General features: G+C 42.9%; 1 long non-coding RNA gene across 1 annotated transcript; it reads left to right on the top strand.

Moving 5' to 3' along the window:
• The first annotated feature begins 51,643 nt into the window (after positions 1-51,643).
• On the top strand, positions 51,644-114,117 carry LOC148431343 (uncharacterized). Its single transcript, XR_015877192.1, has 3 exons — positions 51,644-51,766; positions 105,947-106,075; positions 114,029-114,117. It is a non-coding gene; the product is annotated as an uncharacterized LOC148431343 (long non-coding RNA).
• The last annotated feature ends 30,062 nt before the right edge of the window (positions 114,118-144,179 follow it).

The following is a 144,179-nucleotide window of genomic DNA, read 5'->3' as shown; positions in this document are numbered from 1 at the left end:
TATTTCATAGCTCCGCATAACACCAGAATATTACAGCCATATATAATTCACATATCACACTATTACTGATGGTCACTATTTCATAGCTCCGCATAACACCAGTATATTACAGCCATATATAATTCACATATCACACTATTACTGATGGTCACTATTTCATAGCTCCGCATAACACCAGTATATTACAGCCATATATAATTCACATATCACACTATTACTGATGGTCACTATTTCATAGCTCCGCATAACACCAGTATATTACAGCCATATATAATTCACATATCACACTATTACTGATGGTCACTATTTCATAGCTCCGCATAACACCAGAATATTACAGCCATATATAATTCACATATCACACTATTACTGATGGTCACTATTTCATAGCTCCGCTAAACACCAGAATATTACAGCCATATATAATTCACATATCACACTATTACTGATGGTCACTATTTCATAGCTCCGCATAACACCAGAATATTACAGCCATATATAATTCACATATCACACTATTACTGATGGTCACTATTTCATAGCTCCGCATAACACCAGTATATTACAGCCATATATAGTTCACATATCACACTATTACTGATGGTCACTGTTTCATAGCTCCGCATAACACCAGTATATTACAGCCATATATAATTCACATATCACACTATTACTGATGGTCACTATTTCATAGCTCCGCATTACACCAGTATATTACAGCCATATATAATTCACATATCACACTATTACTGATCGTCACTATTTCATAGCTCCGCATAACACCAGTATATTACAGCCATATATAATTCACATATCACACTATTCCTGATGGTCACTATTTCATAGCTCCGCATTACACCAGTATACTACAGCCATATATAATTCACATATCACACTATTACTGATGGTCACTATTTCATAGCTCCGCATTACACCAGTATATTACAGCCATATATAATTCACATATCACACTATTACTGATGGTCACTATTTCATAGCTCCGCATAACACCAGTATATTACAGCCATATATAATTCACATATCACACTATTACTGATAGTCACTATTTCATAGCTCGCTAAACACCAGTATATTACAGCCATATACAATTCACATATCACACTATTACTGATGGTCACTATTTCATAGCTCCGCATTACACCAGTATATTACAGCCATATATAATTCACATATCACACTATTACTGATGGTCGCTATTTCATAGCTCCGCATTACACCAGTATATTACAGCCATATATAATTCACATATCACACTATTACTGATAGTCACTATTTCATAGCTCCGCATAACACCAGTATATTACAGCCATATATAATTCACATATCACACTATTACTGATAGTCACTATTTCATAGCTCCGCTAAACACCAGTATATTACAGCCATATACAATTCACATATCACACTATTACTGATGGTCACTATTTCATAGCTCCGCATAACACCAGTATATTACAGCCATATACAATTCACATATCACACTATTACTGATAGTCACTATTTCATAGCTCCGCTAACACCAGTATATTACAGCCATATATAATTCACATATCACACTATTACTGATGGTCACTATTTCATAGCTCCGCATAACACCAGTATATTACAGCCATATATAATTCACATATCACACTATTACTGATGGTCACTATTTCATAGCTCCGCATAACACCAGTATATTACAGCCATATATAATTCACATATCACACTATTACTGATGGTCACTATTCATAGCTCCGCATAACACCAGTATATTACAGCCATATATAATTCACATATCACACTATTACTGATGGTCACTATTTCATAGCTCCGCATAACACCAGAATATTACAGCCATATATAATTCACATATCACACTATTACTGATGGTCACTATTTCATAGCTCCGCATAACACCAGTATATTACAGCCATATATAATTCACATATCACACTATTACTGATGGTCACTATTTCATAGCTCCGCATAACACCAGTATATTACAGCCATATATAATTCACATATCACACTATTACTGATGGTCACTATTTCATAGCTCCGCATAACACCAGAATATTACAGCCATATATAATTCACATATCACACTATTACTGATGGTCACTATTTCATAGCTCCGCATAACACCAGAATATTACAGCCATATATAATTCACATATCACACTATTACTGATGGTCACTATTTCATAGCTCCGCATAACACCAGTATATTACAGCCATATATAATTCACATATCACACTATTACTGATGGTCACTATTTCATAGCTCCGCATAACACCAGTATATTACAGCCATATATAATTCACATATCACACTATTACTGATGGTCACTATTCATAGCTCCGCTAAACACCAGAATATTACAGCCATATATAATTCACATATCACACTATTACTGATGGTCACTATTTCATAGCTCCGCTAAACACCAGTATATTACAGCCATATATAATTCACATATCACACTATTACTGATGGTCACTATTTCATAGCTCCGCATAACACCAGTATATTACAGCCATATATAATTCACATATCACACTATTACTGATGGTCACTATTTCATAGCTCCGCATTACACCAGTATATTACAGCCATATATAATTCACATATCACACTATTACTGATGGTCACTACTTCATAGCTCCGCATAACACCAGTATATTACAGCCATATATAATTCACATATCACACTATTACTGATGGTCACTATTTCATAGCTCCGCATAACACCAGTATATTACAGCCATATATAATTCACATATCACACTATTACTGATAGTCACTATTTCCTAGCTCCGCATTACACCAGTATATTACAGCCATATATAATTCACATATCACACTATTACTGATGGTCACTATTTCATAGCTCCGCATAACACCAGTATATTACAGCCATATATAATTCACATATCACACTATTACTGATGGTCACTATTTCATAGCTCCGCATTACACCAGTATATTACAGCCATATATAATTCACATATCACACTATTACTGATAGTCACTATTTCTTAGCTCCGCATTACACCAGTATATTACAGCCATATATAATTCACATATCACACTATTACTGATGGTCACTATTTCATAGCTCCGCATAACACCAGTATATTACAGCCATATATAATTCACATATCACACTATTACTGATGGTCACTATTTCATAGCTCCGCATAACACCAGTATATTACAGCCATATATAATTCACATATCACACTATTACTGATGGTCACTATTTCATAGCTCCGCTAAACACCAGAATATTACAGCCATATATAATTCACATATCACACTATTACTGATGGTCACTATTTCATAGCTCCGCATAACACCAGTATATTACAGCCATATATAATTCACATATCACACTATTACTGATAGTCACTATTTCATAGCTCCGCATTACACCAGTATATTACAGCCATATATAATTCACATATCACACTATTACTGATGGTCACTATTTCATAGCTCCGCATAACACCAGTATATTACAGCCATATATAATTCACATATCACACTATTACTGATGGTCACTATTTCATAGCTCCGCATAACACCAGTATATTACAGCCATATATAATTCACATATCACACTATTACTGATAGTCACTATTTCATAGCTCCGCTAAACACCAGTATATTACAGCCATATATAATTCACATATCACACTATTACTGATGGTCACTATTTCATAGCTCCGCATAACACCAGTATATTACAGCCATATATAATTCACATATCACACTATTACTGATGGTCACTATTTCATAGCTCCGCATTACACCAGTATATTACAGCCATATATAATTCACATATCACACTATTACTGATGGTCACTATTTCATAGCTCCGCATAACACCAGTATATTACAGCCATATATAATTCACATATCACACTATTACTGATAGTCACTATTTCATAGCTCCGCATTACACCAGAATATTACAGCCATATATAATTCACATATCACACTATTACTGATGGTCACTATTTCATAGCTCCGCATAACACCAGTATATTACAGCCATATATAATTCACATATCACACTATTACTGATGGTCACTATTTCATAGCTCCGCATAACACCAGTATATTACAGCCATATATAATTCACATATCACACTATTACTGATAGTCACTATTTCATAGCTCCGCATTACACCAGTATATTACAGCCATACATAATTCACATATCACACTATTACTGATGGTCACTATTTCATAGCTCCGCATTACACCAGTATATTACAGCCATATATAATTCACATATCACACTATTACTGATGGTCGCTATTCATAGCTCCGCATTACACCAGTATATTACAGCCATATATAATTCACATATCACACTATTACTGATAGTCACTATTTCATAGCTCCGCATAACACCAGTATATTACAGCCATATACAATTCACATATCACACTATTACTGATGGTCACTATTTCATAGCTCCGCATAACACCAGTATATTACAGCCATATACAATTCACATATCACACTATTACTGATGGTCACTATTTCATAGCTCCGCATAACACCAGTATATTACAGCCATATACAATTCACATATCACACTATTACTGATGGTCACTATTCATAGCTCCGCATAACACCAGTATATTACAGCCATATACAATTCACATATCACACTATTACTGATTGTCACTATTTCATAGCTCCGCTAAACACCAGTATATTACAGCCATATATAATTCACATATCACACTATTACTGATGGTCACTATTTCATAGCTCCGCATAACACCAGTATATTACAGCCATATATAATTCACATATCACACTATTACTGATGGTCACTATTTCATAGCTCCGCATAACACCAGAATATTACAGCCATATATAATTCACATATCACACTATTACTGATGGTCACTATTTCATAGCTCCGCATAACACCAGAATATTACAGCCATATATAATTCACATATCACACTATTACTGATGTTCACTATTTCATAGCTCCGCATTACACCAGTTTATTACAGCCATATATAATTCACATATCACACTATTACTGATGGTCACTATTTCATAGCTCCGCATTACACCAGTTTATTACAGCCATATATAATTCACATATCACACTATTACTGATGGTCACTATTTCATAGCTCCACATAACACCAGTATATTACAGCCATATATAATTCACATATCACACTATTACTGATGGTCACTATTTCATAGCTCCGCATAACACCAGTATATTACAGCCATATATAATTCACATATCACACTATTACTGATAGTCACTATTTCATAGCTCCGCATTACACCAGTATATTACAGCCATATATAATTCACATATCACACTATTACTGATGGTCACTATTTCATAGCTCCGCATAACACCAGTATATTACAGCCATATATAATTCACATATCACACTATTACTGATGGTCACTATTTCATAGCTCCGCATAACACCAGTATATTACAGCCATATATAATTCACATATCACACTATTACTGATGGTCACTATTTCATAGCTCCGCATTACACCAGTATATTACAGCCATACATAATTCACATATCACACTATTACTGATGGTCACTATTTCATAGCTCCGCATTACACCAGTATATTACAGCCATATATAATTCACATATCACACTATTACTGATGGTCGCTATTTCATAGCTCCGCATTACACCAGTATATTACAGCCATATATAATTCACATATCACACTATTACTGATAGGTCACTATTTCATAGCTCCGCATAACACCAGTATATTACAGCCATATATAATTCACATATCACACTATTACTGATAGTCACTATTTCATAGCTCCGCTAAACACCAGTATATTACAGCCATATACAATTCACATATCACACTATTACTGATGGTCACTATTTCATAGCTCCGCATAACACCAGTATATTACAGCCATATACAATTCACATATCACACTATTACTGATGGTCACTATTTCATAGCTCCGCTAAACACCAGTATATTACAGCCATATATAATTCACATATCACACTATTACTGATGGTCACTATTTCATAGCTCCGCATAACACCAGTATATTACAGCCATATATAATTCACATATCACACTATTACTGATGGTCACTATTTCATAGCTCCGCATAACACCAGTATATTACAGCCATATATAATTCACATATCACACTATTACTGATGGTCACTATTTCATAGCTCCGCATAACACCAGTATATTACAGCCATATATAATTCACATATCACACTATTACTGATGGTCACTATTTCATAGCTCCGCATAACACCAGTATATTACAGCCATATATAATTCACATATCACACTATTACTGATGGTCACTATTTCATAGCTCCGCATAACACCAGAATATTACAGCCATATATAATTCACATATCACACTATTACTGATGGTCACTATTTCATAGCTCCGCATAACACCAGTATATTACAGCCATATATAATTCACATATCACACTATTACTGATGGTCACTATTTCATAGCTCGCATAACACCAGTATATTACAGCCATATATAATTCACATATCACACTATTACTGATGGTCACTATTTCATAGCTCCGCATAACACCAGAATATTACAGCCATATATAATTCACATATCACACTATTACTGATGGTCACTATTTCATAGCTCCGCATAACACCAGAATATTACAGCCATATATAATTCACATATCACACTATTACTGATGGTCACTATTTCATAGCTCCGCATAACACCAGTATATTACAGCCATATATAATTCACATATCACACTATTACTGATGGTCACTATTTCATAGCTCCGCATAACACCAGTATATTACAGCCATATATAATTCACATATCACACTATTACTGATGGTCACTATATCATAGCTCCGCATAACACCAGTATATTACAGCCATATATAATTCACATATCACACTATTACTGATGGTCACTATTTCATAGCTCCGCATAACACCAGTATATTACAGCCATATATAATTCACATATCACACTATTACTGATGGTCACTATTTCATAGCTCCGCTAAACACCAGAATATTACAGCCATATATAATTCACATATCACACTATTACTGATGGTCACTATTTCATAGCTCCGCATAACACCAGAATATTACAGCCATATATAATTCACATATCACACTATTACTGATGGTCACTATTTCATAGCTCCGCATAACACCAGTATATTACAGCCATATATAGTTCACATATCACACTATTACTGATGGTCACTGTTTCATAGCTCCGCATAACACCAGTATATTACAGCCATATATAATTCACATATCACACTATTACTGATGGTCACTATTTCATAGCTCCGCATTACACCAGTATATTACAGCCATATATAATTCACATATCACACTATTACTGATCGTCACTATTTCATAGCTCCGCATAACACCAGTATATTACAGCCATATATAATTCACATATCACACTATTCCTGATGGTCACTATTTCATAGCTCCGCATTACACCAGTATACTACAGCCATATATAATTCACATATCACACTATTACTGATGGTCACTATTTCATAGCTCCGCATTACACCAGTATATTACAGCCATATATAATTCACATATCACACTATTACTGATGGTCACTATTTCATAGCTCCGCATAACACCAGTATATTACAGCCATATATAATTCACATATCACACTATTACTGATAGTCACTATTTCATAGCTCCGCTAAACACCAGTATATTACAGCCATATACAATTCACATATCACACTATTACTGATGGTCACTATTTCATAGCTCCGCATTACACCAGTATATTACAGCCATATATAATTCACATATCACACTATTACTGATGGTCGCTATTTCATAGCTCCGCATTACACCAGTATATTACAGCCATATATAATTCACATATCACACTATTACTGATAGTCACTATTTCATAGCTCCGCATAACACCAGTATATTACAGCCATATATAATTCACATATCACACTATTACTGATAGTCACTATTTCATAGCTCCGCTAAACACCAGTATATTACAGCCATATACAATTCACATATCACACTATTACTGATGGTCACTATTTCATAGCTCCGCATAACACCAGTATATTACAGCCATATACAATTCACATATCACACTATTACTGATAGTCACTATTTCATAGCTCCGCTAAACACCAGTATATTACAGCCATATATAATTCACATATCACACTATTACTGATGGTCACTATTTCATAGCTCCGCATAACACCAGTATATTACAGCCATATATAATTCACATATCACACTATTACTGATGGTCACTATTTCATAGCTCCGCATAACACCAGTATATTACAGCCATATATAATTCACATATCACACTATTACTGATGGTCACTATTTCATAGCTCCGCATAACACCAGTATATTACAGCCATATATAATTCACATATCACACTATTACTGATGGTCACTATTTCATAGCTCCGCATAACACCAGAATATTACAGCCATATATAATTCACATATCACACTATTACTGATGGTCACTATTTCATAGCTCCGCATAACACCAGTATATTACAGCCATATATAATTCACATATCACACTATTACTGATGGTCACTATTTCATAGCTCCGCATAACACCAGTATATTACAGCCATATATAATTCACATATCACACTATTACTGATGGTCACTATTTCATAGCTCCGCATAACACCAGAATATTACAGCCATATATAATTCACATATCACACTATTACTGATGGTCACTATTTCATAGCTCCGCATAACACCAGAATATTACAGCCATATATAATTCACATATCACACTATTACTGATGGTCACTATTTCATAGCTCCGCATAACACCAGTATATTACAGCCATATATAATTCACATATCACACTATTACTGATGGTCACTATTTCATAGCTCCGCATAACACCAGTATATTACAGCCATATATAATTCACATATCACACTATTACTGATGGTCACTATTTCATAGCTCCGCTAAACACCAGAATATTACAGCCATATATAATTCACATATCACACTATTACTGATGGTCACTATTTCATAGCTCCGCTAAACACCAGTATATTACAGCCATATATAATTCACATATCACACTATTACTGATGGTCACTATTTCATAGCTCCGCATAACACCAGTATATTACAGCCATATATAATTCACATATCACACTATTACTGATGGTCACTATTTCATAGCTCCGCATTACACCAGTATATTACAGCCATATATAATTCACATATCACACTATTACTGATGGTCACTACTTCATAGCTCCGCATAACACCAGTATATTACAGCCATATATAATTCACATATCACACTATTACTGATGGTCACTATTTCATAGCTCCGCATAACACCAGTATATTACAGCCATATATAATTCACATATCACACTATTACTGATAGTCACTATTTCCTAGCTCCGCATTACACCAGTATATTACAGCCATATATAATTCACATATCACACTATTACTGATGGTCACTATTTCATAGCTCCGCATAACACCAGTATATTACAGCCATATATAATTCACATATCACACTATTACTGATGGTCACTATTTCATAGCTCCGCATTACACCAGTATATTACAGCCATATATAATTCACATATCACACTATTACTGATAGTCACTATTTCTTAGCTCCGCATTACACCAGTATATTACAGCCATATATAATTCACATATCACACTATTACTGATGGTCACTATTTCATAGCTCCGCATAACACCAGTATATTACAGCCATATATAATTCACATATCACACTATTACTGATGGTCACTATTTCATAGCTCCGCATAACACCAGTATATTACAGCCATATATAATTCACATATCACACTATTACTGATGGTCACTATTTCATAGCTCCGCTAAACACCAGAATATTACAGCCATATATAATTCACATATCACACTATTACTGATGGTCACTATTTCATAGCTCCGCATAACACCAGTATATTACAGCCATATATAATTCACATATCACACTATTACTGATAGTCACTATTTCATAGCTCCGCATTACACCAGTATATTACAGCCATATATAATTCACATATCACACTATTACTGATGGTCACTATTTCATAGCTCCGCATAACACCAGTATATTACAGCCATATATAATTCACATATCACACTATTACTGATGGTCACTATTTCATAGCTCCGCATTACACCAGTATATTACAGCCATATATAATTCACATATCACACTATTACTGATGGTCACTATTTCATAGCTCCGCATAACACCAGTATATTACAGCCATATATAATTCACATATCACACTATTACTGATAGGTCACTATTTCATAGCTCCGCATTACACCAGAATATTACAGCCATATATAATTCACATATCACACTATTACTGATGGTCACTATTTCATAGCTCCGCATAACACCAGTATATTACAGCCATATATAATTCACATATCACACTATTACTGATGGTCACTATTTCATAGCTCCGCATAACACCAGTATATTACAGCCATATATAATTCACATATCACACTATTACTGATGGTCACTATTTCATAGCTCCGCATTACACCAGTATATTACAGCCATACATAATTCACATATCACACTATTACTGATGGTCACTATTTCATAGCTCCGCATTACACCAGTATATTACAGCCATATATAATTCACATATCACACTATTACTGATGGTCGCTATTTCATAGCTCCGCATTACACCAGTATATTACAGCCATATATAATTCACATATCACACTATTACTGATAGTCACTATTTCATAGCTCCGCATAACACCAGTATATTACAGCCATATATAATTCACATATCACACTATTACTGATAGTCACTATTTCATAGCTCCGCTAAACACCAGTATATTACAGCCATATACAATTCACATATCACACTATTACTGATGGTCACTATTTCATAGCTCCGCATAACACCAGTATATTACAGCCATATACAATTCACATATCACACTATTACTGATGGTCACTATTTCATAGCTCCGCATAACACCAGTATATTACAGCCATATACAATTCACATATCACACTATTACTGATTGTCACTATTTCATAGCTCCGCTAACACCAGTATATTACAGCCATATATAATTCACATATCACACTATTACTGATGGTCACTATTTCATAGCTCCGCATAACACCAGTATATTACAGCCATATATAATTCACATATCACACTATTACTGATGGTCACTATTTCATAGCTCCGCATAACACCAAGAATATTACAGCCATATATAATTCACATATCACACTATTACTGATGTTCACTATTTCATAGCTCCGCATTACACCAGTTTATTACAGCCATATATAATTCACATATCACACTATTACTGATGGTCACTATTTCATAGCTCCGCATTACACCAGTTTATTACAGCCATATATAATTCACATATCACACTATTACTGATGGTCACTATTTCATAGCTCCGCATAACACCAGTATATTACAGCCATATATAATTCACATATCACACTATTACTGATGGTCACTATTTCATAGCTCCGCATAACACCAGTATATTACAGCCATATATAATTCACATATCACACTATTACTGATAGTCACTATTTCATAGCTCCGCATTACACCAGTATATTACAGCCATATATAATTCACATATCACACTATTACTGATGGTCACTATTTCATAGCTCCGCATAACACCAGTATATTACAGCCATATATAATTCACATATCACACTATTACTGATGGTCACTATTTCATAGCTCCGCATAACACCAGTATATTACAGCCATATATAATTCACATATCACACTATTACTGATGGTCACTATTTCATAGCTCCGCATTACACCAGTATATTACAGCCATACATAATTCACATATCACACTATTACTGATGGTCACTATTTCATAGCTCCGCATTACACCAGTATATTACAGCCATATATAATTCACATATCACACTATTACTGATGGTCACTATTTCATAGCTCCGCTAAACACCAGTATATTACAGCCATATATAATTCACATATCACACTATTACTGATGGTCACTATTTCACAGCTCCGCATAACACCAGTATATTACAGCCATATATAATTCACATATCACACTATTACTGATGGTCACTATTTCATAGCTCCGCATAACACCAGTATATTACAGCCATATATAATTCACATATCACACTATTACTGATGGTCACTATTTCATAGCTCCGCATAACACCAGTATATTACAGCCATATATAATTCACATATCACACTATTACTGATGGTCACTATTTCATAGCTCCGCATAACACCAGTATATTACAGCCATATATAATTCACATATCACACTATTACTGATGGTCACTATTTCATAGCTCCGCATAACACCAGAATATTACAGCCATATATAATTCACATATCACACTATTACTGATGGTCACTATTTCATAGCTCCGCATAACACCAGTATATTACAGCCATATATAATTCACATATCACACTATTACTGATGGTCACTATTTCATAGCTCCGCATAACACCAGTATATTACAGCCATATATAATTCACATATCACACTATTACTGATGGTCACTATTTCATAGCTCCGCATAACACCAGAATATTACAGCCATATATAATTCACATATCACACTATTACTGATGGTCACTATTTCATAGCTCCGCATAACACCAGAATATTACAGCCATATATAATTCACATATCACACTATTACTGATGGTCACTATTTCATAGCTCCGCATAACACCAGTATATTACAGCCATATATAATTCACATATCACACTATTACTGATGGTCACTATTTCATAGCTCCGCATAACACCAGTATATTACAGCCATATATAATTCACATATCACACTATTACTGATGGTCACTATTTCATAGCTCCGCATAACACCAGTATATTACAGCCATATATAATTCACATATCACACTATTACTGATGGTCACTATTTCATAGCTCCGCATAACACCAGAATATTACAGCCATATATAATTCACATATCACACTATTACTGATGGTCACTATTTCATAGCTCCGCTAAACACCAGAATATTACAGCCATATATAATTCACATATCACACTATTACTGATGGTCACTATTTCATAGCTCCGCATAACACCAGAATATTACAGCCATATATAATTCACATATCACACTATTACTGATGGTCACTATTTCATAGCTCCGCATAACACCAGTATATTACAGCCATATATAATTCACATATCACACTATTACTGATGGTCACTATTTCATAGCTCCGCATAACACCAGTATATTACAGCCATATATAGTTCACATATCACACTATTACTGATGGTCACTATTTCATAGCTCCGCATAACACCAGTATATTACAGCCATATATAATTCACATATCACACTATTACTGATGGTCACTATTTCATAGCTCCGCATTACACCAGTATATTACAGCCATATATAATTCACATATCACACTATTACTGATGGTCACTATTTCATAGCTCCGCATAACACCAGTATATTACAGCCATATATAATTCACATATCACACTATTACTGATGGTCACTATTTCATAGCTCCGCATTACACCAGTATACTACAGCCATATATAATTCACATATCACACTATTACTGATGGTCACTATTTCATAGCTCCGCATTACACCAGTATATTACAGCCATATATAATTCACATATCACACTATTACTGATGGTCACTATTTCATAGCTCCGCATAACACCAGTATATTACAGCCATATATAATTCACATATCACACTATTACTGATAGTCACTATTTCATAGCTCCGCTAAACACCAGTATATTACAGCCATATACAATTCACATATCACACTATTACTGATGGTCACTATTTCATAGCTCCGCATTACACCAGTATATTACAGCCATATATAATTCACATATCACACTATTACTGATGGTCGCTATTTCATAGCTCCGCATTACACCAGTATATTACAGCCATATATAATTCACATATCACACTATTACTGATAGTCACTATTTCATAGCTCCGCATAACACCAGTATATTACAGCCATATATAATTCACATATCACACTATTACTGATAGTCACTATTTCATAGCTCCGCTAAACACCAGTATATTACAGCCATATACAATTCACATATCACACTATTACTGATGGTCACTATTTCATAGCTCCGCATAACACCAGTATATTACAGCCATATACAATTCACATATCACACTATTACTGATAGTCACTATTTCATAGCTCCGCTAAACACCAGTATATTACAGCCATATATAATTCACATATCACACTATTACTGATGGTCACTATTTCATAGCTCCGCATAACACCAGTATATTACAGCCATATATAATTCACATATCACACTATTACTGATGGTCACTATTTCATAGCTCCGCATAACACCAGTATATTACAGCCATATATAATTCACATATCACACTATTACTGATGGTCACTATTTCATAGCTCCGCATAACACCAGTATATTACAGCCATATATAATTCACATATCACACTATTACTGATGGTCACTATTTCATAGCTCCGCATAACACCAGAATATTACAGCCATATATAATTCACATATCACACTATTACTGATGGTCATTATTTCATAGCTCCGCATAACACCAGTATATTACAGCCATATATAATTCACATATCACACTATTACTGATGGTCACTATTTCATAGCTCCGCATAACACCAGTATATTACAGCCATATATAATTCACATATCACACTATTACTGATGGTCACTATTTCATAGCTCCGCATAACACCAGAATATTACAGCCATATATAATTCACATATCACACTATTACTGATGGTCACTATTTCATAGCTCCGCATAACACCAGAATATTACAGCCATATATAATTCACATATCACACTATTACTGATGGTCACTATTTCATAGCTCCGCATAACACCAGTATATTACAGCCATATATAATTCACATATCACACTATTACTGATGGTCACTATTTCATAGCTCCGCATAACACCAGTATATTACAGCCATATATAATTCACATATCACACTATTACTGATGGTCACTATTTCATAGCTCCGCTAAACACCAGAATATTACAGCCATATATAATTCACATATCACACTATTACTGATGGTCACTATTTCATAGCTCCGCATAACACCAGTATATTACAGCCATATATAATTCACATATCACACTATTACTGATGGTCACTATTTCATAGCTCCGCATAACACCAGTATATTACAGCCATATATAATTCACATATCACACTATTACTGATGGTCACTATTTCATAGCTCCGCATTACACCAGTATATTACAGCCATATATAATTCACATATCACACTATTACTGATGGTCACTATTTCATAGCTCCGCATAACACCAGTATATTACAGCCATATATAATTCACATATCACACTATTACTGATGGTCACTATTTCATAGCTCCGCATTACACCAGTATACTACAGCCATATATAATTCACATATCACACTATTACTGATGGTCACTATTTCATAGCTCCGCATTACACCAGTATATTACAGCCATATATAATTCACATATCACACTATTACTGATGGTCACTATTTCATAGCTCCGCATAACACCAGTATATTACAGCCATATATAATTCACATATCACACTATTACTGATAGTCACTATTTCATAGCTCCGCATTACACCAGTATATTACAGCCATATATAATTCACATATCACACTATTACTGATAGTCACTATTTCATAGCTCCGCTAAACACCAGTATATTACAGCCATATACAATTCACATATCACACTATTACTGATGGTCACTATTTCATAGCTCCGCATTACACCAGTATATTACAGCCATATATAATTCACATATCACACTATTACTGATGGTCGCTATTTCATAGCTCCGCATTACACCAGTATATTACAGCCATATATAATTCACATATCACACTATTACTGATAGTCACTATTTCATAGCTCCGCATAACACCAGTATATTACAGCCATATATAATTCACATATCACACTATTACTGATAGTCACTATTTCATAGCTCCGCTAAACACCAGTATATTACAGCCATATACAATTCACATATCACACTATTACTGATGGTCACTATTTCATAGCTCCGCATAACACCAGTATATTACAGCCATATACAATTCACATATCACACTATTACTGATGGTCACTATTTCATAGCTCCGCATAACACCAGTATATTACAGCCATATATAATTCACATATCACACTATTACTGATGGTCACTATTTCATAGCTCCGCATAACACCAGAATATTACAGCCATATATAATTCACATATCACACTATTACTGATGGTCACTATTTCATAGCTCCGCTAAACACCAGAATATTACAGCCATATATAATTCACATATCACACTATTACTGATGGTCACTATTTCATAGCTCCGCATAACACCAGTATATTACAGCCATATATAATTCACATATCACACTATTACTGATGGTCACTATTTCATAGCTCCGCATAACACCAGTATATTACAGCCATATATAATTCACATATCACACTATTACTGATGGTCACTATTTCATAGCTCCGCATAACACCAGAATATTACAGCCATATATAATTCACATATCACACTATTAGTGATGGTCACTATTTCATAGCTCCGCATAACACCAGTATATTACAGCCATATATAATTCACATATCACACTATTACTGATGGTCACTATTTCATAGCTCCGCATAACACCAGTTTATTACAGCCATATATAATTCACATATCACACTATTACTGATGGTCACTATTTCATAGCTCCGCATAACACCAGAATATTACAGCCATATATAATTCACATATCACACTATTACTGATGGTCACTATTTCATAGCTCCGCATAACACCAGAATATTACAGCCATATATAATTCACATATCACACTATTACTGATGGTCACTATTTCATAGCTCCGCATAACACCAGTATATTACAGCCATATATATTTCACATATCACACTATTACTGATGGTCACTATTTCATAGCTCCGCATAACACCAGAATATTACAGCCATATATAATTCACATATCACACTATTACTGATGGTCACTATTTCATAGCTCCGCATAACACCAGTATATTACAGCCATATATAATTCACATATCACACTATTACTGATGGTCACTATTTCATAGCTCCGCATAACACCAGTATATTACAGCCATATATAATTCACATATCACACTATTACTGATGGTCACTATTTCATAGCTCCGCATAACACCAGAATATTACAGCCATATATAATTCACATATCACACTATTACTGATGGTCACTATTTCATAGCTCCGCATAACACCAGTATATTACAGCCATATATAATTCACATATCACACTATTACTGATGGTCACTATTTCATAGCTCCGCATAACACCAGTATATTACAGCCATATATAATTCACATATCACACTATTACTGATGGTCACTATTTCATAGCTCCGCATAACACCAGTATATTACAGCCATATATAATTCACATATCACACTATTACTGATGGTCACTATTTCATAGCTCCGCATAACACCAGAATATTACAGCCATATATAATTCACATATCACACTATTACTGATGGTCACTATTTCATAGCTCCGCATAACACCAGTATATTACAGCCATATATAATTCACATATCACACTATTACTGATGGTCACTATTTCATAGCTCCGCATAACACCAGTATATTACAGCCATATATAATTCACATATCACACTATTACTGATGGTCACTATTTCATAGCTCCGCATAACACCAGTATATTACAGCCATATATAATTCACATATCACACTATTACTGATGGTCACTATTTCATAGCTCCGCATAACACCAGTATATTACAGCCATATATAATTCACATATCACACTATTACTGATGGTCACTATTTCATAGCTCCGCATAACACCAGTATATTACAGCCATATATAATTCACATATCACACTATTACTGATGGTCACTATTTCATAGCTCCGCATAACACCAGTATATTACAGCCATATATAATTCACATATCACACTATTACTGATGGTCACTATTTCATAGCTCCGCATAACACCAGTATATTACAGCCATATATAATTCACATATCACACTATTACTGATGGTCACTATTTCATAGCTCCGCATTACACCAGTATATTACAGCCATATATAATTCACATATCACACTATTACTGATGGTCACTATTTCATAGCTCCGCATAACACCAGTATATTACAGCCATATATAATTCACATATCACACTATTACTGATGGTCACTATTTCATAGCTCCGCATAACACCAGTATATTACAGCCATATATAATTCACATATCACACTATTACTGATGGTCACTATTTCATAGCTCCGCATAACACCAGTATATTACAGCCATATATAATTCACATATCACACTATTACTGATGGTCACTATTTCATAGCTCCGCATAACACCAGTATATTACAGCCATATATAATTCACATATCACACTATTACTGATGGTCACTATTTCATAGCTCCGCATAACACCAGTATATTACAGCCATATATAATTCACATATCACACTATTACTGATGGTCACTATTTCATAGCTCCGCATAACACCAGTATATTACAGCCATATATAATTCACATATCACACTATTACTGATGGTCACTATTTCATAGCTCCGCATAACACCAGTATATTACAGCCATATATAATTCACATATCACACTATTACTGATGGTCACTATTTCATAGCTCCGCATAACACCAGTATATTACAGCCATATATAATTCACATATCACACTATTACTGATGGTCACTATTTCATAGCTCCGCATAACACCAGTATATTACAGCCATATATAATTCACATATCACACTATTACTGATGGTCACTATTTCATAGCTCCGCATAACACCAGAATATTACAGCCATATATAATTCACATATCACACTATTACTGATGGTCACTATTTCATAGCTCCGCATAACACCAGTATATTACAGCCATATATAATTCACATATCACACTATTACTGATGGTCACTATTTCATAGCTCCGCATAACACCAGTATATTACAGCCATATATAATTCACATATCACACTATTACTGATAGTCACTATTTCATAGCTCCGCATTACACCAGTATATTACAGCCATATATAATTCACATATCACACTATTACTGATGGTCACTATTTCATAGCTCCGCATAACACCAGTATATTACAGCCATATATAATTCACATATCACACTATTACTGATGGTCACTATTTCATAGCTCCGCATAACACCAGTATATTACAGCCATATATAATTCACATATCACACTATTACTGATGGTCACTATTTCATAGCTCCGCGTAACACCAGTATATTACAGCCATATATAATTCACATATCACACTATTACTAATAGTCACTATTTCATAGCTCCGCATAACACCAGTATATTACAGCCATATATAATTCACATATCACACTATTACTGATGGTCACTATTTCATAGCTCCGCATAACACCAGTATATTACAGCCATATATAATTCACATATCACACTATTACTGATAGTCACTATTTCATAGCTCCGCATAACACCAGTATATTACAGCCATATATAATTCACATATCACACTATTACTGATGGTCACTATTTCATAGCTCCGCATAACACCAGTATATTACAGCCATATATAATTCACATATCACACTATTACTGATGGTCACTATTTCATAGCTCCGCATAACACCAGTATATTACAGCCATATATAATTCACATATCACACTATTACTGATGGTCACTATTTCATAGCTCCGCATAACACCAGTATATTACAGCCATATATAATTCACATATCACACTATTTCTGATGGTCACTGTTTCATAGCTCCGCATAACACCAGTATATTACAGCCATATATAATTCACATATCACACTATTACTGATGGTCACTATTTCATAGCTCCGCATAACACCAGTATATTACAGCCATATATAATTCACATATCACACTATTACTGATAGTCACTATTTCATAGCTCCGCATAACACCTGTATATTACAGCCATATATAATTCACATATCACACTATTACTGATGGTCACTATTTCATAGCTCCGCATAACACCAGAATATTACAGCCATATATAATTCACATATCACACTATTACTGATGGTCACTATTTCATAGCTCCGCATAACACCAGTATATTACAGCCATATATAATTCACATATCACACTATTACTGATGGTCACTATTTCATAGCTCCGCATAACACCAGTATATTACAGCCATATATAATTCACATATCACACTATTACTGATGGTCACTATTATAATAATAATGATCATTTTAGTAATATACTGTAATATACTGTAGTGTACTGTAATATACTGTAATATACTGTAGTGTACTGTAATATACTGTAATATACTGTAGTATACTGTAATATACTGTAATGTACTGTAATACACTGTAATATACTGTAGTGTACTGTAATATACTGTAATATACTGTAGTATACTGTAATATACTGTAATATACTGTAGTATACTGTAATATACTGTAATGTACTGTAATACACTGTAATATACTGTAGTGTACTGTAATACACTGTAATGTACTGTAATACACTGTAATATACTGTAATATACTGTAGTATACTGTAATATACTGTAGTGTACTGTAATATACTGTAATATACTGTAGTATACTGTAATATACTGTAGAATACTGTAATATACTGTAATATACTGTAGTATACTGTAATATACTGTAATGTACTGTAATACACTGTAATATACTGTAGTGTACTGTAATACACTGTCATACACTGTAATGTACTGTAATACACTGTAATATACTGTAATACACTGTAATACACTGTAATGTACTGTAATACACTGTAATACACTGTACTATACTGTAATACACTGTAATACACTGTAATGTACTGTAATATACTGTAATACACTGTAATACACTGTAATATACTGTAATACACTGTAATACACTGTAATGTACTGTAATATACTGTAATACACTGTAATATACTGTAATATACTGTAGTACACTGTAATATATTGTAATACACTGTAATATACTGTAATATACTGTAATATACTGTAGTGTACTGTAATACACTGTAATATACTGTAATATACTGTAGTACACTGTAATATATTGTAATACACTGTAATATACTGTAATACACTGTAATATACTGTAGTGTACTCTAATACACTGTAATACACTGTAATATACTGTAATACACTGTAATATACTGTAGTGTACTCTAATACACTGTAATACACTGTAATGTACTTTAATACACTGTAATATACTGTAGTACTCTGTAATATACTGTAATACACTGTAATATACTGTAGTGTACTCTAATACACTGTAATACACTGTAACATACTATACTGTAGTACACTGTCTGTAATATATTGTAATACACTGTAATATACTGTAATACACTGTAATATACTGTAGTGTACTCTAATACACTGTAATACACTGTAATATACTGTAATACACTGTAATATACTGTAGTGTACTCTAATACACTGTAATACACTGTATTATACTGTAATACACTGTAATATACTATAGTGTACTCTAATACACTGTAATACACTGTAATGTACTGTAATACACTGTAATATAATACTGTAGTATACTGTAATATACTGTAATACACTGTAATATACTGTAGTGCTTTTCTCCAGAAGGACTCAAACTGCTTTACAGAAATCATGAACATAATACAGGGGTTTAGATTTGCAAGAAATACAGAATCCAATGAATGGGATACAGTGACATTACCGACGGCCGGCATCGCAACAGTGGAAACCCGACCCGGGACTAAAGATAGGCGTCAAAATCCTGATGCCTATCTTTAGCCCCACAACGAAATCCCGACAGCCGGCATCCCGAAGTAAGCGGGGAATGGTAGCGTTAGCCGCGGGGGGCAGGGGGGGGGGGGGTAGGGTTAGGTTTAGCCACCCCTGGGGGGATTTAGGGTTAGGTACCCCCCCCGGGAGTGTTAGTGTTATGCTATGGGGAGGGGGGGTTGCGGTTAGGCACCCCCGGTAGTGTTAGGTTTAGGGTGCGTGGAGGGAGGGGTTAAGTTTAGGCTCCCCAAGGGGGTCTTGGGATTAGGCACCACCCTGGAGTTTTAGGGTTGGGCACCACTAAGGGAGGGTTAAGGGGGGACAGGGCAGGGTTACCCTACTTAACACCTAGTGTTAGGACCTTGAACTTTCGGGCTTCCAGCATCGGTATGAGAACCGATTCCCCATGAACGAAGGGTTCAGGCAAGGCAGCCATCTCTGCACAATACACAGGTTATGCTGGGTGGAATAGGCAATGTCTGAAAGAGATGTCACACAACGGCAGGGCTGCCAACTTTCCTGCTGCCCCTACTGAGAGGGGGAGGCCAGACCGGCATCGCAGGTGGGCGTGGCCAGCGTTGAGGGGTGGAGCAGTTGGCGTGGTCACATGATCGCATCATTTTGCCTGCTTTTCCAGGGGGGGATGGGATCAGCACTTGATTTTTGGGAGGCTCCCAGCCGAATCGGGAGGGTAGGCAAGTATGTATAATGGGGGAGATACAGAATACTAAAGCAAGTACCAGATCCTTATAAAATAGTCAGAACCCTGTATTGTTCTTCTACCCCAGGGCTGCAACTAAGTGGGAGATAGGGGGGAAAGTGCCCTGGGTGCCGGACTTGAGAGGGGGTGCCGAGGAGGAGACGGGGGGCCTGGGTAGCTGCAGTTGTTGATTTGGAGCTGCCCACAGCAGCCCTTTGAGCGTGACACAGCGCTGCAGCATTCTAAGGTGACACCGGTCGTGAACCAATAGGAGCTCACGGACCGGCAGCCAATCAGCAGCAGCTGTCGGTCCGTGAGCTCTGATTGACTGGCAACCGACACCACATTAGAATGACTGCAGCGCTGTGCCACTCTCTCAAGGGCTGTGGATGGCAAATCAACACCTGCTGATGCAGGCATGGTAAGAGGCATATGGAGGGGGAGAGGAGAAAGGGGAGAGGCTGCTGGAGGGGGAAGAGTATAATGTGTAAGGGGCATTACTGTGTGGCATACTGTAATATGTAAGGGGTATTACTGTGGCATAATGTGTAAGGTGCATTACTGTGTGGCATACTGTAATGTGTAAGGGGTATTACTGTGGCATAATGTGTAATGGGCATTACTGTGTGGCATACTGTAATATGTAAGGGGTATTACTGTGGCATAATGTGTAAGGGGCATTACTGTGTGGCATACTGTAATATGTAAGTGGTATTACTGTGGCATAATGTATAAGGGGCATTACTGTGTGGCATACTGTAATGTGTAAGGGGTATTACTGTGTGGCATACTATAATATGTAAGGGGTGTTACTGTGGCATAATGTGTAAGGGGCATTACTGTATGGCACAATGTTTTGTAAGGTGCATTACCTAGTGTGGCATAATGTGTAAGAGGGACATTAATGTGTCACGGAACCACACACCCTTTTTGGGAGCGCCCTCTTTGTTTTTGTTTTTTTGCGGGGGGGAATTACTGTCTTGCCCAGGGTGACAAAAATCCTAGTTTCGGCCAGGCCCTGCCTGCCCATGAGAGTACCAGGCAAGGCAGCCATATCTGCGCACTACATAGGTTACACTGGGGCACATTTATCACAAACTGCATATTTATGTGGATGTGATAAACATTTTTTGCGTAAATTTGCGATGTAAAATTTATATTTCACGCAAAGTTACTATTCAGCTCTGGTGAAGAGTTGGAAGCAGTGTAATAGCGTAAAGCCTCTCCAGCCACGTACAAATCGCAGAGGATCACTGCTGCACGCCCAGGAAATGGTCCCGACACACCTGCGTTTTTCCAGCCACCCTGCGTTACCTCCCCCAAATGCTGACTCCCTGTCACTCACTTTGCAAATAAATCTCATCTGCGACCGCCATCGCTAACCAATCGCTGAGTGTGCATAGCGCGGCTTTGGCGCAGTAGCAAAATATTGCTCCACTGTGTCCAACATCGACACTGTGTGCATCTCTGAACCAGGAGCATATATGGGAAAATGGAAGGTACATGACACGCACCAGTAGGGATAGTTCCATGTGTTGCTCATCCTGCCCATGAAAGTACCAGGTGAGGCAGCCGTCGGGGGGCACTACATAGATTACAGTTGGCAGGATGAGCAATTAGTAGAAGTGTAACATGCAGGGAGGGAATAATAATAGATCTCAACACAGGGATAGGACCATGAGGAGGTGGAATTTCTCTGTTTCTGAGGCGGACGCCAGATGTACGCAGATGGTGCGATTGTTTGCCATAGCGCCTGTTTGTAAGCCATGCTGCGCAGAGCAGTCACTGTTTTGCAATTCAGCACAGTGCATCTAATCGCAAAGTGAGTGACAGACAAGTAGTCAGCACTTGGAGGAAGTAACGGGGGGGTGGTTAGGCAAACGCAGGCATTTCTGACCATTTAAACGCCTTCTGCATATCAGGAGAGCTGCAGTGTTTGCGGCTGGTCAGACATACCTTATACGCTGCGCGACTGCACCGATGTTTACGCCGTTATACGCTGTTGGACAGATATGAGAAGGGAGCAGCGGGCGGCACTATGCTGGGATGTGCTACAAAACGCATTAGTATATTTTAGCAACTGCGATCCGTGAAAGCAGTTGCAGCTGCATCAGCGTAGGGAAGCACAGATGGTGTGCTGTGTGGAGTTTGTATATTCTCCCTGGGTTTCCTCCGGGTGCTCCGGTTTCCTTCCACACTCCAACAATATACTGGTAGATTAATTGGCACCTAACACAAATTATGCCTAGTGTGTATGTGTGTGAGCGTGTGGTAGGGAATATAGGACCTGATTCAGCTAGGAAAGTTTATGCAGACAGTCGATTGTTGCGTACTGTGCATCTGCGCGAATGCCTCACTGTGATCGGGACTGCACTGAGTACATAGACCTATCGCAGAGTGAATGACAGGAAGTGACCGTTTGGGGGTGGTGATGAGGGGTGGTCGTGGAAACGCAGGCGTGCCAGTGTGTTTGAACACCGTTACAGGGGAATCGGTATGAAATACCGCCGGCCACATGGCCGGCGGATCGATTCCCGGCAGCGCCTGGCCGACAGATGCAGAGTTCCCGGCAGCGGAAGCCCGACAGCGCTGGAAATCCCGATCGTCCTAAGGTAAATATCTACTAACCTAATCTAACCCCCTAACCCTAACCCTCCTTAGGGGTGCCTAATCCTAACCTCCCCCCCCAAGTGTCTAACCCTAACCCCCCCTCTAAGTGATAAACCCTAACCCCCAAGCGGGCCGATGTTGAGGCCCTGCACACAAGCAGCGGCCGCACTGCGCGTGTGCAAGCCCCGGAGCGAGAGAGAAATTCTCTCGCTTCGGGGCTCACTACAAAAGGGGTGGATGTCGATGGTGATCAACAGCCCACACCGTTTTGTAGGCGGGGTGGTTTGCCAAATGGAGGCGTTCCCAAAGGATGGCCCCACTGACATCATTCGTAATGTCAGTGGTGAGCTTCCTGCTCTATTAGAGCCAAAAGCTCACTGGGGCTTGTGGCAGATGAGACCCTACCACAAGGGTCTCGTCGCAAGCCCCGATGGTCGCGATGGTCTTAACCTTCATGACCATCAACATGGCCGCTCGCTAAAGCTGTGGGTGGACACCCACAGCTTAGCGAGCGGCCAGGAGGCCAGCTCATTATATAGAGAAGCGTCCACCCTCATTCAGATTGAGCGCTTGCATTTTGCGAGCGGCTCTCAATGAGGTCCTTTCTGTTTAACACTGCAAAATCACAGTCATGTACAAGCATCATTACCCCACATGCTAGAAAAGCTTTACTATGATGGAAATAAACTTCCTATAATTATACAAACATTTTTAAAAAGTGCGAAAATCATCCACATACTTTGCCTAACCTGCCTCACATCATTTTACCATCCAAAAACCTGTCCCACATCATTTATATCTCACACATACCTGTCCTCCATCATTTATACCTCCACATACCTGTCCCACATCATTTACACCTCCCCATCTGTCCCCCATCATTTACACCTCCACATACCTGTCCCCCATCAGTTACACTTCCACATACCTGTCCCCCATCATTTACTCCTCCACATACCTGTCCCCCATCATTTACACCTCCACATACCTGTCCCCCATCATTTACACCTCCACATACCTGTCCCCCATCATTTACACATCTACATACCTACCCTACATCATTTACACCTCCACATACCTCTCCTACATCATTTACACCTCCACATACCTGTCCCCAATAATTTACACCTCCACACACCTGTCCCACATTATTTACACCTCCACATACCTGTCCCACATCATTTATACCTCCATGCACCTGTACCCACATCATTAACACCTCCACATACCTATCCTACATCATTTACACCTCCACATACCTATCCTACATCATTTACACCTCCACATACCTGTCCCCCATCATTTACACTTCCACATACCTGTCCCCCATCACTTACTCCTCCACATACCTGTCCCCCATCATTTACACCTCCACATACCTGTCCCCCATCATTTACACCTCCACATACCTGTCCCCCATCATTTACACTTCCACATACCTGTCCCCCATCATTTACTCCTCCACATACCTGTCCCCTATCATTTACACCTCCACATACCTATCCCCCATCATTTACTCCTCCACATACCTGTCCCCCATCATTTACTCCTCCACATACCTGTCCCCCATCATTTACTCCTCCACATACCTGTCCCCCATCATTTACACCTCCACATACCTGTCCCCCATCATTTACACTTCCACATACCTGTCCCCCATCATTTACTCCTCCACATACCTGTCCTCCATCATTTACACCTCCACATACCTGTCCCACATCATTTACACTTCCCCATACCTGTCCCACATCATTTACACCTCCACATACCTGTCCCACATCATTTACACTTTCACATACCTGTCCCCCATCACTTACTCCTCCACATACCTGTCCCCCATCATTTACACCTCCACATACCTGTCCCCCATCATTTACACCTCCACATACCTGTCCCCCATCATTTACACTTCCACATACCTGTCCCCCATCATTTACTCCTCCACATACCTGTCCCCTATCATTTACACCTCCACATACCTATCCCCCATCATTTACACTTCCACATACCTGTCCCCCATCATTTACTCCTCCACATACCTGTCCTCCATCATTTACACCTCCACATACCTGTCCCACATCATTTACACTTCCCCATACCTGTCCCACATCATTTACACCTCCACATACCTGTCCCACATCATTTACACTTTCACATACCTGTCCCACATCATTTACACCTCCACATACATGTCCCCCATCATTTACACCTCCACATACCTGACCCCATTGTTTACACCTCCACATACCAGTACCACATCATGTACACCTCACACATACCTGTCCCCCATCATTTACACGTCCATATACCTGTCCTACATCAATTACACCTCACACATTCCTGTACCTGATCATTTATACCTCCACACACCTATGCTGCATTATTTACACCTCACACATACCTGTCCCACATCATTTAAACCTCCCCATACCTGTTCCACATCACTTACACCTCACACATACCTGTCCCTGATCATTTATACCTCCACATACCTGTCCCGCATCATTTACACTTTCACATACCTGTCCCACATCATTTACACCTCCACATACATGTCCCCCATCATTTACACCTCCACATACCTGACCCCATTGTTTACACCTCCACATACCAGTACCACATCATGTACACCTCACACATACCTGTCCCCCATCATTTACACGTCCATATACCTGTCCTACATCAATTACACCTCCACGTACCTCTCCCGCATCATTTACCTCACACATACCTGTCCTACATAAATTACACTTCCACATACCTCTCCCACATCATTTACACCTCTACATACCTGTCCCCCATCACTTACACCTCCACATACCTGTCCTACATTATTTACACCTCCATGTACCTGTCCCCCATCATTTACACCTCCATATATCTGTCCTTCATCAATTACACCTCACACAAACCTGTCCCACATCATTTACACCTCCACGTACCTGTCCCCCATCATTTACACCTCAAACATACCTTTCCCCCATCATTTACACCTCCACGTACCTGTCCCCCATCATTTACACCTCAAACATACCTGTCCCACATCATTTACACCTCCATGTACCTGTCTCCCATCATTTACACCTCCATATATCTGTCCTTCATCAATTACACCTCACACATACCTGTCCCACATCATATACACCTCCATGTACCTGTCCTACATCATTTACACCTCACACAAACCTGTCCCACATCATTTACACCTCCACGTACCTGTCCCCCATCATTTACACCTCAAACATACCTTTCCCCCATCATTTACACCTCCACGTACCTGTCCCCCATAATTTACACCTCAAACATACCTGTCCCACATCATTTACACCTCCATGTACCTGTCTCCCATCATTTACACCTCCATATATATGTCCTTCATCAATTACACCTCACACATACCTGTCCCACATCATTTACACCTCCACATACCTGTCCTACATCATTTACACCTCCACATACCTGTCCCACATCATTTACACCTCCACATACCTGTCCCCCAACATTTACACCTTCACATACCTGTCCCACATCATTTACACCTCCACATACCTTTCCCACATCATTTACACCTCCACACAACTGCCATACATCATTTACACCTCTACATACCTGTCCCCACATCATTTACATCTCCTCATACCTGTCCCCCATCATTTACACCTCTACATACCTGTCCCCCATCATTTACACCTCCACATACCTGTCCCCCATCATTTACACCTCTACATACCTGTACACATAATTTACACCTTCCCATACCTGTCCCACATCATTTACACCTCCACATACCTGTCCCCCCATCATTTACACCTCTACATACCTGTCCCACATCATTTACACCTCCACATACCTTTCCCATATCATTTACACCTCCACATACCTGCCCCCCATCATTTACACCTCCATATACCTGTCCCCCATCATTTACACCTCCACATACCTGTCCCACATCATTTACACCTCCATATACCTGTCCCACATAATTTACACCTTCACATACCTTCCCTTATCATTTAACATATTATTGAGCTTTTTAGAGCAACTAACCTGGAAACTGACATGTCTGTATTTCCCCCCAAAATAATATTATTCAAACTAGGGGTGTGCACCGGCCACTTATAATGTTTTGTGTTTTGGTTTTGGATCTGGATCTTTCTTCGTGCTTTGGATCTGGATTGGTTTTGCCAAAACCACCCTTCCGTGTTTTGAGTTCTGGGTTTTGTGTTTTGGATCTGTATTTTTTTTTTTTTTTTTTTTAAAAGCATAAAAACAGCTAAAATTACAGAATTGTGCGTTTTTTCTGCTCCTATGCTATTATTAACCTCAATAACATTAATTTCCATTCATTTCCAGTCTATTTTGAACACTGAACACCTCACAATATTGTTTTTAGTCCAAAAGGTTACACCAAGGTAGCTGGATGACTATGCTAAGCGACACGAGTGGGTGACACAAACACGTGGCCCATCTAGGAGTGACACTGCAGTGGCAGACAGGATGGCAGTTTGAAAAACTAGGTCCCAAACAGTACATAATGCAAAGAAAAAAAAGAGGTGCAAGATGGAATTGTCCTTGGGCCCTCCCACCCACCCTTATGTTGTATAAACGGGACATGCACACTTTAACAAACCAATCATTTCAGCGCCAGGGTCTGCCACACGACTGTGGCTGAAATGATTGGTTCGTTTGGGCCCCCACAAAACCAGCTGGCAATTAATCTGTCCCGGCACAAACTGGCTCTACGTAGGCAGGATGTCGCCCTCATCCTCCTCACCCACCGATTCCTCACCCTCTTCAGTGTTGTGTACATCCGCATCCTCACAGAGTATTAATTCGTCCCAGCTGGAATCCACCACCACAGGTCCCTCTGTAAGTTCTGGAGGCTGGTCTCCCTGGAAGAGTTGAGCATTCATTTTTATGAACATCATCTTCTCCACATTTTGTGGAAGCAACCTCCTATGCCTTTTGCTGACAAGGTTCCCGGCTGCACTAAACACTCTTTCGGAGTACACACTGGAGGGGGGGCAACTCAGGTAAAATAGAGCCAGTTTGTACAGGGGCCTCCAAATTGCCTCTTTTTCCTGCCAGTACAGGTACCCACTGTCTGACATGCCTACTTGGATGCTGTCACAGATGTAATCCTCCACCATTCTGTCAGTGGTGACAGTATCATATGCAGTGACAGTAGACATGTCAGAAATTGTTGACAGGTCCTTCAGTCCGGACCAGATGTCCAAACTTGGTCCTGCCTGCCCTGCATCACTGCCAGCGGATACCTAAGTTGTTTCCTGGCAGCCCCAGTTGCGGAAGAAAATGAAGAAGGAGCTGTTGACGTGTCACGTTACGCTTCAGCTGACAGTGTTTTCACCAGCAGGTCTTTGCATCTCTGCAGGCTTGTGTCGGCTGGAAAGAGAGACACCACATAGGCTTTAAACCTAGAATCGAGCACGGTGGCCAAAATGTAGTGGTCTGATTTCAACAGATTGACCACCCTGGAATCCTGGCAAAGCGAATGAAGGGCTTCATCCACAAGTCCCACATGCCGAGCGGAATCGCTCCATCTTAGCTCCTCCTTCACTTTCTCCAGCTGCTTCTGCAAAAGCCTGATGAGGGGAATGACCTGACTCAAGCTGGCAGTGTCTGAACTGACTTCACGTGTGGCAAGTTCGAAGGGCTGGAGAACCTTGCACAACAAGGAAATCATTCTCCACTGCGCTTGAGTCAGGTGCATACCCCCTCCTTTACCTATGTCATAGGTGGATGTATAGGCTTCAATGGCCTTTTGCTGCTCCTCCATCCTCTGAAGCATATAGAGGTTTGAGTTCCACCGCGTCACAACCTATTGCTTCAGGTGATGGCGGGGCAGGTTCAAGAGTGTTTGCTGGCGCTCCAGTCTTCGGCACGCAGTCGCTGAATGGCGAAAGTGGCCAGAAATTTTTTGGGCCACTCAAAGGGTCTCCTGCATGCCCCTGTCATTTTTCAGAAAATTCTGCACCACCAAATTTATTGTGTGAACAAAACATGGGACGTGCTGGAATTTGCTCAGATGTAATGCCCGCACAATATTGGTGGCATTGTCAGATATCACAAATCCCCAGGAGAGTCTAAGTGGGGTAAGCCACTGGGCGATGATTTCCCTCAGTTTCTCTAAGAGGTTGTCGGCGGTGTGCCTCTTACTGAAACCGGTGATACACAACGTAGCCTGCCTTGGAACGAGCTGGCGTTTCTGAGATGCTGCTACTGGTGACGCTGCTGTTGTTGCTGCATCACGTGATACATCTACCCAGTGGGCTGTCACAGTCATATAGTCCTTAGTCTGCCCTGTTCCACTTGTACACATGTCGTGGTTAAGTGGACATTGGGTACAACTGCATTTTTTAGGACACTGAGGAAACTTTTTCTGACGTTTCTGTACAGTCTCGGTATCGCCTGCCTAATGAAGTGGAATCTAGATGGGATTTGGAACGGGGACACACTACCTCCATCAATTGTCTAAATCCCACTGCACTAATGGCGGATACCGGACGCATGTCTAACACCAACATAGCTGTCAAGGCCTCAGTTATACGCTTTGTTCAGGATGACTGCTGTCGTACTTCATCCTCCTCGCTAAGGACTGTTGGAGGGTCAATTGTTTAGTAAAAGTAGTGGTGTTCCTACTTCCTCTCTGGGATGGTGAACAACTCCCAGCAGCAGCAGCAGCAGGAGGCGTAGCAATGCAGGATCCTCCAGAGGAATCCCGGATAGGAGAGTCAGTCATGCCAGTGACATGGCCTGCAGGACTACTTCCAATCCTGACTAAGGAGGAAATTGACGAGGAGGGAGTTGACGGTGTGGTTTGCAGGTGCTTGGATACAACAGGACAAAGGGATTTAGGTGTCACTGGACTGCTTACGGTCTTAGCCAAAGTTTCTGAACTTGACAGTAACTATTTATGAACGCGCTGCAGGTGCCGTATAATGGAGGATGTTCCTAGGTGGTTAACGTCCCTACCCCTACTTATTTCACCTTTACATATGGTACATATGGCAAGACAGTTGTTGTCCGGATTTGGATAGAAATATTGCCAGACCAAAGAGGTGGAATGTTTGGTCTTCTGCCCAGGCATGACCGTGATGGGCTTTTTCATCCCACGGACAACAACTGTCTCCCCCGGAGCCTGATTTAAACAAACCACATCACCATCAGAATCCTCCTCGCCAACTTCCTTCTCAGCGCCAGCTACACCAGTATCCTCATCCTGTTGTACTTCAACAGTGACATCTTCAATTTGCATATCAGCAAGTGGACTGTGGGTGCTCCTTCCAGCACTTGCAGGGGGCGTGCAAATGGTGGAAAGAGCCACCTCTTCCCGTCCAGTGCTGGGAAGGTCAGGCATCGCAACCGCCACCACACTTGGACTCTCCTTGGGGATTTGTGATATCTTCTTAGAACGCACAGTTCTTCACAGTGCTTTTGCCAGCTTAACTCATTTGATTTTTTTAGTGGGAGGAGGGCTTCCATCGTCATATGAAGCTGAACCACTAGTCATGAACATAGGGGAAGACCTTAGCCGTTCCTTGCCACTCCATGTCGTAAATGGCATATTGGCAAGTTTACGTTTCTCGTCAGATGATTTAAATGTTTTTTTTGAAGGTCATTTTCCTGAACTTTGGGCCTGATTCAGAGCCGGTCGCTATTTGCGCTCGCTCGTCCTGAAAATAGGGGTGGCTATTCAAATGAACCGTTCGCTGTTTGCGGTCTGTTCACGCCTCTAGGTCTGAATGAGCAAACAAAACTTGCGGTCGTTTTTTGGGAAACTACGCCCCCTGGCCGCTCACATCCTACGTCATGTCCGCTATTTATTAGATTAATCGAGTACATCGAACAGGGTATGAGCTGCTCGCTATTCTTGTGGTTGGTTTTTGCTACCACAATTTTGCGAGCAGTTCTGGCTTAAAAAAAACCCAGTGACGTGGTCAATGACGCTACTGTTTTAATTATGCACACCCATAAAACGCCCGTTTTGACCTTTAAGCATGCCTGCGATCGGATCTCCACTCCCCGTTTTCAAGCACCTTCCCCTGTTACCACCCACATACGCCTCATCCTGTCACTCAAATTATCAGGCATTCGCTATTTTGCGAGCACAAGAATTTCGGCCGCACTGACTGGTTTGCGCATGCGTATAACAATCCGTACGCATGCGCAGTTGGGCAAACATCGCTCGGAGCGAACGAGCTGCCGCTTACGAGTGGCTCTGAATCAGGCCCTTTGTCATTTGGGATTGTATGTGCCCTCTACTATGACATTGGGCATCGGCCTTGGCAGATGACGTTGATGGCATGTTAACGTCTATGTCATGACTAGTGGCAGCAGCTTCAGCACTAGGAGGAAGTGGTTCTTGATCTGTCCCTATTTTATTTTTATTGGACAAAGTTTGGTCCTCCATTTATGTTATATAGATATATACGTTCGGCTAAGGCGCACACAAACACAGAAAATAAGTTTTTTTTATTTTTTTGGGAGCACACTTCGGGGGTTACACCACCCTTTAACAGATTTATGACACAGGTGCACGCTTGGCGCTACACCGCACACAATTCACAACACAGAAAAGAATATTTTTTTATTTTTGTTAGAGTGCACTTTGGGGGTTACACCACCCTTTAAGAGATGAACCAGCCGGCCCTTTACTTATGGGACATGGGCTCGCTTGGTGCTGCTCCTTTGTTGATGCACGTGCAGCTATTGCACATACATTTCGCACACAAACAGAAAAAAAAGAATTGTTTATTTTTGTGGAGCGCACTTTGGGGGTTATAACACCCTTTAACTTTCAAGCCAGACGGCTATTGATTTATGACACAGGCACACACTTGGCACTACTTTGTTGATGCACATGCGGCTACAGCGCACATAATTCACAAACACAGAAAAAAAAAATATATATATATTTTTTGGAGTGCACCTTGGGGGTTACAGCACCCTTTAACGGATAAGCCAGCCGGCCCTTTATTTAGGACACAGGCGCATTCTTGGCGTTACTTTGTTGATGCATTTTTTTTTTTATTTTTGGAGCGGCCTCCTGGCCGCTAGCATAGCTGTGGGTGACTGCCCACAGCTATAGCGAGCGGCCATGATGATGGACGCGATGGTCAAGACCATTGTGACCATCGGGCTTGCGACAAGACCCTTGTGCTAGGGTCTCGTTCATTGCAAGCCCCAGAGAGCTTTCGGGCTCTAGCAGAGCCGGAAGCTCTCCACTGACATCACTCATGATGTCAGTGGGGCCGCCCCCAAACGGCAAGCATTCCCTCAGGAACACCTCCGTTTGGACAGCCACCCCCCCCGGCCCGCCCCACCAAAGAGGGCGAGCTGTCACTCAACATCTCAACATCTACAGCTCACCCCCTTTGGTGCGAGACCCGGAGCGACGGATTGCCCATCGCTAGCCGGGTATCGCGCATGCGCATGACTGAGCCGGCTCCGTCATGCACATCCGCTGTAGGCCACCATCGACCCGGTTGCGAGCGCTAAGCGCTTGCGACCAGGTCTGAATCAGGCCCACAATTCACAAACACAGAAAAAAATACATTTATATTCTTTTTGGAGTGCACTTTGGGGGTTACAGCACCCTTTAAAAGACAAGCCAGCCGGTCCTTGATTTATGACACAGGCGCACGCTTGGCGCTACTTTGTTGTTGCACGCGCACTACTGCGCACACAATTCACAAACACAGAAGTGCATTTTGGGGGAGCACCCCTGATGGACAGATCACCCCCTGGACAACACTACAGCACTCCTTTAGGACTACAGCCTTTATGGGACACTGCACAACACAGCCCAGCCAGCCCCTATGACAGCAGCACAACACAGCCCACCCTCCCTTTTCACTGACCACAGCCGGTGTTAAAAATGGCACCGACGCGGGGACCTTTTAAAGTATCCAAAACCCGCGAGACCCGGACTGCAGGATGATGACGTTTTTCCTCGATTTCAGTTCCGAGTCAGGCGGGAAAACCCGAGCCGGACTCGGTTCCCGACTCGGATCGGGGGGGGTTTGGATTTCAGAAATCCGAACCCGCTCATCCCTAATTCAAACCCATCCAAGTGCATGGTTATCCATTAGGAGGGGTGTACCTGTACCAGAGGCTCTGCACTGCATCCTGAAATTTTTACCTTAAAATAAATTCTATCCCTACCTCTTCTCCTGCTGAGGGGGCTGAGCACAAAAAGACGCGAATTTCGCAGAAGCCAACTCGCACCTTATTGAATTGACCCCTAAGACAGAATAACTTTGCTTATACATAAAATATCTCAGAGCTTTGGAACAAATGTTGCAGATACAATAAAGATTACAAGTAAATAAAATATAACTTGAAACAAAGTTTCTCAACAATTTAGTCATAGCAACCTTTATATAGAGTCTGCGGAGGGGAAGCGTTGTATAACCAGTTACTACAAGACTGGCTCCTTCTGTGTGCTGGCACAATAATAATGAATAGAACATCGTTTGGCCGTTTTGAACCTTTATTTTTTTTTTTCCTTGTAGATTATTTTATGGCTTTGGAAATGTCACTGAAAGGACGCTGTCATTAAACTCGCTGTGGATTTATTTTACGATTTATTATACAACTTTAACACTAACGACACTTTCTATGGAACTTTCATGCTTGCGGAAGGGATGGTAATCGGCCTCTCCGTGTTTGAGTTTCCGGGGAAAGAATAGGTCATAAGACTGACTGCACACACACAATAGGAGGCTGCCCAGTGCACACACACAATAGGAGGCTGCCCAGTGCACACACACAATAGGAGGCTGCCCAGTGCACACACACAATAGGAGGCTGCCCAGTGCACACACACAATAGGAGGCTGCCCAGTGCACACACACAATAGGAGGCTGCCCAGTGTATACAGACACTAAGAGGTGGTACAGGGTGTATAGAGAATAGAGGTGCTTGTTGTCTAAGCTATTACATGCATTAAGATCTTATCCACGATTCTGTGTAACAAGAGGTTCCCAAGCAGACAGACAGACAGACAGACAGACATATGTACAGCCAGGAAATCTCAGATTTATGGGGCTGGCTTATGTTAGGGCTTAGGTTAATGTTATTAGTACTCCCAGCAAACAATAGATGCCAATAACAGATTAAAAATAATGTCTTTTTTAAGTTTCTTTTTTTTTTTTTTTAAATAAATTGAATCTATTCATTTCACTTTTTTTCCATGTTAGTGGAACTGAAAGCCCAAATCCGGGGCAAGTCAGCACATGAATGCACAAGAAGATACCGGTCCTCCAGGCAGAGGTACATTTACTCTCCACCCAGCCCCCCCGAAGATATTTTCCTATTAAATGGCGACTGTAGAAGATTCAACATTTCAAGTAAAGCGCCTGTTCTCCCTGCTTTCATTGTCAGTGATTCCTTGTTGTGTGAGATCTGGTATAGGTAATGACAACAAGCATAGAGTTTATATACTTCATTTATAAGCTCTGACACCGCAGTTATAGAAAGTATTCACTAACTTTAGCATTTTTCACATTTTATATTCTTACATCAGGGAATCACACTAGTTCTGCAATTCAGTGATCCACCCAGAATATACATAGGGGGCAATTTCAATTTGATAAGAGGAACCTTTCGCCCTCGTGAAAGTGATGCACCATTTCTCGACCAATATATTCCCCAATTCAATAGTAGTGCCAGATTGCCAGACCACGCAGAAGAATTGCCAGCTTGCCAGACCACGTAGAATTGCCAGTTTGCCAGACCACACAGGAGAAGTGCCAGCTTGCCAGACCACACAGGAGAAGTGCCAGCTTGCCAGACCATGATGGAGAAGTGCCAGCTTGCCAGACCATGCAGGAGAAGTGCCAGCTTGCCAGACCACACAGGAGAAGTACCAGCTTGCCAGACCAGGAATGAGAACACCAGCTTGCCAGACCATGATGGAGAGGTGCCAGCTTGTCAGACCACACAGGAGAAGTGCCAGCTTGCCAGACCACGCAGGAGAAGTTTCAGCTTGCCAGACCACACAGAAGTGCCAGCTTGCCAGACCACACAGGAGAAGTGCCAGCTTGCCAGACCAGGAATGAGAATGCCAGCTTGCCAGACCATGCAGGAAAAGTGCCAGTTTGCCAGACCATGATGGAAAAGTGCCAGCTTGCCAGACCACGCAGGAGAAGTGCCAGCTTGCCAGACCACGCAGGAGAAGTGCCAGCTTGCCAGACCACGCAGGAAAAGTGCCAGCTTGCCAGACCAGGCAGGAACACAAGAAGAATTACAGATGCACAACTCCAACATTACTAATTACATATAATATAATACATTTTGCAATAAATAATTAAAGGTTTTTACATAATCATGGCCATGGTTATGGGTCTACCCACCGCGCCCAGGTAACCTCTGAGGGTAGGTCCCTAACATACTGGGGTTGAAATCCAGAGCACAGGACACCCCAAAGCAAGCCCAAATGAGCCACCCCAGGGCATCACTCTAATGAGGAAAGGTGAAGTGTAAACACCTGTATTCTTCTTTTGTGTTTGCAACATCAGTCTCCACAGGTAGCACCTCCCATTATATATATATATATATATATAAAAACAATCCTCCGGCACTCCTCCACGCTGTGTCTCTGGACACGTAGTCCGTCCTTGCTCCGGTGCCCTCCTTAGGAGGACAGCACCCCCAACGCACAATGCACCAAAAACATAGGCGCCACTCGGAGACTGGAATAACATGCAACACCCTCGACAGGTGTTACATGTTATTCCAGTCTCTGAGTGCCGCCTATGTTTTTGGTGGCAGTCTAGGGCCCCTTTTCTACAGACCAGGCAGGAGAGGTGCCAGCTTGCCAGACCATGCAGGAAAAACACCGGATTGCCAGACCATGAAGCGCCATGATTTGGGGGATTGTAGGACCTGTGCATCATTTACAGGTGAAAAGGTCTCACTTATAATAATTCTCCCAGCTGGGAAACAACTCTGAATAACTATAACATAAACCAATAAACCTTTTCCCTCATTCAGTAGCTGTAAGTAAGTATATGCGGCCGCTAGCAGGCAAATGATTGTTAGAGGACAATATTTCCATATTACTTGTCATAAATTCCCAACTCCCTGAGCAGTGGTAAATGTAGGGATAGTATAGCTCAGGTGACATTCATAAGTATCATGTGCACACAGATACCGTATTATTAACCTGGGTGGTTAATGTTCCAGCCAAGCGTCTAGGTCAATCATGTGACCGCTACGGCCAGCTACCAGTGTTACTACCCACGTGGGCATAGAGGGGGAATATAAACCTGTGGCGAGCAAAGCGAGCCTCCCTGCCCAAAGCATGGCGAGGGGACACTTTTGGTCCCCCGTTTTGAACCTCTCTCCTCCCTCTTTTGTTGCCGGTCACATGGTTGCGATCAGTTCCTGAAAAGCACCTCGTTCTAGACCTAACCACGGGGGCGGGCATGGTTGTTGTGCGGACGGCAATCCACGTGCCTGCAAAAAAAGGGGTGTGGCCTCTTGGGACATGGGGCGTGACTTTGTGGGTAGAGGCGTGGCTTCGTGGCCCGAACCCCCATTTCAGTCACTCCAAGGGGTCCAGGAGATGCGGGCTGCCCCCGTGGACATGTCTGTTTCAAAGTGCCGGCTTCCTCACTGTGCAGCATCCGGCTCCTGTCACTGAGGAGTCAGCACCTTGGTGCCACCCCTCGGCAGATGACACCTGGGTGCGGCCTGCACCCCCCCCGCACCCACCTTGTGACGCCACTGGGGGGAGGTAAAACTGAATTGTTGCCATATATCACCCAGAGTTTTGCAAAATGTCAGTCTTGTTCTTGGCCCTGACCTCCTTCATGTGCCAAAGTCAGACTCTTATGCCCATCTCTGTACATACACAGCCGGCAATAAATGCGCAAGGAGGAGCAACCTGGCAGTAGCTTGGGGGTCTATGTACTAAGCCTTGGTGAGAGATAAAGTACCAACCAATCATGTTGGCACCTGATTTACCAGTTGTAGGTGACACAAACGGAATTGGTATGTTATACCGCCGGACGTCAGCCCGGCGGATGAAATACAGACGCCGGAAGGCCGGCATATGGAGATCCCGACAGGGTAAGTATAAAGGCTATCCCTAACCCGCTCCCCCCCAACCCTCCCTTATTGGTGCCTAACCCTAACCTCCCCCCTAGTGCCTAAACCTAACCTCCCCCCTAGTGCCTAAACCTAACCTCCCCTCCTCACACCCTAACCCTCCTGGAGGGGGTGCCTAACCCTAACCGCTCCCCAGGGGTACCTGACCCTAACCCCTCCCTCCCCTAGCCTAACCCTCTGGGGGGGGCTAGGCAAGTCCCCCCAGGAGACCCTAAACCTAACCCTCCCACCCCACGGCTATCCACTCCTCACGCCCGGCTTACCTACAATGAGTATGCCGGGCGTCAGGATTTAGACGCCTATCATTAGTCCCATGCCGGGATTTCACTGTCGGGGAACCGGCGGTCGGCATTTCAACCATCGGCTTCCTGACTACATACCGACACAAACATATGCAACTTAGCGTCACCCCCGGGTGTGCCTGAGGTGCCCTCGGCACTATTGTCGCACTGTCCTCAAACCCTTGGAAATCACGGCGCGGAAACCACGGCTGAGTCTTTAAATGCAGTCGCTTGGATTTGCTAAGCCGCAGGTGGTCATCTCAATACATATCCTGGCGACTGCCACATTTGCATATTCTCGCACAGCAGCTGCGTACACAAACCCGGCAGGGTGGCGCCGTTAGCCCACATCTCTGAGTCAGCTCTGCAGAAGATGATGCATCTAGTGCCATCATTGAGGCTGTCCCTTCTTTATTTCAGCAGAGTATTTCAGGTCTCCAACACTGCACTCTCATTCCCCACTGTGATGTCCTAGGTTTGATTCCAACCAAGGCCCTATGTGTGTGGAGTTTGCATGTTCTCTCATGTTTGTGTGGGCTTCCTCTGGGTGCTCCGGTTTCCTCCCACAATCCAAACACTTACTGGTAGGTTTATTGGATTCTGATGAAAAATGAATCTTAGTGTGTATGTATGTGCCCATGGGGTAGGAAATATAGAGTGTAAGCTCCACAGGGGCAGGGAGTGATGTGACCCCTAGTGTGTATGTGTGTGACCATGTGATGGGGAATATAGAGTGTAAGCACTGGGGCAGGGAGTGATGTGACCCCTAGTGTGTATGTGTGTGACCATGTGATGGGGATTATAGAGTGTAAGCACTGGGGCAGGGAGTGATGTGACCCCTACTGTGTGTGTGTGTGACCATGTGATGGGGAATATAGAGTGTAAGCACTGGGGCAGGGAGTGATGTGACCCCTAAAGTGTATGTGTGTGACCATGTGATGGGGAATATAGAGTGTAAGCACTGGGGCAGGGAGTGATGTGATCCTTAGTGTGTATGTGTGTGACCATGTGATGGGGAATATAGTGTAAGCACTGGGGCAGGGAGTGATGTGACCCCTAGTGTGTATGTGTGTGACCATGTGATGGGGAATATAGAGTGTAAGCACTGGGGCAGGGAGTGATGTGACCCCTAGTGTGTATGTGTGTGACCATGTGATGGGGAATATAGAGTGTAAGCACTGGGGCAGGGAGTGATGTGACCCCTAGTGTGTATGTGTGTGACCATGTGATGGGGAATATAGAGTGTAAAGCACTGGGGCAGGGAGTGATGTGACCCCTAGTGTGTATGTGTGTGACCATGTGATGGGGAATATAGAGTGTAAGCACTGGGGCAGGGAGTGATGTGACCTCTAGTGTGTATGTGTGTGACCATGTGATGGGGAATATAGAGTGTAAGCACTGGGGCAGGGAGCGATGTGACCCCTAGTGTGTATGTGTGTGACCATGTGATGGGGAATATAGAGTGTAAGCACTGGGGCAGGGAGCGATGTGACCCCTAGTGTGTATGTGTGTGACCATGTGATGGGGAATATAGAGTGTAAGCACTGAGGCAGGGAGCGATGTGACCCCTAGTGTGTATGTGTGTGACCATGTGATGGGGAATATAGAGTATAAGCACTGGGGCAGGGAGTGATGTGACCCCTAGTGTGTATGTGTGTGACCATGTGATGGGGAATATAGAGTGTAAGCACTGGGGCAGGGAGTGATGTGACCCCTAGTGTGTGTGTGTGACCATGTGATGGGGAATATAGAGTGTAAGCTCTGGGGCAGGGAGTGATGTGATCCCTAGTGTGTATGTGTGTGACCATGTGATGGGGAATATACAGTGTAAGCACTGGGGCAGGGAGTGATGTGATCCCTAGTGTGTATGTGTGTGACCATGTGATGGGGAATATAGAGTGTAAGCTGCACTGGGACAGGGAGTGATGTGACCCCTAGTGTGTATGTGTGTGACCATGTGATGGGGAATATAGAGTGTAAGCACTGGGGCAGGGAGTGATGTGACCCCTAGTGTGTATGTGTGTGACCATGTGATGGGGAATATAGAGTTTAAGCACTGGGGCAGGGAGTGATGTGACCCCTAGTGTGTATGTGTGTGACCATGTGATGGGGAATATAGAGTGTAAGCACTGGGGCAGGGAGTGATGTGACCCCTAGTGTGTATGTGTGTGACCATGTGATGGGGAATATAGAGTGTAAGCACTGGGGCAGGGAGTGATGTGACCCCTAGTGTGTATGTGTGTGACCATGTGATGGGGAATATAGAGTGTAAGCACTGGGGCAGGGAGTGATGTGATCCCTAGTGTGTATGTGTGTGACCATGTGATGGGGAATATAGAGTGTAAGCACTGGGGCAGGGAGTGATGTGACCCCTAGTGTGTATGTGTGTGACCATGTGATGGGGAATATAGAGTGTAAGCACTGGGGCAGGGAGTGATGTGACCCCTAGTGTGTATGTGTGTGACCATGTGATGGGGAATATAGAGTGTAAGCACTGGGGCAGGGAGTGATGTGACCCCTAGTGTGTATGTGTGTGACCATGTGATGGGGAATATAGAGTGTAAGCACTGGGGCAGGGAGTGATGTGACCCCTAGTGTGTATGTGTGTGACCATGTGATGGGGAATATAGAGTGTAAGCACTGGGGCAGGGAGTGATGTGACCCCTAGTGTGTATGTGTGTGACCATGTGATGGGGAATATAGAGTGTAAGCACTGGGGCAGGGAGTGATGTGATCCCTAGTGTGTATGTGTGTGACCATGTGATGGGGAATATAGAGTGTAAGCACTGGGGCAGGGAGTGATGTGACCCCTAGTGTGTATGTGTGTGACCATGTGATGGGGAATATAGAGTGTAAAGCACTGGGGCAGGGAGTGATGTGACCCCTAGTGTGTATGTGTGTGACCATGTGATGGGGAATATAGAGTGTAAGCACTGGGGCAGGGAGTGATGTGACCCCTAATGTGTATGTGTGTGACCATGTGATGGGGAATATAGAATATAAGCACTGGGGCAGGGAGTGATGTGACCCCTAGTGTGTATGTGTGTGTGACCATGTGATGGGGAATATAGAGTGTAAGCAGCACTGGGGCAGGGAGTGAGGTGACCCCTAGTGTGTATGTGTGTGACCATGTGATGGGGAATATAGAGTGTAAAGCACTGGGGCAGGGAGTGATGTGACCCCTAGTGTGTATGTGTGTGACCATGTGATGGGGAATATAGAGTGTAAGCAGCACTGGGGCAGGGAGTGATGTGACCCCTAGTGTGTATGTGTGTGACCATGTGATGGGGAATATAGAGTGTAAAGCACTGGGGCAGGGAGTGATGTGACCCCTAGTGTGTATGTGTGTGACCATGTGATGGGGAATATAGAGTGTAAGCACTGGGGCAGGGAGTGATGTGACCCCTAGTGTGTATGTGTGTGACCATGTGATGAGGAATATAGAGTGTAAGCACTGGGGCAGGGAGTGATGTGACCCCTAGTGTGTATGTGTGTGACCACGTGATAGGGAATATAGAGTGTAAGCACTGGGGCAGGGAGTGATGTGACCCCTAGTGTGTATGTGTGTGACCATGTGATGGGGAATATAGAGTGTAAGCACTGGGGCAGGGACTGATGTGACCCCTAGTGTATATGTGTGTGACCATGTGATGGGGAATATAGAGTGTAAGCACTGGGGCAGGGACTGATGTGACCCCTAGTGTGTATGTGTGTGACCATGTGATGGGGAATATAGAGTGTAAGCTCCACTGGGGCAGGGAGTGATGTGACTGAAATACTCTCTGTAAAGCTCAGCGGAATATGTATGCGCTTTATAAGTAACTGGTAATAAATAAAGAAATAAATTATTGCACAGTGATACCTGGGAAATAATCCTATAATGTGATATTTCTTTCATACAAAGGGGCCTATTTATATATATTTATTAAGTATATCTAAGAGGGGCGTGGTCTCATTATCTAAACCCTTCTGCCAAAGGCGTAAGTCGTTGTAGCCTGGAGGCTACAGATCGCAATACTTACAACCTGCCCTTTGGCTAGAAGTATAGACATTATGGAATTGCACATAACCATGCATCGTCCGTACGTGGCCACACCAATCTTTGATACATGCACATGGCAAATTCACACAAGATACAGTAGTCTCTGCAAATAGACGCACAATTCTGCCTCAGCCCCTCTGTTTCTGCCTCAGCCCCTCTGTTTCTGGCTCAGCCCCTTCCTCCCTGGGCTTTATGTGCTCAGAGTTAGGCATATTTATCACAATCTGCATGGCAGGTGCACATAGGCTGTGATAAATTCGCCCATATATGAATACATCACAAGGATGTATCAAAAATCACAGGGACAGAACTTGCGATAAAACTCTGGCCCTGATTCAGAGCCGGACGCTCTGACAGAGCGCTCGCGCTGAATCAGGGCCGTCCCTCTGAAATTAAGAGCGGCCTCCTGGCCGCTCGCATAGCTGTGGGTAACCACCCACAGCTATAGCGAGCGGCCAGGAAGACGGTAGCGATGGTCAAGACCATCACAACCATCGGGCTTGCGCCGAGACCCTTGCGGTAGGGTCTCATGGCCGCAAACCCTGGAGTGCTTTTGGCTCTATCAGAGCCAAAAGCACTCCCACTGATATCACTAGTGATGTCAGTGGGGCCGGCCCCAGACGGTAGGCGTTCCCATGGGAGCGCCTCCATCTGGGCAGCCACGCCCCCGGCACGCCCACCAAAGGGGGCGTGCTGTCACTCACCATCGACAGCACGCCCCCTTTGGTGCGAGCCGTCGTTATTCGGGTCTCGCGCATGCGCACGACGGAGCCGCCTCCGTCGTGCGCATGCACACTCGGGCAACATCGACCCGCCTGCGAGCGCTCGTGAGCGGGTCTGAATTAGACCCTCTGTCCCTGCGAATCCACTTCTCCGCCCCCAGCTTACACTTACCAGCCTGGTGATCGGGGCTCCGGTCAGCTGGTGATTGGGGCTCCGGTCAGCTGGTATCCTCTCTGGGCTCCTACACTGTGACCTCGGTCAGCTGCTTTATGCAGCAGCTGAGCAGAGTCACAGTGCAGGAGCCGGGAGACCAGCTGACTGGAGCCCCAGAGGACCCACCGGAGCACCGATCACCGGTCCCTGGAATCAGGTAAGTGTTTGGGGATTTTTTAACTATTTTTGTTTTTTTTAAGCGATCAGCTTGCGGCCTATTTAGACCACACAGCTGATCACATGAGCCGGCTCTGCGCTGCCTGTCAGAGCAGAGCAGGAGCTGGGGAACTGGGGGGAAGCCGAAATGACGCCGTCTGAAAGTGGCGTTGTCATCACAGGGTTTCACACAAAATATTTTTAGTATATTTCAGGCAGATCACATTTCCCATTATAAGTACAGATGCGCCCACGTTCATTGTGGCTGATCGCGGCACAAACGTGCCCACAAATCACGCTATGGTGCGTCCCCGATCACGGGAGTGCATGGGCGTCTCCGATCGCGGGAGTCCATCTCGCGCCACGCATAGCGCGATTCGCTGCATTATGGACAGCAATGTAGCCGGGCAGATCTGTATGGGAAATGCCATCTGCTTACTAAAAACTGCCCTTTAATAAATGTATGTGATACTAAAATAATGTGAAAATGGTATAAAAACACCAGTTTGGTAGAAATAATGTTAATAAATATGCTCTATAGAGGCAATGATCGCAAATCTGTCACATGATAGGATTCACCATAAATATCACCGCAAATTTCAAATTGATTCCATCATATTGTCCCCGGCTGCCTGCTCCGCCGGTATTACACCATTATCCATATCCAGCTGCTCGGTCCCTGCTCTCTGACAGACGCAGGCTTCCCTTTCCGATGCGCACCACTCAGAATTGCGCGACACTCCCATGATACTCCCACAAGTCATAGCGGCTCTGTGCGATCGCATTGTCAGCGCCCAGTTCACGCCCCAACATACCCCATATCACACAAAGACAAAGCCGGCAATGTCCCGTCCAATCCAATTCAGAATAGGACGGACGTACACAAAAAGGCATAAATACATAGTTGCCTACCCTCCCGATTCCTGCGGGAGACTCCCGGTTCCCTGTAGGGTCTCCCGCTGCCCCGGAACATTTAAAAAATCCCCCGGATTAACAGACCAATGAGAGCAAGGCAGCTTCCAGCCTATTACAAGGCTGCATTCATTACTCCTCTGTCCTCTTAGCACGTCTTCCAGCAGCAGCAGCAGCGTTGCACAATGACCCGCCCCCTGGGTGCTGCTGCTGCATCCCGTGTGAGCGCTGCTCGTGCAGTCAGCGGCTCTGCCCACCAGCACACTGCCAGTGCCCACCTCCAGCGCACTGCCAGTGCCCACCTCCAGCGCACTGCCAGTGCCCACCTCCAGCGTACTGCCTTTTCATGGCTTTTAGTACCTGGAAAAGACTAAGCTCTGCAGCATTCCTAGAGGAGAGGTGAGTGACTTCCTACTGGTGCACATCATGCAGTTATGGGCTGGTGATCAGTTACACGGTATAGAGCAGCAGGGTCTCACCCTTGTCATCTTAAAGTAGCAGAGGTCCTGAACAATCTCTCAGGTTTGCTCATATGGTGCCCTGCTTGCTCAATGAAACTCCCCTATAGAGCCATATTCAATTAGAGCAGATCCGCGTTACTTTTTCACCTCCCAGACTTTTCGCCTACATCGCGTCTTTTGTAGGCTGAAAAGTATCACGGCTGTGTGCGATAAACACCGTATTCAGTATGGAAGTAGGTGAAAACTGGACCTGACGAAACATGAACAAGCAGAAAGTCCTGTCAGATTTGGGGAAATCAGCCAAAAAATGTTCTGACATGGGGGATCCCTATGGTACCCCCCAAATGATGCTCTGACATGGGGGATCACTATGGTACCCCCCGATTTGGCTGGCTGAAGGTATTTGGTGCTTGTAAACGGGCTCAATAGCTGCTAAATAGCGTTTTTGTATAAGTGGTGCAGAATAGTATTCAGGAGGTTTTTTGCAGATAATAACTTATCCCAGCAAATTTGGGGTACTTGAAAATGGGGGTCAGCATATTTTAAAGTTGCTAAAGTCAAGTTGAAAAAATCATGTAAAATCCACCTTCCGCAAGCCCCTGCAATCCAAAAAACACCTGGGACATACTTGGGGACCCCCACCCCAGAGTCAAGTTCGCTAGTTTTTAACTTTGACTCCCAACAATTTTCTTTTTGCCCCCAAATTCAAAATGATTTTTTTGGGGTGTTCTTAAATGGGTTTTTTTTTTTAATTTTGACACGGTTTACCTTTGGGGGGCTGTCTGAAGGCTGCACGGGGGTTCCCGCAACGTTGCGCCCTAAAACCCCAATTCTGCACTTTTTTCCACCTGCTATTCATAGGTGAAACTTTTCGCCTAGTACATTGCATTGACTTCCCGCTTAGTGGAAAGTTTTTCAAATTGAATACAGGGTAAAAGCAAAACAGGTGAAAATGACATCACGGCGAAAAGTTTTCGCCAAAAACACGCAAAAACGGCTTTTTGCTTCAAATTGAATATGGCCTATAGTCTGCTACATATCAGGTGGGGATGCCCAGTACACTAATGCTTGTACCCGCTGTGGGAGGCTGATGCACAGTACACTAATGCTTGTACCCGCTGTGGGAGGCTGATGCACAGTACACTAATGCTTGTACCCGCTGTGGGAGGCTGATGCACAGTACACGAATGCTTGTACCCGCTGTGTGAAGGCTGATGCACAGTACACTAATGCTTGTACCCGCTGTGGGAGGCTGATGCACAGTACACTAATGCTTGTACCCGCTGTGGGAGGCTGATGCACAGTACACTAATGCTTGTACCCGCTGTGGGAGGCTGATGCACAGTACACGAATGCTTGTACCCGCTGTGTGAAGGCTGATGCACAGTACACTAATGCTTGTACCCGCTGTGGGAGGCTGATGCACAGTACACTAATGCTTGTACCCGCTGTGGGAGGCTGATGCACAGTACACTAATGCTTGTACCCGCTGTGGGAGGCTGATGCACAGTACACTAATGCTTGTACCCGCTGTGGGAGGCTGATGCACAGTACACTAATGCTTGTACCCGCTGTGGGAGGCTGATGCACAGTACACGAATGCTTGTACCCGCTGTGTGAAGGCTGATGCACAGTACACTAATGCTTGTACCCGCTGTGGGAGGCTGATGCACAGTACACTAATGCTTGTACCCGCTGTGGGAGGCTGATGCACAGTACACTAATGCTTGTACCCGCTGTGGGAGGCTGATGCACAGTACACGAATGCTTGTACCCGCTGTGTGAAGGCTGATGCACAGTACACTAATGCTTGTACCCGCTGTGGGAGGCTGATGCACAGTACACTAATGCTTGTACCCGCTGTGGGAGGCTGATGCACAGTACACTAATGCTTGTACCCGCTGTGGGAGGCTGATGCACAGTACACTAATGCTTGTACCCGCTGTGGGAGGCTGATGCACAGTACACTAATGCTTGTACCCGCTGTGGGAGGCTGATGCACAGTACACTAATGCTTGTACCCGCTGTGGGAGGCTGATGCCCAGTACACTAATGCTTGTACCCGCTGTGGGAGGCTGATGCACAGTACACTAATGCTTGTACCCGCTGTGGGAGGCTGATGCACAGTACACGAATGCTTGTACCCGCTGTGGGAAGGCTGATGCACAGTACACTAATGCTTGTACCCGCTGTGGGAGGCTGATGCACAGTACACTAATGCTTGTACCCGCTGTGGGAGGCTGATGCACAGTACACTAATGCTTGTACCCGCTGTGGGAGGCTGATGCACAGTACACTAATGCTTGTACCCGCTGTGGGAGGCTGATGCACAGTACACTAATGCTTGTACCCGCTGTGGGAGGCTGATGCACAGTACACTAATGCTTGTACCCGCTGTGGGAGGCTGATGCACAGTACACTAATGCTTGTACCCGCTGTGGGAGGCTGATGCCCAGTACACTAATGCTTGTACCCGCTGTGGGAGGCTGATGCACAGTACACTAATGCTTGTACCCGCTGTGGGAGGCTGATGCACAGTACACTAATGCTTGTACCCGCTGTGGGAGGCTGATGCACAGTACACTAATGCTTGTACCCACTGTGGGAGGCTGATGCCCAGTACACTAATGCTTGTACCCGCTGTGGGAGGCTGATGCACAGTACACTAATGCTTGTACCCGCTGTGGGAGGCTGATGCACAGTACACTAATGCTTGTACCCGCTGTGGGAGGCTGATGCACAGTACACTAATGCTTGTACCCGCTGTGGGAAGGCTGATGCACAGTACACTAATGCTTGTACCCGCTGTGGGAGGCTGATGCACAGTACACTAATTCTTGTACCCGCTGTGGGAAGGCTGATGCACAGTACACTAATGCTTGTACCCGCTGTGGGAGGCTGATGCACAGTACACTAATGCTTGTACCCGCTGTGGGAGGCTGATGCACAGTACACTAATGCTTGTACCCGCTGTGGGAGGCTGATGCACAGTACACTAATGCTTGTACCCGCTGTGGGAGGCTGATGCCCAGTACACTAATGCTTGTACCCGCTGTGGGAGGCTGATGCACAGTACACTAATGCTTGTACCCGCTGTGGGAGGCTGATGCACAGTACACTAATGCTTGTACCCGCTGTGGGAGGCTGATGCACAGTACACTAATGCTTGTACCCGCTGTGGGAAGGCTGATGCACAGTACACTAATGCTTGTACCCGCTGTGGGAGGCTGATGCACAGTACACTAATGCTTGTACCCGCTGTGGGAGGCTGATGCCCAGTACACTAATGCTTGTACCCGCTGTGGGAGGCTGATGCACAGTACACTAATGCTTGTACCCGCTGTGGGAGGCTGATGCAGAGTACACTAATGCTTGTACCCGCTGTGGGAAGGCTGATGCACAGTACACTAATGCTTGTACCCGCTGTGGGAGGCTGATGCACAGTACACTAATGCTTGTACCCGCTGTGGGAAGGCTGATGCACAGTACACTAATGCTTGTACCCGCTGTGGGAGGCTGATGCACAGCATACTGTCAGGTCTATGACAGTCTGTTTTTTATGAAATGCCGGCTGTTCTCGGAACATACTGTGTACATGGCTTGTGACATGATTTATTGGTGTCATATAAAGCATGCTGTAAAATCTATTTAAATCAGGTTTCCTGATGTTTCTCCTAAGTTTGCTATAATATGGTTGATTTCAAATTCTTTTATAGCTTATTAGCATATATGGTATGTTCCCACCTATACTTAAGTTTTTTCTGTTTAATACTTTTGTACACACCAGTGATGGAGGGGTGTGTGTGTGTGTGTGTGTGTGTGTGTGTGTGTGTGTGTGTGTGTGTGTGTGTGTGTGTGTGTGTGTGTGTGTGTGTGTGTGTGTGTGTGTGTGTGTGTGTGTGTGTCTATGTGTGTGTGTGTGTGTGTGTGTGTGTGTACGTACGAGAGAGAGGACCTCATTCAGAGTCGGTCGTTGAGGGCCGCACGGTCGTTCTGGAAAAGGGGCCGGATATGCAAATGATGCACTCGCATGTTGCGTCCCTAAGGTCGGATCGTTAGCTGGCCGACCAAGGGGAGGAAGCGGTCGGATCACAAAAAAACACCATCTCGTACGCATTACACGTCATCTCCGGCCATATAAGGATTAATTGCGACCATCGGGAACCATCGGAACTGGTCGTAGAGCTTAAGGTTGACCATACCCTCTCTTAAGCTCTACGATCATGTCAGTGTAAAAACCTCCCATGTCACATGTGCCATGACACTACTTTGTAAATGCACTCCCGCATAATTAGGCACGCCTGCGTTCGGATCTCCACTGCCCCGTTTTCAAGCACCTTCCCCTGTTACCACCCACATACGCCTCAATCTGTCACTCAAACTACCGACCTGGCTGTGTTCAAGGAGAGAGAAGTTTCTGATCGTAGCGGCTAGTTTGCGCACGCTCATTACGAACTTTACACTTGCGCAGTTTAGCGAACATCGGTGGCGTACCATGCGGCCGCAACGACCGACTCTGAATGAGGCCCAGAGTGTGTGTGTATATGTATATGTATGTACGAGTATATGTACGTGTGTGTATGTGTAATATGCTTAAAAAAACCTGAATGGCTATAGATACGTTCATTGGGGAAGCTAGACACGCCCTTTGGGCGGACCATGGCACACCCCTCGTGCGACGAATACTACTACTGACTATCATCTCCCTGAAATTAATTTTCAAAAGTAGGCAAGTATGCACATAAATACACATCTGCGCATGTGCTGTATACAGAAATGTGCCATTCGCGTTCCGTGAACAGAGATTAGTGCGACTCAGAATCAGGTACAACAAATATTACGCAGGTTTGGTGGCTCTCGGGGGCCTGTGCCTGAAGCTGTCACACAGGGTTTATATTGGCTTTTACTCACTGTCACAGAGAGCCAATGGCTGGTGAATGCAAACACCTACACCGCAGGGTACAGCTATACACTGATTACCAGCTGACTATCGCATATGATTTATGTGCCTGTTATACAGATATATCGACAACTCTTCAGCTACCTCAGGATTTCCTCATTTCCAGATATAAAGCCCTTATCTCCAGGACCCCCCCCCCCCATGCTCGTGTACACAACAAATCACTAAACAATCCCTGTTGTGTTTTCACACAGACACTATTGCAGAGCTGGTCTGTGCTCGGCCAGGTGTGGCTCTTATCTGGATACCGGTATATAAGGATGAGCTGCCAGAGGCAGACACAGTCACTATGTCTCAGGTGAAGCAGCAGAATGGGCTGGAGGACAAACCAGAGATCCTGGAGTTACCAGAGACCAAGGGGAAGAGGGGGGAGAGTAAGGCGGAGAGCGAGATGACGGAAAGCGAGGCTTATTCCTATATCCCTAAGGAGAAGGAGAACCGGAGTGCACTGGTCCAACTGGGAACCAGGATCCTCACCTGCATGAAACGTAGGTGCCTAGCTTTCATTCATTATACTAACAGCACGCGGCTATCCCTCGTTACACCATCCGCACGCGGCTATCCCTCATTACACCATACACACACGGCTACCCCTCGATACACCATCCGCATGCGGCTACCCCTCGTTACACCGTCCGCACGCGGCTATCCCTCATTACACCGTCCGCTCGCGGCTATCCCTCATTACACCGTCCGCTCGCGGCTACCCCTCATTACACCCAGTAGTAGTGTCCCCGGGTAAATGCCCACAGTAGTAGTGCACGCAATAGTAATGCCCCCAGTAGTAGTGCCCCCAGAAATAGTGCTCCCAGAAGTTATGCCCCAAATATGAAGTCGCTTACACACATATAAAAAAAAAAAGCACTTACCTTATGCCCCGCTCCCGGGTCTGCATCCATCCGACTGGCTGCTCCTCAGAACTACGGGAGATAGGTCATGACGTCTCTCCCATAGTGCACTGCGGGGAGGGAGCCGGGCGTCTGCTTGTAACAAAATCTCAGTGGGCATCTGGAAAAAGGATCCTCCCTGTGGCACCGGACTAAGGTGGGTTGGAGGAAGCGGAACTGGTTCCGGCTCCAAATAGAAGTGATGGAAAGCAGATCCGCTCCGTTCCGGCCCACTGTAACCCGATCATACAGTGGTTTGATCATTATCATCAGTGTTTACTAATAGGCCCTGATTCATTGTTGTACGATATTTTGATGTTCATACATATGAGTTTTTATCAGCTTGACTGCGCATACATTCCAGCCACACTGCGAATTGCGATTACGGTTGCAGTGAGGATTTAATCATCAGCGTATATTCAGTATAATTATACAGAGTAGTGTGATCATTATAAGCGTATACTCAGTATTATTTATTATACAGAGCAGTGTGACGATTATCAGTGTATAATCAGTATTATTATACAGTGCAGTGTGACCATTATCAGTGTATACTCAGTATTATTATACAGAGCGGTGTGACCATTATCAGTGTATACTCAGAATTATTATACAGAGTGGTGTGACCATTATCAGTATATAGTCAGTATTATTATACAGAGCGGTGTGACCATTATCAGCGTATACTCAGTATTATTATACAGAGCAGTGTGACCATTATCAGTGTACACTCAGTATTATACAGAGCGGTGTGATCATTATCAGTGTATAGTTACTCAGTATTATTATACAGAGCAGTGTGACCATTATCAGTGTATACTCAGTATTATTATACAGAGCGGTGTGACCATTATCAGTGTATACTCAGTATTATTATACAGAGCGGTGTGACCATTATCAGTGTATACTCAGTATTATTATACAGAGCGGTGTGACCATTATCAGTGTATACTCAGTATTATTATACAGAGCGGTGTGACCATTATCAGTGTATACTCAGTATTATTATAGAGAGCGGTGTGACCATTATCAGCGTATACTCAGTATTATTATACAGAGCGGTGTGACCATTATCAGTGTATATTCAGTATTATTATACAGAGCAGTGTGATCATTATCAGTGTATACTCAGTATTATTATACAGAGCGGTGTGACCATTATCAGTGTATACTCAGTATTATTATACAGAGCGGTGTGACCATTATCAGTGTATACTCAGTATTATTATACAGAGCGGTGTGACCATTATCAGTGTATACTCAGTATTATTATAGAGAGCGGTGTGACCATTATCAGTGTATACTCAGTATTATTATACAGAGCGGTGTGACCATTATCAGTGTATACTCAGTATTATTATACAGAGTGGTGTGACCATTATCAGTGTACACTCAGTATTATACAGAGCAGTGTGACCATTATCAGTGTATAGTCAGTATTAGTATACAGAGCGGTGTCACCATTATCAGTGTATACTCAGTATTATTATACAGAGCGGTGTGACCATTATCAGTGTATACTCAGTATTATTATACAGAGCGGTGTGACCATTATCAGTGTATAGTCAGTATTATTATACAGAGCGGTGTGATCATTATCAGTGTATACTCAGTATTATTATACAGAGCAGTGTGATCATTATCAGTGTATACTCAGTATTATTATACAGAGCAGTGTGACCATTATCAGTGTATTCTCAGTATTATTATACAGAGCGGTGTGATCATTATCAGTGTATACTCAGTATTATTATACAGAGCAGTGTGATCATTATCAGTGTATACTCAGTATTATTATACAGAGCGGTGTGATCATTATCAGCGTATACTCAGTATTATTATACAGAGCGGTGTGACCATTATCAGTGTATACTCAGTATTATTATACAGAGCAGTGTGACCATTATCAGTATATACTCAGTATTATTATACAGAGCAGTGTGACCATTATCAGTGTATACTCAGTGTTATTATACAGAGCGGTGTGCCCATTATCAGTGTATACTCAGTATTATTATACAGAGCAGTGTGACCATTATCAGTATATACTCAGTATTATTATACAGAGCAGTGTGACCATTATCAGTGTATACTCAGTATTATTATACAGAGCAGTGTGACCATTATCAGTATATACTCAGTATTATTATACAGAGCAGTGTGACCATTATCAGTGTATACTCAGTATTATTATACAGAGCGGTGTGACCATTATCAGTGTATACTCAGTATTATTATACAGAGCGGTGTGACCATTATCAGTGTATACTCAGTATTATTATACAGAGCGGTGTGACCATTATCAGTGTATACTCAGTATTATTATACAGAGCGGTGTGACCATTATCAGTGTATACTCAGTATTATTATACAGAGCGGTGTGACCATTATCAGTGTATACTCGGTATTATTATACAGTGCAGTGTGATCATTATCAGTGTATACTCAGTATTATTATACAGAGCAGTGTGATCATTATCAGTGTATACTCAGTATTATTATACAGAGCAGTGTGACCATTATCAGTGTATACTCAGTATTATTATACAGAGCAGTGTGACCATTATCAGTGTATACTCAGTATTATTATACAGAGCAGTGTGACCATTATCAGTGTATACTAAGTATTATTATACAGTGCAGTGTGACCATTATCAGTGTATAATCAGTATTATTATACAGAGCGGTGTGATCATTATCAGTGTATACTCAGTATTATTATACAGTGCAGTGTGACCATTATCAGTGTATACTCAGTATTATTATACAGAGCGGTGTGACCATTATCAGTGTATACTCAGTATTATTATACAGAGCGGTGTGACCATTATCAGTGTATACTCAGTATTATTATAGAGAGCGGTGTGACCATTATCAGTGTATACTCAGTATTATTATACAGAGCGGTGTGACCATTATCAGTGTATACTCAGTATTATTATACAGAGTGGTGTGACCATTATCAGTGTACACTCAGTATTATACAGAGCAGTGTGACCATTATCAGTGTATAGTCAGTATTAGTATACAGAGCGGTGTCACCATTATCAGTGTATACTCAGTATTATTATACAGAGCGGTGTGACCATTATCAGTGTATACTCAGTATTATTATACAGAGCGGTGTGACCATTATCAGTGTATAGTCAGTATTATTATACAGAGCGGTGTGATCATTATCAGTGTATACTCAGTATTATTATACAGAGCAGTGTGATCATTATCAGTGTATACTCAGTATTATTATACAGAGCAGTGTGACCATTATCAGTGTATTCTCAGTATTATTATACAGAGCGGTGTGATCATTATCAGTGTATACTCAGTATTATTATACAGAGCAGTGTGATCATTATCAGTGTATACTCAGTATTATTATACAGAGCGGTGTGATCATTATCAGCGTATACTCAGTATTATTATACAGAGCGGTGTGACCATTATCAGTGTATACTCAGTATTATTATACAGAGCAGTGTGACCATTATCAGTATATACTCAGTATTATTATACAGAGCAGTGTGACCATTATCAGTGTATACTCAGTGTTATTATACAGAGCAGTGTGACCATTATCAGTGTATACTCAGTATTATTATACAGAGCAGTGTGACCATTATCAGTATATACTCAGTATTATTATACAGAGCAGTGTGACCATTATCAGTGTATACTCAGTATTATTATACAGAGCAGTGTGACCATTATCAGTATATACTCAGTATTATTATACAGAGCAGTGTGACCATTATCAGTGTATACTCAGTATTATTATACAGAGCGGTGTGACCATTATCAGTGTATACTCAGTATTATTATACAGAGCGGTGTGACCATTATCAGTGTATACTCAGTATTATTATACAGAGCGGTGTGACCATTATCAGTGTATACTCAGTATTATTATACAGAGCGGTGTGACCATTATCAGTGTATACTCAGTATTATTATACAGAGCGGTGTGACCATTATCAGTGTATACTCGGTATTATTATACAGTGCAGTGTGATCATTATCAGTGTATACTCGGTATTATTATACAGAGCAGTGTGATCATTATCAGTGTATACTCAGTATTATTATACAGAGCAGTGTGACCATTATCAGTGTATACTCAGTATTATTATACAGAGCAGTGTGACCATTATCAGTGTATACTCAGTATTATTATACAGAGCAGTGTGACCATTATCAGTGTATACTCAGTATTATTATACAGTGCAGTGTGACCATTATCAGTGTATAATCAGTATTATTATACAGAGCGGTGTGATCATTATCAGTGTATACTCAGTATTATTATACAGTGCAGTGTGACCATTATCAGTGTATACTCAGTATTATTATACAGAGCGGTGTGATCATTATCAGTGTATACTCAGTATTATTATACAGAGCGGTGTGACCATTATCAGTGTATACTAAGTATTATTATACAGAGCAGTGTGACCATTATCAGTGTATAGTCAGTATTATTATACAGAGCGGTGTGACCATTATCAGTGTATACTCAGTATTATTATACAGAGCAGTGTGATCATTATCAGCGTATACTCAGTATTATTATACAGAGCAGTGTGACCATTATCAGTGTATACTCAGTATTATTATACAGAGCAGTGTGACCATTATCAGTGTATACTCAGTATTATTATACAGAGCGGTGTGACCATTATCAGTGTATACTCAGTATTATTATACAGTGCGGTGTGATCATTATCAGTATATACTCAGTATTATTATACAGAGCAGTGTGACCATTATCAGTGTATAGTCAGTATTATTATACAGAGCAGTGTGACCATTATCAGTGTATAGTCAGTATTATTATACAGAGCAGTGTGATCATTATCAGTGTATACTCAGTATTATTATACAGAGCTGTGTGACCATTATCAGTGTATACTCAGTATTATTATACAGGGCAGTGTGATCATTATCAGCGTATACTCAGTATTATTATACAGAGCAGTGTGACCATTATCAGTATATAGTCAGTATTATTATACAGAGCAGTGTGACCATTATCAGTGTATACTCAGTATTATTATACAGAGCAGTGTGACCATTATCAGTGTATACTCAGTATTATTATACAGAGCGGTGTGACCATTATCAGTGTATACTCAGTATTATTATACAGAGCTGTGTGACCATTATCAGTGTATACTCAGTATTATTATACAGAGCTGTGTGACCATTATCAGTGTATACTCAGTATTATTATACAGAGCGGTGTGACCATTATCAGTGTATACTCAGTATTATTATACAGAGCGGTGTGACCATTATCAGCGTATACTCAGTATTATTATACAGAGCAGTGTGACCATTATCAGCGTATACTCAGTATTATTATACAGAGCGGTGTGACCATTATCAGCGTATACTCAGTATTATTATACAGAGCGGTGTGACCATTATCAGCGTATACTCAGTATTATTATACAGAGCGGTGTGACCATTATCAGTGTATACTCAGTATTATTATACAGGGCAGTGTGATCATTATCAGCGTATACTCAGTATTATTATACAGAGCAGTGTGACCATTATCAGTATATAGTCAGTATTATTATACAGAGCAGTGTGACCATTATCAGTGTATACTCAGTATTATTATACAGAGCAGTGTGACCATTATCAGTGTATACTCAGTATTATTATACAGAGCGGTGTGACCATTATCAGTGTATACTCAGTATTATTATACAGAGCGGTGTGACCATTATCAGTGTATACTCAGTATTATTATAGAAAGCGGTGTGACCATTATCAGCGTATACTCAGTATTATTATACAGAGCGGTGTGACCATTATCAGTGTATACTCAGTATTATTATACAGAGCGGTGTGACCATTATCAGTGTATACTCAGTATTATTATACAGAGCGGTGTGACCATTATCAGTGTATACTCAGTATTATTATACAGAGCGGTGTGACCATTATCAGTGTATACTCAGTATTATTATACAGAGCGGTGTGACCATTATCAGTGTATACTCAGTATTATTATACAGAGCGGTGTGACCATTATCAGTGTATACTCAGTATTATTATACAGAGCGGTGTGACCATTATCAGTGTATACTCAGTATTATTATACAAAGCAGTGTGACCATTATCAGTGTATACTCAGTATTATTATACAGAGCGGTGTGATCATTATCAGTGTATACTCAGTATTATTATACAGAGCGGTGTGACCATTATCAGTGTATACTCAGTATTATTATACAGAGCGGTGTGACCATTATCAGTGTATACTCAGTATTATTATACAGAGCGGTGTGATCATTATCAGTGTATAGTCAGTATTATTATACAGAGCAGTGTGACCATTATCAGTGTATACTCAGTATTATTATACAGAGCGGTGTGACCATTATCAGTGTATACTCAGTATTATTATACAGAGCAGTGTGATCATTATCAGTGTATACTCAGTATTATTATACAGAGCAGTGTGACCATTATCAGTGTATACTCAGTATTATTATACAGTGCAGTGTGACCATTATCAGTGTATACTCAGTATTATTATACAGAGCGGTGTGACCATTATCAGTGTATACTAAGTATTATTATACAGGGCAGTGTGATCATTATCAGCGTATACTCAGTATTATTATACAGAGCGGTGTGACCATTATCAGTGTATACTCAGTATTATTATACAGAGCAGTGTGACCATTATCATTGTATACTCAGTATTATTATACAGAGCAGTGTGACCATTATCAGTGTATACTCAGTATTATTATACAGAGCGGTGTGACCATTATCAGTGTATACTCAGTATTATTATACAGAGCTGTGTGACCATTATCAGTGTATACTCAGTATTATTATACAGGGCAGTGTGATCATTATCAGCGTATACTCAGTATTATTATACAGAGCAGTGTGACCATTATCAGTATATAGTCAGTATTATTATACAGAGCAGTGTGACCATTATCAGTGTATACTCAGTATTATTATACAGAGCAGTGTGACCATTATCAGTGTATACTCAGTATTATTATACAGAGCGGTGTGACCATTATCAGTGTATACTCAGTATTATTATACAGAGCGGTGTGACCATTATCAGTGTATACTCAGTATTATTATACAGAGCTGTGTGACCATTATCAGTGTATACTCAGTATTATTATACAGAGCTGTGTGACCATTATCAGTGTATACTCAGTATTATTATACAGAGCGGTGTGACCATTATCAGTGTATACTCAGTATTATTATACAGAGCGGTGTGACCATTATCAGTGTATACTCAGTATTATTATACAGAGCAGTGTGACCATTATCAGTGTATACTCAGTATTATTATACAGAGCGGTGTGACCATTATCAGCGTATACTCAGTATTATTATACAGAGCGGTGTGATCATTATCAGTGTATAGTCAGTATTATTATACAGAGCAGTGTGACCATTATCAGTGTATACTCAGTATTATTATACAGAGCGGTGTGACCATTATCAGTGTATACTCAGTATTATTATACAGAGCGGTGTGACCATTATCAGTGTATACTCAGTATTATTATACAGAGCGGTGTGATCATTATCAGTGTATACTCAGTATTATTATAAAGAGCAGTGTGACCATTATCAGTGTATACTCAGTATTATTATACAGAGCGGTGTGACCATTATCAGTGTATACTCAGTATTATTATACAGAGCTGTGTGACCATTATCAGTGTATACTCAGTATTATTATACAGAGCTGTGTGACCATTATCATTGTATACTCAGTATTATTATACAGAGCGGTGTGACCATTATCAGTGTATACTCAGTATTATTATACAGAGCGGTGTGACCATTATCAGTGTATACTCAGTATTATTATACAGAGCAGTGTGACCATTATCAGTGTATACTCAGTTTTTTTATACAGTGCAGTGTGACCATTATCAGTGTATACTCAGTATTATTATACAGAGCGGTGTGACCATTTTCAGTGTATACTAAGTATTATTATACAGGGCAGTGTGATCATTATCAGCGTATACTCAGTATTATTATACAGAGCGGTGTGACCATTATCAGTGTATACTCAGTATTATTATACAGAGCAGTGTGACCATTATCAGTGTATACTCAGTATTATTATACAGAGCAGTGTGACCATTATCAGTGTATACTCAGTATTATTATACAGAGCGGTGTGACCATTATCAGTGTATACTCAGTATTATTATACAGAGCGGTGTGACCATTATCAGTGTATACTCAGTATTATTATACAGAGCTGTGTGACCATTATCAGTGTATACTCAGTATTATTATACAGGGCAGTGTGATCATTATCAGCGTATACTCAGTATTATTATACAGAGCAGTGTGACCATTATCAGTATATAGTCAGTATTATTATACAGAGCAGTGTGACCATTATCAGTGTATACTCAGTATTATTATACAGAGCAGTGTGACCATTATCAGTGTATACTCAGTATTATTATACAGAGCGGTGTGACCATTACCAGTGTATACTCAGTATTATTATACAGAGCTGTGTGACCATTATCAGTGTATACTCAGTATTATTATACAGAGCTGTGTGACCATTATCAGTGTATACTCAGTATTATTATACAGAGCGGTGTGACCATTATCAGTGTATACTCAGTATTATTATACAGAGCGGTGTGACCATTATCAGTGTATACTCAGTATTATTATACAGAGCGGTGTGACCATTATCAGTGTATACTCAGTATTATTATACAGAGCAGTGTGACCATTATCAGTGTATACTCAGTATTATTATACAGAGCGGTGTGACCATTATCAGTGTATACTCAGTATTATTATACAGAGCGGTGTGACCATTATCAGTGTATACTCAGTATTATTATACAGGGCAGTGTGATCATTATCAGCGTATACTCAGTATTATTATACAGAGCAGTGTGACCATTATCAGTATATAGTCAGTATTATTATACAGAGCAGTGTGACCATTATCAGTGTATACTCAGTATTATTATACAGAGCAGTGTGACCATTATCAGTGTATACTCAGTATTATTATACAGAGCGGTGTGACCATTATCAGTGTATACTCAGTATTATTATACAGAGCGGTGTGACCATTATCAGCGTATACTCAGTATTATTATACAGAGCAGTGTGACCATTATCAGCGTATACTCAGTATTATTATACAGAGCGGTGTGACCATTATCAGCGTATACTCAGTATTATTATACAGAGCGGTGTGATCATTATCAGTGTATAGTCAGTATTATTATACAGAGCAGTGTGACCATTATCAGTGTATACTCAGTATTATTATACAGAGCGGTGTGACCATTATCAGTGTATACTCAGTATTATTATACAGAGCGGTGTGACCATTATCAGTGTATACTCAGTATTATTATACAGAGCAGTGTGATCATTATCAGTGTATACTCAGTATTATTATACAGAGCGGTGTGACCATTATCAGTGTATACTCAGTATTATTATACAGAGCGGTGTGACCATTATCAGTGTATACTCAGTATTATTATACAGAGCTGTGTGACCATTATCAGTGTATACTCAGTATTATTATACAGAGCTGTGTGACCATTATCAGTGTATACTCAGTATTATTATACAGAGCGGTGTGACCATTATCAGTGTATACTCAGTATTATTATACAGAGTGGTGTGACCATTATCAGCGTATACTCAGTATTATTATACAGAGCAGTGTGACCATTATCAGTGTATACACAGTATTATTATACAGAGCGGTGTGACCATTATCAGTGTATACTCAGTATTATTATACAGAGCGGTGTGACCATTATCAGTGTATACTCAGTATTATTATACAGAGCAGTGTGACCATTATCAGTGTATACTCAGTATTATTATACAGAGCGGTGTGACCATTATCAGCGTATACTCAGTATTATTATACAGAGCGGTGTGATCATTATCAGTGTATAGTCAGTATTATTATACAGAGCAGTGTGACCATTATCAGTGTATACTCAGTATTATTATACAGAGCGGTGTGACCATTATCAGTGTATACTCAGTATTATTATACAGAGCGGTGTGACCATTATCAGTGTATACTCAGTATTATTATACAGAGCGGTGTGATCATTATCAGTGTATACTCAGTATTATTATAAAGAGCAGTGTGACCATTATCAGTGTATACTCAGTATTATTATACAGAGCGGTGTGACCATTATCAGTGTATACTCAGTATTATTATACAGAGCTGTGTGACCATTATCAGTGTATACTCAGTATTATTATACAGAGCTGTGTGACCATTATCATTGTATACTCAGTATTATTATACAGAGCGGTGTGACCATTATCAGTGTATACTCAGTATTATTATACAGAGCGGTGTGACCATTATCAGTGTATACTCAGTATTATTATACAGAGCAGTGTGACCATTATCAGTGTATACTCAGTTTTTTTATACAGTGCAGTGTGACCATTATCAGTGTATACTCAGTATTATTATACAGAGCGGTGTGACCATTTTCAGTGTATACTAAGTATTATTATACAGGGCAGTGTGATCATTATCAGCGTATACTCAGTATTATTATACAGAGCGGTGTGACCATTATCAGTGTATACTCAGTATTATTATACAGAGCAGTGTGACCATTATCAGTGTATACTCAGTATTATTATACAGAGCAGTGTGACCATTATCAGTGTATACTCAGTATTATTATACAGAGCGGTGTGACCATTATCAGTGTATACTCAGTATTATTATACAGAGCGGTGTGACCATTATCAGTGTATACTCAGTATTATTATACAGAGCTGTGTGACCATTATCAGTGTATACTCAGTATTATTATACAGGGCAGTGTGATCATTATCAGCGTATACTCAGTATTATTATACAGAGCAGTGTGACCATTATCAGTATATAGTCAGTATTATTATACAGAGCAGTGTGACCATTATCAGTGTATACTCAGTATTATTATACAGAGCAGTGTGACCATTATCAGTGTATACTCAGTATTATTATACAGAGCGGTGTGACCATTACCAGTGTATACTCAGTATTATTATACAGAGCTGTGTGACCATTATCAGTGTATACTCAGTATTATTATACAGAGCTGTGTGACCATTATCAGTGTATACTCAGTATTATTATACAGAGCGGTGTGACCATTATCAGTGTATACTCAGTATTATTATACAGAGCGGTGTGACCATTATCAGTGTATACTCAGTATTATTATACAGAGCGGTGTGACCATTATCAGTGTATACTCAGTATTATTATACAGAGCAGTGTGACCATTATCAGTGTATACTCAGTATTATTATACAGAGCGGTGTGACCATTATCAGTGTATACTCAGTATTATTATACAGAGCGGTGTGACCATTATCAGTGTATACTCAGTATTATTATACAGGGCAGTGTGATCATTATCAGCGTATACTCAGTATTATTATACAGAGCAGTGTGACCATTATCAGTATATAGTCAGTATTATTATACAGAGCAGTGTGACCATTATCAGTGTATACTCAGTATTATTATACAGAGCAGTGTGACCATTATCAGTGTATACTCAGTATTATTATACAGAGCGGTGTGACCATTATCAGTGTATACTCAGTATTATTATACAGAGCGGTGTGACCATTATCAGCGTATACTCAGTATTATTATACAGAGCAGTGTGACCATTATCAGCGTATACTCAGTATTATTATACAGAGCGGTGTGACCATTATCAGCGTATACTCAGTATTATTATACAGAGCGGTGTGATCATTATCAGTGTATAGTCAGTATTATTATACAGAGCAGTGTGACCATTATCAGTGTATACTCAGTATTATTATACAGAGCGGTGTGACCATTATCAGTGTATACTCAGTATTATTATACAGAGCGGTGTGACCATTATCAGTGTATACTCAGTATTATTATACAGAGCAGTGTGATCATTATCAGTGTATACTCAGTATTATTATACAGAGCGGTGTGACCATTATCAGTGTATACTCAGTATTATTATACAGAGCGGTGTGACCATTATCAGTGTATACTCAGTATTATTATACAGAGCTGTGTGACCATTATCAGTGTATACTCAGTATTATTATACAGAGCTGTGTGACCATTATCAGTGTATACTCAGTATTATTATACAGAGCGGTGTGACCATTATCAGTGTATACTCAGTATTATTATACAGAGTGGTGTGACCATTATCAGCGTATACTCAGTATTATTATACAGAGCGGTGTGACCATTATCAGTGTATACTCAGTATTATTATACAGAGCGGTGTGACCATTATCAGTGTATACTCAGTATTATTATACAGGGCGGTGTGATCATTATCAGCGTATACTCAGTATTATTATACAGAGCAGTGTGACCATTATCAGTATATAGTCAGTATTATTATACAGAGCAGTGTGACCATTATCAGTGTATACTCAGTATTATTATACAGAGCAGTGTGACCATTATCAGTGTATACTCAGTATTATTATACAGAGCGGTGTGACCATTATCAGTGTATACTCAGTATTATTATACAGAGCGGTGTGACCATTATCAGCGTATACTCAGTATTATTATACAGAGCGGTGTGACCATTATCAGCGTATACTCAGTATTATTATACAGAGCGGTGTGATCATTATCAGTGTATAGTCAGTATTATTATACAGAGCGGTGTGACCATTATCAGTGTATACTCAGTATTATTATACAGAGCGGTGTGACCATTATCAGTGTATACTCAGTATTATTATACAGAGCGGTGTGACCATTATCAGTGTATACTCAGTATTATTATACAGAGCGGTGTGACCATTATCAGTGTATACTCAGTATTATTATACAGAGCGGTGTGACCATTATCAGTGTATACTCAGTATTATTATACAGTGCGGTGTGATCATTATCAGTATATACTCAGTATTATTATACAGAGCAGTGTGACCATTATCAGTGTATAGTCAGTATTATTATACAGAGCAGTGTGACCATTATCAGTGTATAGTCAGTATTATTATACAGAGCAGTGTGATCATTATCAGTGTATACTCAGTATTATTATACAGAGCTGTGTGACCATTATCAGTGTATACTCAGTATTATTATACAGGGCAGTGTGATCATTATCAGCGTATACTCAGTATTATTATACAGAGCAGTGTGACCATTATCAGTATATAGTCAGTATTATTATACAGAGCAGTGTGACCATTATCAGTGTATACTCAGTATTATTATACAGAGCAGTGTGACCATTATCAGTGTATACTCAGTATTATTATACAGAGCGGTGTGACCATTATCAGTGTATACTCAGTATTATTATACAGAGCTGTGTGACCATTATCAGTGTATACTCAGTATTATTATACAGAGCTGTGTGACCATTATCAGTGTATACTCAGTATTATTATACAGAGCGGTGTGACCATTATCAGTGTATACTCAGTATTATTATACAGAGCGGTGTGACCATTATCAGCGTATACTCAGTATTATTATACAGAGCAGTGTGACCATTATCAGCGTATACTCAGTATTATTATACAGAGCGGTGTGACCATTATCAGCGTATACTCAGTATTATTATACAGAGCGGTGTGACCATTATCAGCGTATACTCAGTATTATTATACAGAGCGGTGTGACCATTATCAGTGTATACTCAGTATTATTATACAGGGCAGTGTGATCATTATCAGCGTATACTCAGTATTATTATACAGAGCAGTGTGACCATTATCAGTATATAGTCAGTATTATTATACAGAGCAGTGTGACCATTATCAGTGTATACTCAGTATTATTATACAGAGCAGTGTGACCATTATCAGTGTATACTCAGTATTATTATACAGAGCGGTGTGACCATTATCAGTGTATACTCAGTATTATTATACAGAGCGGTGTGACCATTATCAGTGTATACTCAGTATTATTATAGAAAGCGGTGTGACCATTATCAGCGTATACTCAGTATTATTATACAGAGCGGTGTGACCATTATCAGTGTATACTCAGTATTATTATACAGAGCGGTGTGACCATTATCAGTGTATACTCAGTATTATTATACAGAGCGGTGTGACCATTATCAGTGTATACTCAGTATTATTATACAGAGCGGTGTGACCATTATCAGTGTATACTCAGTATTATTATACAGAGCGGTGTGACCATTATCAGTGTATACTCAGTATTATTATACAGAGCGGTGTGACCATTATCAGTGTATACTCAGTATTATTATACAGAGCAGTGTGACCATTATCAGTGTATACTCAGTATTATTATACAAAGCAGTGTGACCATTATCAGTGTATACTCAGTATTATTATACAGAGCGGTGTGATCATTATCAGTGTATACTCAGTATTATTATACAGAGCGGTGTGACCATTATCAGTGTATACTCAGTATTATTATACAGAGCGGTGTGACCATTATCAGTGTATACTCAGTATTATTATACAGAGCGGTGTGATCATTATCAGTGTATAGTCAGTATTATTATACAGAGCAGTGTGACCATTATCAGTGTATACTCAGTATTATTATACAGAGCGGTGTGACCATTATCAGTGTATACTCAGTATTATTATACAGAGCAGTGTGATCATTATCAGTGTATACTCAGTATTATTATACAGAGCAGTGTGACCATTATCAGTGTATACTCAGTATTATTATACAGTGCAGTGTGACCATTATCAGTGTATACTCAGTATTATTATACAGAGCGGTGTGACCATTATCAGTGTATACTAAGTATTATTATACAGGGCAGTGTGATCATTATCAGCGTATACTCAGTATTATTATACAGAGCGGTGTGACCATTATCAGTGTATACTCAGTATTATTATACAGAGCAGTGTGACCATTATCAGTGTATACTCAGTATTATTATACAGAGCAGTGTGACCATTATCAGTGTATACTCAGTATTATTATACAGAGCGGTGTGACCATTATCAGTGTATACTCAGTATTATTATACAGAGCTGTGTGACCATTATCAGTGTATACTCAGTATTATTATACAGGGCAGTGTGATCATTATCAGCGTATACTCAGTATTATTATACAGAGCAGTGTGACCATTATCAGTATATAGTCAGTATTATTATACAGAGCAGTGTGACCATTATCAGTGTATACTCAGTATTATTATACAGAGCAGTGTGACCATTATCAGTGTATACTCAGTATTATTATACAGAGCGGTGTGACCATTATCAGTGTATACTCAGTATTATTATACAGAGCGGTGTGACCATTATCAGTGTATACTCAGTATTATTATACAGAGCTGTGTGACCATTATCAGTGTATACTCAGTATTATTATACAGAGCTGTGTGACCATTATCAGTGTATACTCAGTATTATTATACAGAGCGGTGTGACCATTATCAGTGTATACTCAGTATTATTATACAGAGCGGTGTGACCATTATCAGTGTATACTCAGTATTATTATACAGAGCAGTGTGACCATTATCAGTGTATACTCAGTATTATTATACAGAGCGGTGTGACCATTATCAGCGTATACTCAGTATTATTATACAGAGCGGTGTGATCATTATCAGTGTATAGTCAGTATTATTATACAGAGCAGTGTGACCATTATCAGTGTATACTCAGTATTATTATACAGAGCGGTGTGACCATTATCAGTGTATACTCAGTATTATTATACAGAGCGGTGTGACCATTATCAGTGTATACTCAGTATTATTATACAGAGCGGTGTGATCATTATCAGTGTATACTCAGTATTATTATACAGAGCAGTGTGACCATTATCAGTGTATACTCAGTATTATTATACAGAGCGGTGTGACCATTATCAGTGTATACTCAGTATTATTATACAGAGCTGTGTGACCATTATCAGTGTATACTCAGTATTATTATACAGAGCTGTGTGACCATTATCATTGTATACTTAGTATTATTATACAGAGCGGTGTGACCATTATCAGTGTATACTCAGTATTATTATACAGAGCGGTGTGACCATTATCAGTGTATACTCAGTATTATTATACAGAGCAGTGTGACCATTATCAGTGTATACTCAGTTTTTTTATACAGTGCAGTGTGACCATTATCAGTGTATACTCAGTATTATTATACAGAGCGGTGTGACCATTTTCAGTGTATACTAAGTATTATTATACAGGGCAGTGTGATCATTATCAGCGTATACTCAGTATTATTATACAGAGCGGTGTGACCATTATCAGTGTATACTCAGTATTATTATACAGAGCAGTGTGACCATTATCAGTGTATACTCAGTATTATTATACAGAGCAGTGTGACCATTATCAGTGTATACTCAGTATTATTATACAGAGCGGTGTGACCATTATCAGTGTATACTCAGTATTATTATACAGAGCTGTGTGACCATTATCAGTGTATACTCAGTATTATTATACAGGGCAGTGTGATCATTATCAGCGTATACTCAGTATTATTATACAGAGCAGTGTGACCATTATCAGTATATAGTCAGTATTATTATACAGAGCAGTGTGACCATTATCAGTGTATACTCAGTATTATTATACAGAGCAGTGTGACCATTATCAGTGTATACTCAGTATTATTATACAGAGCGGTGTGACCATTACCAGTGTATACTCAGTATTATTATACAGAGCTGTGTGACCATTATCAGTGTATACTCAGTATTATTATACAGAGCTGTGTGACCATTATCAGTGTATACTCAGTATTATTATACAGAGCGGTGTGACCATTATCAGTGTATACTCAGTATTATTATACAGAGCGGTGTGACCATTATCAGTGTATACTCAGTATTATTATACAGAGCGGTGTGACCATTATCAGTGTATACTCAGTATTATTATACAGAGCAGTGTGACCATTATCAGTGTATACTCAGTATTATTATACAGAGCGGTGTGACCATTATCAGTGTATACTCAGTATTATTATACAGAGCGGTGTGACCATTATCAGTGTATACTCAGTATTATTATACAGGGCAGTGTGATCATTATCAGCGTATACTCAGTATTATTATACAGAGCAGTGTGACCATTATCAGTATATAGTCAGTATTATTATACAGAGCAGTGTGACCATTATCAGTGTATACTCAGTATTATTATACAGAGCAGTGTGACCATTATCAGTGTATACTCAGTATTATTATACAGAGCGGTGTGACCATTATCAGTGTATACTCAGTATTATTATACAGAGCGGTGTGACCATTATCAGCGTATACTCAGTATTATTATACAGAGCAGTGTGACCATTATCAGCGTATACTCAGTATTATTATACAGAGCGGTGTGACCATTATCAGCGTATACTCAGTATTATTATACAGAGCGGTGTGATCATTATCAGTGTATAGTCAGTATTATTATACAGAGCAGTGTGACCATTATCAGTGTATACTCAGTATTATTATACAGAGCGGTGTGACCATTATCAGTGTATACTCAGTATTATTATACAGAGCGGTGTGACCATTATCAGTGTATACTCAGTATTATTATACAGAGCAGTGTGATCATTATCAGTGTATACTCAGTATTATTATACAGAGCGGTGTGACCATTATCAGTGTATACTCAGTATTATTATACAGAGCGGTGTGACCATTATCAGTGTATACTCAGTATTATTATACAGAGCTGTGTGACCATTATCAGTGTATACTCAGTATTATTATACAGAGCTGTGTGACCATTATCAGTGTATACTCAGTATTATTATACAGAGCGGTGTGACCATTATCAGTGTATACTCAGTATTATTATACAGAGTGGTGTGACCATTATCAGCGTATACTCAGTATTATTATACAGAGCGGTGTGACCATTATCAGTGTATACTCAGTATTATTATACAGAGCGGTGTGACCATTATCAGTGTATACTCAGTATTATTATACAGGGCGGTGTGACCATTATCAGCGTATACTCAGTATTATTATACAGAGCAGTGTGACCATTATCAGTATATAGTCAGTATTATTATACAGAGCAGTGTGACCATTATCAGTGTATACTCAGTATTATTATACAGAGCAGTGTGACCATTATCAGTGTATACTCAGTATTATTATACAGAGCGGTGTGACCATTATCAGTGTATACTCAGTATTATTATACAGAGCGGTGTGACCATTATCAGCGTATACTCAGTATTATTATACAGAGCGGTGTGACCATTATCAGCGTATACTCAGTATTATTATACAGAGCGGTGTGATCATTATCAGTGTATAGTCAGTATTATTATACAGAGCAGTGTGACCATTATCAGTGTATACTCAGTATTATTATACAGAGCGGTGTGACCATTATCAGTGTATACTCAGTATTATTATACAGAGCGGTGTGACCATTATCAGTGTATACTCAGTATTATTATACAGAGCAGTGTGATCATTATCAGTGTATACTCAGTATTATTATACAGAGCAGTGTGACCATTATCAGTGTATACTCAGTATTATTATACAGAGCGGTGTGACCATTATCAGTGTATACTCAGTATTATTATACAGAGCGGTGTGACCATTATCAGTGTATACTCAGTATTATTATACAGAGCGGTGTGACCATTATCAGTGTATACTCAGTATTATTATACAGAGCGGTGTGACCATTATCAGTGTATACTCAGTATTATTATACAGAGCGGTGTGACCATTATCAGTGTATACTCAGTATTATTATACAGAGCGGTGTGACCATTATCAGTGTATACTCAGTATTATTATACAGAGCAGTGTGACCATTATCAGTGTATACTCAGTATTATTATACAGTGCAGTGTGACCATTATCAGTGTATACTCAGTATTATTATACAGAGCGGTGTGACCATTTTCAGTGTATACTAAGTATTATTATACAGGGCAGTGTGATCATTATCAGCGTATACTCAGTATTATTATACAGAGCGGTGTGACCATTATCAGTGTATACTCAGTATTATTATACAGAGCAGTGTGACCATTATCAGTGTATACTCAGTATTATTATACAGAGCAGTGTGACCATTATCAGTGTATACTCAGTATTATTATACAGAGCGGTGTGACCATTATCAGTGTATACTCAGTATTATTATACAGAGCTGTGTGACCATTATCAGTGTATACTCAGTATTATTATACAGGGCAGTGTGATCATTATCAGCGTATACTCAGTATTATTATACAGAGCAGTGTGACCATTATCAGTATATAGTCAGTATTATTATACAGAGCAGTGTGACCATTATCAGTGTATACTCAGTATTATTATACAGAGCAGTGTGACCATTATCAGTGTATACTCAGTATTATTATACAGAGCGGTGTGACCATTACCAGTGTATACTCAGTATTATTATACAGAGCTGTGTGACCATTATCAGTGTATACTCAGTATTATTATACAGAGCTGTGTGACCATTATCAGTGTATACTCAGTATTATTATACAGAGCGGTGTGACCATTATCAGTGTATACTCAGTATTATTATACAGAGCAGTGTGACCATTATCAGTGTATACTCAGTATTATTATACAGAGTGGTGTGACCATTATCAGCGTATACTCAGTATTATTATACAGAGCGGTGTGACCATTATCAGTGTATACTCAGTATTATTATACAGAGCGGTGTGACCATTATCAGTGTATACTCAGTATTATTATACAGGGCAGTGTGATCATTATCAGCGTATACTCAGTATTATTATACAGAGCAGTGTGACCATTATCAGTATATAGTCAGTATTATTATACAGAGCAGTGTGACCATTATCAGTGTATACTCAGTATTATTATACAGAGCAGTGTGACCATTATCAGTGTATACTCAGTATTATTATACAGAGCGGTGTGACCATTATCAGTGTATACTCAGTATTATTATACAGAGCGGTGTGACCATTATCAGTGTATACTCAGTATTATTATAGAAAGCGGTGTGACCATTATCAGCGTATACTCAGTATTATTATACAGAGCGGTGTGACCATTATCAGTGTATACTCAGTATTATTATACAGAGCGGTGTGACCATTATCAGTGTATAGTCAGTATTATTACACAGAGCTGTGTGACCATTATCAGTGTATACTCAGTATTATTATACAGAGCGGTGTGACCATTATCAGTGTATACTCAGTATTATTATACAGAGCGGTGTGACCATTATCAGTGTATACTCAGTATTATTATACAAAGCAGTGTGACCATTATCAGTGTATACTCAGTATTATTATACAGAGCGGTGTGATCATTATCAGTGTATACTCAGTATTATTATACAGAGCGGTGTGACCATTATCAGTGTATACTCAGTATTATTATACAGAGCGGTGTGACCATTATCAGTGTATACTCAGTATTATTATACAGAGCGGTGTGACCATTATCAGTGTATAGTCAGTATTATTATACAGTGCGGTGTGACCATTATCAGCGTATACTCAGTATTATTATACAGAGCGGTGTGACCATTATCAGTGTATACTCAGTATTATTATACAGAGCGGTGTGATCATTATCAGTGTATAGTCAGTATTATTATACAGAGCAGTGTGACCATTATCAGTGTATACTCAGTATTATTATACAGAGCGGTGTGACCATTATCAGTGTATACTCAGTATTATTATACAGAGCGGTGTGACCATTATCAGTGTATACTCAGTATTATTATACAGAGCGATGTGACCATTATCAGTGTATACTCAGTATTATTATACAGAGCGGTGTGACCATTATCAGTGTATACTCAGTATTATTATACAGAGCGGTGTGACCATTATCAGTGTATACTCAGTATTATTATACAGAGCGGTGTGACCATTATCAGTGTATACTCAGTATTATTATACAGAGCGGTGTGACCATTATCAGTGTATAGTCAGTATTATTATACAGTGCGGTGTGACCATTATCAGCGTATACTCAGTATTATTATACAGAGCGGTGTGACCATTATCAGTGTATACTCAGTATTATTATACAGAGCGGTGTGATCATTATCAGTGTATAGTCAGTATTATTATACAGAGCAGTGTGACCATTATCAGTGTATACTCAGTATTATTATACAGAGCGGTGTGACCATTATCAGCGTATACTCAGTATTATTATACAGAGCGGTGTGACCATTATCAGTGTATACTCAGTATTATTATACAGAGCGGTGTGATCATTATCAGTGTATAGTCAGTATTATTATACAGAGCAGTGTGACCATTATCAGTGTATACTCAGTATTATTATACAGAGCGGTGTGACCATTATCAGTGTATACTCAGTATTATTATACAGAGCGGTGTGACCATTATCAGTGTATACTCAGTATTATTATACAGAGCGATGTGACCATTATCAGTGTATACTCAGTATTATTATACAGAGCGGTGTGATCATTATCAGTGTATACTCAGTATTATTATACAGAGCTAAGTATCTTCATGAATACTAAAATAACGTTGTTTAAGGAAAATGTCCTTAAAAACATTATTTCAGTGTTGATGAATAGGCCCCTATATAGATCCAGTTGCTAGCTTAATGGTATTTGCTATTTGTTTGTTTAAGGTAATTTATTGCTAGTAATATCAGTGGGAGTGTATTGGGGGTTGTTAGCAATCAGTGGATTCACATGCCAGGTCTCCTATGTAAAGGTGGGTACACACCTGACAGATATATCTGTAGATGATGGTCGTTCATACACTGATTTAAACCACAAATAAAATGCAGATGGAAACATGAAAGATTGTATAGTCACCACTCTCCACTGATGTTAGTAGTCAGCACTCAGTATGCTGTGCGGGATTAGGCAGTCCTGACTCCCCCGGTGCTGTGCGGGATTAGGCAGTCCTGACTCCCCCGGTGCTGTGCGGGAATAGGCAGTCCTGACTCCCCCGATGCTGTGCAGGATTAGGCAGTCCTGACTCCCCCGATGCTGTGCGGGAATAGGCAGTCCTGACTCCCCCGATGCTGTGCAGGATTAGGCAGTCCTGACTCCCCCGGTGCTGTGCGGGATTAGGCAGTCCTGACTCCCCCGATGCTGTGCGGGAATAGGCAGTCCTGACTCCCCCGATGCTGTGCAGGATTAGGCAGTCCTGACTCCCCCGGTCCTGTGCAGGATTAGGCAGTCCTGACTCCCCCGGTGCTGTGCGGGATTAGGCAGTCCTGACTCCCCCCATGCTGTGCAGGATTAGGCAGTCCTGACTCCCCCGGTGCTGTGCGGGATTAGGCAGTCCTGACTCCCCCGGTGCTGTGCGGGAATAGGCAGTCCTGACTCCCCCGGTGCTGTGCGGGATTAGGCAGTCCTGACTCCCCCCGTGCTGTGCGGGAATAGGCAGTCCTGACTCCCCACGTGCTGTGCGGGATTAGGCAGTCCTGACTCCCCCGGTGCTGTGCAGGATTAGGCAGTCCTGACTCCCCCCGTGCTGTGCAGGATTAGGCAGTCCTGACTCCCCCGGTGCTGTGCAGGATTAGGCAGTCCTGACTCCCCCGGTGCTGTGCGGGATTAGGCAGTCCTGACTCCCCCCGTGCTGTGCGGAATTAGGCAGTCCTGACTCCCCCGGTGCTGTGCGGGATTAGGCAGTCCTGACTCCCCCGGTGCTGTGCGGGATTAGGCAGTCCTGACTCCCCCCGTGCTGTGCCGGAATAGGCAGTCCTGACTCCCCCCGTGCTGTGCGGGAATAGGCAGTCCTGACTCCCCCCGTGCTGTGCGGGAATAGGCAGTCCTGACTCCCCCCGTGCTGTGCGGGAATAGGCAGTCCTGACTCCCCCCGTGCTGTGCGGGATTAGGCAGTCCTGACTCCCCCGGTGCTGTGCGGGATTAGGCAGTCCTGACTCCCCCGGTTGCTGTGTGGGATTAGGCAGTCCTGACTCCCCCGGTGCTGTGCGGGATTAGGCAGTCCTGACTCCCCCGGTGCTGTGCGGGATTAGGCAGTCCTGACTCCCCCGGTGCTGTGCAGGATTAGGCAGTCCTGACTCCCCCCGTGCTGTGCGGGAATAGGCAGTCCTGACACCCCCCGTGCTGTGCGGGAATAGGCAGTCCTGACACTCTGTATGCTGTGCGGGAATAGGCAGTCCTGACTCCCCCGTGCTACCTATTCCCGCACAGCACAGGGGGTGTCAAGACTGCCTATTCCTGCACAGCATGGGGGGAGTCAGGACTGCCTAGTCCCACACAGCACAGGGGGTGTCAGGACTGCCTATTCACACACAGCACGGGGGGAGTCAGGACTGCCTATTCCTGCACAGCACGGGGGGAGTCAGGACTGCCTATTCACACACAGCACGGGGGGAGTCAGGACTGCCTATTCCTGCACAGCACGGGGGGAGTCAGGACTGCCTATTCCCGCACAGCACAGGGGGTGTCAGGACTGCCTATTCACACACAGCACGGGGGGAGTCAGGACTGCCTATTCCTGCACAGCATGGGGGGAGTCAGGACTGCCTATTCCCACACAGCACAGGGGGTGTCAGGACTGCCTATTCCCACACAGCACGGGGGGAGTCAGGACTGCCTGTTCCCACACAGCACAGGGGGAGTCAGGACTGCCTATTCCTGCACAGCACAGGGGGTGTCAGGACTGCCTATTCCCACACAGCACAGGGGGAGTCAGGACTGCCTGTTCCCACACAGCACAGGGGGAGTCAGGACTGCCTATTCCTGCACAGCATGGGGGGAGTCAGGACTGCCTATTCCCACACAGCACAGGGGGTGTCAGGACTACCTATTCCCGCACAGCACCGGGGGAGTCAGGACTGCCTAATCCCGCACAGCACCGGGGGAGTCAGGACTGCCTAATCCCGCACAGCACGGGGGGAGTGAGGACTGCCTAATCCCGCACAGCACCGGGGGAGTCAGGACTGCCTAATCCTGCACAGCACCGGGGGAGTCAGGACTGCCTAATCCTGCACAGCACCGGGGGAGTCAGGACTGCCTAATCCTGCACAGCACCGGGGGAGTCAGGACTGCCTAATCCTGCACAGCACCGGGGGAGTCAGGACTGCCTAATCCCGCACAGCACCGGGGGAGTCAGGACTGCCTAATCCCGCACAGCACCGGGGGAGTCAGGACTGCCTAATCCCGCACAGCACGGGGGGAGTCAGGACTGCCTATTCCCGCACAGCACGGGGGGAGTCAGGACTGCCTATTCCCGCACAGCACGGGGGGAGTCAGGACTGCCTATTCCCGCACAGCACGGGGGGAGTCAGGACTGCCTATTCCCGCACAGCACGGGGGGAGTCAGGACTGCCTATTCCCGCACAGCACGGGGGGAGTCAGGACTGCCTAATCCTGCACAGCACCGGGGAAGTCAGGACTGCCTAATCCCGCACAGCACCGGGGGAGTCAGGACTGCCTAATCCCGCACAGCACCGGGGGAGTCAGGACTGCCTAATCCCGCACAGCACCGGGGGAGTCAGGACTGCCTAATCCCACACAGCAACCGGGGGAGTCAGGACTGCCTAATCCCGCACAGCACCGGGGGCGTCAGGACTGCCTAATCCCGCACAGCACGGGGGGAGTCAGGACTGCCTATTCCCGCACAGCACGGGGGGAGTCAGGACTGCCTAATCCCGCACAGCACCGGGGGAGTCAGGACTGCCTAATCCCGCACAGCACGGGGGGAGTCAGGACTGCCTATTCCCGCACAGCACGGGGGGAGTCAGGACTGCCTATTCCCGCACAGCACGGGGGGAGTCAGGACTGCCTAATCCCGCACAGCACCGGGGGAGTCAGGACTGCCTAATCCCGCACAGCACCGGGGGAGTCAGGACTGCCTAATCCCGCACAGCACGGGGGGAGTCAGGACTGCCTAATCCCGCACAGCACCTGGGGAGTCAGGACTGCCTAATCCTGCACAGCACCGGGGGAGTCAGGACTGCCTAATCCTGCACAGCACGGGGGGAGTCAGGACTGCCTAATCCCGCACAGCACCGGGGGAGTCAGGACTGCCTAATCCCGCACAGCACGTGGGGAGTCAGGACTGCCTATTCCCGCACAGCACGGGGGGAGTCAGGACTGCCTAATCCCGCACAGCACCGGGGGAGTCAGGACTGCCTAATCCCGCACAGCACCGAGGGAGTCAGGACTGCCTAATCCCGCACAGCACCGGGGGAGTCAGGACTGCCTAATCCTGCACAGCACGGGGGGAGTCAGGACTGCCTAATCCCGCACAGCACCGGGGGAGTCAGGACTGCCTAATCCTGCACAGCAACGGGGGAGTCAGGACTGCCTAATCCTGCACAGCACGGGGGGAGTCAGGACTGCCTATTCCCGCACAGCACCGGGGGAGTCAGGACTGCCTAATCCCGCACAGCACCGGGGGAGTCAGGACTGCCTAATCCCGCACAGCACCGGGGGAGTCAGGACTGCCTAATCCCGCACAGCATACTGAGTGCTGACTACTAACATCAGTGGAGAGTGGTGACTATACAATCTTTCATGTTTCCATCTGCATTTTATTTGTGGCTTAAAACCAGGAGCGATATCTTATGTATATATGGACTGAGTCCTTTTAAAAGCACCGAGTCATTCATAGATTAGACTTCTAGATCCCAATGGAGTTATTGTGATCATTGTAGTCGTTTTATGTATTATTATATGTAGTATTTGTTGGTACATATGTATGTGTTACATGTTCTAATATAAATGTTTACAATATGGCTAGTCATATTCTAGCTTGACTAGATATACATTGCATATAGTATGTGTGTATATGTCTGTCTATATATATATATATATATATATATATATATATATTTATTTATTTTTTTAGTGACCATCAATCCCCCTGATTATTCTATTTTATTTTACAATTATAGATTAATGGTGTCTTATCAGCGCACATACTTTTTTTTTTCTTTGTTACACCATAGTATGTGATGGTGTAGGTGTGTATTCACATGCACACGTCATTTTGCTGCTATTAAAAATATTTTTAGTCATTTAACTGCAAGAATATAGATACAGTCAGGTGCATAAATATTGGAACATTGACAGAATTTTCATATTTTGGCCTCTATTCACCACCACAATGGCTTTGAAATGAAACAAACAAGATGTGATTTACCTGCAGACTTTCAGATTTAATTTGAGGGTAATTACATCCAAATCAGGTGAACGGTGTAGGAATTAGAACAGTTTCTATATGTGCCTCCCACTTTTTAAGGGGCCAAAAGTAATGGGACTATCATCTCAGAAGCTATTTCATGGACAGGTGTGGGCTATTCCCTCGTTATTTCATTATCAATTAAGCAGGTAAAAGGTCTGGAGTTGATTCTAGGTGTGACATTTGCATTTGGAATAAGTTGCTGTCGACTCACTTTGGGCTCTATTTATTAACATTATTTTTACTAAAATAAAGTGAAAAAGGGTGTTTTGTGTTTTCACACCCTTTTCACATTATTTTAGTTTCACCTGTAGTTATTACAGGGCAATTGGAGTAGAATTAGTAAAATTCTACTCCAACCCCTAGTATCACTTATTTTTAGTAAAGCAGATCGCATTTCCCATAATTGTAATGGGAAATGTGATCCGACCACAGTTATTAAAAATAAGTTGTAAAAAAATACCGGGGGAAGCCCTGTGATAATAACGCCACCTGGAGGTGGCGTTATCCAGGGTCTCCCCCGGTTACCGGGCTCCCACTCTGCTCTAACGGGGAGAGCAGAGGAGGGAGCAGGTACCAGTAATCAGCTGTGTGGTCTAAGCAGACCGCAAGCTGATTGCTGTAAAAAAAAGAAAAAAAAAATTTAAACATTTTTTTTTTCACTTACCTGAATCCAGGGACCGGTGATCGGGTCTCCGGTGATGGCTCCTCTCCGGTCAGCTGGTCTCCCACAGTGCACTGGGGCCCGGTCATCAGGTGATCGGGCCCCAGTGCAGTATGGGAGATCACCTGATCGGGAAGCCGGGAGAAGATCACCGGAGGCCAGGAGGTGCAGGTAAGTGTAATGAAGGGAGGGGGGGTCGCGGGGGGGGAGGCGGGGGTCCACGATCGCGGGGGGCGGGGCTTAGCATCAGAGGGGGGTAGCAGCAATGGTGGGTCGGCGCATGCACGGGCTCTTAGTCACGGTTTTTTTTTCCAAAAATACAGCGACTAGAGTGCGGATGGGATCCGCAGGGACAGAGCTTTATCTCAAGCTCTGTCCCTGCAAGGGATTTATAGTGAATCCCTGTGATATTGCCTGAATTCGCAATGCGAATTCACTCGGTAATATCACACTACAATCCGCATTCAATATGCGGATTGTAGTAAATAGAGCCCAATATGAGATCCAAAGAGCTGTCACTATCAGTGAAGCAAGCCCTCATTAGGCTGAAAAATCAAAACAAACCCATCAGAGAGATAGCAAAAACATTAGGTATGGCCAAATCAATTGTTTGGAACATTTTTAAAAGAAAGAACACACCGGAGAGCTCAGCAACACCAAAAGACCCGGAAGACCATGGAAAACAACTGTGGTGGATGACAGAAGAATTATTTCCCTGGTGAAGAAAAACCCCTTCACAACAGTTGGCCAAATCAAGAACACTCTCCAGGAGGTAGGTGTATATGTGTCAAAGTCAACAATCAAGAGAAGACTTCACAAGAGTGAATATAGAGGGTTCACCACAAGATGTAAACCATTGGTGACAAAAACAGGAAGACCAGATTAGAGTTTGCCAAACAACATCTAAAAAAGCCATTACAGTTCTGGAACAACATCCTATGGACAGATGAGACAAAGATCAACTTGTACCAGAGTGATGGGAAGAGAAGAGTATGGAGAAGGAAAGGAACTGCTCATGATCCAAAACATACCACCTCATCAGTGAAGCATGGTGGTGGTAGTGTCATGGCATGGGCATGTATGGCTGCCAATGGAACTGGTTCCCTTGTATTTATTGATGATGTGACTGCTGACAAAAGCAGCAGAATGAATTCTGAAGTGTTTCGGGCAATATTATATGCTCATATTCAGTCAAATGCTTCAGAACTCATTGGACGGCGCTTCACAGTGCAGATGGACAATGACCCGAAGCATACTGCAAAAGCAACCAAAGAGTTTTTTAAGGCTAAAAGGTGGAATATTATGCCATGGCCAAATCAATCCCTGACCTGAATCCAATTGAGCATGCATTTCACTTGATGAAGACAAAACTGAAGGGAAAATGCCCCAAGAACAAGCAGGAACTGAAGACATTTGCAGTAGAGGCCTGGCAGAGCATCACCAGGGATGGAACCCAGCGTCTGGTGATGTCTATGCGTTCCAGACTTCAGGCTGTAATTGCCTGCAAAGGATTTGCAACAAAGTATTAAAAAGTGAAAGTTAGATTTAGGATTGTTTAGTTTGTCCCATTACTTTTGGCCCCTTAAAAAGTGGGAGGCACATATAGAAACCGTTGTAAATCCTACACCGTTCACCTGATTTGGATGTAATTACCCTCAAATTAAATCTGAAAGTCTGCAGGTAAAGCACATCTTGTTTGTTTCATTTCAAAGCCATTGTGGTGGTGAATAGAGGCCAAAATATGAAATTTCTGTCAATGTCCCAATATTTATGCACCTGACTGTATGTATATATATATATATATATATATATATATACACATCTTCTCTTTGTTCATTAGCACCTAACCTCTTGTTTTTTGTAACGACCTCATTGCTGCCAAATCAATGGGCCACTACTCCCTGCTCATTCTCCTTGACCTCTCTGCTGCATTTGACATTGTGGACCACCCTCTACTGCTGCATGTCCTTCACTCCCTTGGTCTGCGTGATACTGCCCTCTCCTGGCTGTCCTCCTACCTCTCTGACCGATCTTTCTCTGTCTCCTCTCATGACTCCTCTTCCTCCCCACAGCCTCTTACAGTAGGTGTTCCCCAAGGTTCTGTTCTTGGTCCTCTCCTATTCTCCCTCTATACGTCCTCTCTAGGTGAACTCATCAGCTCTTTTGACCTCCATTATCATCTCTATGCTGATGATACTCAAATCTACCTTTCCTCCCCTGACCTCTCCCCCTCTCTACTGACTCGTATCTCCAACTGTCTCTCTGCTGTCTCTTCCTGGATGTCCCAGCGATTTCTTACACGTAATATGTCTAAGACAGAGCTGATAGTCTTCCCACCCTCCCACATAACATCATGTCCCACTATTTCTTTATCAATAGATGGCACAACTATCTCCTCTAGCCACAAAGTGCGCTGTCTTGGAATTATCCTGGACTCATCCCAATTTGCTTATGTACTTTTCTAAGGCGCTGTGGAACACTTGTGCACCATATAAATAAATGATGATGATAATAATAATAATTATTATTATTATTATCAGCGTATACTCAGTATTATTATGCAGTGCGGTGTGACCATTATCAGTGTATATATCAGTATATACTCAGTATTATTATACAGAGCGGTGTGACCATTATCAGCGTATACTCAGTATTATTATACAGAGCGGCGTGACCATTATCAGTGTATACTCAGTATTATTATACAGAGCGGTGTAACCATTATCAGTGTATACTCAGTATTATTATACAGAGCGGTGTGACCATTATCAGTGTATACTCAGTATTATTATACAGAGCGGTGTGACCATTACCAGAGTATACTCAGTATTATTATACAGAGCAGTGTGACCATTATCAGTGTATACTCAGTATTATTATACAGAGCGGTGTGACCATTATCAGCGTATACTCAGTATTATTATACAGAGCGGTGCGACCATTATCAGTGTATACTCGGTGTTATTATATAGAGCAGTGTGACCATTATCAGGGTATACTCAGTATTATTATACAGAGCGGTGTGACCATTATCAGCGTATACTCAGTATTATTATACAGAGCGGTGTGACCATTATCAGTGTATACTCGGTGTTATTATATAGAGCAGTGTGACCATTATCAGGGTATACTCAGTATTATTATACAGAGCGGTGTGACCATTATCAGGGTATACTCAGTATTATTATACAGAGCGGTGTGACCATTATCAGTGTATACTCAGTATTATCGTACAGAGCAGTGTGACCATTATCAGTGTATACTCAGGGTTATTATATAGAGCAGTGTGATCATTATCAGTATATACTCAGTATTATTATACAGAGCGGTGTGACCATTATCAGCGTATACTCAGTATTATTATACAGAGCGGTGTGATCATTATCAGTGTGTACTCAGTATTATTATACAGAGCGGTGTGACCATTATCAGTGTATACTCAGTATTATTATACAGAGCGGTGTGACCATTATCAGTGTATACTCAGTATTATTATACAGTGCAGTGTGACCATTATCAGTGTATACTCAGTATTATCGTACAGAGCAGTGTGACCATTATCAGTGTATACTCAGGGTTATTATATAGAGCAGTGTGATCATTATCAGTATATACTCAGTATTATTATACAGAGCTGTGTGACCATTATCAGTGTATATCAGTGTTATTATACAGAGCAGTGTGACCATTATCAGTGTATAGTCAGTATTATTATACAGAGCGGTGTGACCATTATCATTGTATACTCAGTATTATTATACAGAGCGGTGTGACCATTATCAGTGTATACTCAGTATTATTATACAGAGCGGTGTGACCATTATCAGTGTATACTCAGTATTATTATACAGAGCGGTGTGACCATTATCAGTGTATACTCAGTATTATTATACAGAGCGGTGTCACCATTATCAATGTATACTCAGTATTATTATACAGAGCAGTGTGACCATTATCAGTGTATACTCAGTATTATTATACAGAGCGGTGTTACCATGATCAGTGTATACTCAGTATTATTATACAGAGCGGTGTGACCATTATCAGTGTATAATCAGTATTTTTAGAGATGTGCGCCGTGTTTTTGGTTTGTTTTTGCGTGTTTTGGTGTTTTTATAAAAAAAATTAAAAAATCCGCTAAAATCACATAATTTGGTTTTGTTTTTGTTCCTACAGCAGTGCTTCCCAAACTGTGCTTCGCGGAACCCTTAGGTGCCTTGGGACACTTGCAGGGGTGCCTTAGGTTGGTGGTCCAGGACCAAATCAAATTCTTTATGGTCAATGTAATTCAAATATGTGCACAAATAGAAGCACAAACCTGTCCACCACTATATAACAAACCTAAGGATAACAGATCAGTGTAATTTACTTTAGTGTACAACTTCACTAACAAAAATATTTTCTCAATAACAAACTTTTGGCTTAGGGGTGCCTTGAAAACAATGCTGATGCACTAGGGTGCCATTATTCAAAAATTCGGGAACCACTGTCCTTCAGTATTAACCTCAATAACATTCATTTTCATTTGTTACCAGTCAATTTTGACCTCTTCAAAGCTCACAATATTGGTTTTATCCAGTGGCCCAACATTTGCACCTAGCTGGCTGACTAAGCTAAGCGGCAGCAGTGGGCGGCACAAATACATGGCAGTTCAACGTCCAACATGGCACATCAGGAAACAAATGTTTTTATTATTCAAGACGCCTGAGGGAGTTGGAGTATGTATGTAGTTGCAGGCAGGGACAGGAAGGGTTGATTGGTAGGAAATTGTAATTTCATTTTTTGATTCTGAAGTAAATTTATGAGGGCGTATAGGAGGGGAGGCATTTACAAAAAATATTTTACTCATTCACATCAGTCCTTGCCCCAGAAGAATCCTTGAGCGCCATGCCTGCTGCTGCTGGGAGTGGATTTTCATCCCAGAAGGGGACCAGGAAGACTTCTAGTAGTGCTTTCCAAAACAATTGATTGTTAAATAATCCTTTGCAAATATTCCACTTGAAAAGCATTTCCCAACCTGTACAGGGAAATTAAAAAAAAACAATTAGTGGCCTCCAATGTCGTTTTACCCATTGTCCACTAAACCACAGATATGTGGGCAAGCCAAACAGTCCAAATGCAAGATTTAAGAGTTAAGTCTTGTGTTTTTCTTGAGCACCATGCCTGCTTATGCTCTTGCTGCTGAGAGTTTATTTTCATCCCAGAAGGGATGAAGATGTTGTGTCTTTCTTCCCAATGGGTACAGATCTAAAGAGATGTAAAGAGCTGTTGGTAAGCAAATTGTCAGCTCAAGTGGCACGTGATGCAGCAATGGCTTCTCCTTCAGTTTCTCCAGCAAGTGCATCTGCCGAGAAAAAAATAAACTTTAAAAACACCCACTGGTGATGCAGATGAGTCAACATAACTAAGTTTTAACATCTGGTTGGGTCAGAATTGCCTACAATTAACACCTCTACCGTGACTCCTGGCCTGATTCAGAGCCGGACGCTCTGAACGAGCGCCCGCTCTGAATCAGGGCGTGTTTTTTTTATTTGCAAAGCGGCCTTTTGGATGCTCGCATAGCTGTGGGTTACCACCCACAGCTTATGCGAACGTCCATGTTGATGGTCGCGATGGTCTAGACCATCGCGACCATCGGGCTTGCGACAAGACCCTTGCGGTAGGGTCTCATCTGCCGCAAGCCCTGGAGTGATTTTGGCTCTATCAGAGCCAAAATCACTCCCACTGACATCACTAGTGATGTCAGTGGGGCCGGACACAGACGATAGACGTTCCCATGGGAACGCCTCCGTCTGGGCAGCCTCGCCCCTGGCACGCCCACCAAAGGGGGCGTGCTGTCAATCACCATCGACAGCACGCCCCCTTTGGTGCGAGACCCATAATGACGGCTTCCCCGTCGTTATTTGGGTCTCGCGCATGCGCACGACGGAGGCGCCTCCGTCGTGCACATGCGCATTTGGGCAACATCGACCCGCTTGCGAGCACTCAGCGCTCGCGAGCGGGTCTGAATGAGACCCTCCATGTGATATTTCACCATTCAAAGAATGGTTGAGGACTATTTAAAAAATGTTAATGATGGCATCCAAATAGGCATGTCAGACAGTCCGTTTGACTACTGGCAGGGAAAAAAGGTAATTTGGAGGCCCTTGGACAAACTGGCTTTGCTTTACATGAGCTCTCCACCCTCCAGTGTGTACTCAGTTTTCAGCACAGCCGGGAACCTTATCAGTGATCGTCCTATGACGCTACTTCAGAAAAAGAATTCTAGTTGAATAAACAGCAGCTAGTCCTAGCGCTAATCTCACAAGTAGAAAATACACTTTTGAGCTGCTAGTCCAATTAGCCAGTACCACTTGGCTTAAATAGGTAATTACACAAAAAAACTAAAGAGTAGGACTGGGCTATAGTTATCTGGTAATAAGCACCTGCATATCGTTTGTTTGATTAAAAGACTTCAAGGCTTCTCTAAAACTAATTATACAGATTTATTCACAACCTATGATATACTGTACATAATTAAAAACACATAAAAACAAAAACCACATACTCAATATGTTTAAAATGGCACTAGTAGCTCGTTCTTTTAAATTGCTTGTGACTTACTTGTTTAAGTCTCCATAGACACCTTTGTAACTACATACAGTCAGGTGCATAAATATTGGGACATTGACAGAATTTTCATATTTTGGCCTCTATTCACCACCACAATGGCTTTGAAATGAAACAAACAAGATGTGATTTACCTGCAGACTTTCAGATTTAATTTGAGGGTAATTACATCCAAATCAGGTGAACGATGAAGGAATTACAACGGTTTCTATATGTGCCTCCCACGTTTTAAGTAGGGGTGAGCGGGTTCGGATTTCTGAAATCCGAACCCCCCCGAGCCCCCCCGATCCGAGGCAGATCCGAGTCAGGCTCGACTTTTCCCGCCTGACTCGGATCTGAAATCGAGGCAAAACGTCATCATCCCGCCTTCCGAGTCTCGCGGGTTTTGGATCCTATATAAGGTACCCGCGTCGGCGCCATTTTCTCACTCGGCTGTGGACAGTGAAGAGGGAGGGTGGGAGTTAGGGCTGTGTAGTGTAGTGTAGTGTAGTGTAGTGCTGCTGTTGTCCACTACTTCAAAGTCCATAGGGGCTGGCTGTGTTGTGCTGTGCTGCTGTTGTTAATAGGGGCTGTGTCCACTACTTCAAAGTCCATAGGGGCTGGCTGGACTGTGTTGTGCAGTCAGTTCTCCATAGGGGCTGTGTCCACTCCAAAGTCCTGTGCAGTGTCCCAGTCCTAAAGGGGTGCTGTAGTGTTGTCCAGGGGGTGCTCTGTCCATCTGTCCATTGGCTCCTGATGGGCTCAATGAAGCCCTAGAATTTTTTGACTAATCCTGGGATTTGGCTGGTGGTAGCCATCTGTCATCCACATGTACTGTCTGGTCAGTGGATTGCACATGGCGTCCCTCACCCATCTCCTTCATCATTTCCCCTGTACCTGCCTAGTTACCACTAAGCTCTTGTGGATATATATATATATATATATATATATATATATATATATATATATATATATATATATATATATATATGTTGATGCATTCTCACTTACTTCTTTCTTCCTCCTCCTCATATTCTATCTTCCATCAAGTCTTCTATTTTTCTGGATTTTTTTTCTCTAGTTCTAGTTATACTCCGGATCATCATGTGTATATTTCTATTACTACCCATTATGTTCAACATCAATTATGCTCTCCCTGTACTGCTCTGTTTAAATTTTTAATATGCCATTTTTTCTCAGATTAACCTATCTGTAGATTTATTACTAGCATTAACCATAATTATTATATCATTTATTTATTATTTATCAGGTGTTTATATATCTATATATATTTTTTTAGGGGCTATCCTTTTGTTTTTGTCCTGAACCAGATAGTTCCATCTTCTTCTGCCCCTGAGATATTATTATTATTATTTTATTTTCCAACAATTTTTTTTATGATTGAAGATATTCTTACTTTTTTTGAATACTAAGTGTCCAATATAATAATTATTTTTAATGTATTTTATTTATGGATGGGTTCTATTCAGAGATTTATAATGAATGTCGATTTATTTCTTCTGACTGTTTCAAATGTAACCGTTCAGATTATAGTTCATATACTTGTCTTCTCCTTTACTGAGATTTTATATATATATATATATATATATATATATTAGGGGTGAGCGGGTTCGGATTTCTGAAATCCGAACCCCCCCGAGCCCCCCCGATCCGAGGCCGATCCGAGTCAGGCTAGACTTTTCCCGCCTGACTCGGATCTGAAATCGAGGCAAAACGTCATCATCCCGCCTTCCGAGTCTCGCGGGTTTTGGATCCTATATAAGGTACCCGCGTCGGCGCATTTTCTCACTCGGCTGTGGACAGTGAAGAGGGAGGGTGGGAGTTAGGGCTGGCTGGGCTGTGTAGTGTAGTGTAGTGTAGTGCAGAGTAGTGTTGTGCTGTGCTGCGCTGTGCTGCTGTTGTCCACTACTTCAAAGTCCATAGGGGCTGGCTGTGTTGTGCTGTGCTGCTGTTGTTAATAGGGGCTGTGTCCACTACTTCAAAGTCAATAGGGGCTGGCTGGACTGTGTTGTGCAGTCAGTTCTCCATAGGGGCTGTGTCCACTCCAAAGTCCTGTGCAGTGTCCCAGTCCTAAAGGGGTGCTGTAGTGTTGTCCAGGGGGTGCTCTGTCCATCAGGGGTGCTCCCCCCAAGTGCTAAAAAAATAATATATTTTCTGTGATTGTGAATTGTGTGCGCAGTAGCCGCACGTGCATCAACAAAGTAGTGCCAAGCGTGCGCCTGTGTCATAAGTAAAGGGCCGGCTGGCTTGACCGTTAAAGGGTGCTGTAACCCCCGAAAGTACACTCCAATCCAAACCAAAAAAAAATTATTTTCTGTGTTTGTGAATTGTGTGCGCAGTAGCCGCACGTGCATCAACAAAGTAGTGCCAAGCGTGTGCCTGTGTCATAAGTAAAGGGCCGGCTGGCTTGACCGTTAAAGGGTGCTGTAACCCCCGAAAGTACACTCCAATCCAAACCAAAAAAAAATTATTTTCTGTGTTTGTGAATTGTGTGCGCAGTAGCCGCACGTGCATCAACAAAGTAGTGCCAAGCGTGCGCCTGTGTCATAAGTAAAGGGCCGGCTGCCTTGACCGTTAAGGGTGCTGTAACCCCCGAAAGTACACTCCAGTCCAAACCAAAAAAAAAATTATTTTCTGTGTTTGTGAATTGTGTGCGCAGTAGCCGCACGTGCATCAACAAAGTAGTGCCAAGCGTGCGCCTGTGTCATAAGTAAAGGGCCGGCTGGCTTGACCGTTAAAGGGTGCTGTAACCCCCAAAGTACACTCCAGTCCAAACCAAACAAAAAATTATTTTCTGTGTTTGTGAATTGTGTGCGCAGTAGCCGCACGTGCATCAACAAAGTAGTGCCAAGCGTGCGTCTGTGTCATAAGTAAAGGGCCGGCTGGCTTGACCGTTAAGGGTGCTGTAACCCCCGAAAGTACACTCCAGTCCAAACCCAAAAAAAATTATTTTCTGTGTTTGTGAATTGTGTGCGCAGTAGCCGCACGTGCATCAACAAAGTAGTGCCAAGCGTGCGCCTGTGTCATAAGTAAAGGGCCGGCTGGCTTGACCGTTAAAGGGTGCTGTAACCCCCGAAAGTACACTCCAGTCCAAACCAAAAAAAAATTATTTTCTGTGTTTGTGAATTGTGTGCGCAGTAGCCGCACGTGCATCAACAAAGTAGTGCCAAGCGTGCGCCTGTGTCATAAGTAAAGGGCCGGCTGGCTTGACCGTTAAAGGGTGCTGTAACCCCCAAAGTACACTCCAGTCCAAACCAAAAAAAAATTATTTTCTGTGTTTGTGAATTGTGTGCGCAGCAGCCGCACGTGCATCAACAAAGTAGTGCCAAGCGTGCGCCTGTGTCATAAGTAAAGGGCCGGCTGGCTTAACCGTTAAGGGTGCTGTAACCCCCGAAAGTACACTCCAGTCCAAACCAAAAAAAAAAATTATTTTCTGTGTTTAGCCACACGTATATATCAAATCGATATAACATAAATGGAGGACCAAACTTTCTCCGATAAAAATAAAAAAGAGAAAGATCAAGAACCACTTCCTCCTAGTGCTGAAGCTGCTGCCACTAGTCATGACATAGACGATAACATGCCATCACCGTCGTCTGCCAAGGCCGATGCCCAATGTCATAGTAGAGGGCACATACAATCCCAAATGGCAAAGTTCAGGAAAATGACCTTGAAAAAGACATTTAAATCAGCTGAAGAGAAACGTAAACTTGCCAATATGCCATTTATGACACGGAGTGGCAAGGAACGGCTAAGGTCGATCCCTAGTATGTTCATGACTAGTGGTTCAGCTTCACATGACGATGGAAGCCCTCCTCCCACTAAAAAAATCAAAAGAGTTAAGCTGGCAAAAGCACAGCGAAGAACTGTGCTTTCTAAGAAGATATCACAAATCCCCAAGGAGAGTCCAAGTGTGGTGGTGGGTGCGATGCCTGACCTTCCCAGCACTGGACGGGAAGAGGTGGCTCTTTCCACCATTTGCACGCCCCCTGCAAGTGCTGAAAGGAGCACCCATAGTCCACTTGCTGATATGCAAATTGAAGATGTCACTGTTGAAGTACAACAGGATGAGGATACTGGTGTAGCTGGCGCTGAGGAGGAAGTTGGCGAGGAGGATTCTGATGGTGATGTGGTTTGTTTAAATCAGGCTCCGGGGGAGACAGTTGTTGTCCGTGGGATGAAAAAGCCCATCACGGTCATGCCTGGGCAGAAGACCAAACATTCCACCTCTTTGGTCTGGCAATATTTCTATCCAAATCCGGACAACAACTGTCTTGCCATATGTACCATATGTAAAGGTGAAATAAGTAGGGGTAGGGACGTCAACCACCTAGGAACATCCTCCCTTATACGGCACCTGCAGCGCGTTCATAAAAAGTTACTGTCAAGTTCAGAAACTTTGGCTAAGACCGTAAGCAGTCCAGGGACACCTAAATCCCGTTGTCCTGTTGTATCCAAGCGCCTGCAAACCACACCGTCAACTCCCTCCTCGTCAATTTCCTCCTTAGTCAGGATCGGAAGTAGTCCTGCAGGCCATGTCACTGGCATGACTGACTCTCCTATCCGGGATTCCTCTGGAGGATCCTGCATTGCTACGCCTACTGCTGCCGCTGCTGCTGTTGCTGCTGCTGGGAGTCGTTCATCATCCCAGAGAGGAAGTAGGAACACCACTACTTTTACTAAACAATTGACCCTCCAACAGTCCTTAGCGAGGAGGATGAAGTACGACAGCAGTCATCCTGAAGCAAAACGTATAACTGAGGCCTTGACTGCTATGTTGGTGTTAGACGTGCGTCCGGTATCCGCCATTAGTGCAGTGGGATTTAGACAATTGATGGAGGTAGTGTGTCCCCGGTTCCAAATCCCGTCTAGATTCCACTTCACTAGGCAGGCGATACCGAGACTGTACAGAAACGTCAGAAAAAGTGTCCTCAGTGTCCTGAAAAATGCCGTTGTACACAATGTCCACTTAACCACGGACATGTGGACAAGTGGAACAGGGCAGACTAAGGACTATATGACTGTGACAGCCCACTGGGTAGATGTATCACTTTACGCAGCAACAGCAGCAGCGTCACCAGTAGCAGCATCTCAGAAACGCCAGCTCGTTACAAGGCAGGCTACGCTGTGTATCACCGGTTTCAGTAAGAGGCACACCGCCGACAACCTCTTAGAGAAACTGAGGGAAATCATCGCCCAGTGGCTTACCCCACTTAGACTCTCCTGGGGATTTGTGATATCTGACAACGCCACCAATATTGTGCGGGCATTACATCTGGGCAAATTCCAGCACGTCCCATGTTTTGCTCACACAATAAACTTGGTGGTGCAGAATTTTCTGAAAAGCGACAGGGGCGTGCAGGAGACGCTTTGGGTGGCCCGAAAAATTTCTGGCCACTTTCGCCATTCAGCGACTGCGTGCCGGAGACTGGAGCGCCAGCAAACACTCTTGAACCTGCCCCGCCATCACCTGAAGCAAGAGGTTGTGACGCGGTGGAACTCAACCCTCTATATGCTTCAGAGGATGGAGGAGCAGCAAAAGGCCATACAAGCCTATACATCCACCTATGACATAGGCAAAGGAGGGGGTATGCACCTGACTCAAGCGCAGTGGAGAATGATTTCCGTGTTGTGCAAGGTTCTCCAGCCCTTCGAACTTGCCACACGTGAAGTCAGTTCAGACACAGCCAGCTTGAGTCAGGTCATTCCCCTCATCAGGCTTTTGCAGAAGCAGCTGGAGAAAGTGAAGGAGGAGCTAAGACGGAGCGATTCCGCTCGGCATGTGGGACTTGTGGATGAAGCCCTTCATTCGCTTTGCCAGGATTCCAGGGTGGTCAATCTGTTGAAATCAGACCACTACATTTTGGCCACCGTGCTTGATCCTAGGTTTAAAGCCTATGTGGTGTCTCTCTTTCCGGCCAACACAAGCCTGCAGAGGTGCAAAGACCTGCTGGTGAACACACTGTCAGCTGAAGCGGAACGTGACACGTCAACGGCTCCTTCTTCATTTTCTCCCGCAACTGGGGCTGCCAGGAAAAAACTTAGGTATCCTAAGCAACCCGCTGGCGGTGATGCAGGGCAGGCAGGACCAAGTTTGGACATCTGGTCCGGACTGAAGGACCTGGCAACAATTTCTGACATGTCTACTGTCACTGCATATGATACTGTCACCATTGACAGAATGGTGGAGGATTACATCGGTGACAGCATCCAAGTAGGCATGTCAGACAGTCCATACCTGTACTGGCAGGAAAAAGAGGCAATTTGGAGGCCCCTGTACAAGCTGGCTCTATTTTACCTGAGTTGCCCCCCCTCCAGTGTGTACTCCGAAAGAGTGTTTAGTGCAGCCGGGAACCTTGTCAGCGAAAGGCTTAGGAGGTTGCTTCCACAGAATGTGGAGAAGATGATGTTCATCAAAATAAATTATCAGCTCTTCCAGGGAGACCAGCCTCCAGAAGGTACAGAGGGACCTGTGGTGGTGGATTCAAGTGGGGACGAGTTAATACTTTGTGAGGATGAGGATATACACACTGAAGAGGGTGAGGAATCGGTGGATGAGGAGGATGAGGATGACATCTTGCCTCCGTAGAGCCAGTTTGTGCAGGGACACATTAATTGCCAGCTTGTTTTGTGGGGGCCCAAACGAACCAATCATTTCAGCCACAGTTGTGTGGCAGACCCTGGCGCTGAAATGATTGATTTGTTAAAGTGTGCATGTCCTGTTTATACAACATAAGGGTGGGTGGGAGGGCCCAAGGACAATTCCATCTTGCATTTCTTTTTTTTCTTTGCATTATGTACAGTTTGGGGCCTAGTTTTTCTAACTGCCATCCTGTCTGCCACTGCAGTGTCACTCCTAGATGGGTCACGTGTTTGTGCCGCCCACTCGTGTCGCTTAGCATAGTCATCCAGCTACCTCGGTGCAACCTTTTGGACATAAAAACACTATTGTGAGGTGTGAGGTGTTCAGAATAGACTGGAAATGAGTGGAAATTAAGGTTATTGAGGTTAATAATAGCATAGGAGCAGAAAAACCCACAAATTCTGTGATTTTAGCTGTTTTTATGCTTTTTTTAAAAAAAATACAGATCCAAAACACAAAACCCAGAACCCAAAACACGGAAGGGTGGTTTTGGCAAAACCAATCCAGATCCAAAACACGAAGAAAGATCCAGATCCAAAACCAAAACACAAAACACGAAAAGTGGCCGGTGCACACCCCTACTTTATTTTAGTAAAAATAATGTTAATAAATAGAGCCCATAATATCCAAATGATAAAGGGCTCTATTTACTACAATCCGCATATTGAATGCGGATTGTAGTGTGATATTACCGAGTGAATTCGCATTGCGAATTCAGGCAATATCACAGGGATTTACTATAAATTAGGGGTGTGCACCGGACACTTTTCGTGTTTTGTGTTTTGGTTTTGGATCTGGATCTTTCTTCGTGTTTTGGATCTGGATTGGTTTTGCCAAAACCACCCTTCCGTGTTTTGGGTTCTGGGTTTTGTGTTTTGGATCTGGATTTTTTCTTAAAAAATAAAAAAAACCCGCTAAAATCACATAAATGGGCCTTTTTTTGTTCCTACGCTATTAATAACCCCAATAACATTAATTTCCACTCATTTCCACTCTATTCTGAACACCTCACACCTCACAATATTGTTTTTAGGCCAAAAGGTTGTACCGAGGAAGCTGGATGACTATGCTAAGCGACACAAGGGGGCGGCACAAACACGTGGCCCATCTAGGAGTGGCACTGCAGTGGCAGACAGGAAGCCAATCAGCGTTATGGTGCCCATTTGCATGTAGCACGAACCCGGGAGATCCGTGCTACATGCATCTGTGTGATTGGCACAGAGCAATGACAGGTCCGTGAGACCCGTCTGTGCTGCTGTGGTAAAAAAAAAAAAAAAAACCTGTGTAAAAAAAGAAAAAAATGGCGTGCACCCCCCCAAAAAAGAGCAACCAGCCCCGGGCATTAGTAACCCAGTGCTGGGTGTGCTTAAATACAGGGGACAAACGACGTAGGGGTCCCCTGTACTTAAGCACAACCAGCACCGGGCTAGTCAGAACCAGCGCTGGTTGCCAAAATACGGGGGACAAACGACGTAGGGGTCCCCTGTATTCTGCGCAACCAGCTCTGGGCTCTGATCCGGTCCTGGTTCTGGAAATATAGGGGACAAAAAATGAGTAGGGTTCCCCTGTATGTTCCAGAACCAGCACTGGACTTTTTCTAGCGGGGGGCTGATGCCACAGCCAGGGGAGCCCTTTCACCGGGCCCCCCAGCCGCAGCATCAACCCTGACCGCTAGTCAGCCCAGGCCGGGGATCCCTGGAGAGCTGGGGACCCCCCCAATAAAGGGGTCACCCTCTCCAGGGCACCCCAGGCCCAGGCTGATAGCCCGGGGCTATCCCCGCCACCCCTGGTGGCGGTGGGTGGCGGGTTGATTGTGTGGTGTGGTGTAAATAAAGAATATCAAACATTGTCTTTACAAGTAGAACTGCAAGTCCCAGCTAGCCTGCCCCGCATGCTGGTACTTGGAGAACCACAAGTACCAGCATGCAGGGCATTAAGGGCCCACTAGTACCTGTAGTTCACCTGTAAAAAAAATGTTTAAAAAAACACAGGACACACACACCGTGACAGTATAAGTTTATTAAACATACATACACACACACACATGTACACATACTCACCTATGTAACCTGTAGCATCGGTCCACTTGTCCGGTAAAGTATCCCTAGGGGACCTGTGAAAAAAAACATACTCACCATCTCCTATGCGAGGTTCTGTCCTCTTCGTTCCAAAGTAGGCATCCCCGGACTTGGCAAAAAAAAAAAACGAAAACGCGATCCACGAACTTAGTACCGTTCTATAGAACGGTACTTCCCGAATGAGAGCTTAGCGGCGGGGTATCACCATGGAAACCCCGCTGCTAAGCGTTCATTGGCTGAGAGAGGTCATCTCCCGTCTCTCAGCCAATGAACGGCTCCCTCCATTGTAGTCAATGGTGGGAACCGCAGGGTAAACTTTAATAACCTTGCGGCTCCCAGCATTGACTACAATGGAGGGAGCCGTTCATTGGCTGAGAGAGACGGGAGATGGCCTCTCTCAGCCAATGAACGCTTAGCAGCGGGGTTTCCATGGTGATACCCCGCCGCTAAGCTCTCATTCGGGAAGTACCGTTCTATAGAACGGTACTAAGTTCGTGGATCGCGTTTTCGTTTTTTTTTTTTTGCCAAGTCCGGGGATGCCTACTTTGGAACGAAGAGGACAGAACCTCGCATAGGAGATGGTGAGTATGTTTTTTTTCACAGGTCCCCTATGGATACTTTACCGGACAAGTGGACCGATGCTACAGGGTTACATAGGTGAGTATGTGTACATGTGTGTGTGTGTGTGTGTGTGTATGTATGTTTAATAAACTTATACTGTCACGGTGTGTGTGTCCTGTGTTTTTTTTAAACATTTTTTTACAGGTGAACTACAGGTACTAGTGGGCCCTTAATGCCCTGCATGCTGGTACTTGTGGTTCTCCAAGTACCAGCATGCGGGGCAGGCTTGCTGGGACTTGCAGTTCTACTTGTAAAGACAATGTTTGATATTCTTTATTTACACCACACCACACAATCAACCCGCCACCCACCGCCACCAGGGGTGGCGGGGATAGCCCCGGGCTATCAGCCTGGGCCTGGGGTGCCCTGGAGAGGGTGACCCCTTTATTGGGGGGGTCCCCAGCTCTCCAGGGATCCCCGGCCTGGGCTGACTAGCGGTCAGGGCTGATGCTGCGGCTGGGGGGCCCGGTGAAAGGGCTCCCCTGGCTGTGGCATCAGCCCCCCGCTAGAAAAAGTCCAGTGCTGGTTCTGGAACATACAGGGGAACCCTACTCATTTTTTTCCCCTGTATTTCCAGAACCAGGACCGGATCAGAGCCCAGAGCTGGTTGCGCAGAATACGGGGGACCCCTACGTCGTTTGTCCCCCGTATTTTGGCAACCAGCTCTGGTTCTGACTAGCCCGGTGCTGGTTGTGTTTAAGTACAGGGGACCCCTATGTCGTTTGTCCCCTGTATTTAAGCACACCCAGCACTGGGTCACTAATGCCCGGGGCTGGTTGCTCTTTTTTTGGGGGGGAGGACGCCATTTTTTTCTCTTTTTACACAGGTTTTTTTTTTTTTATTTACCACAGCAGCACAGACGGGTCTCACGGACCCGTTAGTGCTCTGTGTCAATGACACAGATGCAAGTAGCACGGATCTCCTGGTCCGTGCGTGCATCTGTGTCATTGAAATACACAGCAGCACAGACGGGTCTCACTGACCCATCTGTGCTCTGTGTCACTGTCAATCACACAGATGCATGTAGCACGGATCTCACGAGTCCGTGCTACATGCAAATGAGCACCATAATGCTGATTGGCTGAGAGCCGTGACAGACGGCTCTGTCAGCCAATCAGCACTTTGCCCATTAAAGGCAAAGGCATTTTTTTTTAAATGGCCGCTCGAGGCAAAACCTCGAGATCCGACAGCAGATCTCGAGGTTTTGCCTCGGGAGAGGGATCCGGGGCAGACAGGGAGATCCGAGCTTGGGCTCGGATCGCCCCGGATCCCCGAAGTTCGGGTGGGTTCGGTTCTCAGGGAACCGAACCCGCTCATCCCTAAAATAAAGTGATAAAAGCTGTTTTGTGTTGTCACACCCTTTTCACATTATTTTAGTATCACCTGTAGTTATTACAGGGCAATTGGAGTAGAATTGGTAAAATTCTCCTCCAACCCCTAATTATCACTTATTTTTAGTAATCAGATCGCATTTCCCATAACTGTAATGGGAAAGGTCATTTGGCCAAAGTTACGGGGAAAGCCCTGTGATGGTCCCAGTAATCAGCTGTGTGATCTAAACAGACCGCAAGCTGATTACTGTGCAAAAAAAGTGAAAAAAAAAAAAAAACTTACCTGACTCCAGGGACCGGTGATGTCCTCTCTCCAGTCAGCTGGTCTCCCATGCTGCACTGCGGCCCGGTCATCACCTGACAGGGTCCCAGTGCAGTATGGGATGTCAGCTGACCGGAGGACATGGGGGACATCACCGGAGCCTGGATCATGCAGGTAAGTGTAATTAAGGGGAAGAGGGGGGGTCGCGGGGGGTGAGGCTTGGCGATGGGGGTGGGGCTTAGCGCCGGGGGGGGGATAGCAGCGGCGGCCGGTCGGTGCATGCGCGGGGCACTTGTCATGGTATTTTTTTCGAAAATACCGTGACTAGTGTGCTGAGGGGATTAGCAGGGACAGAGCTTTCTCGCAAGCTCTGTCCCTGCAAGGGATTTGTAGTAAATCCCTGTGATATTGCCTGAATTCGCAATGCGACTTCACTCGGTAATATCACACTTTAATCTGCAATACCAATACGGATTGTAGTAAATAGAGCCCTATATGTGGTTACAAAGGTGTCTATGGAGACTTAAACAAGTAAGTCACAAGCCATTTAAAAGAACGAGCTACTAGTGCCATTTTTAAACATATTGAATATGTGGTTTTTGTTTGTATTTGTTTTTAATTATGTATATCATAGGTTGTGAATAAATCTGTATAATTGGTTTTAGAGAAGCCTTGAGTCTTTTAATCAAACAAACGATATGCAGGTGCTTATTACCAGATATCTATAGCGCAGTCCTACTCTTTAGTTTTTTGTGTGATGCTACGTCCATCAAAATGAACTACAAATTCTACGAGAAAGACCTTTACCGTCAATTTCATGCAAAACTTAGAGGCACCTGTAATGGTGGATTCCAGCAGTGACAAATTAATATTGATAAGATGATGTATACACTGATGAGGGTGATGAATCGGATGATGGTGACATCTTGCCTCTGTAAAGCCAGATTGTACACGTAGAGGTCATTGCCAGCAATGTCAACTACCCATTGGTAGCTTGTTTTGTGGGGGCCCAAACAAACCAATCACTTCATGAATGAGGATATTGTTGATGAAGGTGTTGGTGGTGAAGATGGCAGATGCTTGGATCTAGCAGAGAGAAGGGAGCTAGCTGACGCTGGACTGCTCCTTGTTACTTTTTTAGCCAAAGTTTCTGAATTTTGCAAAAACTATTTTGATCTATGCACTGCAGATGACGTTACAGGGTGGAGGTTCCCAGATGGTTAAGGTCCCTATCTCTACTAATTTTGGCTTTACAAATGGTACAGATGCCTTCACAACTGTCAGGATTTGGGTTAAAATAATTCCACACCCAAGATGTGGCTTTTCTGGTTTTATGCCCAGGCATCACCCCAGTTTATATAGTTACCCCAGCCTATACCATCACCCCACATTATACCAGCACCCAAGCCTATATCGTCATCCCATCCTGTCTAGGGATGAGCGGGTCCACTTTTCAGAGAACCAGACCACCCAAATTTCGAGGATCCGGGGTGATCCGTCTGTCACGGCTCTCAGCCAATCAGCATTAAGCCAGCCCATTGAATATGGGCACAGGGCAGGAGGAAGTAACTGGAAGATGCCATCTGCCTGACACCGCCGCCACCCCCTGCTGCCGAACCCCACTGGCAGCATCCCCCGCTGCCGACACGGCTGGCACCCTGCATTGAGGACACAACTGGCACCCATGCACTGCCGACACCATCAGGACCCCCACTGAGGACACCGCTGGCACTCCCCCTCTGACACTCCCAGCACCCCTGCCCCACATACCGAGGACACCGTCAGCAAATCCACGCTGCCGACACTCCAACACTGAGGAACCACCAGCACCCTTGCACTGCCGACACTGTCAGTACACATGCACTGAGGACACAGTTGGCACCTCTGCTTTGCCGACAACACCAACACCCTGCACTAAGGACACTGCCAGCACTAATGCCCCACGTATTGAGGACGCCGTCAATGACCCCACACTGCTGCAACTCCCACACCGAGGGCATCCCCACACAGCCAACACTGTCAGCACTCCTGCACTGAGGACACTGCTGGCACCACCGCTCTGCCGACACTGCTATCACAATAAATGCACTATTGGTGTATCCAACCCACACTGTATAACACACTGTATCCGTGTTGGAACTTGGAAGCTGAACTGCCACATGTTAGTGCCGTCCAGTGTGTCTCTTAGCTTAGTCAGCCAGCTAGCTGGATGCAACCTTTTGGCACTAAACTAGATGAAAAATCAATATTGTGAGGTGGTCAAAATTGATTGGAAATGACTGGAAATAAATGTTATTGAGGTTAATAATACTGTAGGAATAAAAACAGGCCCAAATTATGTTATTAGCTGTTTTTATCACTTTTTTTTTTTTTTTTTTTTAAGAAAAAATACAGATCCAAAACCAAAAAACAAAACACGGAAGGGCGGTTTTTGGCAAAACCAATCCAGATCCAAAACCAGAGGAGATACAGATCCAAAGCCAAAACACAGGGGTCGGCGCACATCTCTAATCCTGTGTTGTGTATAAATTACAGCTGCGCTCCCTGTTAGATTGGGGATTCAGTGTTCACTTTAGTGGATGTGAGCTCCATTTTAGTCCATACCATCACCATACCCCCTACACATCTTCTGACCTGGGCTACAGGAGGAGCAGCTGCACTCTGGAATACAGTTGCATGGAGTTGCCCCTCTGACTCGCTGAAATTCAGGTAGAGGGGCCATGGGTATGGAGTAGGGACACTATAATCAGAGAACACAGTTTTAGCTGATTTATTCCAATTTTTAAACCATATCCTCTATTTTCACCTTTTGAAAATATGTTTATGTGAATCTCAGCTGAGGCGTTTGTGATGTCATTATGTTTAATATATTATATAATGCACGTTATTTAGCACTTTGTTGTGGTCTTGTAGTCAGCGTGTAGACTAATCATTTAGGGCTCTATTTACTACAATCCGCATATTGAATGCGGATTGTAGTGTGATATTACCGAGTGAATTCGCATTGCGAATTCAGGCAATATCACAGGGATTTACTATAATTCCCTTGCAGGGACAGAGCTTGCGATAAAGCTCTGTCCCTGCGGATCCCATCCGCACTCTAGTCGCGGTATTTTTGGAAAAAATACCGCGACTAAGAGCCCGCGCATGCACCGACCGACCACCGCTACTACCCCCCCCCCCGCGATCACGGACCCTCGCGACCCCCCCTCCCTTCATTACACTTACCTGCATCCTCCTGGCCTCCGGCAATCTTCTCCGGGCTTCTCGATCAGGTGATCTCCCATACTGCACTGGGGCCCGATCACCTGATGACCGGGCCCCAGTGTACTATGGGAGACCAGCTGACCGGAGAGGAGCCATCACCGGAGGCCCGATCACCGGTCCCTGGAGTCAGGTAAGTAAAAAAAAAAAATGTTCAATTTTTTTTTTATTTTTTTTTACAGCAATCAGCTTGCGGTCTGTTTAGACCACTCAGCTGATTACTGGTACCGGCTCCCGGCTCTACCCTTCCATGTTAGAGCAGAGTGGGAGCCCGGTAACCTGGGGAGACCCTGGATAACGCCACCTCCAGGTGGCGTTATTATCACAGAGCTTCCCCCGGTATTTTTTTACAATTTATTCTTAGTAACTCTGGTCGGATCACATTTCCCATTACAATTATGGGAAATGCGATCTGCTTTACTAAAAATAAGTGATACTAGGGGTTGGAGTAGAATTTTACTAATTCTACTCCAATTGCCCTGTAATAACTACAGGTGAAACTAAAATAATGTGAAAAGGGTGTGAAAACACCCTTTTTCACTTTATTTTAGTAAAAATAATGTTAATAAATAGAGCCCTTATTCATGATTGAGGAAAGAAGTGAAAAGTTGAATTTTTATTTTTATGGCTAACTTTGTGTTATTAAATTGTAAAATTGTGAAGTTTCCGCTTAGTGCCACAAATTAATTTAATACATGTTGAATATTACACTGCGGTTCCAATTACAGTGCCACAAGATTTTTTTATGAATACAGGGCCTAAATCAGCAAGGATCGCTATTTTGCCAATACGCACGCACTGCAGTTGCTAATATCAGCGGTGTTATGCAAATGTCTGCAATCGTATTGTGATCACAGCCTGACATAAGGATGCCCACTTCTCCTTACACACATCCTTATACTTGGGCAATGTGGTTAAATAATCAGTAACATAGGACCCATATGCACAGATAAGGCAGGTCAGACCTCACTCAGGGATTGCTGATGTCAGCGCACGCTGTGAGACCTCAGGCTGCGTATGGTATTGCAGTGGCGAATTTATGCACGCCCCTGCAAGTGTACGAATGCACAGGTACGCCTGCATTCACACGACTATTCCTCCCGCCCCCTCATCACCACCACCCACAAACAGCACTTCCTGTCAATCGCTGTGCTCTGGGTGACGCAGTACCCATCGCAATAGCTAGTTTGTGAACGTGCTCTGCGATGCATGCGCAGAGCTAAAACATTGGCTGAGTGCGTGGGTTCTCTCCTGTGCGTTCCTTGCTGAATCAGGCCCACACTACGTTTTCCACTAACAGTGTCACAATATTTTTTATGAATACACTGCGTTTCCACTTACAGTGTGACAATACGAATACACTGCGTTTCCACTTACAGTGTTACAAAACGAATACACTGCGTTTCCACTTACAGTGTTACAAAATGAATACACTGTGTTTCCACTTACAATGTGACAATACGAATACACTGCGTTTCCACTTACAGTGTGACAATCACTGTGCTCTGGGTGACGCAGTACCCATCGCAATAGCTAGTTTGTGAATGCGCTCTGCGATGCATGTGCAGAGCTAAAACATTGGCCGAGTGCGTGGGTTCTCTCCTGTGCATTCCTTGCTGAATCAGGCCCACACTGCGTTTTCCACTAACAGTGTCACAATATTTTTTACGAATACACTGCGTTTCCACTTACAGTGTGACAATACGAATACACTGCGTTTCCACTTACAGTGTGACAATACGAATACACTGCGTTTCCACTTACAGTGTTACAAAACGAATACACTGCGTTTCCACTTACAGTGTTACAAAATGAATACACTGTGTTTCCACTTACAGTGTGACAATACGAATACACTGCGTTTCCACTTACAGTGTTACAAAACGAATACACTGTGTTTCCACTTACAGTGTGACAATACGAATACACTGCGTTTCCACTTAAAGTGTGACAATATGAATACACTGCATTTCCTCTTACAGTGTGACAATACGAATACACTGTGTTTCCACTTACAGTGTGACAATCACTGTGCTCTGGGTGACGCAGTACCCATCGCAATAGCTAGTTTGTGAATGCGCTCTGCGATGTATGTGCAGAGCTAAAACATTGGCCGAGTGCGTGGGTTCTCTCCTGTGCATTCCTTGCTGAATCAGGCCCACACTGCGTTTTCCACTAACAGTGTCACAATATTTTTTACGAATACACTGCGTTTCCACTTACAGTGTGACAATACGAATACACTGCGTTTCCACTTACAGTGTGACAATACGAATACACTGCGTTTCCACTTACAGTGTTACAATACGAATGCACTGCGTTTCCACTTACAGTGTGACAATACGAATACACTGCGTTTCCACTTACAGTGTGACAATATGAATACACTGCGTTTCCTCTTACAGTGTGACAATACGAATACACTGCGTTTCCACTTACAGTGTGACAATCACTGTGCTCTGGGTGACGCAGTGCCCATCGCAATAGCTAGTTTGTGAATGCGCTCTGCAATGCATGTGCAGAGCTGAAACATTGGCCGAGTGCGTGGGTTCTCTCCTGTGCGTTCCTTGCTGAATCAGGCCCACACTGCGTTTTCCACTAACAGTGTCACAATATTTTTTACAAATACACTGCGTTTCCACTTACAGTGTGACAATACAAATACACTGCGTTTCCACTTACAGTGTGACAATATGAATACACTGCGTTTCCACTTACAGTGTCACAATACGAATACACTGCGTTTCCACTTACAGTGTGACAATACGAATACACTGCATTTCCACTTACAGTGTGACAATACGAATACACTGCGTTTCCACTTACAGTGTGACAATATGAATACACTGCGTTTCAACTTACAGTGTGACAATACGAATACACTCCGTTTCCACTTACTGTGACAATATGAATACACTGCGTTTCCACTTACAGTTTTACAATGCGAACACACTGTGTTTCCACTTAGTGTGACAATATGAATACACTGCGTTGCCACTTACAGTGTGACAATACGAATACACTGTGTTTCCACTTACAGTGTGACAATACGAATACACTGCGTTTCCACTAACAATGTGACAATATTTTTTACGAATACACTGCGTTTCCACTTACAGTGTGACAATACAAATATACTGCGTTTCCACTTACAGTGTGACAATACGAATACACTGCGTTTTCCACTTACAGTGTCACAATATTTATTATACACTGTGCTACCACTTACAGTGTCACAAACCATAAGTAAATATTACACTGCGGTCTGACAGGCAGCGTCACGGTAAAAATTAATAATATAGTACACTGGGGTACAGCACAAATTTATTTTTTTATTTATTATTTAATTATGTTATTATTAACTTGTATTTGTTTATACACTGGGCACCCTTGGATGGACACAGTAGCCCCTGCCCTGGACAGATACATTAGTTCTTTGATGGACACAGCACATCCATTCACTACACTCTCCACAGCCAGAGTGAAAATGGCGCCGATCGTGGGGACTTTTATATAATCCGAAACCCGCGCGAATCCGACAGTGGGAGGATGACGTTTTGAGATCTGAGTCAGGTGGGAAAACCCGAGCCAGACTCGGTTTTTGCCTCGAATCTGCAAGTTCTGGTGGGTCCGGTTTCTCTGAGAACTGAGGGCCTGATTCAGAGCCGGACGCTCTGACCAGAGCGCTACCATTACCCTACCTAAAATTGAAGCGGCCTCCTGGCCGCTCGCATAGCTGTGGGTCACCACCCACAGCTTATGCGAGCGGCCAAAAAGATGGTCGCCAGGGCCAGATTAACAATGGGGCGGATGGAGCTACAGCTCCAGGCCTCCACACAAAAATAGGCCCATTGTCATGACAACACGATATTGACTGGCCATCTACTCTCTACACGCTCAGCTGTAAATATTAAGTAGTAAAATTGTATTTCTATTTACCTCACAAAATGAAGCATTTTTTTCTTTTACATATTTAGGGAGACATTGGGGCTGAGAGTATAGCGGTGTACATGCCCACATGGCACTGGCCACACCTACACAGCACTGGTCACACCTCCTCTGCTTCTCATAATAGGCCCTTGTTCATTTTCAGCTCCAGGCCCATGTGGCCCTCAATCCGGCACTGATGGTCGCGATGGTCAAGACCATCGTGACCATCTGTATTGCGACGAGACCCTTGCGGTAGGGTCTCATCTGCCGCAAGCCCGTAGTGCTTTTGGCTCTATCAGAGCCAGAAACAGTCCCACTGACATCACTAGTGATGTCAGTGGGGCCAGACCCACACGGTAGGCGTTCCCATGGGAACGCCTCCGTCTGGGCAGCCACGCCCCCGGCACGCCCACCAAAGGGGGCGTGCTGTCACTCACAATCGACAGCACGGCCCCTTTGGTGCGAAACCCATAACGACGGCTACCCCGTCGTTATTCAGGTCTCGCGCATGCGCACGACAGAGGCACCTCCGTCGTGCGCAAGCGCATTTTGGTAACATAGACCCGCTTGCGAGCGCACAGTGCTCGCGAGCGGGTCTGAATGAGACCCTGAACCCGCTCATCTATAATTATTATATAGAGCAGTGTGACCATATCAGTGTATACTCAGTAATTATACAGAGCGGTGTGACCATTATCAGTGTATACTCAGTATTATTATACAGAGCGGTGTTACCATTATCAGTGTATACTCAGTATTATTATACAGAGCGGTGTGACCATTATCAGTGTATACTCAGTATTATTATACAGAGCAGTGTGATCATTATCAGTGTATACTCAGTATTATTATACAGTGCAGTGTTACCATTATCAGTGTATACTCAGTATTGTTATACAGAGCGGTGTGACCATTATCAGTGTATACTCAGTATTATTATACAGAGCAGTGTGACCATTATCAGTGTATACTCAGTATTATTATACAGAGCAGTGTGACCATTATCAGTGTATACTCAGTATTATTATACAGAGCGGTGTGACCATTATCAGTGTATACTCAGTATTATTATACAGAGCGGTGTGACCATTATCAGTGTATACTCAGTATTATTATACAGAGCGGTGTGACCATTATCAGTGTATACTCAGTATTATTATACAGAGCGGTGTGACCATTATCAGTGTATATATCAGTGTATACTCAGTATTATACAGAGCGGTGTGACCATTATCTGTGTATACTCAGTATTATTATACAGAGCGGTGTGACCATTATCAGTGTATACTCAGTATTATTATACAGAGCAGTGTGACCATTATCAGTGTATACTCAGTATTATTATACAGAGCGGTGTGACCATTATCAGTGTATACTCAGTATTATTATACAGAGCGGTGTGACCATTATCAGTGTATACACAGTATTATTATACAGAGCGGTGTGACCATTATCAGTGTATACTCAGTATTATTATACAGAGCGGTGTGACCATTATCAGTATATACTCAGTATTATTATACAGAGCAGTGTGGCCATTATCAGTGTATACTCAGTATTATTATACAGAGCAGTGTGATCATTATCAGTATATACTCAGTATTATTATACAGAGCAGTGTGACCATTATCAGTGTATACTCAGTATTATTATACAGAGCGGTGTGACCATTATCAGTGTATACTCAGTATTATTATACAGAGGGTGTGACCATTTTCAGTGTATACTCAGTATTATTATACAGAGCGGTGTGACCATTATCAGTATATACTCAGTATTATTATACAGAGCAGTGTGACCATTATCAGTGTATACTCAGTATTATTATACAGAGCAGTGTGATCATTATCAGTGTATACTCAGTATTATTATACAGAGCGGTGTGACCATTATCAGCGTATACTCAGTATTATTATACAGAGCAGTGTGATCATTATCAGTGTATACTCAGTATTATTATACAGAGCGGTGTGACCATTATCAGTGTATACTCAGTATTATTATACAGAGCGGTGTGACCATTATCAGTGTATACTCAGTATTATTATACAGAGCAGTGTAACCATTATCAGTATATACTCAGTATTATTATACAGAGCAGTGTGACCATTATCAGTATATACTCAGTATTATTATACAGAGCGGTGTGACCATTATCAGTGTATACTCAGTATTATTATTATGTATCACAGCTGTGGGTCGGATGTTGCGGTACACACTACTACGGTTTGGGGAAGACTGGATTTTCCTGTTTTTGCTGGGGATTACAATGGCAACAATCAGCTTTGGACTGGATGTGACTATCGCCAAGTTGCAGAGACGTGAGTGTTACCAAAACTTTTATATATAATAGAAAGCACCTACCTCTCATAATCATATACTCGATACAGACATGGGACACTACACCCCCAACATGACCTGAACACTGTACATGAACAAAAAGTCATATTAAAACTCCGACCTGTTGTGTATTATGATGGGTCATGTTGGGGATGTAGTGTCCTATGTCTGTATACGGTGTAATAGACGTGTATTATGATCATGTACAGCGGTCAGGACATGTTGGGGGTGTAGTGTCCTATGTCTGTATATGGTGTAATAGATGTGTATTATGGTCATGTACAGCGGTCAGGACATGTTGGGGGTGTAGTGTCCTATGTCTGTATACGGTGTAATAGATGTGTATTATGGTCATGTACAGCGGTCAGGACATGTTGGGGGTGTAGTGTCCTATGTCTGTATACGGTGTAATAGATGTGTATTATGGTCATGTACAGCGGTCAGGACATGTTGGGGGTGTAGTGTCCTATGTCTGTGTATACAGTGTAATAGATGTGTATTATGGTCATGTACAGCGGTCAGGACATGTTGGGGGTGTAGTGTCCTATGTCTGTATACAGTGTAATAGATGTGTATTATGATCATGTACAGCGGTCAGGACATGTTGGGGGTGTAGTGTCCTATGTCTGTGTATACGGTGTAATAGACGTGTATTATGATCATGTACAGCGGTCAGGACATGTTGGGGGTGTAGTGTCCTATGTCTGTATATGGTGTAATAGACGTGTATTATGATCATGTACAGCAGTCAGGACATGTTGGGGGTGTAGTGTCCTATGTCTGTATACAGTGTAATAGATGTGTATTATGGTCATGTACAGCGGTCAGGACATGTTGGGGGTGTAGTGTCCTATGTCTGTATACAGTGTAATAGATGTGTATTATGATCATGTACAGCGGTCAGGACATGTTGGGGGTGTAGTGTCCTATGTCTGTATACGGTGTAATAGACGTGTATTATGATCATGTACAGCGGTCAGGACATGTTGGGGGTGTAGTGTCCTATGTCTGTATATGGTGTAATAGACGTGTATTATGGTCATGTACAGCGGTCAGGACATGTTGGGGGTGTAGTGTCCTATGTCTGTATACAGTGTAATAGATGTGTATTATGGTCATGTACAGCGGTCAGGACATGTTGGGGGTGTGGTGTCCTATGTCTGTATACGGTGTAATAGATGTGTATTATGGTCATGTACAGCGGTCAGGACATGTTGGGGGTGTAGTGTCCTATGTCTGTATACAGTGTAATAGATGTGTATTATGATCATGTACAGCGGTCAGGACATGTTGGGGGTGTAGTGTCCTATGTCTGTATACGGTGTAATAGATGTGTATTATGATCATGTACAGCGGTCAGGACATGTTGGGGATGTAGTGTCCTATGTCTGTATACAGTGTAATAGATGTGTATTATGATCATGTACAGCGGTCAGGACATGTTGGGGGTGTAGTGTCCTATGTCTGTATACGGTGTAATAGATGTGTATTATGGTCATGTACAGCGGTCAGGACATGTTGGGGATGTAGTGTCCTATGTTTGTATACAGTGTAATAGATGTGTAGTATGATCATGTACAGCGGTCAGGACATGTTGGGGGTGTAGTGTCCTATGTCTGTATACAGTGTAATAGATGTGTATTATGATCATTACAGTGATCAGGACATGTTGGGGGTGTAGTGTCCTATGTCTGTATATAGTGTAATAGATGTGTATTATGATCATTACAGTGATCAGGTCATGTTGGGGGTGTAGTGTCCTATGTCTGTATATAGTGTAATAGAAGTGTATTATGGTCATGTACAGTCGTCAGGACATGTTGGGGGTGTAGTGTCCTATGTCTGTATACAGTGTAATAGATGTGTATTATGGTCATGTACAGCGGTCAGGACATGTTGGGGGTGTAGTGTCCTATGTCTGTATATAGTGTAATAGAAGTGTATTATGGTCATGTACAGTCGTCAGGACATGTTGGGGGTGTAGTGTCCTATCTCTGTATACAGTGTAATAGATGTGTATTATGGTCATGTACAGCGGTCAGGACATGTTGGGGGTGTAGTGTCCTATGTCTGTATACGGTGTAATAGATGAATATTATGGTCATGTACAGCGGTCAGGACATGTTGGGGGTGTAGTGTCCTATGTCTGTATACAGTGTAATAGATGTGTATTATGGTCATGTACAGTGGTCAGGACATGTTGGGGGTGTAGTGCCCTATGTCTGTATACAGTGTAATATATGTGTATTATGATCATGTACAGCGGTCAGGTCATGTTGGGGGTGTAGTGTCCTATGTCTGTATACGGTGTAATAGATGTGTATTATGGTCATGTACAGCGGTCAGGACATGTTGGGGGTGTAGTGTCCTATGTCTGTATACAGTGTAATACATGTGTGTTATGATCATGTACAGCGGTCAGGACATGTTGGGGGTGTAGTTTCCTATGTCTGTATACAGTGTAATAGAAGTGTATTATGGTCATGTACAGTCGTCAGGACATGTTGGGGGTGTAGTGTCCTATGTCTGTATACAGTGTAATAGATGTGTATTATGGTCATGTACATGTACAGCGGTCAGGTCATGTTGGGGGTGTAGTGTCCTATGTCTGTATACAGTGTAATAGATGTGTATTATGGTCATGTACATGTACAGCGGTCAGGTCATGTTGGGGGTGTAGTGTCCTATGTTTGTATACAGTCTAATAGATGTGTATTATGATCATGTACAGCGGTCAGGTCATTTTGGGGGTGTAGTGTCCTATGTCTGTATACGGTGTAATAGATGTGTATTATGATCATGTACAGCGGTCAGGACATGTTGGGGGTGTAGTGTCCTATGTCTGTATACAGTGTAATAGATGTGTATTATGGTCATGTACATGTACAGCGGTCAGGTCATGTTGGGGGTGTAGTGTCCTATGTTTGTATACAGTGTAATAGATGTGTAGTATGATCATGTACAGCGGTCAGGTCATGTTGGGGGTGTAGTGTCCTATGTCTGTATACAGTGTAATAGATGTGTATTATGGTCATGTACATGTACAGCGGTCAGGTCATGTTGGGGGTGTAGTGTCCTATGTTTGTATACAGTGTAATAGATGTGTATTATGATCATGTACAGCGGTCAGGACATGTTGGGGGTGTAGTGTCCTATGTCTGTATACGATGTAATAGATGTGTATTATGATCATGTGCAGTGGTCAGGATATGTTGGGGGTGTAGTGTCCTATGTCTGTATACAGTGTAATAGATGTGTATTATGATCATGTACAGCGGTCAGGTCATGTTGGGGGTGTAGTGTCCTATGTCTGTATACAGTGTAATAGATGTGTATTATGGTCATGTACATGTACAGCGGTCAGGTCATGTTGGGGGTGTAGTGTCCTATGTTTGTATACAGTGTAATAGATGTGTAGTATGATCATGTACAGCGGTCAGGTCATGTTGGGGGTGTAGTGTCCTATGTCTGTATACAGTGTAATAGATGTGTATTATGGTCATGTACATGTACAGCGGTCAGGTCATGTTGGGGGTGTAGTGTCCTATGTTTGTATACAGTGTAATAGATGTGTATTATGATCATGTACAGCGGTCAGGACATGTTGGGGATGTAGTGTCCTATGTCTGTATACAGTGTAATAGATGTGTGTTATGATCATGTACAGCGGTCAGGACATGTTGGGGGTGTAGTGTCCTATGTCTGTATACAGTGTAATAGATGTGTATTATGGTCATGTACAGCGGTCAGGACATGTTGGGGGTGTAGTGTCCTATATCTGTATACAGTGTAATAGATGTGTATTATGGTCATGTACAGCGGTCAGGACATGTTGGGGGTGTAGTGTCCTATGTCTGTAAACAGTGTAATAGATGTGTATTATGATCATGTACAGCGGTCAGGACATGTTGGGGGTGTAGTGTCCTATGTCTGTATACAGTGTAATAGATGTGTATTATGGTCATGTACAGCGGTCAGGTCATGTTGGGGGTGTAGTGTCCTATGTCTGTATATGGTGTAATAGATGTGTATTATGGTCATGTACAGCGGTCAGGTCATGTTGGGGGTGTAGTGTCCTATGTCTGTATACAGTGTAATAGATGTGTATTATGGTCATGTACAGCGGTCAGGTCATGTTGGGGGTGTAGTGTCCTATGTCTGTATATGGTGTAATAGATGTGTATTATGGTCATGTACAGCGGTCAGGTCATGTTGGGGGTGTAGTGTCCTATGTCTGTATATGGTGTAATAGATGTGTATTATGGTCATGTACAGCGGTCAGGTCATGTTGGGGGTGTAGTGTCCTATGTCTGTATACAGTGTAATAGATGTATTATGATCATGTACAGTGGTCAGGTCATGTTGGGGGTGTAGTGTCCTATGTCTGTATACAGTGTAATAGATGTATTATGATCATGTACAGCGGTCAGGTCATGTTGGGGGTGTAGTGTCCTATGTCTGTATACAGTGTAATAGATGTGTATTATGATCATGTACAGCGGTCAGGACATGTTGGGGGTGTAGTGTCCTATGTCTGTATACAGTGTAATAGATGTGTATTATGGTCTTGTACAGCGGTCAGGTCATGTTCGGGGTGTAGTGTCCTATGTCTGTATACAGTGTAATAGATGTGTATTATGGTCATGTACAGTGGTCAGGACATGGTATAGGTGTAGTGTCCTATGTCTGTATATGGTGTAATAGATGTGTATTATGGTCATGTACAGCGGTCAGGACATGTTGGGGGTGTAGTGTCCTATGTCTTTATACGGTGTAATAGATCGGTATTATGGTCATGTACAGTGCTCAGGACATGTTGGGGGTGTAGTGTCCTATGTCTGTATACAGTGTAATAGATGTGTATTATGGTCATGTACAGCGGTCATAACATGTTGGGGGTGTAGTGTCCTATGTCTGTATATGCTGTAATAGTTGTGTGTTATGGTCATGTACAGCGGTCAGGTCATGTTGGGGGTGTAGTGTCCTATGTCTGTATACAGTGTAATAGATGTGTATTATGATCATGTACAGTGGTCAGGTCATGTTGGGGGTGTAGTGTCCTATGTCTGTATAGAGTGTAATAGATGTGTAATATGATCATGTACAGCGGTCAGGACATGTTGGGGGTGTAGTGTCCTATGTCTGTATAGAGTGTAATAGATGTGTAATATGATCATGTACAGTGGTCAGGTCATGTTGGGGGTGTAGTGTCCTATATCTGTATACAGTGTAATAGATGTGTATTATGATCATGTACAGCGGTCAGGACATGTTGGGGGTGTAGTGTCCTATGTCTGTATACAGTGTAATAGATGTGTATTATGGTCATGTACAGCGGTCAGGACATGTTGGGGGTGTAGTGTCCTATGTCTGTATACAGTGTAATAGATGTGTATTATGATCATGTACAGCGGTCAGGACATGTTGGGGGTGTAGTGTCCTATATCTGTATACAGTGTAATAGATGTGTATTATGATCATGTACAGCGGTCAGGACATGTTGGGGGTGTAGTGTCCTATGTCTGTATACAGTGTAATAGATGTGTATTATGATCATGTACAGCGGTCAGGACATGTTGGGGGTGTAGTGTCCTATGTCTGTATACGGTGTAATAGATGTGTGTTATGATCATGTACAGCGGTAAGGACATGTTGGGGGTGTAGTGTCCTATGTCTGTATAGAGTGTAATAGATGTATATTATGGTCATGTACAGCAGTCAGGACATGTTGGGGGTGTAGTGTCCTATGTCTGTATACGGTGTAATAGATGTGTATTATGGTCATGTACAGCGGTCATAACATGTTGGGGGTGTACTGTCCTACATCTGTATACGGTGTAATAGATGTGTATTATGATCATGTACAGCGGTCAGGACATGTTGGGGGTGTAGTGTCCTATGTCTGTATACAGTGTAATAGATGTGTATTATGGTCATGTACAGCGGTCAGGACATGTTGGGGGTGTAGTGTCCTATGTCTGTATACAGTGTAATAGATGTGTATTATGATCATGTACAGCGGTCAGGACATGTTGGGGGTGTAGTGTCCTATGTCTGTATACAGTGTAATAGATATGTAGTATGATCATGTACAGCGGTCTGGACATGTTGGGGGTGTAGTGTCCTATGTCTGTATACAGTGTAATAGATGTGTATTATGGTCATGTACAGTGGTCAGGACATGTTGGGGGTGCAGTGTCCTATGTCTGTATACAGTGTAATAGATGTGTATTATGGTCATGTACAGCGGTCAGGTCATGTTGGGGGTGTAGTGTCCTATGTCTGTATACAGTGTAATAGATGTGTATTATGGTCATGTACAGTGGTCAGGACATGTTGGGGGTGCAGTGTCCTATGTCTGTATACAGTGTAATAGATGTGTATTATGGTCATGTACAGTGGTCAGGTCATGTTGGGGGCGTAGTGTCCTATGTCTGTATACTGTCTAATAGATGTGTATTATGGTCATGTACAGCGGTCAGGACATGTTGGGGGTGTAATGTCCACTCTGTATACGGTGTAATAGATGTGTATTATGGTCATGTACAGTGGTCAGGACATGTTGGGGGTGTAGTGTCCTATGTCTCTATACAGTGTAATAGATGTGTATTATGGTCATGTACAGCGGTCAGGACATGTTGGGGGTGTAGTGTCCTATGTCTGTATACAGTGTAATACATGTGTGTTATGATCATGTACAGCGGTCAGGACATGTTGGGGGTGTAGTGTCCTATGTCTGTATACAGTGTAATAGATGTGTATTATGATCATGTACAGTGGTCAGGACATGTTGGGGGTGTAGTGTCCTATGTCTGTATACAGTGTAATAGATGTGTATTATGATCATTACAGTGATCAGGACATGTTGGGGGTGTAGTGTCCTATGTCTGTATACGGTGTAATAGATGTGTATTATGATCATGTACAGCGGTCAGGACATGTTGGGGGTGTAGTGTCCTATGTCTGTATACAGTGTAATAGATGTGTATTATGGTCATGTACAGCGGTCAGGACATGTTGGGGGTGTAGTGTCCTATGTCTGTATACAGTGTAATAGATGTGTATTATGATCATGTACAGCGGTCAGGACATGTTGGGGGTGTAGTGTCCTATGTCTGTATACAGTGTAATAGATGTGTATTATGATCATGTACAGTGGTCAGGACATGTTGGGGGTGTAGTGTCCTATGTCTGTATACAGTGTAATAGATGTGTATTATGGTCATGTACAGCGGTCAGGACATGTTGGGGGTGTAGTGTCCTATGTCTCTATACAGTGTAATAGATGTGTATTATGATCATGTACAGCGGTCAGGACATGTTGGCGGTGTAGTGTCCTATGTCTGTATACGGTGTAATAGATGTGTATTATGATCATGTACAGCGGTCAGGACATGTTGGGGTGTAATGTCCTATGTCTGTATACGGTGTAATTGATGTGTATTATGGTCATGTACAGCGGTCAGGACATGTTGGGGGTGTAGTGTCCTATGTCTGTATACGGTGTAATAGATGTGTATTATGGTCATGTACAGCGGTCAGGACATGTTGGGGGTGTAGTGTCCTATGTCTGTATACAGTGTAATAGATGTGTATTATGATCATGTACAGCGGTCAGGACATGTTGGGGGTGTAGTGTCCTATGTCTGTATACAGTGTAATAGATGTGTATTATGGTCATGTACAGCGGTCAGGACATGTTGGGGGTGTAGTGTCCTATGTCTGTATACGGTGTAATAGATGTGTATTATGGTCATGTACAGCGGTCAGGACATGTTGGGGTGTAGTGTCCTATGTCTGTATACAGTGTAATAGTTGTGTTTTATGGTCATGTACAGCGGTCAGGACATGTTGGGGGTGTAGTGTCCTATGTCTGTATACAACATGTCTGAATCATTTCTTCCCCCCTCTCTGTACCTTCCTGCACTTTGCAGTCAATCTGTGGATGTACGACACTCTGGAACAATACAGATATCTGCAATACTTCTCCTGGGTCCTGTATCATACAATACTAATGACTGTATCAGCCGGAGTTGCCAAATACATTGCTCCCCAAGCTGCAGGTTAGTGACCCTATAGACTCAGGAACACAGATAGAGGAGAACAGAGTCCCATTCCCCAGCCCATCCAGGGGGATACAGGGAGAATAAATGACAATGATCATGTGTTACAGGCTCTGGAATCCCGGAGATAAAGGTCACCTTGCGCGGAGTTGTCCTGGCAGAATTTTTCACCTTTCGTACATTCATTGCCAAATTAATTGGTGTGACCTGCACACTCGCTGCGGGTAACACAATATTCTTGGGCAAAGTCGTAAGTATTGTTACCAAATTGTAGGGGCGGGGGTCAGTACAGGAATAGTAGAGAGATACAGGACAGGATAGAGATGTAGTGACAGAGCTGTGTGTGTGTGGGGTCAGTACAGGAATAGTAGAGAGATACAGGACAGGATGGAGGTGTAGTGACAGAGCTGTGTGTGTGTGAGGTCAGTACAGGAATAGTAGGGAGATACAGGACAGGATGGAGGTGTAGTGACAGAGCTGTGTGTGTGTGAGGTCAGTACAGGAATAGTAGAGAGATACAGGACAGGATGGAGGTGTAGTGACAGAGCTGTGTGTGTGTGTGTGTGAGGTCAGTACAGGAATAGTAGAGAGATACAGGACAGGATGGAGGTGTAGTGACAGAGCTGTGTGTGTGTGGTCAGTACAGGAATAGTAGAGAGATACAGGACAGGATGGAGGTGTAGTGACAGAGCTGTGTGTGTGTGTGAGGTCAGTACAGGAATAGTAGAGAGATACAGGACAGGATGGATGTGTAGTGACAGAGCTGTGTGTGTGAGGTCAGTACAGGAATAGTAGAGAGATACAGGACAGGATGGAGGTGTAGTGACAGAGGTGTGTGTGTGTGGGGTCAGTACAGGAATAGTAGAGACATACAGGACAGGACGGAGATGTAGTGACAGAGTTGTGTGTGTGTGGGGTCAGAACAGGAATAGTAGAGGGATACAGGACAGGATGGAGGTGTAGTGACAGAGCTGTGTGTGTGTGAGGTCAGTACAGGAATAGTAGAGAGATACAGGACAGGATGGAGGTGTAGTGACAGAGCTGTGTGTGTGTGGGGGGTCAGTACAGGAATGGTAGAGAGATACAGGACAGGATGGAGGTGTAGTGACAGAGCTGTGTGTGTGAGGTCAGTACAGGAATAGTAGAGAGATACAGGACAGGATGGAGGTGTAGTGACAGAGCTGTGTGTGTGGGGTCAGTACAGGAATAGTAGAGAGATACAGGACAGGATGGAGGTGTAGTGACAGAGCTGTGTGTGGTTGTGTGGGGTCAGTACAGGAATAGTAGAGAGATACAGGACAGGATGGAGGTGTAGTGACAGAGCTGTGTGTGTGTGGTCAGTACAGGAATAGTAGAGAGATACAGGACAGGATGGAGGTGTAGTGACAGAGCTGTGTGTGTGTGGTCAGTACAGGAATAGTAGAGAGATACAGGACAGGATGGAGGTGTAGTGACAGAGCTGTGTGTGTGTGTGTGAGGTCAGTACAGGAATAGTAGAGAGATACAGGACAGGATGGATGTGTAGTGACAGAGCTGTGTGTGTGAGGTCAGTACAGGAATAGTAGAGAGATACAGGACAGGATGGAGGTGTAGTGACAGACGTGTGTGTGTGTGGGGTCAGTACAGGAATAGTAGAGACATACAGGACAGGACGGAGATGTAATGACAGAGCTGTGTGTGTGTGGGGTCAGAACAGGAATAGTAGAGGGATACAGGACAGGATGGAGGTGTAGTGACAGAGCTGTGTGTGTGTGTGGGGTCAGTACAGGAATAGTAGAGAGATACAGGACAGGATGGAGGTGTAGCAACAGAACTGTGTGTGGGGTCAGTACAGGAATAGTAGAGAGATACAGGACACGATGGAGGTGTAGTGACAGAGCTGTGTGTGTGAGGTCAGTACAGGAATAGTAGAGAGATACAGGACAGGATGGAGGTGTAGTGACAGAGCTGTGTGTGTTTGTGGGGTCAGTACAGGAATAGTAGAGAGATACAGGACAGGATGGAGGTGTAGTGACAGAGCTGTGTGTGTGAGGTCAGTACAGGAATAGTAGAGAGATACAGGACAGGATGGAGGTGTAGTGACAGAGCTGTGTGTGTGGGGTCAGTACAGGAATAGTAGAGAGATACAGGACAGGATGGAGGTGTAGTGACAGAGCTGTGTGTGGTTGTGTGGGGTCAGTACAGGAATAGTAGAGAGATACAGGACAGGATGGAGGTGTAGCAACAGAACTGTGTGTGGGGTCAGTACAGGAATAGTAGAGAGAAACAGGACAGGATGGAGGTGTATTGACAGAGCTGTGTGTGTGTGAGGTCAGTACAGGAATAGTAGAGAGATACAGGACAGGATGGATGTGTAGTGACAGAGCTGTGTGTGTGTGTGGGGTCAGTACAGGAATAGTAGAGAGATACAGGACAGGATGGAGGTGTAGTGACAGAGCTGTGTGTGTGAGGTCAGTACAGGAATAGTAGAGAGATACAGGACAGGATGGAGGTGTAGTGACAGAGCTGTGTGTGTGTGAGGTCAGTACAGGAATAGTAGAGAGATACAGGACACGATGGAGGTGTAGTGACAGAACTGTGTGTGTGAGGTCAGTACAGGAATAGTAGAGAGATACAGGACAGGATGGAGGTGTAGTGACAGAGCTGTGTGTGTGTGTGTGGTCAGTACAGGAATAGTAGAGAGATACAGGACAGGATGGAGGTGTAGTGACAGAGCTGTGTGTGTGTGTGAGGTCAGTACAGGAATAGTAGAGAGATACAGGACAGGATGGATGTGTAGTGACAGAGCTGTGTGTGTGAGGTCAGTACAGGAATAGTAGAGAGATACAGGACAGGATAGAGGTGTAGTGACAGAGGTGTGTGTGTGTGGGGTCAGTACAGGAATAGTAGAGACATACAGGACAGGACGGAGATGTAGTGACAGAGCTGTGTGTGTGTGGGGTCAGAACAGGAATAGTAGAGGGATACAGGACAGGATGGAGGTGTAGTGACAGAGCTGTGTGTGTGTGTGGGGTCAGTACAGGAATAGTAGAGAGATACAGGACAGGATGGAGGTGTAGCAACAGAACTGTGTGTGGGGTCAGTACAGGAATAGTAGAGAGATACAGGACACGATGGAGGTGTAGTGACAGAGCTGTGTGTGTGAGGTCAGTACAGGAATAGTAGAGAGATACAGGACAGGATGGAGGTGTAGTGATAGAGCTGTGTGTGTGTGTGGGGTCAGTACAGGAATAGTAGAGAGATACAGGACACGATGGAGGTGTAGTGACAGAGCTGTGTGTGTGAGGTCAGTACAGGAATAGTAGAGAGATACAGGACAGGATGGAGGTGTAGTGACAGAGCTGTGTGTGTGGGGTCAGTACAGGAATAGTAGAGAGATACAGGACAGGATGGAGGTGTAGTGACAGAGCTGTGTGTGGTTGTGTGGGGTCAGTACAGGAATAGTAGAGAGATACAGGACAGGATGGAGGTGTAGTGACAGAGCTGTGTGTGTGTGGTCAGTACAGGAATAGTAGAGAGATACAGGACAGGATGGAGGTGTAGTGACAGAGCTGTGTGTGTGTGTGAGGTCAGTACAGGAATAGTAGAGAGATACAGGACAGGATGGAGGTGTAGTGACAGAGCTGTGTGTGTGAGGTCAGTACAGGAATAGTAGAGAGATACAGGACAGGATGGAGGTGTAGTGACAGAGGTGTGTGTGTGTGGGGTCAGTACAGGAATAGTAGAGAGATGCAGGACAGGATGGAGGTGTAACAACAGAACTGTGTGTGGGGTCAGTACAGGAATAGTAGAGAGATACAGGACACGATGGAGGTGTAGTGACAGAGCTGTGTGTGTGAGGTCAGTACAGGAATAGTAGAGAGATACAGGACAGGAAGGAGGTGTAGTGACAGAGCTGTGTGTGTGTGTGGGGTCAGTACAGGAATAGTAGAGAGATACTGGACAGGATGGAGGTGTAGTGACAGAGCTGTGTGTGTGAGGTCAGTACAGGAATAGTAGAGAGATACAGGACAGGATGGAGGTGTAGTGACAGAGCTGTGTGTGGGGTCAGTACAGGAATAGCTGTGATACAGGACAGGATGGAGGTGTAGTGACAGAGCTGTGTGTGTGGGGTCAGTACAGGAATAGTAGAGAGATACAGGACAGGATGGAGGTGTAGTGACAGAGCTGTGTGTGGTTGTGTGGGGTCAGTACAGGAATAGTAGAGAGATACAGGACAGGATGGAGGTGTAGTGACAGAGCTGTGTGTGTGTGGGGTCAGTACAGGAATAGTAGAGAGATACAGGACAGGATGGAGGTGTAGTGACAGAGCTGTGTGTGTGTGTGAGGTCAGTACAGGAATAGTAGAGAGATACTGGACAGGATGGAGGTGTAGTGACAGAGCTGTGTGTGTGAGGTCAGTACAGGAATAGTAGAGAGATACAGGACAGGATGGAGGTGTAGTGACAGAGCTGTGTGTGGGGTCAGTACAGGAATAGTAGAGAGATACAGGACAGGATGGAGGTGTAGTGACAGAGCTGTGTGTGTGGGGTCAGTACAGGAATAGTAGAGAGATACAGGACAGGATGGAGGTGTAGTGACAGAGCTGTGTGTGTGAGGTCAGTACAGGAATAGTAGAGAGATACAGGACAGGATGGAGGTGTAGTGACAGAGCTGTGTGTGTGGGGTCAGTACAGGAATAGTAGAGAGATACAGGACAGGATGGAGGTGTAGTGACAGAGCTGTGTGTGTGGGGTCAGTACAGGAATAGTAGAGAGATACAGGACAGGATGGAGGTGTAGTGACAGAGCTGTGTGTGTGGGGTCAGTACAGGAATAGTAGAGAGATACAGGACAGGATGGAGGTGTAGTGACAGAGCAGTGTGTGTGGGGTCAGTACAGGAATAGTAGAGAGATACAGGACAGGATGGAGGTGTAGTGACAGAGCTGTCTGTGTGGGGTCAGTACAGGAATAGTAGAGAGATACAGGACAGGATGGAGGTGTAGTGACAGAGCTGTCTGTGTGGGGTCAGTACAGGAATAGTAGAGAGATACAGGACAGGATGGAGGTGTAGTGACAGAGCTGTGTGTGTGAGGTCAGTACAGGAATAGTAGAGAGATACAGGACAGGATGGAGGTGTAGTGACAGAGCTGTGTGTGTGGGGTCAGTACAGGAATAGTAGAGAGATACAGGACAGGATGGAGGTGTAGTGACAGAGCTGTGTGTGTGGGGTCAGTACAGGAATAGTAGAGAGATACAGGACAGGATGGAGGTGTAGTGACAGAGCTGTGTGTGTGAGGTCAGTACAGGAATAGTAGAGAGATACAGGACAGGATGAAGGTGTAGTGACAGAGCTGTGTGTGTGAGGTCAGTACAGGAATAGTAGAGAGATACAGGACAGGATGGAGGTGTAGTGACAGAGCTGTGTGTGTGGGGTCAGTACAGGAATAGTAGAGAGATACAGGACAGGATGGAGGTGTAGTGACAGAGCTGTGTGTGTGAGGTCAGTACAGGAATAGTAGAGAGATACAGGACAGGATGGAGGTGTAGTGACAGAGCTGTGTGTGTGAGGTCAGTACAGGAATAGTAGAGAGATACAGGACAGGATGGAGGTGTAGTGACAGAGCTGTGTGTGTGGGGTCAGTACAGGAATAGTAGAGAGATACAGGACAGGATGGAGGTGTAGTGACAGAGCTGTGTGTGTGGGGTCAGTACAGGAATAGTAGAGAGATACAGGACAGGATGGAGGTGTAGTGACAGAGCAGTGTGTGTGGGGTCAGTACAGGAATAGTAGAGAGATACAGGACAGGATGGAGGTGTAGTGACAGAGCTGTGTGTGTGGGGTCAGTACAGGAATAGTAGAGAGATACAGGACAGGATGGAGGTGTAGTGACAGAGCTGTGTGTGTGGGGTCAGTACAGGAATAGTAGAGAGATACAGGACACGATGGAGGTGTAGTGACAGAGCTGTGTGTGTGAGGTCAGTACAGGAATAGTAGAGAGATACAGGACAGGAAGGAGGTGTAGTGACAGAGCTGTGTGTGTGTGTGGGGTCAGTACAGGAATAGTAGAGAGATACTGGACAGGATGGAGGTGTAGTGACAGAGCTGTGTGTGTGAGGTCAGTACAGGAATAGTAGAGAGATACAGGACAGGATGGAGGTGTAGTGACAGAGCTGTGTGTGGGGTCAGTACAGGAATAGCTGTGATACAGGACAGGATGGAGGTGTAGTGACAGAGCTGTGTGTGTGGGGTCAGTACAGGAATAGTAGAGAGATACAGGACAGGATGGAGGTGTAGTGACAGAGCTGTGTGTGGTTGTGTGGGGTCAGTACAGGAATAGTAGAGAGATACAGGACAGGATGGAGGTGTAGTGACAGAGCTGTGTGTGTGTGGGGTCAGTACAGGAATAGTAGAGAGATACAGGACAGGATGGAGGTGTAGTGACAGAGCTGTGTGTGTGTGTGAGGTCAGTACAGGAATAGTAGAGAGATACTGGACAGGATGGAGGTGTAGTGACAGAGCTGTGTGTGTGAGGTCAGTACAGGAATAGTAGAGAGATACAGGACAGGATGGAGGTGTAGTGACAGAGCTGTGTGTGGGGTCAGTACAGGAATAGTAGAGAGATACAGGACAGGATGGAGGTGTAGTGACAGAGCTGTGTGTGTGGGGTCAGTACAGGAATAGTAGAGAGATACAGGACAGGATGGAGGTGTAGTGACAGAGCTGTGTGTGTGAGGTCAGTACAGGAATAGTAGAGAGATACAGGACAGGATGGAGGTGTAGTGACAGAGCTGTGTGTGTGGGGTCAGTACAGGAATAGTAGAGAGATACAGGACAGGATGGAGGTGTAGTGACAGAGCTGTGTGTGTGGGGTCAGTACAGGAATAGTAGAGAGATACAGGACAGGATGGAGGTGTAGTGACAGAGCTGTGTGTGTGAGGTCAGTACAGGAATAGTAGAGAGATACAGGACAGGATGAAGGTGTAGTGACAGAGCTGTGTGTGTGAGGTCAGTACAGGAATAGTAGAGAGATACAGGACAGGATGGAGGTGTAGTGACAGAGCTGTGTGTGTGGGGTCAGTACAGGAATAGTAGAGAGATACAGGACAGGATGGAGGTGTAGTGACAGAGCTGTGTGTGTGAGGTCAGTACAGGAATAGTAGAGAGATACAGGACAGGATGGAGGTGTAGTGACAGAGCTGTGTGTGTGAGGTCAGTACAGGAATAGTAGAGAGATACAGGACAGGATGGAGGTGTAGTGACAGAGCTGTGTGTGTGGGGTCAGTACAGGAATAGTAGAGAGATACAGGACAGGATGGAGGTGTAGTGACAGAGCTGTGTGTGTGAGGTCAGTACAGGAATAGTAGAGAGATACTGGACAGGATGGAGGTGTAGTGACAGAGCTGTGTGTGTGAGGTCAGTACAGGAATAGTAGAGAGATACAGGACAGGATGGAGGTGTAGTGACAGAGCTGTGTGTGGGGTCAGTACAGGAATAGTAGAGAGATACAGGACAGGATGGAGGTGTAGTGACAGAGCTGTGTGTGTGGGGTCAGTACAGGAATAGTAGAGAGATACAGGACAGGATGGAGGTGTAGTGACAGAGCTGTGTGTGTGAGGTCAGTACAGGAATAGTAGAGAGATACAGGACAGGATGGAGGTGTAGTGACAGAGCTGTGTGTGTGGGGTCAGTACAGGAATAGTAGAGAGATACAGGACAGGATGGAGGTGTAGTGACAGAGCTGTGTGTGTGGGGTCAGTACAGGAATAGTAGAGAGATATAGGACAGGATGGAGGTGTAGTGACAGAGCTGTGTGTGTGAGGTCAGTACAGGAATAGTAGAGAGATACAGGACAGGATGAAGGTGTAGTGACAGAGCTGTGTGTGTGAGGTCAGTACAGGAATAGTAGAGAGATACAGGACAGGATGGAGGTGTAGTGACAGAGCTGTGTGTGTGGGGTCAGTACAGGAATAGTAGAGAGATACAGGACAGGATGGAGGTGTAGTGACAGAGCTGTGTGTGTGAGGTCAGTACAGGAATAGTAGAGAGATACAGGACAGGATGGAGGTGTAGTGACAGAGCTGTGTGTGTGAGGTCAGTACAGGAATAGTAGAGAGATACAGGACAGGATGGAGGTGTAGTGACAGAGCTGTGTGTGTGGGGTCAGTACAGGAATAGTAGAGAGATACAGGACAGGATGGAGGTGTAGTGACAGAGCTGTGTGTGTGGGGTCAGTACAGGAATAGTAGAGAGATACAGGACAGGATGGAGGTGTAGTGACAGAGCTGTGTGTGTGGGGTCAGTACAGGAATAGTAGAGAGATACAGGACAGGATGGAGGTGTAGTGACAGAGCTGTGTGTGTGAGGTCAGTACAGGAATAGTAGAGAGATACAGGACAGGATGAAGGTGTAGTGACAGAGCTGTGTGTGTGAGGTCAGTACAGGAATAGTAGAGAGATACAGGACAGGATGGAGGTGTAGTGACAGAGCTGTGTGTGTGGGGTCAGTACAGGAATAGTAGAGAGATACAGGACAGGATGGAGGTGTAGTGACAGAGCTGTGTGTGTGGGGTCAGTACAGGAATAGTAGAGAGATACAGGACAGGATGGAGGAGATGCTAATATTTGAGTTGTATTAATTATATTTTATCTTCATCTCTTCCAAAGGGACCATTTGTGCACATGGGAACTATACTCGCTACTCTTCTAGGAAAGGTCATGGTTAAACTTGTTGGTGCAAAAGAGGTAAATTTGTGTGTGTCACTATTATCCCGTCAGAGGGGTCACTGACCCTATAACTTATAGGTATCCTGTGTGTGTGACACTATTATCCCATCAGAGGAGTCACTGACCCTATAACTTATAGGTATCCTGTGTGTGTGACACTATTATCCCATCAGAGGAGTCACTGACCCTATAACTTATAGGTATCCTGTGTGTGTGACACTATTATCCCATCAGAGGAGTCACTGTCCCTATAACTTATAGATATCCTGTGTGTGTGTCACTATTATCCCGTCAGAGGGGTCACTGACCCTATAACTTATAGGTATCCTGTGTGTGTGTGACACTATTATCCCATCAGAGGAGTCACTGACCCTATAACTTATAGGTATCCTGTGTGTGTGACACTATTATCCCATCAGAGGAGTCACTGACCCTATAACTTATAGGTATCCTGTGTGTGTGACACTATTATCCCATCAGAGGAGTCACTGACCCTATAACTTATAGGTATCCTGTGTGTGTGACACTATTATCCCATCAGAAGAGTCACTGACCCTATAACTTATAGGTATCCTGTGTGTGTGACACTATTATCCCATCAGAGGAGTCACTGTCCCTATAACTTATAGATATCCTGTGTGTGTGTCACTATTATCCCGTCAGAGGGGTCACTGACCCTATAACTTATAGGTATCCTGTGTGTGTGTGACACTATTATCCCATCAGAGGAGTCACTGACCCTATAACTTATAGGTATCCTGTGTGTGTGACACTATTATCTCATCAGAGGAGTCACTGACCCTATAACTTATAGGTATCCTGTGTGTGTGACACTATTATCCCATCAGAGTGATCACTGACTCACATAACTTATAGGTATCCTGTGTGTGTGACACTATTGTCCCATCAGAGGGGTCACTGACCCTATAACTTATAGGTATCCTGTGTTTGTGATACTATTATCCCATCAGAGAAGTCACTGACCCTATAACTTATAGGTATCCTATGCGTGACACTATTATCCCATCAGAGGAGTCACTGACCCTATAACTTATAGGTATCCTGTGTGTGTGACACTATTATCCCATCAGAGGGGTCACTGACCCTATAACTTATAGGTATCCTGTGTGTGTGACACTATTATCCCATCAGAGGAGTCACTGACCCTATAACTTATAGGTATCATGTGTGTGACACTATTATCCTATCAGAGGAGTCACTGACCCTATAACTTATAGGTATCCTGTGTGTGTGACACTATTATCCCATCAGAAGGGTCACTGACCCTATAACTTATAGGTATCCTGTGTGTGTGACACTATTATCCCATCAGAGGGGTCACTGACCCTATAACTTATAGGTATCCTGTGTGTGTGACACTATTATCCCATCAGAGGAGTCACTGACCCTATAACTTATAGGTATCCTGTGTGTGTGACACTATTATCCCATCAGAAGAGTCACTGACCCTATAACTTATAGGTATCCTGTGTGTGTGACACTATTATCCCATCAGAGGAGTCACTGTCCCTATAACTTATAGATATCCTGTGTGTGTGTCACTATTATCCCGTCAGAGGGGTCACTGACCCTATAACTTATAGGTATCCTGTGTGTGTGTGACACTATTATCCCATCAGAGGAGTCACTGACCCTATAACTTATAGGTATCCTGTGTGTGTGACACTATTATCCCATCAGAGGAGTCACTGACCCTATAACTTATAGGTATCCTGTGTGTGTGACACTATTATCCCATCAGAGGAGTCACTGACCCTATAACTTATAGGTATCCTGTGTGTGTGACACTATTATCCCATCAGAAGAGTCACTGACCCTATAACTTATAGGTATCCTGTGTGTGTGACACTATTATCCCATCAGAGGAGTCACTGTCCCTATAACTTATAGATATCCTGTGTGTGTGTCACTATTATCCCGTCAGAGGGGTCACTGACCCTATAACTTATAGGTATCCTGTGTGTGTGTGACACTATTATCCCATCAGAGGAGTCACTGACCCTATAACTTATAGGTATCCTGTGTGTGTGACACTATTATCCCATCAGAGGAGTCACTGACCCTATAACTTATAGGTATCCTGTGTGTGTGACACTATTATCCCATCAGAGGAGTCACTGACCCTATAACTTATAGGTATCCTGTGTGTGTGACACTATTATCCCATCAGAATAGTCACTGACCCTATAACTTATAGGTATCCTGTGTGTGTGACACTATTATCCCATCAGAGGAGTCACTGTCCCTATAACTTATAGATATCCTGTGTGTGTGTCACTATTATCCCGTCAGAGGGGTCACTGACCCTATAACTTATAGGTATCCTGTGTGTGTGTGACACTATTATCCCATCAGAGGAGTCACTGACCCTATAACTTATAGGTATCCTGTGTGTGTGACACTATTATCTCATCAGAGGAGTCACTGACCCTATAACTTATAGGTATCCTGTGTGTGTGACACTATTATCCCATCAGAGTGATCACTGACTCACATAACTTATAGGTATCCTGTGTGTGTGACACTATTGTCCCATCAGAGGGGTCACTGACCCTATAACTTATAGGTATCCTGTGTTTGTGATACTATTATCCCATCAGAGAAGTCACTGACCCTATAACTTATAGGTATCCTATGCGTGACACTATTATCCCATCAGAGGAGTCACTGACCCTATAACTTATAGGTATCCTGTGTGTGTGACACTATTATCCCATCAGAGGGGTCACTGACCCTATAACTTATAGGTATCCTGTGTGTGTGACACTATTATCCCATCAGAGGAGTCACTGACCCTATAACTTATAGGTATCATGTGTGTGACACTATTATCCTATCAGAGGAGTCACTGACCCTATAACTTATAGGTATCCTGTGTGTGTGACACTATTATCCCATCAGAAGGGTCACTGACCCTATAACTTATAGGTATCCTGTGTGTGTGACACTATTATCCCATCAGAGGGGTCACTGACCCTATAACTTATAGGTATCCTGTGTGTGTGACACTATTATCCCATCAGAGGAGTCACTGACCCTATAACTTATAGGTATCCTGTGTGTGTGACACTATTATCCCATCAGAAGAGTCACTGACCCTATAACTTATAGGTATCCTGTGTGTGTGACACTATTATCCCATCAGAGGGGTCACTGTCCCTATAACTTATAGGTATCCTGTGTGTGTGTCACTATTATCCCGTCAGAGGGGTCACTGACCCTATAACTTATAGGTATCCTGTGTGTGTGTGACACTATTATCCCATCAGAGGAGTCACTGACCCTATAACTTATAGGTATCCTGTGTGTGTGACACTATTATCCCATCAGAGGAGTCACTGACCCTATAACTTATAGGTATCCTGTGTGTGTGACACTATTATCCCATCAGAGGAGTCACTGACCCTATAACTTATAGGTATCCTGTGTGTGTGACACTATTATCCCATCAGAAGAGTCACTGACCCTATAACTTATAGGTATCCTGTGTGTGTGACACTATTATCCCATCAGAGGAGTCACTGACCCTATAACTTATAGGTATCCTGTGTGTGTGACACTATTATCTCATCAGAGGAGTCACTGACCCTATAACTTATAGGTATCCTGTGTGTGTGACACTATTATCCCATCAGAGTGATCACTGACTCACATAACTTATAGGTATCCTGTGTGTGTGACACTATTGTCCCATCAGAGGGGTCACTGACCCTATAACTTATAGGTATCCTGTGTTTGTGATACTATTATCCCATCAGAGAAGTCACTGACCCTATAACTTATAGGTATCCTATGCGTGACACTATTATCCCATCAGAGGAGTCACTGACCCTATAACTTATAGGTATCCTGTGTGTGTGACACTATTATCCCATCAGAGGGGTCACTGACCCTATAACTTATAGGTATCCTGTGTGTGTGACACTATTATCCCATCAGAGGAGTCACTGACCCTATAACTTATAGGTATCATGTGTGTGACACTATTATCCTATCAGAGGAGTCACTGACCCTATAACTTATAGGTATCCTGTGTGTGTGACACTATTATCCCATCAGAAGGGTCACTGACCCTATAACTTATAGGTATCCTGTGTGTGTGACACTATTATCCCATCAGAGGGGTCACTGACCCTATAACTTATAGGTATCCTGTGTGTGTGACACTATTATCCCATCAGAGGAGTCACTGACCCTATAACTTATAGGTATCCTGTGTGTGTGACACTATTATCCCATCAGAAGAGTCACTGACCCTATAACTTATAGGTATCCTGTGTGTGTGACACTATTATCCCATCAGAGGGGTCACTGACCCTATAACTTATAGGTATCCTGTGTGTGTGTCACTATTATCCCGTCAGAGGGGTCACTGACCCTATAACTTATAGGTATCCTGTGTGTGTGACACTATTATCCCATCAGAGGAGTCACTGACCCTATAACTTATAGGTATCCTGTGTGTGTGACACTATTATCCCATCAGAGGAGTCACTGACCCTATAACTTATAGGTATCCTGTGTGTGTGACACTATTATCCCATCAGAAGAGTCACTGACCCTATAACTTATAGGTATCCTGTGTGTGTGACACTATTATCCCATCAGAGGAGTCACTGTCCCTATAACTTATAGATATCCTGTGTGTGTGTCACTATTATCCCGTCAGAGGGGTCACTGACCCTATAACTTATAGGTATCCTGTGTGTGTGTGACACTATTATCCCATCAGAGGAGTCACTGACCCTATAACTTATAGGTATCCTGTGTGTGTGACACTATTATCTCATCAGAGGAGTCACTGACCCTATAACTTATAGGTATCCTGTGTGTGTGACACTATTATCCCATCAGAGTGATCACTGACTCACATAACTTATAGGTATCCTGTGTGTGTGACACTATTCTCCCATCAGAGGGGTCACTGACCCTATAACTTATAGGTATCCTGTGTTTGTGATACTATTATCCCATCAGAGAAGTCACTGACCCTATAACTTATAGGTATCCTATGCGTGACACTATTATCCCATCAGAGGAGTCACTGACCCTATAACTTATAGGTATCCTGTGTGTGTGACACTATTATCCCATCAGAGGGGTCACTGACCCTATAACTTATAGGTATCCTGTGTGTGTGACACTATTATCCCATCAGAGGAGTCACTGACCCTATAACTTATAGGTATCATGTGTGTGACACTATTATCCTATCAGAGGAGTCACTGACCCTATAACTTATAGGTATCCTGTGTGTGTGACACTATTATCCCATCAGAAGGGTCACTGACCCTATAACTTATAGGTATCCTGTGTGTGTGACACTATTATCCCATCAGAGGGGTCACTGACCCTATAACTTATAGGTATCCTGTGTGTGTGACACTATTATCCCATCAGAGGAGTCACTGACCCTATAACTTATAGGTATCCTGTGTGTGACACTATTATCCCATCAGAGGGGTCACTAACCCTATAACTTATAGGTATCCTGTGTGTGTGGCACTATTATCCCATCAGAGGGGTCACTGACCCTATAACTTATAGGTATCCTGTGTGTGTGACACTATTATCCCATCAGAGGGGTCACTGACCGTATAACTTATAGGTATCCTGTGTGTGTGACACTATTATCCCATCAGAGAAGTCACTGACCCTCTAACTTATAGGTATTCTGTGTGTGTGACACTATTATCCCATCATAGGGTTCACTGACCCTATAACTTATAGGTATCCTGTGTGTGTGACACTATTTTCCCATCAGAGGGGTCACTGACCCTATAACTTATAGGTATCCTGTGTGTGTGTGAGACTATTATCCCATCAGAGGGGTCACTGACCCTATAACTTATAGGTATCCTGTGTGTGATACTATTATCCCATCAGAGGAGTCACTGACCCTATAACTTATAGGTATCCTGTGTGTGTGATACTATTATCCCATCAGAGGGATCACTGACCCTATATCTTATAGGTATCCTGTGTGTGTGACACTATTATCCCATCAGAGGGGTCACTGACCCTATAACTTATAGGTATCCTGTGTGTGTGACACTATTATCCCATCAGAGGGATCACTGACCCTATACCTTATAGGTATCCTGTGTGTGTGACACTATTATCCCGTCAGAGGGGTCACTGACCCTATAACTTATAGGTATTCTGTGTGTGTGATACTATTATCCCGTCAGAGGGGTCACTGACCCTATAACTTATAGGTATCCTGTGTGTGTGACACTATTATCCCGTCAGAGGGGTCACTGACCCTATAACTTATAGGTATTCTGTGTGTGTGATACTATTATCCCGTCAGAGGGGTCACTGACCCTATAACTTATAGGTATTCTATGTGTGTGATACTATTATCCCATCAGAGGGATCACTGACCCTATAACTGATAGGGATCCTCTATGTGTGACACTATTATCCCATCAGAGGCGTCACTGACCCTATAACTTATAGGTATCCTGTGTGTGTGACACTATTATCCCTTCAGAGGAGTCACTGACCCTATAACTTATAGGTATCCTGTGTGTGTGACACTATTATCCCATCAGAGGAGTCACTGACCCTATAACTTATAGGTATCCTGTGTGTGACACTATTATCCCATCAGAGGGGTCACTGACCCTATAACTTATAGGTATCCTGTGTGTGTGACACTATTATCCCATCAGAGGGGTCTCTGACCCTATAACTTATAGGTATCCTGTGTGTGTGACACTATTATCCCATCAGAGGGGTCACTGACCCTATAACTTATAGGTATCCTGTGTGTGTGACACTATTATCCCATCAGAGGGGTCACTGACCCTATAACTTATAGGTATCCTGTGTGTGTGACACTATTATCCTATCAGAGGGGTCACTGACCTTAGAACTTATAGGGATCCTGTGTGTGTGACACTATTATCCCATCAGAGGAGTCACTGACCCTATAACTTATAGGTATCCTGTGTGTGACACTATTATCCCATCAGAGGGGTCACTGACCCTATAACTTATAGGTATCCTGTGTGTGTGTGACACTATTATCCCATCAGAGGGGTCAATGACCCTATAACTTATAGGTATCCTGTGTGTGTGACATTATTATCCCATCATAGGGTTCACTGACCCTATAACTTATAGGTATCCTGTGTGTGTGACACTATTATCCCATCAGAGGAGTCACTGACCCTATAACTTATAGGTATCCTGTGTGTGTGACACTATTATGCCATCAGAGGAGTCACTGACCCTATAACTTATAGGTATCCTGTGTGTGTGACACTATTATCCCATCAGAGGAGTCACTGACCCTATAACTTATAGGTATCCTGTGTGTGTGACACTATTATGCCATCAGAGGGGTCACTGACCCTATACCTTATAGGTATCCTGTGTGTGTGACACTAATATCCCATCAGAGGAGTCACTGACCCTATAACTTATAGGTATCCTGTGTGTGTGACACTATTATCCCATCAGAGGACTCTCTGACCCTATAACTTATAGGTATCCTGTGTGTGTGACACTATTATCCCATCAGAGGGGTCACTGACCCTATAACTTATAGGTATCCTGTGTGTGACACTATTATCCCATCAGAGGAGTCACTGACCCTATAACTTATAGCTATCCTGTGTGTGTGACACTATTATCCCATCAGAGGAGTCACTGACCCTATAACTTATAGGTATCCTGTGTGTGTGACACTATTATCCCATCAGAGGGGTCACTGACCCTATAACTTATAGGTATCCTGTGTGTGTGACACTATTATCCCATCAGAGGAGTCACTGACCCTATAACTTATAGGAATCCTGTGTGTGTGACACTATTATCCCATCAGAGGGGTCACTGACCCTATAACTTATAGGTATCCTGTGTGTGTGACACTATTATCCCATCAGAGGGGTCACTGACCCTATAACTTATAGGTATCCTGTGTGTGATACTATTATCCCATCAGAGGAGTCACTGACCCTATAACTTATAGGTATCCTGTGTGTGTAACATTATTATCCCATCAGAGGGGTCACTGACCCTATATCTTATAGGTATCCTGTGTGTGTGACACTATTATCCCACCAGGGGAGTCACTGACCCTATAACTTATAGATATCATGTGTGTGTGTGACACTATTATCCCATCAGAGGAGTCACTGACCCTATAACTTATAGGTATCCTGTGTCTGTGTGACACTATTATCCCATCAGAGGGGTCACTGACCCTATAACTTATAGGTATCCTGTGTGTGTGATACTATTATCCCATCAGAGAGGTCACTGACCCTATAACTTATAGGTATCCTGTGTGTGTGACACTATTATCCCATCAGAGGGATCACTGACCCTATAACTTATAGGTATCCTGTGTCTGTGACACTATTATCCCATCAGAGGAGTCACTGACCCTATAACTTATAGGTATCCTGTGTGTGTGACACTATTATCCCATCAGAGGAGTCACTGACCCTATAACTTATAGGTATCCTGTGTGTGTGATACTATTATCCCATCAGAGGGATCACTGACCCTATAACTTATAGGTATCAAATGTGTGTGACACTATTATCCCATCAGAGGGGTCACTGACCCTATAACTTATAGGTATCCTGTGTGTGTAACACTATTATCCCATCAGAGGAGTCACTGACCCTATAACTTAAGGGTATCTTGTGTGTGTGACACTATTATCCCATCAGAGGGATCACTGACCCTATACCTTATAGGTATGCTGTGTGTGTGACACTATTATCCCATCAGAGGAGTCACTGACCCTATAACTTTTAGGTATTCTGTGTGTGTGATACTATTATCCCATCAGAGGGGCCACTGACCCTATAACTTATAGGTATCCTGTGTGTGTGACACTATTATCCCATCAGAGGAGTCACTGACCCTATAACTTATAGGTATCCTGTGTGTGTGACACTATTGTCCCATCAGAGGAGTCACTGACCCTATAACTTATAGGTATTCTGTGTGTGTGACACTATTATCCCATCAGAGGAGTCACTGACCCTATAACTTATTGGTATCCTGTGTGTGTGACACTATTATCCCATCAGTAGTATCAATGACCCTATAACTTATAGGTATCCTGTGTGTGTGACACTATTGTCCCATCAGAGGAGTCACTGACCCTATAACTTAAAGGTATTCTGTGTGTGTGACACTATTATCCCGTCAGAGGGGTCACTGACCCTATAACTTATAGGTATCCTGTGTGTGTGTGACACTATTATCCCATCAGAGGAGTCACTGACCCTATAACTTATAGGTATCCTGTGTGTGTGACACTATTATCCCATCAGAGGAGTCACTGACCCTATAACTTATAGGTATCCTGTGTGTGTGACACTATTATCCCATCAGAGGAGTCACTGACCCTATAACTTATAGGTATCCTGTGTGTGTGACACTATTATCCCATCAGAAGAGTCACTGACCCTATAACTTATAGGTATCCTGTGTGTGTGACACTATTATCCCATCAGAGGAGTCACTGTCCCTATAACTTATAGATATCCTGTGTGTGTGTCACTATTATCCCGTCAGAGGGGTCACTGACCCTATAACTTATAGGTATCCTGTGTGTGTGTGACACTATTATCCCATCAGAGGAGTCACTGACCCTATAACTTATAGGTATCCTGTGTGTGTGACACTATTATCTCATCAGAGGAGTCACTGACCCTATAACTTATAGGTATCCTGTGTGTGTGACACTATTATCCCATCAGAGTGATCACTGACTCACATAACTTATAGGTATCCTGTGTGTGTGACACTATTGTCCCATCAGAGGGGTCACTGACCCTATAACTTATAGGTATCCTGTGTTTGTGATACTATTATCCCATCAGAGAAGTCACTGACCCTATAACTTATAGGTATCCTATGCGTGACACTATTATCCCATCAGAGGAGTCACTGACCCTATAACTTATAGGTATCCTGTGTGTGTGACACTATTATCCCATCAGAGGGGTCACTGACCCTATAACTTATAGGTATCCTGTGTGTGTTACACTATTATCCCATCAGAGGAGTCACTGACCCTATAACTTATAGGTATCATGTGTGTGACACTATTATCCTATCAGAGGAGTCACTGACCCTATAACTTATAGGTATCATGTGTGTGACACTATTATCCCATCAGAGGGGTCACTGACCCTATAACTTATAGATATCCTGTGTGTGTGACACTATTATCCCATCAGAGGAGTCACTGACCCTATAACTTATAGGTATCATGTGTGTGACACTATTATCCTATCAGAGGAGTCACTGACCCTATAACTTATAGGTATCCTGTGTGTGTGACACTATTATCCCATCAGAAGGGTCACTGACCCTATAACTTATAGGTATCCTGTGTGTGTGACACTATTATCCCATCAGAGGGGTCACTGACCCTATAACTTATAGGTATCCTGTGTGTGTGACACTATTATCCCATCAGAGGAGTCACTGACCCTATAACTTATAGGTATCCTGTGTGTGTGACACTATTATCCCATCAGAAGAGTCACTGACCCTATAACTTATAGGTATCCTGTGTGTGTGACACTATTATCCCATCAGAGGAGTCACTGTCCCTATAACTTATAGATATCCTGTGTGTGTGTCACTATTATCCCGTCAGAGGGGTCACTGACCCTATAACTTATAGGTATCCTGTGTGTGTGTGACACTATTATCCCATCAGAGGAGTCACTGACCCTATAACTTATAGGTATCCTGTGTGTGTGACACTATTATCCCATCAGAGGAGTCACTGACCCTATAACTTATAGGTATCCTGTGTGTGTGACACTATTATCCCATCAGAGGAGTCACTGACCCTATAACTTATAGGTATCCTGTGTGTGTGACACTATTATCCCATCAGAAGAGTCACTGACCCTATAACTTATAGGTATCCTGTGTGTGTGACACTATTATCCCATCAGAGGAGTCACTGTCCCTATAACTTATAGATATCCTGTGTGTGTGTCACTATTATCCCGTCAGAGGGGTCACTGACCCTATAACTTATAGGTATCCTGTGTGTGTGTGACACTATTATCCCATCAGAGGAGTCACTGACCCTATAACTTATAGGTATCCTGTGTGTGTGACACTATTATCTCATCAGAGGAGTCACTGACCCTATAACTTATAGGTATCCTGTGTGTGTGACACTATTATCCCATCAGAGTGATCACTGACTCACATAACTTATAGGTATCCTGTGTGTGTGACACTATTGTCCCATCAGAGGGGTCACTGACCCTATAACTTATAGGTATCCTGTGTTTGTGATACTATTATCCCATCAGAGAAGTCACTGACCCTATAACTTATAGGTATCCTATGCGTGACACTATTATCCCATCAGAGGAGTCACTGACCCTATAACTTATAGGTATCCTGTGTGTGTGACACTATTATCCCATCAGAGGGGTCACTGACCCTATAACTTATAGGTATCCTGTGTGTGTGACACTATTATCCCATCAGAGGAGTCACTGACCCTATAACTTATAGGTATCATGTGTGTGACACTATTATCCTATCAGAGGAGTCACTGACCCTATAACTTATAGGTATCCTGTGTGTGTGACACTATTATCCCATCAGAAGGGTCACTGACCCTATAACTTATAGGTATCCTGTGTGTGTGACACTATTATCCCATCAGAGGGGTCACTGACCCTATAACTTATAGGTATCCTGTGTGTGTGACACTATTATCCCATCAGAGGAGTCACTGACCCTATAACTTATAGGTATCCTGTGTGTGTGACACTATTATCCCATCAGAAGAGTCACTGACCCTATAACTTATAGGTATCCTGTGTGTGTGACACTATTATCCCATCAGAGGGGTCACTGACCCTATAACTTATAGGTATCCTGTGTGTGTGTCACTATTATCCCGTCAGAGGGGTCACTGACCCTATAACTTATAGGTATCCTGTGTGTGTGTGACACTATTATCCCATCAGAGGAGTCACTGACCCTATAACTTATAGGTATCCTGTGTGTGTGACACTATTATCCCATCAGAGGAGTCACTGACCCTATAACTTATAGGTATCCTGTGTGTGTGACACTATTATCCCATCAGAGGAGTCACTGACCCTATAACTTATAGGTATCCTGTGTGTGTGACACTATTATCCCATCAGAAGAGTCACTGACCCTATAACTTATAGGTATCCTGTGTGTGTGACACTATTATCCCATCAGAGGAGTCACTGTCCCTATAACTTATAGATATCCTGTGTGTGTGTCACTATTATCCCGTCAGAGGGGTCACTGACCCTATAACTTATAGGTATCCTGTGTGTGTGTGACACTATTATCCCATCAGAGGAGTCACTGACCCTATAACTTATAGGTATCCTGTGTGTGTGACACTATTATCTCATCAGAGGAGTCACTGACCCTATAACTTATAGGTATCCTGTGTGTGTGACACTATTATCCCATCAGAGTGATCACTGACTCACATAACTTATAGGTATCCTGTGTGTGTGACACTATTGTCCCATCAGAGGGGTCACTGACCCTATAACTTATAGGTATCCTGTGTTTGTGATACTATTATCCCATCAGAGAAGTCACTGACCCTATAACTTATAGGTATCCTATGCGTGACACTATTATCCCATCAGAGGAGTCACTGACCCTATAACTTATAGGTATCCTGTGTGTGTGACACTATTATCCCATCAGAGGGGTCACTGACCCTATAACTTATAGGTATCCTGTGTGTGTGACACTATTATCCCATCAGAGGAGTCACTGACCCTATAACTTATAGGTATCATGTGTGTGACACTATTATCCTATCAGAGGAGTCACTGACCCTATAACTTATAGGTATCCTGTGTGTGTGACACTATTATCCCATCAGAAGGGTCACTGACCCTATAACTTATAGGTATCCTGTGTGTGTGACACTATTATCCCATCAGAGGGGTCACTGACCCTATAACTTATAGGTATCCTGTGTGTGTGACACTATTATCCCATCAGAGGAGTCACTGACCCTATAACTTATAGGTATCCTGTGTGTGACACTATTATCCCATCAGAGGGGTCACTAACCCTATAACTTATAGGTATCCTGTGTGTGTGGCACTATTATCCCATCAGAGGGGTCACTGACCCTATAACTTATAGGTATCCTGTGTGTGTGACACTATTATCCCATCAGAGGGGTCACTGACCGTATAACTTATAGGTATCCTGTGTGTGTGACACTATTATCCCATCAGAGAAGTCACTGACCCTATAACTTATAGGTATTCTGTGTGTGTGACACTATTATCCCATCATAGGGTTCACTGACCCTATAACTTATAGGTATCCTGTGTGTGTGTGACACTATTATCCCATCAGAGGGGTCACTGACCCTATAACTTATAGGTATCCTGTGTGTGTGTGAGACTATTATCCCATCAGAGGGGTCACTGACCCTATAACTTATAGGTATCCTGTGTGTGATACTATTATCCCATCAGAGGAGTCACTGACCCTATAACTTATAGGTATCCTGTGTGTGTGATACTATTATCCCATCAGAGGGATCACTGACCCTATATCTTATAGGTATCCTGTGTGTGTGACACTATTATCCCATCAGAGGGGTCACTGACCCTATAACTTATAGGTATCCTGTGTGTGTGACACTATTATCCCATCAGAGGGATCACTGACCCTATACCTTATAGGTATCCTGTGTGTGTGACACTATTATCCCATCAGAGGGATCACTGACCCTATACCTTATAGGTATCCTGTGTGTGTGACACTATTATCCCGTCAGAGGAGTCACTGACCCTATAACTTATAGGTATTCTGTGTGTGTGATACTATTATCCCGTCAGAGGGGTCACTGACCCTATAACTTATAGGTATTCTGTGTGTGTGATACTATTATCCCGTCAGAGGGGTCACTGACCCTATAACTTATAGGTATCCTGTGTGTGTGACACTATTATCCCGTCAGAGGGGTCACTGACCCTATAACTTATAGGTATTCTGTGTGTGTGATACTATTATCCCGTCAGAGGGGTCACTGACCCTATAACTTATAGGTATTCTATGTGTGTGATACTATTATCCCATCAGAGGGATCACTGACCCTATAACTGATAGGGATCCTCTATGTGTGACACTATTATCCCATCAGAGGCGTCACTGACCCTATAACTTATAGGTATCCTGTGTGTGTGACACTATTATCCCTTCAGAGGAGTCACTGACCCTATAACTTATAGGTATCCTGTGTGTGTGACACTATTATCCCATCAGAGGAGTCACTGACCCTATAACTTATAGGTATCCTGTGTGTGACACTATTATCCCATCAGAGGGGTCACTGACCCTATAACTTATAGGTATCCTGTGTGTGTGACACTATTATCCCATCAGAGGGGTCTCTGACCCTATAACTTATAGGTATCCTGTGTGTGTGACACTATTATCCCATCAGAGGGGTCACTGACCCTATAACTTATAGGTATCCTGTGTGTGTGACACTATTATCCCATCAGAGGGGTCACTGACCCTATAACTTATAGGTATCCTGTGTGTGTGACACTATTATCCTATCAGAGGGGTCACTGACCTTAGAACTTATAGGGATCCTGTGTGTGTGACACTATTATCCCATCAGAGGAGTCACTGACCCTATAACTTATAGGTATCCTGTGTGTGACACTATTATCCCATCAGAGGGGTCACTGACCCTATAACTTATAGGTATCCTGTGTGTGTGTGACACTATTATCCCATCAGAGGGGTCAATGACCCTATAACTTATAGGTATCCTGTGTGTGTGACATTATTATCCCATCATAGGGTTCACTGACCCTATAACTTATAGGTATCCTGTGTGTGTGACACTATTATCCCATCAGAGGAGTCACTGACCCTATAACTTATAGGTATCCTGTGTGTGTGACACTATTATGCCATCAGAGGAGTCACTGACCCTATAACTTATAGGTATCCTGTGTGTGTGACACTATTATCCCATCAGAGGAGTCACTGACCCTATAACTTATAGGTATCCTGTGTGTGTGACACTATTATGCCATCAGAGGGGTCACTGACCCTATAACTTATAGGTATCCTGTGTGTGTGACACTAATATCCCATCAGAGGAGTCACTGACCCTATAACTTATAGGTATCCTGTGTGTGTGACACTATTATCCCATCAGAGGGCTCTCTGACCCTATAACTTATAGGTATCCTGTGTGTGTGACACTATTATCCCATCAGAGGGGTCACTGACCCTATAACTTATAGGTATCCTGTGTGTGACACTATTATCCCATCAGAGGAGTCACTGACCCTATAACTTATAGCTATCCTGTGTGTGTGACACTATTATCCCATCAGAGGAGTCACTGACCCTATAACTTATAGGTATCCTGTGTGTGTGACACTATTATCCCATCAGAGGGGTCACTGACCCTATAACTTATAGGTATCCTGTGTGTGTGACACTATTACCCCATCAGAGGAGTCACTGACCCTATAACTTATAGGAATCCTGTGTGTGTGACACTATTATCCCATCAGAGGGGTCACTGACCCTATAACTTATAGGTATCCTGTGTGTGTGACACTATTATCCCATCAGAGGGGTCACTGACCCTATAACTTATAGGTATCCTGTGTGTGATACTATTATCCCATCAGAGGAGTCACTGACCCTATAACTTATAGGTATCCTGTGTGTGTAACATTATTATCCCATCAGAGGGGTCACTGACCCTATATCTTATAGGTATCCTGTGTGTGTGACACTATTATCCCACCAGGGGAGTCACTGACCCTATAACTTATAGATATCATGTGTGTGTGTGACACTATTATCCCATCAGAGGAGTCACTGACCCTATAACTTATAGGTATCCTGTGTCTGTGTGACACTATTATCCCATCAGAGGGGTCACTGACCCTATAACTTATAGGTATCCTGTGTGTGTGATACTATTATCCCATCAGAGAGGTCACTGACCCTATAACTTATAGGTATCCTGTGTGTGTGACACTATTATCCCATCAGAGGGATCACTGACCCTATAACTTATAGGTATCCTGTGTCTGTGACACTATTATCCCATCAGAGGAGTCACTGACCCTATAACTTATAGGTATCCTGTGTGTGTGACACTATTATCCCATCAGAGGAGTCACTGACCCTATAACTTATAGGTATCCTGTGTGTGTGATACTATTATCCCATCAGAGGGATCACTGACCCTATAACTTATAGGTATCAAATGTGTGTGACACTATTATCCCATCAGAGGGGTCACTGACCCTATAACTTATAGGTATCCTGTGTGTGTAACACTATTATCCCATCAGAGGAGTCACTGACCCTATAACTTAAGGGTATCTTGTGTGTGTGACACTATTATCCCATCAGAGGGATCACTGACCCTATACCTTATAGGTATGCTGTGTGTGTGACACTATTATCCCATCAGAGGAGTCACTGACCCTATAACTTTTAGGTATTCTGTGTGTGTGATACTATTATCCCATCAGAGGGGCCACTGACCCTATAACTTATAGGTATCCTGTGTGTGTGACACTATTATCCCATCAGAGGAGTCACTGACCCTATAACTTATAGGTATCCTGTGTGTGTGACACTATTGTCCCATCAGAGGAGTCACTGACCCTATAACTTATAGGTATTCTGTGTGTGTGACACTATTATCCCATCAGAGGAGTCACTGACCCTATAACTTATTGGTATCCTGTGTGTGTGACACTATTATCCCATCAGTAGTATCAATGACCCTATAACTTATAGGTATCCTGTGTGTGTGACACTATTGTCCCATCAGAGGAGTCACTGACCCTATAACTTATAGGTATTCTGTGTGTGTGACACTATTATCCCATCAGAGGAGTCACTGACCCTATAACTTATAGGTATTCTGTGTGTGTGACACTATTATCCCATCAGAGGAGTCACTGACCCTATAACTTATAGGTATCCTGTGTGTGTGACACTATTATCCCATCAGAGGGGTCACTGACCCTATAACTTATAGGTATCCTGTGTGTGTGACACTATTATCCCATCAGAGGAGTCACTGACCCTATAACTTATAGGTATCCTGTGTGCGTGACACTATTGTCCCATCAGAGGGGTCACTGACCCTATAACTTATAGGTATCCTGTGTGTGTGACACTATTATCCCATCAGAGGAGTCACTGACCCTATAACTTATAGGTATCCTGTGTGTGTGACACTATTATCCCATCAGAGGGGTCACTGACCCTATAACTTAGAGGTATCCTGTGTTTGACACTATTATCCCATCAGAGGGGTCACTGACCCTATAACTTATAGGTATCCTGTGTGTGTGACACTATTATCCCATCAGAGGAGTCACTGACCCTATAACTTATAGGTATCCTGTGTGTGTGACACTATTATCCCATCAGAGGGGTCACTGACCCTATAACTTATAGGTATCCTGTGTGTGTCACTATTATCCCATCAGAGGGGTCACTGACCCTATAACTTATAGGTATCCTGTGTGTGTGACACTATTATCCCATCAGAGGGGTCACTGACCCTATAACTTATAGGTATCCTGTGTGTGTGACACTATTATCCCATCAGAGGAGTCACTGACCCTATAACTTATAGGTATCCTGTGTGTGTGACACTATTATCCCATCAGAGGAGTCACTGACCCTATAACTTATAGGTATCCTGTGTGTGTGACACTATTATCCCATCAGAGGACTCACTGATCCTATAACTTATTGGTATCCTGTGTGTGTGACACTATTATCCCATCAGAGGAGTCACTGACCGTATAACTTATAGGTATCCTGTGTGTGTGACACTTTTATCCCATCAGAGGATTCACTGATCTTATAACTTATAGGTATCCTGTGTGTGTGACACTATTGTCCCATCAGAGGGGTCACTGACCCTATAACTTATAGGTATCCTGTGTGTGACACTAATATCCCATCAGAGGAGTCACTGACCGTATAACTTATAGGTATCCTGTGTGTGTGACACTATTATCCCATCAGAGGAGTCACTACTGACCCTATAACTTATAGGTATCCTGTGTGTGACACTATTATCCCATCAGAGGAGTCACTGACCGTATAACTTATAGGTATCCTGTGTGTGTGACACTATTATCCCATCAGAGGAGTCTCTGACCCCATAACTTATAGGTATCCTGTGTGTGTGACACTATTATCCCATCAGAGGGGTCACTGACCCTATAACTTATAGGTATCCTGTGTGTGGCACTATTATCCCATCAGAGGGGTCAGTGACCCTATAACTTATAGGTATCCTGTGTGTGTGACACTATTATCCCATCACAGGAGTCACTGACCCTATAACTTATAGGTATCCTGTATGTGTGACACTATTATCCCATCAGAGGGATCACTGACCCTATAACTTATAGGTATCCTGTGTGTGTGACACTATTATCCCATCAGAGGGGTCACTGACCCTATAACTTATAGGTATCCTGTGTGTGTGAAACTATTATCCCATCAGAGGGGTCACTGACCCTATAACTTATAGGTATCCTGTGTTTGACACTATTATCCCATCAGAGGAGTCACTGACCCTATAACTTAAAGGTATCCTGTATGTGTGACACTATTATCCCATCACAGGAGTCACTGACCCTATAACTTATAGGTATCCTGTGTGTGTGAAACTATTATCCCATCAGAGGGGTCACTGACCCTATAACTTATAGGTATCCTGTGTGTGTTTGACACTATTATCCCATCAGAGGGATCACTGACCCTATAACTTATAGGTATCCTGTGTGTGTGACACTATTATCCCATCAGAGGAGTCACTACTGACCCTATAACTTATAGGTATCCTGTGTGTGTGGCACTATTATCCCATCAGAGGGGGCACTGACCCTATAACTTATAGGTATCCTGTGTGTGTGACACTATTATCCCATCAGAGGAGTCACTGACCCTATAACTTATAGGTATCCTGTGTGTGTGACACTATTATCCCATCAGAGGGGTCACTGACCCTATAACTTATAGGTATCCTGTGTGTGTGACACTATTATCCCATCAGAGGAGTCACTGTCTCTATAACTTATAGGTATCCTGTGTGTGTGACACTATTATCCCATCAGAGGAGTCACTGACCCTAAAAATTATAGGTATCCTGTGTGTATGACACTATTATCCCATCAGAGGGGTCACTGACCCTATAACTTATAGGTATCCTGTGTGTGTGACACTATTATCCCATCAGAGGGGTCACTGACACTATAACTTATAGGTATCCTGTGTGTGTGACACTATTATCCCATCAGAGGTGTCACTGACCCTATAACTTATAGGTATCCTGTGTGTGTGACACTATTATCCCATCAGAGGAGTCACTGACCCTATAACTTAGAGGTATCCTGTGTGTGACACTATTATCCCATCATAGGGGTCACTGACTCTATAACTTATAGGTATCCTGTGTGTGTGTGACACTATTATCCCATCAGAGGAGTCACTGACCCTATAACTTATAGGTATCCTGTGTGTGTGACACTATTATCCCATCAGAGCAGTCACTGACCCTATAACTTAGAGGTATCCTGTGTGTGACACTATTATCCCATCATAGGGGTCACTGACTCTATAACTTATAGGTATCCTGTGTGTGTGTGACACTATTATCCCATCAGAGGAGTCACTGACCCTATAACTTATAGGTATCCTGTGTGTGACACTAATATCCCATCAGAGGGGTCACTGACCCTATAACTTATAGGTATCCTGTGTGTGTGACACTATTATCCCATCAGAGGAGTCACTGACCCTATAACTTATAGGTATCCTGTGTGTGTGACACTATTATCCCATCAGAGGGGTCACTGACCCTATAACTTATAGGTATCCTGTGTGTGTGTGACACTATTATCCCATCAGAGGAGTCACTGACCCTATAACTTATAGGTATCCTGTGTGTGTGTGACACTATTATCCCATCAGAGGAGTCACTGACCCTATAACTTATAGGTGTCCTGTGTGTGTGACACTATTATCCCATCAGAGGAGTCACTGACCCTATAACTTATAGGTATCCTGTGTGTGACACTATTATCCCATCAGAGGGGTCACTGACCCTATAACTTATAGGTATCCTGTGTGTGACACTATTATCCCATCAGAAGGGTCACTGACCCTATAACTTATAGGTATCCTGTGTATGACACTATTATCCCATCAGAGGGGTCACTGACCCTATAACTTATAGGTATCCTGTGTGTATGACACTATTATCCGATCAGAGGGGTCACTGACCCTATAACTTATAGATATCCTGTGTGTATGACACTATTATCCCATCAGAGGGGTCACTGACCCTATAACTTATAGGTATCCTGTGTGTATGACCATATTATCCCATCAGAGGAGTCACTGACCCTATAACTTATAGGTATCCTGTGTGTATGACACTATTATCCCATCAGAGGGGTCACTGACCCTATAACTTATAGGTATCCTGTGTGTGTGACACTATTATCCCATCAGAGGAGTCACTGACCCTATAACTTATAGGTATCCTGTGTGTGTGACACTGTTATCCCATCAGAGGGGTCACTGACCCTATAACTTATAGGTATCCTGTGTGTGTGACACTATTATCCCATCAGAGGGGTCACTGACCCTATAACTTATAGGTATCCTGTGCGTGTGACACATTATTATCCCATCAGAGGAGTCACTGACCCTATAACTTATAGGTATCCTGTGTGTGACACTATTATCCCATCAGAGGAGTCACTGACCCTATAACTTATAGGTATCCTGTGTGTGACATTATTATCCCATCAGAGGAGTCACTGACCCTATAACTTATAGGTATCCTGTGTGTGTGACACTGTTACCCCATCAGAGGGGTCACTGACCCTATAACTTATAGGTATCCTGTGTGTGTGACACTATTATCCCATCAGAGGAGTCACTGACCCTATAACTTATAGGTGTCCTGTGTGTGTGTGACACTATTATCCCATCAGAGGAGTCACTGACCCTATAACTTATAGGTATCCTGTGTGTGTGACACTAATATCCCATCAGAGGGGTCACTGACCCTATAACTTATAGGTATCCTGTGTGTGTGACACTATTTTCCCATCAGAGGGGTCACTGACCCTATAACTTATAGGTATCCTGTGTGTGTGACACTATTATCCCTTCAGAGGAGTCACTGACCCTATAACTTATAGGTATCCTGTGTGTGTGACACTAT

Source organism: Taudactylus pleione, unplaced genomic scaffold (assembly GCF_031769625.1).
Source record: "Taudactylus pleione unplaced genomic scaffold, aTauple2 ptg002426l, whole genome shotgun sequence".
Classification (NCBI taxonomy): domain Eukaryota; kingdom Metazoa; phylum Chordata; class Amphibia; order Anura; family Myobatrachidae; genus Taudactylus; species Taudactylus pleione.
The sequence above is the reverse complement of the archived record's forward strand: the minus strand, read 5'-3'. Positions and strand labels throughout refer to the sequence as shown.